The sequence below is a fragment of the Rana temporaria genome, chromosome 6 (assembly GCF_905171775.1).
Source record: "Rana temporaria chromosome 6, aRanTem1.1, whole genome shotgun sequence".
In the NCBI taxonomy this organism is placed as follows: Eukaryota; Metazoa; Chordata; class Amphibia; order Anura; family Ranidae; genus Rana; species Rana temporaria.
Window position 1 is genome coordinate 12,604,721 of NC_053494.1, and position 135,868 is coordinate 12,740,588.

At 44.1% G+C, this 135,868-nt stretch overlaps 3 protein-coding genes and 1 pseudogene across 3 annotated transcripts; all 4 read left to right on the top strand.

Moving 5' to 3' along the window:
• The first annotated feature begins 8,306 nt into the window (after positions 1-8,306).
• Positions 8,307-14,030, top strand: LOC120943114. Its single transcript, XM_040356235.1, has 2 exons — positions 8,307-8,713; positions 10,948-14,030. Exon 2 carries the CDS (start codon positions 11,362-11,364, stop codon positions 13,747-13,749), a length of 2,388 nt encoding a protein of 795 aa, XP_040212169.1. The 5' UTR covers positions 8,307-8,713; positions 10,948-11,361; the 3' UTR covers positions 13,750-14,030.
• A 6,035-nt stretch (positions 14,031-20,065) lies between these two features.
• LOC120943115 lies at positions 20,066-66,608 on the top strand. Its single transcript, XM_040356236.1, has 11 exons — positions 20,066-20,265; positions 28,617-28,949; positions 31,959-32,264; positions 36,070-36,354; positions 39,863-39,967; positions 53,252-53,623; positions 55,597-55,899; positions 58,282-58,635; positions 61,930-62,244; positions 63,613-63,702; positions 66,142-66,608. The coding sequence occupies exons 1-11, from the start codon at positions 20,199-20,201 to the stop codon at positions 66,228-66,230; spliced, it is 2,619 nt and encodes an 872-aa protein (XP_040212170.1). The 5' UTR covers positions 20,066-20,198; the 3' UTR covers positions 66,231-66,608.
• Positions 54,010-54,140, top strand: LOC120944510 (annotated as a pseudogene).
• A 13,691-nt stretch (positions 66,609-80,299) lies between the features above and the next one.
• On the top strand, positions 80,300-118,378 carry LOC120943116. The gene is made up of 10 exons (XM_040356237.1): positions 80,300-80,483; positions 84,183-84,273; positions 86,178-86,507; positions 94,942-95,241; positions 96,812-97,081; positions 99,263-99,358; positions 103,828-104,202; positions 108,259-108,603; positions 113,026-113,328; positions 118,068-118,378. The coding sequence occupies exons 2-10, from the start codon at positions 84,228-84,230 to the stop codon at positions 118,166-118,168; spliced, it is 2,166 nt and encodes a 721-aa protein (XP_040212171.1). The 5' UTR covers positions 80,300-80,483; positions 84,183-84,227; the 3' UTR covers positions 118,169-118,378.
• The last annotated feature ends 17,490 nt before the right edge of the window (positions 118,379-135,868 follow it).

Below are 135,868 nucleotides of genomic sequence, written 5' to 3' on the forward strand. Positions count from 1 at the left end.
CACATAAGGGGTAAATCTGTGTTATTTCTTACCTCACCTTTGTCACGTTTGTTTCCATAGAATGTATTGAGGTGAAAAACCCGGAGACTTTACAACTCCTTCAAGGTTAGTGTCTGATGTTGCCATTAAAACAATAATAAAAATTCCTTTAAAGGCGTCTATAATAGTATAGAATGTATGTCTACAGGACACTATAGTACATTTTAACGTGTGTGAATGTAACGATTCGAAACTAGGCCAGAGATTACATGGCCAAATAAGGTAATAACAGAACGATACAAACTTGCAAACTTTTTTTACAACACACGATGGACATATCATTCAAAATATATGAAACTGGAAATACAGGATCAAACAGGGATGCTCACTCAGATACTTCTTCACAATGCAAGTGAAAACTCGATTGTTTTTAGTACAGCCCTGCAACGCTGTATCCTGGCCTAGGCCGACAAGGCCCAGGCCTAGGGCAGCACTTTGCAGGGGGGCAGCACGGAAAGCGCCCCCCCCCCGACTTGCGCTACACTGTTAGTGTAACGCAAGCTGCTTCTATCATCCTGGACCACAAACCTTCCTCACTGCGTTATATGTTTTCTGCTGCACCATTGGCATGGTTATATCTTCTAATGCCGCGTACACACCATCACTTTATGTGATGGAAAAAAAACGACATTTTCTGTGAAGTAAAAAACGACGTTTTTGAAACTTCAATTTTCAAAAACTACGTTGCCTACACACCATCGTTTTTTCACAATGCTCTAGCAAAGCGAGGTTCCGTTCCACCACGTTTTTCCATTGAAGCTCGCTTCATAACTAGCTTCTGGGCATGCGTGGGTTTAAAAACGTCGGGGGGAGTTACGATCCAACGGTGCAATTTGCGAGGTAAGTGCTTTATGAATCATGCACTTGCCTCGCTAAATTGCACCGGCGGATCGTAAACCAGGTAGATCTAGCGGATCTAAAGATCCGCTGAGCTACATGAATCCGGCCCAGTGTGTTTATATTGTGTGTCTGTGTGTCTATACTATATGTGTGTATACTGTGTGGCCCCATAATCTATTGCCTGGGGGCCCCATAATCTCCTATTGCCTGGGGGCCCCATAATCTCCTATTGCCCAGGTGCCCCATAATCTCCTATTGCCCGGGGGACCGATAATCTCCTATTGCCCGGGGGACCCATAATCTCCTATTGCCCGGGGGACCCATAATCTCCTATTGCCCTGTGCCCTGCATCCTGTGAGAGCTGTCCTAGTATAGTGGAGGTACCCTGTAATGATTATTAATTTGTAAAATATATATATATACAGTGGGCCAGATTCAGGAAGCTATTGCGCCCGCGCAACCATAGGTTGCGCGGCGCAATAGCTGTTTTGCTCCCGCGTAGCGAATGCCCCTGATTCAGGAACATCGCTACGCGGACTGCAGCCTAGGGTATGACAGACATAAGCCTCCTTATGCCTTCATATCTCAGGCTGCATTCTTGCGTTGGCCGCTAGGGGGCGCGGCCATTGTGATCGGCGTATAGTATGCAAATTGCATACTACCACCGATTCACAAAAGTTGCGCGGGCCCTGCGCACGCAAGGTACGGAGTTTCCGTACGGCGACTTTAGCGCAAGGTTGCTCCTGCTATAGCAGGGGCAGCCAATGCTAAAGTATAGCCGCCCTTCCCGCTCGTGAAATTTAAATTTCACGTCGTTTACGTAAGTGATTCGTGAATGGCGCTGGACGCCATTCACGTTCACTTAGAAGCAAATGACGTCCTTGCGACGTCATTTGCCGCAATGCACGTCGGGAAAGTTTCCCGACGGAGCATGCGCTGTTCGCTCGGCGCGGGAGCGCGCCTAATTTAAATGATTCCCGCCCCCGGCGGGATCATTTACATTAGGCGCCCTTACGCCGGGCTATTTAGCATATCGCCCGCGCAATTTACGGAGCTACTGCTCCGTGAATCGCGGGCATATCAAAATATTTGCGTGGGCGCAGAGCAAAAATCGTTGCCCTTTGCCCACGCAAATATTGCGCGGATCTAGCTGAATCTGGCCCAGTATATATATATATATTTATTAAAAAGTGTCAAAAATAAAAACACAAGTTTCCCTTTACATACGGAAAAGTGTGAAGATAGTGAAGCAGTAAAAGAGATGGAATGAATAGAGATAATACATTTACCAAAGGGAGAGGCAGGGCAGGGAGGGGGAGATAAACAATCAAAATTAAGGCACTGCTGAATAATGAGATCATTGTCTTCTATCATATCTTGGGTTCCATCCAGCACCAAAAGTATTGGGACGCCTGCCTTTACACGCACTTGAACTTTAACCACTTAAGACCTGGACCAAAATGCAGCTAAAGGACCTTGCCCCTTTTTGGGATTCGGCACTGCGTCGCTTTAACTGACGATTGCGCAGGCGTGCGACGTGGTTCCCAAACAAAATTGGCGTCCTTTTTTTTCCACAAATAGAGCTTTCTTTTGGTGGTATTTGATCACCTCTGCGGTTTTTATTTTTTGCGCTATAAATAAAAATAGAGCGACAATTTTGAAAAAAATTCAATATTTTTTACTTTTTTCTATAATAAATATCCCCCAAAAATATTTAAAAAAACTTTTTTTTCCCTCAGTTTAGGCCGATACGTATTCTTCTACCTATTTTTGGTGAAAAAAAATCGCAATAAGCGTTTATCGGTTGGTTTGCGCAAAATGTATAGCGTTTACAAAATAGGGGATAGTTTTATTGCATTTTTATAATTTTTTTTTTTTTTACTACTAATGGCGGCGATCAGCGATTTTTTTTTCGTGACTGCGACATTATGGCGGACTCTTCGGACAATTTTGACACATTTTTGTGACCATTGTCATTTTCACAGATTTTTTTTTAAATTGCATTGTTTATTGTGAAAATGATAGTTGCAGTTAGGGAGTTAACCACAGGGGGCGCTGATGGGGTTATGTGTTCCCTGATGTGTGTTTACAACTGTAGGGGGGTGTGGCTGTAGGTGTGACGTCATCGATTGTGTCCCCCTATAAAAGGGATCACACGACCGATGTCGCCGCCACAGTGAAGAACGGGGAAGCCGTGTTTACACACGTCTCTCCCCGTTCTTCAGCTCCGGGGACCGATCGCCACTGGAGTCCCGCGGTCACGGAGCTTCGGACCGGGTTGCGGGACGCGCGCCACGGGCGCGCGCCCGCGACCCATGGCTGGGTACTAGTACAGGACGTACCTGTACGTGCTTGTGCCCAGCCGTGCCATTCTGCCGACGTATATGTGCAGGAGGTGGTCCGGAAGTGGTTAATGACATCCCAGTCTTAGTCCGTAGGGTTCAATATTGGGTTGGCCCACCCTTTGCAGCTATAACAGCTTCAACTCATCTGGGAAGGCCGTCCCAGGAGTGCGTCTATGGGAATGTTTGACCATTCTTCCAGAAGCGCATTTGTGAGGTCAGGCACTGATGTTGGACGAGAAGGCCTGGCTCGCAGTCTCTGCTCCAATTCATCCCAAAGGTGTTCTATCGGGTTGAGGTATTAGCTTTGATACGGAAGGTTTCGTAGATCTCAGTCCCCCAAAAACCCTGTGTAGCTCTGTTAAATGAACCGATTGAGGACCTTCCCCAGTGGAGTTCCACCCATAAATATAACATTACATCAGTAGTTTAAAAAAAATTTCATTAGTCCTTTAAGAATTTTTTTTTTTTTTTTAGATGCCTTCAAAGTGTTGTTGCTAGGCAGAATAGTTAATCTTCCCTCTTCCTGCACCTAGGTGCTTAAGCGCTTCCTAACTTACACCGCACAGACTCCTGGGAATGTAGTGGGTGTAACTTTCCAGGAGTCTGTGCACTCCCCAGTCTCGAAGAATCATGTGACTTGGACAGTACAGGTGCTGAAACCTGATCTGAAACATATTACACTGCTTGTGCAGCACTGAGCATGTGCAAGATCTGCAAGGCTGAAATCCAGGAAGTCATACAGTCTGGCTTCATGATGCCCACACTTAAGATGGCCCCAGTTTCTATTTCTATTTTATAAAGTGTCTAAATGCTGTAACAACCTAACAAAACGGACCTTAGTTTACAGGCCAACTTTACTAGAATACATTAAGCTTGTGTATTACAGGGGTATTTATATATAAAAAGTGAAATTGTGGCCGGAACTCCGCTTTAATTGATCTTCTTTAGGCTCTTGGCTGCAAAACTTACTATAGCCCGTTCCTGGAAAAAGACTTTAGTGTGTATCTCCCTTTCCTTTCTCTTTCCTGTCGCTGTCCATTGGGGAATTCTCTTTTAGAACGGTTGTACTGTAGATGGTACTCATGACGTGATTTTTTTTTTTGTGTGCATCTTTTGCATAGTGAATTGATTTTTCTCTCTCTATGTTGTTGGCATAAGTTGTTCTCGATGCTCTGTACTGCCTACACTCATGATCAGAGCTGCCATCAGGAATTATGGGGCCCCTTACACAGCTTCAGGCATGGGCCCACTGGAGCAGAGAACCGGGGGGGGGGGGAGGTTTATGCTGCCGCCTCAAATTAAGAGGCGGGAGGGGTGCCGCTGCTAATTGAGAAAATTGAGAAGCAGGGGGGGGCCATGAATTGAGAAGCGGGGGGGGGGGGGGGGCCACAAATTGGGGGGGGGGAGGGGTTGTCCTGGGGACCTATGGGCCCCTACATACAAAAAAACTAAGTATATATATATATACAGGGATTTTTTTCAGGGGGAACTTGGGGGAACTCAGTTCCACCACCTTTGGCTCAGACCCTTTGGTGCCCGCTCACCACAATCACTTGTAAACACAGAAGTCTGGTTTCTGTGTTTACAAGTGACAGCTCGGCGCTCTCTGTGTAACCACCTGAACTCTGCACTCTGTATGTAATGCAATCCTGGTATTTAATGTCCCTTTAAGACCCTTCTACTGTTTGTGAAATCTGAACGGGGTCGTGGTTGAGTTCCTCCACCTATTTTCTGAGAAAAAAAGCTCTGTTGCCATCCGCGGCCCTGGGGACCTCTGGGACCTTTAATACATAAATATATATATATATATATATATATATATATATATATATATATATATATATATATATATTTATAAATCTTATTTTTAAATTTTTATTTTATATATATATATATATATATATATATATATATATATAAAATAAATATTAATAAATAAAATTTATAAAAATAAATAAAAAAGGGGGGGGGTCGCCATCCGGGGCCCTGGGGACCTCCGGGCCCCTTACAGAAACAAAAGGGGGTTGCCATCCGGGCCCCTGGAGACCTCCGGGCCCCTTACAGGTGTACTGCCTGTACCCAGCTGATGGCGGTCCTGCTCATGATGACGGACATGATTTGAAGCTACTTTTCAATGTTATTTTTCCTCCTGTTTTTTTTTATTCTAGTTATGGAGAAAGGCACATCATTCACTATACTGGCAAAGCCTATGCCAGATTCCTGGCTGTTGTAACGATCTCAGTCATTTTCTCTGTACATGACTGAAAATGATTGAAAGTAAAAAAATCCATCATTGGTTGCCAACAACTAAAAATGGTTATTTCTGCCCCGTACACACGATCGGATTTTCCGACAGCAAAAGTCCGACCATGTGCAGGCTCCATCGGACTTTTGCTGTTGGAATTTCTGCCAGCAAAAGATTGAGAGCTGGTTCTCAATTTTTCAGACGGAAAAAAATTCCTATCGAAAAATCCGTTCGTCTGTAGCAATTCCGACGTGCCAAATTCCGACGCATGCTCGGAAACAATTCGACGCATGCTCGGAAGCATTGAACTTCATTTTTCTCGGCTCGTCGTAGTGTTGTACATCACCGCGTTCTTGATGGTTGAAAGTTCAGAGAGCTTTTGTGTTAACCGTGTGTATGCAAAACAAGCTTGAGCGGAATTCCATCGGGATCGCGTGTACGCGACATAAGTGTATATGTAAGACACGTGGTGGTGTGGTGTAAAATTGGTTGCAGCCAATGATGCGGATGTCTCTTCACAGCATATGACTAGTAGTGTTGCACATGGGCGTCCGCTCCATAGGGCAAGATAGGGCGTTCGCCCCCCCCCCTGGAATCAGTAGTAAGACACTGTCATTTAGCCGCGGACGCCTCCCGCACCTGCGCCGCCGATTGTCACTGTGTGTGTGTCTCTCTCTATCATGTATGTTAGCAACACTGTCACACATTTAGGTGCGGCCGCCTCTCACACCTGCGCCGCCGATTGTCACTGTGTGTGTGTCTCTCTCTCAGCGGCATATCAAGTCAGTTAGTCTGTGTTCCGCTCCGCTCCCGCCCCTTGTTTTCCGGCCAGCCAATAGATGAAGATGATTGCTGAGCCGCTCACTCCCCCTGGTGTTGGAGGAGCTGCACTCTGCCGCTAAATCCTTTAGGCGGGGCAGGAACCCGGGCTGCGATGGTCTCCCAGTTGAGCTCTATGTAGCCCTGTGGGACCTCGTGGGCCCGGACCTGCTCGAGCTGTACGAGGAGATGGTGGTGGAGGGTAGAATGCCTCCATCACTGAGAGAGGGGATGATCACGATTTTGTATAAGCGCAAAGGGGAGAGATCGGACCTGAAACATTGGCGTCCGATCTCTCTTTTGAACGTGGACTACAAAATCCTCGCCAAGGTTTTGGCCGACAGGCTGAAATCTGTCATCGGACAGATCATCCACCCGGATCAAACTTGTGGCATTCCTGGCAGAAGGATTGCAGACAGCTTCGCGCTTGTCAGGGACACGGTCCAGTACATCCAGGACCGCCGTGTGCATGCGGCCCTGGTCAGTCTTGACCAGGAGAAGGCCTTTGACCGTGTCTCCCATGAGTTCATGTGCAGAACCCTGCGCAGGCTTGGTCTTGGGGAACTGTTTTGTTCGTATGTGAATGTAATGTATAAAGACATTTGTAGTTTGGTGCTGGTAAATGGTTGGAAAACTGACCCCTTCGAGGTTCTCTTGGGGGTCAGACAAGGCTGCCCTCTCTCACCTCTGCTTTTTGTTTGCTGTATAGAGCTATTCGCCCAAAGCATCAGACGGAACCCAGAGATCAGAGGGATTACCGCACCAGGACCGGAAAGACGGGAGGTCAAGTGCTCGCTCTACATGGATGACGTGACGGTGTTCTGTGCCGACCAGCGCTCCATCGACACACTCGTCCAGACGTGCGAGGACTTCGGCCAAGCTTCAGGGGCAAAGGTCAACTGCGGGAAGTTGGAAGTCATGCTCTTCGGAAAGTGGTTCCTGCCTTCTTCTGCACCCATACCGTTCAGCCTCAAAGCGGATTTCATCAAAATTCTTGGAGTCTGGTTTGGAGCGGAGGGCGCAGCCCTGAAGTCCTGGGAGGAAAGACTGGCTAAGATGAGACAGAAGTTTGGACTTTGGAGCAACAGAGAACTTACCAAGTTGGTTGACAGAACTGTGGACTCTGGCGGTAACTCCATGTCCCGTTTTTTCCTTCTGCCTCTTTGGAAGTCTCTTGGATGGGACAAATGGGACAGTTCCATCCCCTACAACTGGGATGCTCCATGGTATTACTTGGATACTTTCAAGTTCATCAAGGAGCTGGGACTGCATGGAGTTAAGCTGTTATATTCTAAAATCCCTTCCGGAAGGATTTTATAAAGAATATATATATTCTTGTTAATATGAATGAATGTGAGACTGTTTGAGCTATTAATTTTCTTGTGTAAATTCGCTGGATTCGATATTTGAAACTCCAAAAACGTATAAGTTTGAATATGAAATATATATATATGTTCATTTGAAATGTTTAATGTTTTAAGTAAAGAATTGTATTTGATTGGAATGTGTTCTCCTATTGAGGTAATTCATATGGCTGTTTCTCAGTGATTGATTAGTTAGGCCACATTCTGTTTAGACTGTGATTTTAGCTGTGTAGACCTTTCACCTTTTCTTACCTAAACAAGCCATTTCCTCTTGAGATCTACAGAATATTTAGACTAGGTTCTCAGGAGACATTTCCTATGTAAAGGTTGAGATAGATGTAAAACAGATGTTGTATCAGGTTTTCATTATAAATCACGCCCTTTGGGAGGGTATATTTCTGAGCGCGAAATTCAGACAAAGAAATGTCTTTGATATATAAACTGAAGGTCTGCCAGCTGGGGCAGAACTCGTTCTTCAGCCATCTTCAAGGACTCCCTCAGTCAACATCAAGAGGAGACATTCAGACACGCTCATTTTGCAAACATACGGAAGCAAGTCTTGGAACACACATCATTCATTTGAAATTCTTATTTTTTGAACTCTTATTTGAAGTTATTTGATACATTTAAACTGTTTTTGTACTTATGTTAAGTGTGTACATTAAACACACGTTTTTTTATTCACGAATCTGTCTCACGATCGATTTAATAGCAGTAAGTGTGCTATTTAAATATAAGTCAAGTTATCAACTTTATTTCATTGGCTAAGCCAGCCAGGCTTTGGACGATTTTCAAATATTATACCACTTTCTCAAAGTGCTATCGAAGGGCAGAGAAGTAGAGTATTGAGTAATTTTTGAAACGTCTGACGAGAACCTAGAAGTCAACAATCAGCCAGTCGCTCATTTTGTCGCAGTTTTTTTACAACTGTCCCTTATATCGAAAGGGGGAACATGTTAGTACTGAGAGAAACTACGGAAAGAGTTTGACGAGAGCCTAGAAGTATTGATGTATCGTGAATGACCTGGAAGATTCGTAGAACACGGAAGACTTCTTATTCGGTGAGTAAAATCATGGAATGTTTTAAATGTTCAGCAAATGAATGTCAAGGTTTATCGAAACAGATTTGTTATTCTGTTTTATGGAAGTCGTTATATTTGCAATGTTTAGAATCTAATCTGGCTATTGATGCAGAGAGATTCTCGTTAGCTAAAATTAAAAGGAAATTAAGTAATGTAATGAAACTAGTTACAGATTTTAATTCAATGATTTCTGAGGTAACAGAAATACATTCAGAGGACACTTCGGGTAATGCAGGCAATATGCAAACACATGAGAATGTATCTACTGCAGCTAGTTGTTTAAATTGTGGAACTGTATGTAATTATGTTGAGCAGAGTGAAATAGGAACGCAGTCAGATATGGTATTAACAGAATTTGCTCAGTCCTCAGATAAAATGGAGGAGATACCACATGCAGGGAAACAGGATAATATTATTGCAGCAGACATTACTAAAAACACAGTGAATGTTTTTGAAAGCATTTCAGGCAATAGTGACAAGCAATGTGTTACGTTTGTTCATTCTAAGAAGCAATGTGTTTATCCATCGTCATATGCACAGAGAAAGCAAGTTTTCAAATGTTCTTTATGTCGCAGGAAAGGTCATATGGCAAAATTTTGTTGGTCAGTGAGTGACAGGAAGTCACATAATTTCAAAACGTCTCCAAGGCGTTATGAAGTTTACTCTGTAAGATGGAGTAATCATAGGAGGTATAATTTTCAAGTTAGACAAGAAGAACAATATTATTTAAAGTACAATAAGCCATTTGTTACTTCTAATGTTACGCTGGGAGGAAAAAATAGGCATGTTCCTTAGTGAGCGGCATGGAATTTATGATTTTTGGTTATGACTTTTTGGCTATGATTTTTGGTATTGCATAAGGATTATTGAATAAGGTTTTGATGTAAGTTCGACAGATTTCATGTTGGGAATCAGAAAGTTGAATATTTTATTTTTCTGGCAGAATTGCAGACAATTCTGAAAGAAGAGATTTTAAGTGGAATATATGTAACGTCTAGCTCATGAAAAGTGAAGTGAAATTTTAAGGAATATTAATTGGTTTAGAAAAAGAGACAGAATTTATTGTTTCTTTACTTGTATAGTGTAGTGGATGTGCATTGTGCAGTAAATGTAACAGATCATATTGAAGTCTTTTTAAGATATGAAGGGAATTGATTTTAATGATAAAAGAATATGTATTAATAAGGAAGAAATTTATATATGTGTATGTATGTAGTGTTATTTGTTTCAAACATTGAGTACAATATATATTATTCCTATCTCAGCTCTTCACAGTCCATCCTTAGTAATTTTGGAGTAAGTGACATACATCCTTGTGATTTAAATTTTGCGGGGTTTTGCTTCCAAAGCTCTCCTTTGTAAGAAAAGGTGGGGGCCAAAGGGAGACATGCAGACGTGCTGACAGCCTGATAGGAATCACACACACACACTTTTGAAAAATCACACACACAAGGAAGTTGATCCAGTTTGAAACACATACACATACGCACAATATATATATATTTATACTATTTTTATTAGTATTTTGAGGTTTCTATTTAAGAGACTTTAGCAAAGGAAGTAGGTTTTACATGGTGAAATGGTGATTCAACCTGAATTGGTATAATTGTTGCAAGGAAAACAAACACACAGATACCCTAATTTGCTGAAGAACAGAAAAAGGAATTTTTGTTCCTCTACAGGTTGATTCGACATCTCCTATGGTTCATGAGAACGTTGATGTTGCGTCATGACTTTCAATGGGTTTTTGTGTCTTGTTATACCTCAACACCTTTAGGGAATTCACTAAATTCATTCATGAGAGTTTAGGTCACTTTGGTAAAAGAATAATTGTTTGATTTTCTTATAGTAAAGTTCTAGTGGGACAAAATGGAATACATAACAGACAGTGTAATTTAATCTTGTTTTTTTTGAGTAGTGTCAGAAGTATAGCATCTTCTGAAACACTGTGAATTTTATGACAGGAAGGAAAATGTCATTTGGTTTTTCAATGAATTTTTTTTGTCTACGATGCACAGAGGGGCAATAGAGAAAACATGATGATTAATGGTGTAAGTTCAAAGACCTCTCAATTCAGTGGAATATGCACGTAGACAACAAAAATATGGATATACATTGATTAGTGAAAATGGTATATTATGAGATGATAATGTTAGTTTATGAGATAAAAATTTATATTTTGAGATAAATGATACTGCTTTTCTTTTTTCTAGGAATGATTTTTACAAAAATTGATCAAAGAAGGAAAGATGACTACAAAAGAGATGAAAAATCTTAAAGAAAGATAGTTGATCATCATCGTCATCGTCACAGGATTCATTTTTTCACTATTGACATTTCTATCAGTGGTAAAATATATCACAAACTGTTCCAGCCATTTAGAGGTTAACAGGATTGAACATTTTCTCAGCAAAGACATTATAGTGATAAGAAACAAAAGAGATGTGGACAATGATGTCACTTTAGATAACGGCGAGCCAGATATTAATACTAATACGGAGGACAAAAGCGATAAAAACCATGATATTAAGATAGATAAAAATTTGGACAAGTTCAGATATACTGATGTTAATACAGCTGACGATTTGTTTGGGTATATAGCTGTGGGACAGGGATATGAGCATTGTATGGAATTATATTTCATTCATAGTAATGAGGTGGAAATAGAAGTTAAAATAGAGTCGAAAACCAATTTTGTTAAAATGCAAGGATTTTATAGGTCTAATAACATAACCAAGACTTTTGAATGTAATATACTGATTAGAGCTTTTTGGTCATTATTTATAAAAGGTAATGATTCAACAATCTGGTCAGGAGATGTTAATAATGATATGTCAAGGTCTGGAAAAATATTTTATCCAGTAGACCAGTATTATTACCTTTTTCAATGTTTTGTAAAAATATTAGACCCAGAACATCTAAATATAATTGGAGATGAAAAAGGAGACATTGTAAGAAAATGGGATTTTAGAGTAATAAGAAAATCTACTCAGTTACGAGTCAAAATTAGCATTACTGTGGTAGATATTATTGTTCCAGAGATAAAAGTGTCACCACAGTCTTTAAAAGTCATTGAAGATGAAGATGGATTGAATTTGATGTGTAGTACTCAGATATATTTACCTCAAAATTCATTGTTAACTTGGAAAAGGAATGGTGAGTTTTTGGGTAGTTTTTTCCACAGTACAACTAATATAATTCACAAAGGAATTTTTGGTAATGTGAATTGGATCAATGATAAATTTATTTATCATCAATCAGGTGTATCTTTAAATGATACTGGTATATATGAGTGCTGCATATTAATAGAAGGCTATCCCTTGAAATGTGCTAATGCAAGTATAATTGTCATGTCCCCAGGGAAAACTCCATGTGTTGGTAAAAACAGTGTTTTTGCTAATCCCTTTCAGATTAACCATTTACAATCCAGAGCTCTATTGAGAGAGGGAACATTCGTCATTATATTGTGGAACTTTAATATTTCAGAATGGAAAATTTCTACAAGGTTTCCACAATGTCAAAGACATTTGGTTAATATGGAATTGGGTATTGAAAGATGGTTTGGAATCAATAGTCATAACAGAAATAGACGTGGTATTGTCGAAGGAGCCCTAGGGGGCATAGGTATAATTGGCAGCATTGCAAATAGTATGGATATTAACACGTTAAAATCTGATCTTGAGTCAGCAGGTTTAGTGGGAAGTAAAGGTTTTAAGATCCAAAGAAACTTAAATCAGATATTAGAAGATATGGTTATTAAAACAGCCAATGTAATGGGTCCATCCATACTACATCTTCAGAATATTACTCTCAATTTAATGACTAGTGAAGAACATTCACATATTGCCAGATTATGTTTAGAAATTCAAACAGAATATTCCACTAATTTTAAAATAATTGCACAAGCTTTTCAGAGTGGAGTTACCCCTCTTGGTATATTGCAGAATTTACCCAGAGAATATGCATATGCAAGAAATCATACTGATTTATGGGTAAATAAATGGTTAGGATGTAGTCAGGATGTATGTTACAGTTCTTCTATGATTCCTATAGCAGGGAGAGAACAAATTTTGGTTCCAATTACTGTTTTGGGATTACCAATTAGTGATACTCAATTATTATTTTATAAATTGCAGTATACAGATTTTGCGCTTAACAAGGATAATTTGGAATTAGAACAATTAGATTTGTCATCATGTTTACAATTTCAGTCTAAAGTTATTTGTTTACCTAATCAAGATAAAAGTATATTTCATTCTTGTTATCATAATCATACATTATGTTCTGCAAGAATAGAAACATTTGAAGCTTCTTCTGAATTAACTACTCTTGTAGATAAAAGGAAAGTTTGTTTTCAGATCATGAAAGATACAGAAAGGGTTCAGACTTTCTTTTCCTCTTGCACAAACACAGAAAACCTAAAACGGGGATTGTATTGTGCAGAAGGTGATTTAAGGGCTATAAATGTAAATGGTATAAGAACTAATTTATCTCATCTATCATTGAGAAATGTTAGTGTTAGTCCGACATTATATAATTTGTCTCAAATAGATGAGTTTCCATGGAGAGAATGGGTTAACATAATTCAAAAGGATCAAGGTTTATTAATGGCTCTAGCTAAAGAACTCAGGAATGCAGAGATATCGTTTAAACATGAGCAAGGGAATTTGCAAGAGGTAGTTCACCAATGGTCCACTTTAACTGGTTCCAGTTGGTGGCATCAATTTAAAAACAGTATATCTATTTGGGGAAAAACTTCAATTACTTCCGCAGCAGGAAATATTTTATCACATCCTATAGTTATTATTTTTATTATTATTATGTTATGCATTATATATCAATTATTTTTAATGTTTAGAATGAAAAAATTGTATAAGCAAATCAGAAATGAAATCAAGAAAGGTGACGATATGTTGCAAAATAAGCTTAAAAGGAGATTAGGTTTTGGAGTTGCAAATTCGATGACAGGTGACAATGCATTTGGAGTTATTAGATCAAAGTCAGAGTGTTTGTGACATAAATGGGTGTATAAATGATTAGGAAATATGGTCATTATTCATATTTCAGAGGGGAATGTTATATTCTAAAATCCCTTCCGGAAGGATTTTATAAAGAATATATATATTCTTGTTAATATGAATGAATGTGAGACTGTTTGAGCTATTAATTTTCTTGTGTAAATTCGCTGGATTCGATATTTGAAACTCCAAAAACGTATAAGTTTGAATATGAAATATATATATATGTTCATTTGAAATGTTTAATGTTTTAAGTAAAGAATTGTATTTGATTGGAATGTGTTCTCCTATTGAGGTAATTCATATGGCTGTTTCTCAGTGATTGATTAGTTAGGCCACATTCTGTTTAGACTGTGATTTTAGCTGTGTAGACCTTTCACCTTTTCTTACCTAAACAAGCCATTTCCTCTTGAGATCTACAGAATATTTAGACTAGGTTCTCAGGAGACATTTCCTATGTAAAGGTTGAGATAGATGTAAAACAGATGTTGTATCAGGTTTTCATTATAAATCACGCCCTTTGGGAGGGTATATTTCTGAGCGCGAAATTCAGACAAAGAAATGTCTTTGATATATAAACTGAAGGTCTGCCAGCTGGGGCAGAACTCGTTCTTCAGCCATCTTCAAGGACTCCCTCAGTCAACATCAAGAGGAGACATTCAGACACGCTCATTTTGCAAACATACGGAAGCAAGTCTTGGAACACACATCATTCATTTGAAATTCTTATTTTTTGAACTCTTATTTGAAGTTATTTGATACATTTAAACTGTTTTTGTACTTATGTTAAGTGTGTACATTAAACACACGTTTTTTTATTCACGAATCTGTCTCACGATCGATTTAATAGCAGTAAGTGTGCTATTTAAATATAAGTCAAGTTATCAACTTTATTTCATAAGCCCAACTTGTGGAAGCCAAAAACTATCTACAAGTTGATCAGAGCATCGGACATCTTGGAGTCGATTCCAGGCCTCCCTTCAGCCACTTGCAAAGTGGTCTGGAGGAATGTTTCTTCAAAGAGACTCACCAACAGGCACAAAGATCAGGCATGGATGGCAATCCAAGGGGGATTGCTACTCAGGACATTCTTGCATGCCAGAAACCTGTGCAGATACAGGCACTGCCCCTTTTGTATCATTCAGGAGGAAACATCTTACCATGTTTTCTGGGAGTGCCCCTTTGCACAGGGCCTGTTGACGGCCTTGGAACCTGAACTTAAAGACTTTGTACCACAGACTGCTATTACACACTTTGGTGTGTTAAACGGACTCTTCTGTGGAACTCATTCACAGGAGGACATTGACAGTGCCTGGCGGGTGCTGTGTTGCTTTAAAGACGCTTTATGGTACGCCAGGAACCGCCGCGTACACCACCGGCAGAGGATGTCCATTGAGGACTGTCGCAGACTGACCCTCAGTCTGCTGAGAGACTATACCTTGATGGACTTTAAGGAGGAAGAGGACGTCTGAAGATTTCCCCTTCCCCCTGACATTGACATTTCTTGACACGCTTTTTTGAACTACTGTTTTCAGGGTAATGCGGCGTCATGCACGATGTGATGTTTCGGGGTTTCACAACTCTGCGCAACACATCAGGCATCATACCGCAGAATGGGTTGAATGAATGTAATTTAATTGTATGCTTGCAACTGTATTGATATGTAGTGTATTTATGCGCTGCGTCGCAGTACAGAGAATGTACCCTGTTGAAAGTATTTGATTTTTGTATATTTGCTTTGCAAAATAAACTTAAATATTGCTCACTCCCCCTAACTTTACAGTCTAGCCCGGTGCTCGTCCTGGTGGCGTGACGTCACTCACGCTGGGAGGGGTCGGGGATCATCGTGGGACTGATGGGAGGAGTGCAGAGAGCTGTACCAAGAGGAGCCAGCGCCGCTGTTTAGGCAAGTTTAACACATGTCCACACACTTGTAAAATGGCTCAGTGAGGCTCACTACTCGAATAATAACAATCACAATTGCATATAGTAAAAATCAAAGTGTATAATTAGTTACCAACCAAGTGTATTACCATGCAGCAGGTCAGGTGTGTTCCTTTAGTGCATTGGGGAGCCATTAAAAAAAAAAGTCAGTGCAAACATTAATACGTACAAAGGCCCAGATTCTCGAAGGCGTTACGACGGCGCAACACCATTAGCGCCGTCGTTACTCCTCATCTGGCCCCGGGTATCTATGCGACTGAATCTTAGAATCAGTTGCGCATAGGTACCCATTAGATCTGACAAGCGTAAGGCTGTTACGCTTTTTTCCCGCCGCTAGGTGTCGCATCGTCACTTTTCCCCGTCGTCTATGCAAATGAGGTAAGTACGGCGATTCCCCAACATACGCGAGGTCGACGCAGCGAATTAACGTCGTTTGCGTAGCGTACCCGACACGTAAGGTTGCCCCTGCTATTAGCAGGGGCAACCAATGTTAACTATGGCCGTCGTTCCCGCGTCGAATTGAATCAAAATTACGTTGTTTGCGTAAGACGTCCGTGAATGGCGCTGGACGCCATTTACGTATACATCTAGGCAAATGACGTCGGGGCGACGTCATTTAGCGCAATGCACGTCGGGTAATTTACCCGACGGAGCATGCGCAGTACGCTCGGCGCGGGAGCGCGCCTAATTTAAATGGTGCCCGCCCCATTTGAATTGGGCGGGCTTGCGCCGAGCAATCTAACGATACACCGCCGCAAGTTTACAGGTAAGTGTTCTGAGAATCAGGATTTAAACCTGTAGACCTGCGGCGGTGTAACGTAGAGCTCATACATTACGCTGCCCAGGAGCAGCGCTAATGTATGAGAATCTGGGCCTATGTGCGCCAAAATGTGTGTTGCATTACTGCACTGCAAAGCCAGTCTGGTTTTACTGACTTCCCTTCTGAAAATACTAGTTTCTTGGCTGGAAAGCCACCAGAGACAGCCAAACAACTAGCGCTTTAAGGGGATTGGCAACAAAAACCTTTAAATTTTTCTTTGTATATATACCCTTAAAATGCCAGGAGGGTGCACTGGTCAGTGGTCATAGTAACTCATGTATTAATGTCAGTGCAGAACATTAACACGAGTTACTATGACCAGTGCAGGACATTTACCCCCCTCCCCCCCGCCGCCATGCTGTATATTAACCAGTTAAGCCCCGGACCAATATGCAGCCTAAAGACCCAAGGTGTTTTTACAGTTCGGGACTGCGTCGCTTTAACAGACAATTGCGCGGTCGTGCGACGTGGCTCCCAAACAAAATTGGCGTCCTTTTTCCCCCACAAATAGAGCTTTCTTTTGGTGGTATTTGATCACATCTGCGGTTTTTAGTTTTTGCGCTATAAACAAAAATAGAGCGACAATTTTGAAAAAAATGCAATATTTTTTACTTTTTGCTGTAATAAATATCCCCCAAAAACATATATAAAAACATTTTTTTTCCTCAGTTTAGGCCGATACGTATTCTTCTACCTATTTTTAGTAAAAAAAATCGCAATAACCGTTTATCGATTGGTTTGCGCAAAATTTATAGCGTTTACAAAATAGGGGATAGTTTTATTGCATTTTTATTAATTTTTTTTTTTTTTACTACTAATGGCGGCGATCAGCAATTTTTTTCGTGACTGCGACATTATGGCGGACACTTCGGACAATTTTGACACATTTTTGGGACCATTGTCATTTTCACAGCAAAAAATGCATTTAAATTGCATTCTTTATCTTTATCTTCATTCTTTTGTCCTGCTCTGGTAACGGTCACTGATGAATGATTTTACTGGTCATGGGTCACTGATGAATGATTTTACTGGTCATGGGTCACTGATGAATGATTTTACTGGTCACAGATTAATTGATTAACTTTTTATTCTCGTGCGTGATTATGTAGACAGGGCTGGGGGCCCCAGTGCCTATAATGCTCTTAAAGCGGTGGTTCCCCCTTAAAAACAACTTTTTTTTATTCCACTGCCCCCCCACATTCCATCACGATTAAGGCACATATTTTTTTTTCCTGCTGTACATACCTTAGTACAGCAGGAAAAAAACGAGCTCCCCCCCCCGTCGCGTAAGCCGCGTCACGATTGGCGAAAGGAGCCGAACGGCGATGCGATTGCGCAGTATAGCGACGACTCGCCGTTCGGCTTCTTTCGCCAACCGTGACGCGGCTTACGCGACAGGGGGGAGCTCGTTTTTGGGCAAAACGTCAATCAACAGCATGTGAGGAACGCCCACTCCCGCGGGAATCGCAACCCGGATGCACGGGTGAAGATGCTGTACTAAGGTATGTACAGCAGGAAAAAAAAAAATATGTGCCTTAATCGTGATGGAATGTGGGGGGGCAGTGGAATAAAAAAAAGTTGTTTTTAAGGGGGAACCACCGCTTTAAGATGGCACTGACTTGACTTGCCCCCTGTGTTGCAATGCCTGCCTGTGTAAATGTATGTTGCTATGCCTATGTCGATCCGCCTGTCGCGATAATGACTAAGCCCCTCTTCTTCATGACATTGTCAAAAAGGGACCGAGCATTGATGACTTTAAAATGATGCCCCCCCCCCCCCTGAAAAAAGTTCAGCGGACGCCCATGGTGTTGCACCTTTCCCCCTTACGTTTTGGCTAGGTTTAAGGCTCCCTTCACACCTAGGCGTAGGGCGTACAGGCGTTTTTACCGACGTTTTTGTCGCGCGTATGCGCGCGTTTTCGCACAGTGGCGTTCGACGTTTTTGTACTTTGTCTTTTTCCATATTAGCCAATAAGAAAAATGATCATCCCTGACATCACTTGTTGCTCTCCTAGGAATTTTTTATTCCTCTTCCTGGGTGAATATACCTCTTCCGGATTTCAGCAACACAGGCGTCAAAACGCTTGTACAAGCGCGTGTTTACGCGCAATACGCGCGTATCAGGCGTTTTACATTGACTTCAATGTAAAAAAAAAACGCTCAAATACGCGCATATCGTGCGCTAGGAGCGACAAAAAAGGGTCCGGAACTTTTTTGAGCTACAGGCTACAGGCTACAGGCGTTTAGGCGTTCAGATGTGAACCATCCCCATTGCCTTTCATTACTTTTCGTCCCTCTGGCGTTTGTGCGCGTCGCGCTACAGGCGTAAAAACGCCTAGGTGTGAATGGAGCCTTAGTCAAAACATGGGGGGAGTCACTTAACAGAAACTGGGAGAAAAATGAACCTCGTCATTGGTTGAGTTGAGTTGAGAAGGGTCCCGACGCGAATAGCAGAGTTTCTGGCAGGAACCAGAAGCAGCACAGAGTGGCAGAAAGGGTGGGAGAGAGAGGCTATTGGTGTCAGTGGGATAAAAAAGAAACTCCACCATTGGTTGCCAACAACTTGTGAACCTGTGAAAGTCTCCGCGAAAGACGTGTGTGGTGTAAAGCTGGTTGTAACTAATAATGTAGGTGTCCCTTCACGGAGTACGACTTGTATTGTTGCACCTTTTCCCCTTATGTTTTTCAATGTTTTAGACAAAATTGGGGGGGGGGGGGCACTAAATAATAAATGGGAGTAAAATTAGCCATTAACCACAGGGGGCGCTGTAGGAGTTATGTTTCACCTAGTGTGTGTTTACAACTGTAGGGGGGTGTGGCTGTAGGTCTGACGTCATCGATTGTGTCTCCCTATAAAAGGGATCACTCGATCGATGCAGCCGCCACAGTGAAGCACGGGGAAGCCGTGTTTACATACAGCTCTCCCCGTTCTTCAGCTCCGGGGAGCGATCGCGGGCGGGGGGGGGTGGGTGGCTAGAAACGAATAGCCGCCCCCTCATCCCTGATCGCTCCCAGAGGCTTACCGACCGCCGCATGTACCGGGGGGGGGACCCCCGACCCACGTCTAGGCAGGGACGTATAGGCACGTCCCTTTGCCTGTACGTGCCATTCTGCCGACGTATATTTACATGCGGCGTTTGTTAAAGTGGTTAAAAAAGTGTTCCCCAGCGCTAAACCTTCCATCCAAAATCTAAATTGCTGCATTTGTAAATTTAAAAAGCCAATATAAAGGAAAAGTAGTGGTAAAAAAAAAGCACTTGTGGGTTTAAACAATTTATTTTTATATACAATTCTCCTTTAAGGGGGGGGGGGCGTGGCAGGGGGCGTGTCCTATGCCTGCATACTTTTGCTAATAGGTGTCCCTCATTCCCATCTCAGAAAGTTGGGAGGTGTGAAATAAATGGTGTTAGTGGGATAAAAAAAGCCCCATTGATGGTGTCAGTGGGATAAAATAAGCCCCATTATTGGTGTCGGTGGGATATAATAAGCCCCATTATTGGTGTCGGTGGGATAAAATAAGCCCTGTCATTGGTGTCTATGTAGGGAGAGGTTGTAGGAGGATCCCATTTTCCAGGAACTCAGGATTCTGCAGATGTTTTCCTGGTTACTTTCACTTTCAGTTTCCCGGCACAGACGGAGGAGGAGAGGTTTGTGGTCTTTGATGAAATAATCGGAATACGAGGATGAGAATAGCGCTGTCCTCCATGGACGGGATGACCGGCGTCCTCCTCCTGCTCCTCTATCATACATGTGAGTGATACATTGTAGAATATATTGTTGTCTTTGTGATTCCTCCAGCAGAGCAGCTCAGCCCCTCCCTGTCTCTTCTCTCTCTCCCCCTCCTCACTGCTCTTCGTTATTCTTCTCCTCTCCTCTTCATTCTTCTCTTCTCCTCTTTGTTATTCTTCTCTTCTCCTCTTCATTCTTCTCTTCTCCTCTTTGTTATTCTTCTCTTCTCCTCTTCTTCATTCTTCTCTTCTCCTCTTCTTCATTCTTCTCTTCTCCTCTTTGTTATTCTTCTCTTCTCCTCTTCTTCATTCTTCTCTTCTCCTCTTCTTCATTCTTCTCTCCTCCTCTTCATTCTTCTCTTCTCCTCTTTGTTATTCTTCTCTTCTCCTCTTCTTCATTCTTCTCTTCTCCTCTTTGTTATTCTTCTCTTCTCCTCTTTGTTATTCTTCTCTTCTCCTCTTTGTTATTCTTCTCTTCGCCTCTTTGTTATTCTTCTCTTCTTCATTCTTCTCTTCTCCTCTTCGTTCTTCTCTTCTCCTCTTTGTTATTCTTCTCTTCTCCTCTTCTTCATTCTTCTCCTCTTCTTCATTCTTCTCTTCTCCTCTTCTTCATTCTTCTCTTCTCCTCTTCTTCATTCTTCTCTTCTCCTCTTCGTTATTCTTCTCTTCTCCTCTTTGTCATTCTTCTCTTCTCCTCTTCTTCATTCTTCTCTTCTCCATTCTTCTCTTCTCCTCTTCTTCATTCTTCTCTTCTTCTTCATTCTTCTCTTACCTCTTCGTTATTCTTCTCTTCTCCTCTTCATTCTTCTCTTCTCCTCTTCTTCATTCTTCTCTTCTCCTCTTCTTCATTCTTCTCTTCTCCATTCTTCTCTTCTCCTCTTCATTATTCTTCTCTTCTCCTCTTCATTATTCTTCTCTTCTCCTCTTCTCCTCTTTGTTATTCTTCTCTTCTCCTCTTCTTCATTCCTCTCTTCTCCTCTTTGTTATTCTTCTCTTCTCCTCTTCGTTATTCTTCTCTTCTCCTCTTCTTTATTCTTCTCTTCTCCTCTTCTTTATTCTTCTCTTCTCCTCTTCTTCATTCCTCTCTTCTCCTCTTCGTTATTCTTCTCTTCTCCTCTTCTTCATTCTTCTCTTCTCCTCTTCTTCATTCTTCTCTTCTCCTCTTCTTCATTCTTCTCTTCTCCTCTTCTTCATTCTTCTCTTCTCCTCTTCTTCATTCTTCTCTTCTCCTCTTCTTCATTCTTCTCTTCTCCTCTTCTTCATTCTTCTCTTCTCCTCTGCGGGTGACTCTACAATCCTATTGATTTCAGGTGGTTGGAATAACCCTCTAGAATCTACAGAGCCTGGAGTATGAAGTCTCCGCCGCGCCCCGTCCTTCTTCTCCATTCTTTTGTGTATGATCAGATTCATCCTCGCTCAACCCGAGCTGGAATAGATAATAGAGTCATTGTCCCGTGTCATTCAACCCCCAACGTCAGGTATGGAGGACACCGGTGGACTGAATATCCCCACCCCCCCTCCAGTTCATAGACTTTCCCGGGGACTCCGGCACACAAATCTCTGCCTGGTGTCACTCCTCCGGCAACAGTCCGTTATGTAAACACAGGGATTGCAGGGCAATTGTGCCAGTAGCTGAGATGTGATCTGTACAAGTATATAATTGTAGCTATAGTTTATAGGGGTTGTAAACCCTCCTGTTTTTTTTTTGTTTTTGCTGTCACAATGTAGAGTATACGATTTCCTATCATCTGTGCCCAGTCTTGCCACACAGAGTTAATCCAGCGCTGAGCTGGGTCCGTCTTCTAATCTGATGACATCATGGGTCCGTCTTCTGATCCGATGACCTCATGGGTCCGTCTTCTGATCCGATGACATCATGGGTCCGTCTTCTAATCCGATGACCTCATGGGTCCGTCTTCTGATCCGATGACATCATGGGTCCGTCTTCTAATCCGATGACATCATGGGTCCGTCTTCTGATCCGATGACATCATGGGTCCGTCTTCTGATCCAATGACATCATGGGTCTGTCTTCTAATCCGATGACATCATGGGTCCATCTTCTAATCTGATGACATCATGGGTCCGTCTTCTGATCCGATGACCTCATGGGTCCGTCTTCTGATCCGATGACATCATGGGTCCGTCTTCTAATCCGATGACCTCATGGGTCCGTCTTCTGATCCGATGACATCATGGGTCCGTCTTCTAATCCGATGACATCATGGGTCCGTCTTCTGATCCGATGACATCATGGGTCCGTCTTCTGATCCAATGACATCATGGGTCTGTCTTCTAATCCGATGACATCATGGGTCCATCTTCTGATCCGATGACATCATGGGTCCGTCTTCTGATCCGATGACATCATGGGTCCGTCTTCTGATCCGATGACATCATGGGTCCGTCTTCTGATCCGATGACATCATGGGTCCGTCTTCTGATCCGATGACATCATGGGTCCGTCTTCTGATCCGATGACATCATGGGTCCGTCTTCTGATCCGTGACATCATGGGTCGGTATTCTGATCTGATGACATCATGGGTCCGTCTTCTGATCTGATGACATCATGGGCCCGTCTTCTGATCTGATGACATCATGGGCCAGTCTTCTAATCCGATGACATCATGGGTCTGTCTTCTGATCTGATGACATCATGGGTCCGTCTTCTGATCTGATGACATCATGGGCCAGTCTTCTAATCCGATGACATCATGGGTCCGTCTTCTAATCCGATGACATCATGGGCCTGTCTTCTGATCTGATGACATCATGGGCCTGTCTTCTGATCTGATGACATCATGGGCCAGTCTTCTGATCCAATGACATCATGGGTGTGTCTTCTGATCTGATGACATCATGGGTCCGTCTTCTAATCCGATGACATCATGGGCCTGTCTTCTGATCTGATGACATCATGGGTCTGTCTTCTGATCCGATGACATCATGGGTCCGTCTTCTGATCCAATGACATCATGGGTCCGTCTTCTGATCCAATGACATCATGGGTCCGTCTTCTGATCCGATGACATCATGGGTCCGTCTTCTGATCCGATGACATCATGGGTCCGTCTTCTGATCCGATGACATCATGGGTCCGTCTTCTGATCTGATGACATCATGGGTCCGTCTTCTGATACAATGACATCATGGGCCCGTCTTCTGATCCGATGACATCATGGGCTCGTCTTCTGATCCGATGACATCATGGGCCCGTCTTCTTATCTGATGACATCATGGGCCCATCTTCTGATCCGATGACATCATGGGCCCGTCTTCTTATCTGATGACATCATGGGCCCATCTTCTGATCCGATGACATCATGGGTCCGTCCACTATTCAGGTGCCAGTGGGCACTTCTTCCTCCTGGAAAAAGTGACGCTCTTCTATTGTCACGGGAGCGCTGTATTACTCTGAGCCCAGGCTGTATAATGAGGTCACCCCATGGAGTGTGGGATTGAAGTAACGGGGTTGAATGACTCTGGCTGACCTTTAACCACTTGCCCTTCAGAGGTTTTACCCCCTTCCTGACCAGGCCATTTTTTGCAATACAACCCAAAGTCCCTCAGTCCCACTTTCCTCATAATTTTTGTCTGATCTATATAGTTTTGTATATAAAATGCACTTTTTATCTTTAAAAAAAAAAGTGTTTCCGAGTGCTAAACCTTTCATCCAAATTCTCAATTGCTGCCTTTGTACATTTTAAAAGCCAATATAAAGGAATAGTAGTGGTTAAAAAAAAGCTGTTATTGTGCCATCAAACGCAGCTACTGCAACCATCAATTGCTGCCAGTGTGCCCCATCAATTGCTGCCAGTGTGCCCATCAATTGCTGCCAGTGTTCCCCATCAATTGCTGCCAGTGTGCCCCATCAATTGCTGCCAGTGTGCCCCATCAATTGCTGCCAGTGTGCCCATCAATTGCCCATCAATTGCTGCTAGTGTGCCCATCAATTGCTGCCAGTGTGCCCCATCAATTGCTGCCAGTGTGTGCCCCATCAATTGCTGCCAGTGTGTGCCCCATCAATTGCTGCCAGTGTGTGCCCCATCAATTGCTGCCAGTGTGTGCCCCATCAATTGCTGCCAGTGTGCCCCATCAATTGCTGCCAGTGTGTGCCCCATCAATTGCTGCCAGTGTGCCCATCAATTGCTGCCAGTGTGCCCATCAATTGCTGCCAGTGTGCCCCATCAATTGCTGCCAGTGTGCCCCATCAATTGCTGCCAGTGTGTGCCCCATCAATTGCTGCCAGTGTGCCCCATCAATTGCTGCCAGTGTGCCCATCAATTGTTGCCAGTGTGTGCCCCATCAATTGTTGCCAGTGTGTGCCCCATCACAGTGCCTGTCGCTTCAGCCAATCAGGTGACAGGTAACCAGACCCGGTTCACCTTATTGGCAGTGTAAGGGAAGCAATTTATTCGCTTCTCTAACACAACGCTGTGTAAACAGCGGACGCACAGCATTGCGCCCGCTGTTTACCGATTTGGAAGCCCAGATGCCCAGCGCTCGACAAGAGGCTTGACACCTGAATAGGGGGCGGCAGCGGCGACAATAGATAGATTTATGCAATGCATGAATCTGTCTATTGATGAGAGAGCGGTGCAGGAGAGAGGGGGCGGCGCTTCTGCGCCCTCTATGGACGCACCGCCACTGCTTTGTACAGTAAATGTTTATGGGGAACTGTGTTAAATGCTTTTGCAGAATCCAGATACTTGTAATGTGATTATCTGTGTGACCTCATAGTGAGTTTGCAGAGTTACACATTAGGCTGTCTTTACATATTCCTGGTAGGTTCCTGCCAAGTGCTGTACTGCTCTTTGCCTAAATGTCTAAAGCTCTCACTATTCCAAAGAACAGGAAGCTTTAGTATAAGTGAGGCAGGAAATAACAGAAAGAGTTAAGTATTCTGAACAGAGGTGGGGGCCCCAGCCAGCACATTCCTGGCAGATCCACATCTCTATCCTGGTTGCTTCACAACTGTTTTTCCCCTCACTGGAACCAGCACAGGCACTCCCATTCACACAGGGAATAGTGCAGAGAAAACTGAAAAGAGACTTGGAACTCGCAGCAAACAATCACGACCCCATTTACACAAAATATATGCATAACCACTTGCCTACCGGGCACTTTCACCCCCTTCCTGCCCAGGCCAATTTTCAGCTTTCAGCGCTGTTGCACTTTGAATGACAATTGCGCAGTCATACAACACTGTACACATGTGACATTTTCATAATTGTTTTCACACAAATAGAGCTTTCTGTTGGTGGTATTTAAAGGGGTTGTAAACCATCGTGTTTTTTTTCACCTTAATTAACCACTTAAAGCGGGAGTTTACCCATTTATGAAATTTTTTTTTTTCTCCCCTTAGATTCCTGCTCGTTCGGTCTAGGGGAATCGGCTATTTGTATTAAAATATGAGCAGTACTTACCCGTTTTCGAGATGCATCTTCTTCCGTCGCTTCCGGGTATGGGTCTTCGGGAGCGGGCGTTCCTTCTTGATTGACAGTCTTCCGAGAGGCTTCCGACGGTCGCATCCATCGCGTCACTCGTAGCCGAAAGAAGCCGAACGTCGGTGCGGCTCTATACTGCGCCTGCGCACCGACGTTCGGCTTCTTTCGTAAAATCGTGACGCGATGGATGCGACCGTCGGAAGCCTCTCGGAAGACTGTCAATCAAGAAGGAACGCCCATTCCCGAAGCCCATACCCGGAAGCGACGGAGAAGATGCATCTCGTAAACGGGTAAGTACTGCACATATTTTAAAACAAATAGCCGATTCCCCTAGAGGAAACGAGCATGAATCTAAGGGGGAAAATGTGTTCTCTATGGGTGAACCCCCGCTTTAAGGACCACCTCCTGCACATATAGGTCGGCAGAATGGCACGGCTGAGCACAAGCACGTACAGGTACGTCCTCTTTAAGTGCCCAGCCGTGCCCGCGACCCGGTCCAAAGCTCTATGACCGCAGGACCCGATCGCCGCCGGAGTCCCGCAATCGCTCCCCGGAGCTGAAGAACAGGGAGAGCCGTGTGTAAACACAGCTTCCCCGTTCTTCACTGTGGCGCCGTCATTGATCGTGTGTTCCCTTATATAGGGAACCACAATCAATGACGTCACACCTACAGCCACACCCCCTACAGTTAGAAACAGAGATGAGGTCACACATAACCCCTTCAGCGCCCCCTTGTGGTTAACTCCCAAACTGCAATTGCCATTTTCACAGTAAACAATGCATTTTTAATGCATTTTTTGCTGTAAAAATGACAATGGTCCCAAAAAGGTGTCAAAATTGTCCGAAGTGTCCGCCATAATGTCGCAGTCATGAAAACAAAATCGCTGATTGCCGCTATTAGTATTAAAAAATAAAAATTAATAAACTATCCCCTATTTTGTAAACGCTATAAATTTTGCGCAAACCAACCGATAAACGCTTATTGCGATTTTTTTTTTTTTTACCAAAAATAGGTAAAAGAATACGTATGGGCCTAAACTGAGGAAAACAATTTTTTTTTATATATATTTTTGGGGGATATTTATTATAGTAAAAAGTAAAAAATATTGCAACGTCAGCGTCTGTTCAGAGGGTGAAGTGCAGCCTGGCCGGTCCGGTCCCAAAAAGGGGTGGCTTCCTTGAGGATAGCGAATCCCTAGCCTGTCCCCGCTTGTCAGGAACCTTTCCCTGCCACTAGTCACTTTCTCTAACAGATAGTGGTCTCTACTCACTTCGCAAATGCCTGTTATAGAACCTGTTGACCCAAGATGGCCGCCAGTGGTCGCATGGATGCAGCGTAGCCAACCGGTAACACTGCTTTATGACCCTGGAAACCACAAAGAAACCAGGTTTCCATTAACTTCCTCTCCAGGCTGTGGTACCCCTCAGAGGACCACCTGCAGTGGAGAAAACTGACTGTACCTGCCTACGCATTTACATCTGACTACCCATAGAGCAGAAGTGGAGCAGACATGGACCTGTCATCTGCCCACTCCACTCTGCTCAGCAGGGGATCAGCGAAAGGATCCCCCGACCCAGCTGAGAAAGCGGGATCTGCCCCGGGTGAAAAGGGCCTTACCATATAGCTCCTTGTTGACTGACGCCTCAGGATCTATGCACTGATAAAGCTGGACATTCTCCCATGTAATCGCTTTTTATAAACCTCCTATGTGATCCTACAATACATTTTTACACGCAGAATGTTGTACAAAGTATTGAATGTTTTGAAAAATGTTTAACCGCTTCGGGAACCAGCCGCCGCAGTTATACTGTGGCAGGCTGGCCCCCCTGCGCAAGCCGTCGTAGCTGTACGTCGGCTCTTTAAGACTTGCCCGAAGCGTGTCCCCAGACCCAATGCGAGTGCCCGGCGGTTGCGATGACCGCCGAGCACCCACGATTGCAAATTACAGAACGAGAACAGGGGTGTTCTCAGGGGCGAGGAGACTGATCGTGTGTTCATACAATGTATGAACACCGATCAATCTCTTCCCCTAGTCAGTCCCCTCCCCCCTACAGTTAGAACACACATTAGGGAACACAGTTAACCCCTTCATCACCCCTTAGTGTTAACCTCTTCCCTGCCAGTGTCATTTATACAGTAATCAGTGCATTTTTATAGCACTAATCGCTGTATAATTGTCCCAAAAATGTGTCAAAAGTGTCCGATTTGTCCGCCACAATATCGCAAATCGCCGCCATTACTAGTAAAAAAAAATGATAATAATAAAAATGCTATAACTCTATCCCCTATTTTGTAGATGTTATAACTTTTGCGCAAACCAAATCAATATACGCTTATTGCGATTGTTATTACCGAAAATATGTAGAAGACTACATATTGGCCTAAACTGAGAACAAAAAATTGCTTTTTAAAAAAAAAAATTGGGGATATTTATTATACAAAATATTGTGGGTTTTTTTCAAAAATGTCGCCAATTTTTTGTTTATAACGCGAAAAAAAAAAAATCGCAGAGATGATCAAATACCACCAAAAGAAAGCTCTATTTGTGGGAAAAAAAGGACGTCAATTTTGTTTGGGTACAACGTCGGACGACCGCGCAATTGTCTGTTAAAGTGATGCAGTGCCGTATCGCGAAAAATGGCCCAGTCATTGGGCAGCCAATTCTTACGGGGCTAAAGTAGTTAAAAAAAAAATTATTTATAAAAAAAGAATATTCATTATCAAAATCATGCATATTTGCCTGACTGATAGCATTCTTAAATATTTGTTTTGTCCTAACCACAAGTAATATATAAAAAAATAATATATATATATATATATATATATATATATATATATATATATATATATATATATATATATATATATATAAAAACTGTATTTCTTAAAATGTTAATTTAATACATCTTTTTTTTTTTTTCAGGTTTGGGACTGGATGTGACTGCCCCCCCTTCTCAAACAGCTTTATTTAAATCTCGTGTTGTTTTACCGTGTACTTTCCGTGTGAATGCCCCTCCTATAAACCCGCAGTTCCTGGCGATAATCTGGTCCTTTGAAACAAAAGAGCTGCTGAGATTTGACAATAAAGAGAAAGTGGTCAGTGACGACGGGGTGTCTTTGGATGAGCAAGCGGCCAGACAAGGAAATGCATCGCTGACCATTTACAATGTGGCTATCGCCAACCACGGAACCTATAAGTGTTTAGTCATCTACAGTCCAGACAGGACGTCCAGGGACATTCGGCTCAATGTTCAGGGTAAGGAACAAAGCATCTTTTACCTGCTTCAAACACTTCACATAATAGAAGAAAGAGTATTTTTTTTTTATTATCAACATTTTTATTTTATTTTTTAATTCAACATATCACATCATTATTATATAACCTTACATTCCATAGTGTCACAGAGGAAAATACATGAATACAAACATTGCAGTATATTCTATTCAAAAAACTAGCATGTATAACCCCCTACCTAAAATTAGTTAGAAATAGAAAAGCAGAAAAACTGTGTAGAAAACTAAAGAAGAAGAAGAAGAAGAAGAAGAAGAAGAAGAAGAAGAAGAAGAAGAAGAAGAAGAAGAAGAAGAAGAAGAAGAAGAAGAAGAAAAAAAGAGATGGAAAGAAAAAGAAAAGGAGGGAGAGAAAAAGAAAAAAAAAATAAGGAAACCCCCCAATGTAATAGGGGAGGAAATTCCCTCCCGTTCAATTTAGTGTGAAATAGAAACTGGTGCTGGATTCACTCCTAATTAGCAAAGGTATTGCAGAAATTTTCAATATCGAAAAACTTCTGAACATACCTGTCAGGTGAAACCTGGAGTACAGGATGAAAGCTGTGTGCAGACTGTTCACATCCCTTTCTCTGCCCGTGTAGTGATTACACTACATGAGCAGAGCCAGCAGAGTTAACCTCCTTTTCCCTCCCGCACTTAGCTGAGTTCACATGTTCGCTATCTGCCTAATGTTTCCCACCAACTTTCAGATGCGATTGTAAGGAGATAATCACCGTTATTCACATAACATAATTTTTACTGTAACGGATGGTTGCTACTAGTTATTATCATCCACCATGTCACCCTCCTGACCCAGGGGTCAAGTCCTGGGGGAAAAAGTGTGGGAACTCCCACCCAAGATCCACTCCCCCCACCCAAAAAAAATAAAATAAAATGATATCCCCATAGGCATAATTACAAAAATCGCAAGTTCTTTCTAAATCCCGTGATAACTCGCGGCAAACCTCCGCAATGTCTCCTGGGAACAATGACAAAAGCTCCCAGGAGACATTGCGGCATCGAGGAAGTGACGGAATACCCGCACACTACCCTATGAATCCATGTACAGGAAGCGCCCAGTAACATAAAGGATTACTAAGGTTCACCTGCCCCTGACAGTGACTCGAGCTGGGCATCGCCGCTTAGTGAAGGATTGGCTCGGGCGGCTCGGCTGCTCTAGTCCTGCAAAGGGAACTGCGTTCCTGCTGTGAAAAAAGTGCAGGGACTCCGTTCCCACGCGTTCCCGCAGGACTTGAGCCCTGCTGCTGCCAGACCTCTATATTATCACTCTCAGAGACAATGAACAGTCATTTGTCTTTGTTTTGTTTATTTGGGGGATATAACTTGGTTGGGGAAAAGGGGTATGGGATGCCTATAGAACTGTTCACTTTGCCATCATTGTTTAACCACTTAAGGACCGCCTAACGTGGCAGAATGGCATGGCTGGGCTCTTAAAGGCGTCGTACCTGTACATGCCTGTGCCCAGCCGTGCCATTCTGCCGACTTATATCGGTACGAAGCTCCGTGACCACGCACGCGGGACCCGATCGCTGCCGGTGTCCCTCGATCGGTCACAGGAGCTGAAGAACAGGGAGAGGTGAGTGTAAACACACCTTCCCCGTTCTTCTCTGTGGCAATGCCACTGATCGTCTGTTCCCTGTTATAGGGAACGACGATCAGTGATGTCACACATCCAGCCACGCCCCCCTACAGTAAGAATCACACCCTTAGGGCACACTTAACCCCTTAGCGCCCCTAGTGGTTAACCCCTTCACTGCCAGTTTCATTTTCACAGTAATCAGTGCATTTTTATAGCACTTTTCGCTGTGAAACTGATAATGGCCCAAAAATGTGTCAAACCTGTCCGATGTGTCCGCCATAATGTCGCAGTCACGAAAAAAAATCGCTGATCACCGCCATTACTAGTGAAAAAAAATTATTAATAAAAATGCCATAAAACTACCCCCTATTTTGTAGACGCTATAACTTTTGCGCAAACCAATCAATAAACGCTAAAGTAAAAAATATTGCTTTTTTTTTTTCAAAATTGTCGCTCTATTTTTGTTTATAACTCAAAAAAAAAATCCGCAAAGGTGATCAAATACCACCAAAAGAAAGCTCTATTTGTGGGGGAAAAAAAGACGTTAATTTTGTTTGGGAGCCACGTCGCACAACTGTCATTCAAAGCTGAAAGCTGAAAATTGGCCTGGGCAGGAAGGGGGTTTAAGTGCCCAGTAAGCAAGTGGTTAAAGTTCATGTATGTGTAAAGGCAGGCATCCCAATACTTTTAAATATATAGTATATACATATAATATATATTTATATACAGTATATACAGTATCTATCCATATATGTATGTGTATATATATATATATATATATATATATATATACCGTATTTATCGCGGTATAACGCGCTCCCGCGTATACCGCGCACCCCTAAAGTTGCCCGAATCCTGTGGAAAAAAAGTTTTTTTTGTACTTACAGTTTTGGTGTCTTGCGCGGCGTCCATCGGCGGCCTCGTCGGGTCCGGCGTCCGTCTGCGGCTTCGGGTGTCCTCTTCGTCGGGTCCGGCAACCTTCTGCGGCGTCCTACCCGCTCGTTTCCCGCGCCGAGTTTGAATACTGCGCCGACATATACCGAGGGCGCAGTACACTCGTGTATCGTCGGGCAGGCTCGGCAACTCTCGCGCTGACGTCCTGTACGATCACGACGTCGGCGCGAGAGGCGCCGAGACTCCCCGACGATACACGAGTGTACTGCGCTCGGTATATGCCGGCGCAGTATTCAAACTCGTGGCGGGAAAGCGGAATATCGGCGTATACCGCGCACCCACGATTTTGCCCTGATTTTCAGGGCAAAATAGTGCGCGGTATACGCCGATAAATACGGTATATATATATATATACACACACAATTTATTTATTTATAATTCACCACTTGGAAAAAATTTGTTATACCTTACTTATATTCTTTAATCTTTTTTGTCTTATAGCTACTCCGATGGTCAAGATACACAAAATGGGTCTTCATAAGTATGAGAAAAACCAGGTTGATTGTTCCATTACAGGTTTCTTCCCTAAGGAGTCTCTAATAGTCACCTGGCTGCGGAATGATATTAAGATCCAGGGTGGATCAAACATGGGGTTATTACAGATAGGTGCTGATGGGACCTTCAGAGTCAACAGCTCTATAATCCTCACCCCAGATCAGATCAAGGATCGTCCATCCATTATCTGTCAGGTGGAGCATGTGTCACTGCAAAAGCCAATCCAAGATGGATTCTTGGTGACGTATAAAGGTATGAGTAAGCTTGTGGACTACCTGTTGTACCTGCACCTTCTGGGGAAGGTAACGTGCTTGTGTTACTTGCTTCTGCTGTTGGTACCTACCTTCTGCCTCCTCTCTGGACTTCCCATTCACCTGCCCCTTACACCCTTCTCCCTCCAGCTACTATGGGCCAGATTCACGTAGAACTGCGGCGGTGTAACGTATCGTAGATACGTTACACCGCCGCAAGTTTTCATCGCAAGTGCCTGATCCACAGAGCACTTGCAATGAAAACCTCCGCTGGCGGCCTCCGGCGCAAGGCGGGCCAATTTAAATGGGCGTGCGCCATTTAAATTAGGCGCGCTCCCGCGCCGGACCTACTGCGCATGCTCCGTTTCCTAACTCCCGCCGTGCTTTGCGCGAAGTGACGTCATTTTTTCGAACGGCGTCGTGCGTCGCGTACTTCCGTATTCCCAGACGTCTTACGCAAACGACGTTGATTTTTTAATTTCGACGCGGGAACGACGCCTATACTTTAGACAGCAATACGATTGCTGCGTAAAGTTAGGGCAGGAAAAATAACGACTAACTATGCGACGGGAAACTAGACTACCGACGACGTAGCGAACGTGAAAAACCGTCGTGGATCGCCGTAACTCCTAATTTGCATACCAGACGCTAGTTTACGACGCAAAATCCCCCCAGCGGCAGCCGCGATACTGCATCCTAAGATCCGACAGTGGAAAACAATTACACCTGTCGGATCTTCTGCCTATCTATGCGTAACTCATTCTCTAAATCAGTCGCATAGTTAGAAACAGAGATACGACGGCGTATCAGGAGAAACGGCGTCGTATCTCTTCTGTGAATCTGGCCCCTAGTCACTCCAGAACACAGTAGTGATGTAGCGGATGCAACTACTATTGGTGGGCCAGGTATCCGACACACCCTGAAGCTAGGGTGACCACATTTCCAAACTACCATTCAGGGACACCCTCCCTTCCCAAAAAAATCAGCTTGTGCTGTAACGAATCACAGCACAGTGATTGGACACAAGAGGCGGGATTTATGATTTCTCCAATCACAAGCAGGGGGCGGGGATTGTGCTCCTCCAGACATTCCCGGCCAGGACAAGTACTGTCGGTGAGTAAAGCGGTGATGTGGCGGCCATTTTTGGGGGCATTCAGATTGGCCCGGGGGGGTGGCTGTGTCAGTTTCATTCCGGGACACAGTATTGTCCTGGAATGAAGGTGCCCGGGACAGTCCTGCAAAATGCGGGACTGTCCCGGGCAATCCGGGACACGTGGTCACCCTACCTGAAGCAGGGCTTCTTTTCTCAAACAATAGGTGCTGGAACTCAACCACGACTCCCCCAACCCCTCCCCCTACACACACCCTCCAAATCCCATCATATAGTGGGTGTGGTCAGATTTTACAAACAGTAGGAGGGTCTTAACCACTTAAAGGGGAGTTCCAGCCTTTTTTTTATGTTTATTAAAAGTCAGCATCTACAAAAATTTTAGCTGCTGGCTTTTAATAAACATACACTTACCTGTTCCACGGTCCAGCGCCGCGCCGCTGGGAGCTTCGTTCCGGTCCCCCCTTCACCGCCGGTGCCTCCACTGCAACTGTGGGCACCCGGCCGTGACAGCTTTCGGCTTCACGGCTGGGCACTCACTGCGCATGTGCAAACGGCGCAGCGCTCCCTGACTGGACAGGCGATCGCCTGGGACCTGTCACATGTCCCAGGCGATCGCCTACAGGAAAGGGCCGCTAAAAGGCGATATGGCGTATCGCCTTGGTGGTCCCTGGGTGGAAGGAGGAAGTGGGACAGGAAGTCCCACTCCTCCTGAAGCCCCCCCTCAAGAAAATTACATGCCAAATGTGGCATGAAAGGGGGCGAGGAGTGGATTAAGCGAAAGTTCCATTTTTGGGTGGAATTCCGCTTTATGGACCACCGCACGCCTATATACGTCGACAGAATGGCACGGCTGGGCACATGGACGTATATATACATCCTCTTTAAAAGCGCTTGCGACCCGGTCTAAAGCTCCGTGACCGCGCCCGCGGGACCCGATCACCGCCGGTTTCCCGCGATCGGTCACAGGAGCGAAAGAACGGGGAGAGGTGAGTGTAAACAAACCTTCCCCGTTCTTCTCTGTGGCAGTGTCACTGATCGTCTGTTCCCTCTTATTTTGTATTCTGTTCTGTTATACTCTATTATATTCTAGTCTTTTATTTTCTATTCTATTGTTTTCTATTCTATTTTATTATTTTCGGAAATTCAAATTCGATATGAAAACTTTCATCCAAAATTTTGTTTCGTTATGTCGGATTTGTTTAAATTTATTACTATTGTAATTCGGAAAAACTCGGATACATTCGAATTTCTGAATAACAAAAATTTGCCCTAAATTTAAATTCGGAACAAAGCAAACCGCACATGTCTAGTTATGACAATTTTGGATTTCTGGCAGGATTAAGAGGTATTTTTTCAGTACTGTTCAGTATGTTTAGATGAAAACAAATGCAGGGCTGGTAAGCTTCAATATATATTCATTTCCCTTTGGGGTTGAAGGGGGTTAGATATTGTTTATATTAGCTGGATTCAAGTAGCCCGCCACATCTTTGCGGCGGCGTAGCGTATCGTATTTACACTACGCCGCCGTAAGTTGGCTAGGCAAGTACTGTATTCACAAAGTACTTGCCTGCTAAGTTACGGCAGCGCAGCGTAAATGCGGCGGGCGTAAGCGCGCCTAATTCAAATTAGGCTGAGGGTGCGTGTTTTATGTTAATGGAGGGTGACCTGACGTGATCGTCCGTGTACATATCCCAGTGTGCATTGTGGCAAAGTACGCCGCAAGGACGTATTGGTTTCGACGTGGATGTAAATTACGTCCAGCCCTATTCACGGACGACTTACGCAAACGACGTAAAATTTTCAAATTTCGACGCGGGAACGACGGCCATACTTAACATTACTAGTCCAGCTATTTGATGGAATAACTTTACGCCTGAAAATGCCTTACGTAAACGGCGTATCTTTACTGCGACGGGCGGACGTACGTTCGTGAATCGGCGTATCTAGTGATTTACTAATTCTACGCCGAACGCAATGGAAGCGCCTAAATATTGCACCCTAAGATAGGACGGCGCAGGCCGTCGTATCTTAGATAGGTTTAAGTGTATCTCAGTTTGAGAATACACTTAAACTTAGGTCGGCGCAGATTCCGAGTTAGGTCGGCGTATCTACTGATACGCCGGCCTAACTCTTACTGAATCTAGCTATATGTCTTACCTTGTAGATCATTTTATCTTACTGAGCAAATATGCTGATTGCACTATTCATACAGGCAGTCACTAGAGGAAGACTCTAACCCAGGGGTCTCCATACTTTTCAAGCTAAGGGCCAGTTTACTGTCTCTCAGACTTAAGGGGGGCCGGATTCTGACCAGTGGAGGTAGAAAATTACCATCAGGGCCGAGCATCAGTGAGAATAAACATGGCCTCAGTGCTGGTGAGTAGTAGGAGGAGGAATAGTGCTCCATCATTGCTATAATGGAATAAATAGTGCCCCATTGTTGGTGTCATTGGGAGGAATAGTGCCTCATATCGTTGGGAGCAATACTGCCCCAAGGGCCAGATGAAGGCTAGCAAAGGGCCACATCTGGCCCTCGGGCCGCAGTTTGGAGACCCCTGCTCTAACCTATGAAATATCTTCATAAAAATATGGAGCTGCAATCATATCCAATATAAAAGTTCATCACTTTCAGGTAAACTGTACAATAATATGAAATGTGTTCTCAATTACATTTTTCTTTATATTTGTTTTTTAGTGGCCCCAAAAGTGCAACTCACTTCTTCAAGCACAGAGGATGGCAATGAGTATCTCTACGTATGTGAGGCACGAGGATTCTCCCCGGAGCCGCTGTCCATAAATTGGTTGGTGGATGGGAAAATGGCGAATCTGTCCAGGGGAAGCGAGGACGGTCTTTTTAATAAGGAAATCTATTATCGGGTTAATATTAAGGAAGGCAATGTATCAGAACGGATCTCCTGTAATATCCAACATGAGGCCTTAAACAGTCCGGTCACCAAGACCCTGGAGGTCCAAGGATACAGTAAGTCAATTAATGATATTTATAGATTATTATTGATTGACTGTAGGCAATAATCTGTAGATCAGGGGTGTCAAACTCAATTTAATCGTGGGCCGCATCAGCTGATGCTGTAACGGTAATCCCAATACGAAAGGGGTTAATGCCGTTTAGGATATTCCTTTTCCGAACACAAGCTACCGACACTCCAGTCAGGCGAACGAGACCCATAAGAATAATTCTCCCCCAGATACGAGACGACGCTCTGTATGAAGTTCAAGCAGGAATGACAATCTTTATTGAGAAAGCAGGCTCTTATATACACCAAAAGAATACTTGCAGTAACCAAATGAACAATGACCCAACTCCACCCACAACATCACACAATGGTTACATAACGAGCCCCCAATATACATTATTCTGAGTGTCGTTACATCCCTTAGCAGACAACAGGTGAGTTCATCAACTAATCCCTTTACAGCTTAAATGACTAATATGCATGACCTTTATGTTTCCCAGACTGGCTGTCTGCTAACTTACAATACACATTATCATAAATACACCTTCACACAATTACAGGGTCAATTAGCACAAGCCACAATTAGATGCAGAGCAGCCACACCAGAATGGGTCACTCTTCTAATATGGCATATATCCTGGGAGATATTGGCCCAGATTCAAGAAGCACTTGCGCCCGCGCAACCATAGGTTGCGCGGCGCAAGTGCTTACTTGCTCCGGTGTAACGAGTGCCCCTGATTCAGGAACCTCGTTACACCGACTGCAGCCTAAGATATGACAGGCATAAGCCTCCTTATGCCTTCATATCTTTGGCTGCATTCTTACGTTGGCCGCTAGGGGGCACGGCCATTGTGATCTGTGTATAGTATGCAAATTGCATACTAACACCGATTCACAAAAGTTGCGCGGGCCCTGCGCACGCAAGGTACGGAGTTTCCGTACGGCGACTTTAGCATAAGGCTGCTCCTACTCATAGTAGGCGCAGCCAATGCTAAAGTATAGCCACCCTTCCCGCTCGTGAAATTTGAATTTCACGTCGTTTACGTAAGTGATTCGTGAATGGCGCTGGACGCCATTCACGTTCACTTAGAAGCAAATGACGTCCTTGCGACGTCATTTGCCGCAATGCACGTCGGGAAAGTTTCCCGACGGAGCATGCGCTGTTCGCTCGGCGCGGGAGCGCGCCTAATTTAAATGATTCCCGCCCCCGGCGGGATCATTTACATTAGGCGCCCTTACACGGGGCAAATTAGCATAGCGCCCGCGCAATTTACGGAGCTACTGCTCCGTGAATCGCGGGCAAATCGAAATATTTGCGTGGGCGCAGAGCAAAAATCGTTGCCCTTTGCCCACGCAAATATTGCGCGGTTCTACCTGAATCTGGGCCATTGTGGATAAGCATTACAGACCCATTTTAAAGCAATCCAAGACATATTCTGAATGTCCATTATTTTCTGGCTCATACTTTCTAAGGCCTCGTACACACGATAGGTTAACCAGAGGACAACGGTCTGAAGGACCGTTTTCAGCGGTCAAAACCGATCGTGTGTGGGCCCCATAGCCATAGGTTAAAAAAAAGCCAACTTGCTTTGGATTATGGATTCCTAACCGATAGGTCAAAACCAATCGTTAGTAGGCACAACCATCGGTTAAAAATCCACGCATGCTCAGAATCAAGTCGACGCATGCTTGGAAGCATTGAACTTCATTTTTTTCAGCACATCGTTGTGTTTTATGTCACCGCGTTCTGACACGATCGGTTATTTAACCGATGGTGTGTAGGCGCGACGGACCATCAGTCAGCTTCATCGGTTAACCTATGACAACGGTCCTTCAGACCTTTGTCCTCTGGTTAACCTATCGTGTGTACGAGGCTTTAGAGCTTCTGGGTTCCACGGGCCCTCCCGTTACAGATGCTTTGCCTGAATGGGCAAAAAAAAAAATTCACAGACGTACTCCAAAATCTTGTGGAGGACCTTCCCAGAAGAGTGGAGAATAGACATGTGCACAGCAAAAATTTTCGTTTATTTCTGTTTCGTTTCTGTTCGTTTATCGTGATTCGTAACGAGTCGTAATTTCGTAAGACGTTAGTTATCGTATTCGTACTCTTTAGTATTTTCGTAACACTCTTTTTTCCTTTTCCGTTTTTTTCTGTTAGTTTATTTTTCGTTGAATCGAGATTCGTATTTTCGTTATATTTTGTATTCTGCCGCTTTGGTATTTTTAAAATGATTTTATTCGTTCCTTCGTTTTTACGTTAGTTTAATTTTCGTTGTTTTGCTATTCGTATTTACAATATATTTTCCATCATGCCGCATTCGTATTTTCGTAAGAAATATATTTTCGTTGCTTTATGATCATTCGTATTTTCGTGTCTAATTTCCTTTGATTGTAAAAACGTACTTTTGTAGATTTTATTGCATTCGTAATTCTGTTAGAATACATTTTACGTTTATTCGACACACTACTCGTCGTCATTTTGTAATTTGTACTTTACTGTGATTGACTTGACTGTCTTAGTTAGCACACACACCCTGTCTAGAATGAAGTCTGACGTAGAAGAAAAATAAAATATGTCAGATATTACAAATACAAATCTAGAAAGTAGATGCACTGCAGTCTAACACAGAAAAAGACACAAGGAGCCAGGAGGTAATGAGAAAGAAGCTCATTGGGGGAAGGAACAAACCTCTTCAGAGGAAAGGGACAGCGCTCAGTGGCTATTGGTCAATGTCCAGAAATATTTCAGTACTAACGAAAGCTAATTTACATTATTTCGTATTTTCGTTGTTTTCATTTCCGTTTTCCGAAGATTCGTAATTTATTTTTCGTTAGTTTTGATTTTCGTTTTTTAGTCTTTGTTCGGCATTTCGGTTGTTTTCTTTTCGGTCTTCGAATATTAGTAAGTTTGCATTTTCGTTCATTTTGTTTTTCGTAATTATTATTTTTTTGGGGTTCGGTATTTTCGTCGTTTCTATGTTTTCGTTTCTTTCATCTTTCGTATCTTCGTTGTTTTTCATATTCGTTGTTTTGAAAATATCGTTATTCGTTATTAATTGCGCTAAACCATTCGTTCATTCGTATGTTAACGAATCAACTAAAATAACGAAAATTGACGGAAAACGTATTCGTAACTTAAAAAATTGCACATGCCTAGTGGAGAATGTTCTTGCCACAAACTGAGGCCAAATTCATATTAATGGCCATGGTTTTGAATGGGATGTCCAACAAGCTCCTATAGATGTGATGGTCAGGTGTCTGCAAACGTTTGACCATATAATGTAAAACATGAAGGTGCACATCACATTCACATTTCTCTGGCCACTTACTGCCATTTGCGTCTGTAGATCACAGAGGAATATTTTCTGCCCTGATGGTAGGGGTTGGTGACCACCATTTTAAAATATCTATTGCCTTTTCATCGATTGCATTTCTTTTTTTAGTATAATTGCTGTATTGTTAAAGCGATATTAATACTTGGGTTTTGTTTTTTGTTTTTTTTTCTACTTGCAGATAAATGTAAACCACATTGTCATTTGGGGCTTGTTGTTCTAATAAGCTTACTGGTCTCATCACTTGTGTTCATTGGTTACATTTTATTCATCAGAAAGAGGAAACGTGAGTGGATGACAATACAACTCTTTCTATATATGTGTGTATTAGGCCTCGTACTCACGACCAAACATGTCTGCTGAAACTGGTCCGCGGACCAGTTTCAGCGGACATGTTCGTTCGTGTGTAGGCAGTAACGTACAGAATTCCAGCAAACAATCGTCGGCCAGACCGTTTTCCAACGAACAACTGTTTCCTGGTCTTGCTTTAAAACAGTCTGCTGGAATCGTGTCCGTCAGACATGTTCGGTCGTCTGTACACAAAAGCAGCGTACAAAAACCCCGCGCATGCTCAGTCCAAATGAGGAGACGGGAGCGCTCGTTCAGGTAAAACTCGCGTTTCTTTGGGATATGGCACATTCGTCATTAGAAACCTTTTATTCTAGCAAGAGAACAATGTCTTAAAAAGGCGCACTAAACCACATTTTAAAGCCTCGTTTTATTAATTCTTCTCTTGCTAGAATAACCCCGTTCTCTTGCTGATGCAATTTCAATAGAGTTGTCCCATACTGAAATGTCACATTTCTTGCTTGTGATGTAATCCTTTAATAATGTTTTCTATGCCAGACGTGTGTTTTGGTTGGTGGTCCTCCATAATTTAGAGTATTCATTTTTGTAAAGGAATGTGCATTTTTTTAATTTCTTTTTTTGTTTCTAGTTATGTCACCATTTAAACTATATTTTTTTTACATGTATTTTTAATTTTTTTTTTTTTTTTTTGGTGTTTCATTAGAGAATATTAAACCATGTTGGCACACCAAATGTCCCCCCCCCCCCCCCAAGGAGTGTGTCCTTTGTAAATTACCCATTGTATATTTATTAAAGGTTTGCTGCCTAATAATCCCCACAGTATATCAAACAATAGACATGTTTTCAAATGAAAGCAAAAGGCCTTTTATTCTGGCAAATGTCATCACAAAAAAATAAAAAGAACGGCAGCACTAGAATAGATAGCAAACTATATGCAAACTTGCATTTCCAACATGGTGAAGGATAAACTTCCAAGCCTCAGGAGCCAAACACAAAAATATTAAGCAGCAGCACACAAACAAAGGAACCCAAACTGTGGTAGTACAAACAAGATGTCCTTTATGTGGAAGGAAATGGAAGGCAGAAAATCAACGTTTCCTCCTCTTTCCAGCCTTCCCTCCAGGCAGCCTTCCAGCGGATCGAACACGGGGTCTTGCAGGTGGGGTTGATGTGGCAGCAGGAGGATGGTGTTCCGCAAGCCGGGCCGGGTCACATAGCCCAGTGTCTGGGGTCAGCAGGCCCCTCTGCATCCACCAAAGTACCTGGTTCATCAGGGCCTTTGCCAGTCTTCTCTGGTCCTCCTCCCCTTCATTTAAATCATGGGCCAATGAGGCACTGAAGGCCTCTGTGGGGTTGAGGGGGGCCCTCATGATGGCGCTTGCCTCCTGGATCATGCGGAGGCTTGCCTCCTCCACAGGCCTCAACTGCCTCCTTCGGCCTGATGGCCTCACCTGGGGGGGAGAAGACTGGCTGGTGGTGGTTCTCCTGGCCGGGTGGACCTGCTGCAGGCCACTGGGCCCAGCCTCCTCCTGGCTGCCACTGACCCCGGCCTCCTCCTGGCTGCCACTGACCCCGGCCTCCTCCTGGCTGCCACTGACCCCGGCCTCCTCCTGGCTGCCACTGACCCCGGCCTCCTCCTGGCTGACAGACACCTGAGGATCTGCCACCTCCTGGCTGATCTCTTCTTCCTGTGTGGAAAAAAAAGGACATTTTTTACAATTTCGCTAAATAAAACCACACTCATTTTCATGTTTTTCGTTTAGTATTTTCTGTTCATTATTACTTGAATACACTCTACTTCTGACCCCTGCAGTTGTCATCTCTGACACCTATTTGTCTGTACACCTTTTTTTTTGCTTTTTCCCAGCTTGGCTTTTTTTTTACAATATCAAATCATTAATCCACCAAGAATTATTTACGCCAGAAATATAGAGGAAACTACTATACCTCCTCATCGAAGGGTGGCAGATCTGCATCTCTGTCAGCCAGGCCCTCTTCCTCCGACTCTGCAGGGCTGTGGTCATCTGGGGAAGGTCCGCTGGAAGGTAGCATGGAGGAAAGGTTGGAAGAAAGACTCGACATCGTTTTCCTGCCTTCCATTTCGTCCCGCAAAAAAGCCATCTGTTTATAATACCACAGTTTGGGTTCCTTTGCTTGTCTTGCTGCTGCTCCCGATTTTTTGCTTTTATTAGCTTTGTATGCTCTCCTGTATGTGCTTCTGAGGTTGGCAAGTTTATCCTTCACCATGTTGGCAGTGCATCCTGTCACCCATGTTTGCATATAGTTTGCTAGCTCTTCTAGTGCTGCCGCTCGTACATCTTTATTACAATATAATGCGTGTTTTGAATTCCACAGGATGGGCGTGTCCTGATATTTTTGGAGTAAGGCCTCTATAGCTTCCTTGGTTTGTAGTTGGTCCATTTTACTTTTTGAAATATGATATTTTTTTTGGAGTCTAGATTCAAAAAACATAAACCAAAGAAAAATAAATATTCAAAAGGATCAGCGTTGACCTTGATATAATATGTGTCTTTAAATTTATTACCTATATCTAATTACAAACACAGTCTCTCTTGTTTAAACAATGATTGGCAACTCGGCCGCATTGGTTGTACCAAACATTGATTTGCTAGATGCAGAGCCATTGTTAACATTGCAGTAAATATTTTTAATATTGAAAAATAAACAATGCTTACAAATGACAGTATTCATCTAGGCACTCTTTCATGTGTAAATCTCATGCCCCTGACAATGGATGACATAAAAGACACTTCCTAATGACCTCTGTACAACCAACACTTGAACAATACTTTGCCTGATCTGAATACACCATTCAAAAACTTGTCAATGAGGTACAGCATTGTTCACATCTCTATTTTGTGAGGTGTCCAAAAGCATTTGGATACCAAAATAACATTGTGGTACCCCATAGACAGAATAGCTTAAAAAGGGTGCAACCAACAGCCCAAACCCCCATCCCATGTGTCTACATTTTCAAGGCCTCTGCTGATCACATTTTTAATTTCCTTACCTTCCTGTCTCTCGCTCCTCGTTTCTCACGCTCGCCTAATTACCGCGTAAGATGCGTAATCACGGCGTGCACCTTTTAAACACTCCGCGTATTTATTAAACCCCGCCCTCGTCACCTTTGCGAGGCCCCTAATCAATTAGTTTAGGAAATATGGCGTTAACTGTGTATGTTCTGGATGCGCTCAAAGATTCTCCGCGTAACCGACGTAAACACGTTGTTTGCATTCTCTACACTCCGCGTATGTATTAAACGCCGCCCTCTTCTCCGCCCATGGCGTAAGAATTCATCTTTTCCACGCCCATAATCTCTGTGGGAAAGGAAAGATGGCGATGTCACACGAGCGGGCACGATGCTCTCATGCCACAAGTGAAGGGACAGAGGCAGGGACGTCCCGATCAAGGCCAAGAAGATACAAAGCCACTAATATGCGGTTCCAGGAAATGGTGGAGTTAGTTTACATCATGCGAAAGAAGGACTATGATGGTGAATTAGGGCCATACAAGACCCCTAACCGCCGAAAGGCACATATTATGGACAAGGTGGCGAGGAGAATGCAGAGGATGTTTGGGATCACCAGGTCCAAGGAACAGCTGAGGAAACGATGGTCAGACTTAAAATTGAGGGAGCCACATCAGATGAAGAAAATACTTAAAATTCTGCGTAAAAGTAAGTAAATATATATTGGGGTTGGGGGGGGGGGTGGGTGATTGTCTGCAATAATGTGTTGCCATGTATATTTCACCATCTGCCTCCTTGGCCTGCTTGTAATTTTAAAGACATGTTGTCATTTATTTTTTAGGACATAAATACCTACATATTTACAAATAGTGTTCTTAGTAAACCACGTAACATCACATAGTTTCTCAGAAAGGCTCGGTTATTCCAGGAACAACACACCTGGACATGGCTCACTGGCCAAAAACTTTGTTTGTAAACATTGTGTAAAAGCTAGTTCTAGAAAATAAAATTATGAGAATGGGAAAGGCAAACAGGATTCATTCTAAAAACAGTGTTAATAAAGCAGATGTTTTCACATCTGCAATGCAGAGCACCTGTGTCTCCCCAAACCAAAAAAGGGTTTTGGTAGGGTCTCCCAGAAATACTGTTTAGGGGGGACATCCATGTGTGTCACTTTGCTAAAAAGGGGCAGGATCAGAGCTTGCCATATAGAAGTAATTGCAAAATGTAGGTTTGGTGAAAGATAAAAGTAACTAAATGAAAGCATCTTCTAAGCAATGTGTGCGATTTATGCTCTCCAATATCTGTGTGCTGATGAGTCTACATTTTTTTTTGTTTATTTCAGGGGAAAGAAGTCGCCAGCATTTGGAGGAGGCAGAGAGGGCCAGACAAGGCCAAAATCTTCCATCTCAACATGTGGAGGAGGAGGAGGATGTGGAAGGAGAAGAGGATGTGGAAGGAGAAGAGGATGTGGAAGGAGAAGAGGATGTGGAAGGAGAAGAGGATGTGGAAGGAGAAGAGGATGTGGAAGGAGAGGAGGAAGGAAGAGAGGAGGAAGAAGTAATTTTGGACTTAGAATTTATAGCAGATGAAGGGCAAGTGGCGGAAGAACAATTTGGCGAATTGAAAGAAGGTGGATTGATGGATGAAGGAGGAGTCCAAGATGATGGTGAAGTGGTGGAAGAAGGAGGAGTGATAGAAGATGATGGGAAGGTGGTGGAAGAAGGAGGAGTGATAGAAGATGTCGAAGAGGTGGAAAGGAGAAGCCCATCAGGTCAGTGTCACCCTAGCTTGATTAAAAAAAACATATGTAGATAGGCCTCATCGAAAAATAATGTTGTAAATGCCAATTTTTTATTTTTTTTTAGGGGAGGAGGATGGTGTGCCAATATTTTCACGTGCAAGTGCTGCTATAATTATTCAACAGGTAATGGAGTGCAGCACTGAAATGCACAATATGCGTGAAAGGATGGTTGTCATGGAAGAGAATTTAACAAATGTCCTTTTGGAATGCTGCACGGAAATGGACAATATGCGGCAAAGAATGATGGTCATCGAATCTAATTTTAAAAATATTATTGACATGATGGGCCGTGTCAAAGACTGAAACACCGCCCATCCCCTGCCCCCACAAACATTTTTACTGTTTTAATAATGAATACGCCAAAATTTGAAGATACACACACAGTGTGCCAACATGTGCTATCTGCCATCACAGAATATCTAGTGTCTGTGCTTTGTGGGTCCAACCCCCTCCTCCATCCTCAAGTAGTTGAGAGGAAGGGTTTGCTCCCACAGAACACAGACATTGATCACCCATGATGTCAGATAGCACATGTGGCCATTTGTCTGTTGAACCAATGACATTTGGCGAGTTTGCACTGAATGTGTGTATCTTCAAATTTTGGCGTGTTCCAGTGTGAAAGCACACCATGACTGACTGCTGTTGTGAGTTTTTATATTTTTTTAATTGTATTTTGTTACTTTTTGACCATGTTGAACATTTTTGGATACTATAAAGTTTAGACCATAAAGAATAAACAACGCCAAAAAATTAAAAAGATATATATATAGAATTATAAATCTCTCTAATCACTGAATTTAGTGAAGTCGAGATTTGACTCCAAAATCTCAAAAACAAATTTTCTTATTGAAAAACACACCAAAAAAAAAAAAAAAATGTTAAAAATATATTGGTTTTTGTGCATAAAAAATATGCCGAAAAAATAAAAAAAAAAGGCGGTAAACACCCCACCAAAAATATTCTATATATATATATATATATATGTAAACAATAAATCTAACTATATTTGATAAACAAAAATGTGAACTTGTTGAAAAATGTATAATCTGCATAATATTTTTGGTTGAATTACCTGAAAACAAAAAAAAAATATAAAAAATTTTTTTGTAGACTCCTAAGTACAAAAGCAGGGAGTAATGAAAAAAATATAAAATAATTTTTGGGGTCATGAACAAGCAAAAATTAAAAAACTTGACCTCAAAATTTACAAATGGAGTTGCTTCTTATTTCTAGACTCAATACCCTGTTTGTAGATGAGTGAATACTGTGCAAAATGTGGTTATTTACTAAAAGTGGAGAAATCAATTATGCATTAAAATTGAAGAAGTTAGTTAGAGAACCAGGAAGACAGATAAAAAGAGAAAAAGCATTAATGACAAACAACTGTATAAAGTCCAATGGTCTAATTATTTTTTATTTGAGAGAATATTCCTTTCTTTGGGGGCCGAATTAGAAAGAAATATGATCTGGCATAGCAATGGCCCCCCGACCCATGAAGTACTCAACATATTTGTCGCGTACCTCACGAGCTGATTGGGGGGCCAAGCCAGCGCGACCAGTGTCCAGCCCGGGAAGGGGATCTGAGGGTAGTCTTGCCTCAGAACCGATGTCGGGTAGGTACGTCTGGGAGTGCCTGCGTAAAAAGTTGTGCAAAATGCAGCAGGCAAATACAACGGTGTCCAATTTATATTCCGCCAGATGTATCGATGTCCTGAACAGGCGGAACCGGTTGGTGAGTATCCCAAAGGCATTCTCGACTACCCTCCGAGCCCTGGCCAACCGAAAATTAAACACACTCCTCTCTGAGGTGAGGGTCCTCTGGGGAAAAGGCCGCATGAGGTGAGGACCAAGCCCGAAAGCCTCGTCCGCTAGGAACACAAACGGAAGTCCTTCCACATTATCTTCATCTGGTGGCAATGCCAGACCACCAGCTTGGAGACGATCATAGAAATCAGTCCGTGCGAACACTCCCCCATCAGACATCCGGCCATTCTTCCCCACGTCCACATATAGAAACTCATACTGTGCCGACACCACCGCCATCAACACAATACTATGATAACCCTTGTAATTATAATAGTAGGACCCCGAGCGGGGTGGGGGCACAATGCGGACGTGTTTCCCATCTATTGCTCCACCGCAGTTTGGAAAATCCCACCGCTGGGCAAATTGGGAAGCCACAGACTGCCATTCCTGTGGTGTGGAGGGTAGCTGTGGGGACAAACAAAATTAGAGATTTAGTACTTTGTAACAAATACATCCTACAAGCATCCTTGTGACAGTTCACAGTATTAAAATTGCATTAGAAAAATGTGCATGGAGAATTTGGAAAATGAAATATATAGGGCCACTTCATTAAGAGACTCCACAGCCCTCTGATGGGGACAATAAAAGTTTGAAGGGGGGGGGGGGGAAAAACCCCAAAAAGTCCTGTTTGAAAAAATGGCAAGGTGGGTTTGTCCCTAGGATAGCATGCTGGACAGGTTAATATTGGGTAAGGGACAAATATGCAGGTAGGCCAAGAATAAAACATGTAAAGCTGATATCAACATGCATAGGGAGAAAAGCTAACGTTAGTTAAACACACAGCATATCTGGGAAAATAAAACTAAAGTTAGTTGGCCACATTATTAGAGCCAGGAAACTTACCTTAATATACTCCTCATGCATAACTTTGATGATGGCAGCACACGTGTCCGGTATGATGACCCCAAGCGCCTGCGGAGAGATGCCTGTCGAGAACTTGAGGTCCTGCAGGCTCCTCCCAGTCGCCAGGTACCGCAACGTGGCAATAAGCCTCTGCTCGGCCGTGATGGCTTGGCGCATCACAGTGTCCTGCCTCGTGATATAGGGGGACAGAAGATCCAGCAGACGGTTGAATACGGGGTCCGTCATGCGGAGAAAATTCCTAAAGTCATTAGGATTATTCTCCTGGAGTTCCCTAAGCAGAGGCATATGTGAGAACTGGTCACGCTGGCGCAACCAATTCTTGGTCCAGAAACGCCTCCGCCCCCTGTTTCTGGCCAAAGTACTGGACAAATGAACATATCCAGCAGCCATCCCATAAACAGCACCAACTCGCGAAAATTGACGCTGCTGCTCCATCATGGCTTCAAACCGGCCGGCTGGTCAGTCAAGAACACACTGAAACAGAAAGCACTCGCAAATCCAGCACTACCTGCGACAAACGCGTGACAAACAGATACGAGCGCACAGGATGCAACTGCTAAAGCAGAAACAACCTGCTTGCCTATAGCCGAATGACAACTACGTTACCGCAAGCACACGCACTGAACCCGTGAATACACGCTGTCAAAGCCTGGAGACCGAGAAGCGCGAATCAGCTCTAACCAAACCTTCACTAACACGAGCAAACACGTAACTAGCAAAAGAGGAACAGAGGGCGGCGCCATTAACTTTGGTCTTCCCCTTTATAGTGACGTCGTACGTAGTTTACGTGCACGCGTTCCGGTACGACGGGAATTTGGTCCGCTGGTGTGTACACGCCAGCGGAACAAAACACAAATCAGCCTTGTACGCCGGAAACTGTCGGGCAGACAGTTTCCAGCGCACAGATCCGGTCGTGAGTACAAGGCCTCAGACTTTGTATTATAGTTGATGGCTTACTGTAAAAGTCAGTGGCCCAGATTCAAGAAGCACTTGCACCCGTGCAACCATAGGTTGCGCGGCGCAAGTGCTTACTTGCTCCGGTGTAACGAGTGCTCCTGATTCAGGAACATCGCTACGCGGACTGCAGCCTAGGATATGACAGACATAAGCCTCCTTATGCCTTCACATCTCAGGCTGCATTCTTGCGTTGGCCGCTAGGGGGCGCGGCCATTGTGATCGGCGTATAGTATGCAAATTGCATACTACCACCGATTCACAAAAGTTGCGCGGGCCCTGCGCACGCAAGGTACGGAGTTTCCGTACGGCGACTTTAGCGCAAGGTTGCTCCTGCTGTAGCAGGGGCAACCAATGCTAAAGTATAGCCGCCCTTCCCGCTCGTGAAATTTAAATTTCACGTCGTTTACGTAAGTGATTCGTGAATGGCGCTGGACGCCATTCACGTTCACTTAGAAGCAAATGACGTCCTTGCGACGTCATTTGCCGCAATGCACGTCGGGAAAGTTTCCCGACGGAGCATGCGCTGTTCGCTCGGCGCGGGAGCGCGCCTCATTTAAATGATTCCCGCCCCCGGCGGGATCATTTACATTAGGCAGCCTTACGCCCGGCTATTTAGCATATCGCCCGCGCAATTTACGGAGCTACTGCTCCGTGAATCGCGGGCATTTCAAAATATTTGCGTGGGCGCAGAGCAAACATCGTTGCCCTTTGCCCACGCAAATATTGCACGGATCTACCTGAATCTGGGCCAGTATATATACATACTGGCCCAGATTCAGGTAGAACTGCGCTATATTTGCGCGGGCACAGGGCAACGATTTTGCCCTGCGCCCCACGCAAATATTTTGCGCTGCCCTCGATTCACGGAGCAGTAGCTCCGTGAACTGCGAGGGCGCGCCGGCAAATTTGCCCGGCGTAAGCGCGCGCAAGTTAAATGATCCCGCCAGGGGCGGGAATCATTTAAATTAGGCGCGCTCCCGCGCCGAGCGTACAGCGCATGCTCCGTCGGGAAACTTTCCCGACGTGCATTTGCGGCAAATGACGTCGCAAGGACGTCATTTGCTTCAAAGTGAACGTGAATGGCGTCCAGCGCCATTCACGAAGCACTTACGCAAACTACGTGAAATTCAAATTTCACGTCGCGGGAGCGGCGGCTATACTTTAGCATTGGCTGCCCCTACTATTAGAAGGGGCAGCATTGCGCTAAAGTTGCCGTACGGAAACTCCGTACCTGGCTTGCGCGGGGCCCGCGCAAGTTTGTGAATCAGTTGGTAGTATGCAATTTGCATACTACACGCTGATCACAATGGGAGCGCCCCCTAGCGGCAAGCACAAGAATGCAGCCTAAAATCTGCGAGGCATAAGTGCCTTATGCCGCGCAGATTTTAGGCTGCAGTCGTGTAACGAGGTTCCTGAATCAGGAGCACTCGTTACACCGGAGCAAGTAAGCAATTGCGCCGTGTAACTCATGGTTACACGGGCGCAATTGCTTCTTGAATCTGGGCCACTGTATATGCCTTGCTCTCCATAGCTCTTACTTGTATGAAATAATGCAGAAAAATTCCCTATCACCAGTTATTCAGTCTAAATTGTTTCGACTGTAGCACCCTCCTAGATTAGGTGCTAGGAGTAGATCGATTTCGTTTGTTTATTGTAGCCAGTTAGGCTGTATTCTTGTTTTAGGCAAATTTAGCTGTAAGCTCACCATAGAGCAAGGGTATCAAACTCAATTTCATTGTGGGCCGCATCAGCATTATGATTGCCCTCAAAAGGGCCGGTTGTATCTGTAAGATTAGATGTCCAGCGCATCCCCTCCCCCTTACATTAGATGTCAAGAGCCACCCCACCATCATCCTGTTCCTGGGCACTCCTGGCTCCTCCTCCTTGCTGAGTGCCCCATAGCAAGCCACTTGCTATGGGGGACACTCTTGCATGCTTGCTCTCGAGCACAAAGAGAGTGTGGCTTAGGACCAACCCTCACTCCGTCCTCACTGGCTGTGATGGACAGCAGTGGGAGCCAACAAGGAGGGAAAGAGCTGGATGAGCCGCTGCTCTCGTGCACATCACTGGATCGAGATCAAGCTCAGGTAAGTATTAGGGGGGCTGAGGGGGGAGGTTTTTTTACCCTCATGCATAGAATGGCAAAGAATAGAATTTTAACAAGAAAGAAACAAGAAAAAATAATAGATTTTTAAACCTCCAACCTTTAGAACTGCTTTAATGTCATATTACTGGAGGGTCACCTCTCCACACAAGGCAGCCTGTAAAAAAAGAGACCATATGCTAACCTCTCCCTCAGCCAATATGGAAAAGCCACCACTTTGCTGCTCCAAGGCCCACTGCAAGAAGTCAACACTTCGAGTCCTGGAAAGTCATTTGGTCCGCACATAAAACAACCAGTATAAATACATTGGGCCATATTCTTAGATATCTCCGGCGGCGTAACGTATGTCCTTTACATTACTCCGCCGCAAGTTTAACTGGCAAGTGCCTGATTCCCAAACCACTTACCTGTAAACTTGCGGCGGCGTAGCGTAAAGTCCACCCGCGCAAGCACTCCTAATTCAAATGATCCTGGTAGGGGGTGTGGATCATTTAAATTAGGCGCGCTCCCGCGCCGATCGTAATGCGCATGCTCCGTCGGGTAAATTACCCGACGTGCATTGCGCTAAATGACGTCTCACGGACGTCATTTGTTTTGACGGCAACGTAAATGGCGTCCATCGCCATTCACGGACGACTTACGCACACGACGTTAAATTTTCAAATTTCGACGCGGGAATGACGGCCATACTTAACATTGAGTACGCCACCTAGGGGGCATCTTTATCTTTACGCCGCGTATCGCGTATGGAAACGGCGTAAAATCACTACGATGGGCAAGCGTACGGGGTTAAGTGTGACCTCATATGTGTTTCTAACTGTAGGGGGGTGGGGCTGTACGTGTGACGTCATTGATCGCCTTTCCCTATATCAGGGAACAGACGATCAATGACAGCGCCACAACAAAGAACAGGGAAGGTGGGTTTACACACATCTCTCCCCGTTCTTCAGCTCCGGGGACCAATCGAGGGACTCCGGGGGCGATCGGGTCCCACGGCCGTGCGACCCACGGCTGGGCATTTGACAATCACGTACAGGTATGTGATTGTGCCCAGCTGTGCCATTCTGCCGACGTATAACAATCGCAATAATCGTTTATCGGTTGGTTTGCGCAAAATATATAGCGTTTACAAAATAGGGGATAGTTTTATTGCATTTTATTTTTTTTACTACTAATGGCGGCGATCAGCGATTTTTTTCGTGACTGCAACATTATGGCGGACACTTCGGAGAATTTTGACACATTTTTGGGACCATTGTCATTTTCACAGCAAAAAATGCATTTAAATTGCATTCTTTATTGTGAAAATGACAGTTGCAGTTTGGGAGTTAACCACAGGGGGCGCTGTATGAGTTAGGGTTCACCTAGTGTGTGTTTACTACTGTAGGGGGGTGTGGCTGTAGGACTGACATCATCGATCGAGTCTTCCCTATAAAAGGGATCACTCGATCGATGCGCCGCCATAGTGAAGCACGGGGAAGCCGTGTTTACACACGGCTCTCCCCGTTCTTCAGCTCCGGGGAGCGATCGCGACGGAGCGGCTATAAACGAATAGCCACGCTGTCGTCCCGGATCGCTCCCCGAGGCTTACCGACCACCGCATGTAGCGGGGGGGGGGGGGGTCCCGATCGGACCCCCCACCCACGTCTAGCAGAGCACGTACAGGTAAATTTGGAGAAATTTCTTGAAGCTAGAAGGCGGAGGCCAGGAGGGTTGATCTGCAAACTTAGAGGAGCTTGGCCAATCACCAGGCAGAGGGCCTGGCAGGGAGGCTAAGCCAGCTCTTAAGTATGGATGAGTCATGCCAGCAGGAGAGTGGGGTGGAAGATGAAGTGTTGAGGAGACTGTTGGAGGCCTTAGAGGAGAGCTCATGGTCTGGGAGGGGCTCTGCCTCAGGCTGAAGCTCAGGCTGGCTTGGGAGTGTACATAGGGAGGAAGTTGTCCCTGTTTTGTTGCAACCAAGATGGGCATCCTAGAATTCCTATTCCCCATATAAAGTTATCATCCCTAATAAAACAACAAAAACCAAGATCAAAGTTCTCAAGTTCCTTGTGTCTGGAGAAAGTGTGAAAAATGTTTGTTGCGTGGCTGTGCAGGAGTGAGGAACTCAGTCATCTGCAACCCCTGCGGGGGTACGGCTACACAACCCAAAGAAAAAAATCTAAATAAAGAATGAAAAAAAAAAAATAATACAATGTTCGTATTAAGAAACGGCCTTTAACCGCATTACTCGCAATCCGAGGTTGCACTGTATCTAGTGTTTTTTGCATCTTCATATTGCATATTTGCATCTGCTCCTCTCCATAACATAGTGGGGAGGTGTTTAGTAGTCCATAGAGGTGAGATCACTGTACAAGTGACGTAGAAACAGAGAGCACAGGAAGTTACAAGCTCGCTAGATTTCTGACGTATAACGGTGTTAGGCGGTCCTTAAGTGGTTAAGAAGGACCCCTAGGACAAGCTTCGGGGGTAGTGCTACGTTTGTGGATATAAAATAGCATTAAACAGTGACAGCCTTTGTAGTTCACTTATCTTTACATAACCCCTTGTGAGCATTATCAAATTATTGGCACTAGTATCTTGTATTTCTCAATAGATTAGTAGAAGTGATAAGAGTTGGGTCTCTTTGTAAGGTCCTAATTAGGTAGCCTATTGCTCTGTGAACTCTTGCACTGGCTGCTCCAATAGGCAAAGGCACTAGTATTCTTGTAATGATATTTTCTTTTCTCTTTAATAGACTCAAAGCATTTTCAGATGAGTCACATCCACGAGGAACTTGTGCGGGGAAATGAGGAGAAGGTCAATTTATATTGTATGGCATCCAAGTGTCCAGAGAAAGTGGATGTGACCTGGATGATTACAGTACAAGAACAAAAGCTGATTATAATACCAGAGAGTCCGGCCAATAAAGATGAAGAAGCCGGACCATTAATAAGCCATGAATACACTGTAAAAACTGACCAGACAGAGGATAGTGGGCTACATAATACTATAACTGTACTGAGCTTCAACCCAACCATATCCAGTCACAAGAACACTGAGGTCAAATGTAAACTCCAATGTGGTGGGAGATGTGAGGAAAGAACGCTGAACTTCAGTTTCTCATATAGTAAGGAAACCTTATCTGTATGTCTTTTGCATTGTTTCTGTTTCAGAGTTTAATATAAAGGAAAACTATAATGGTGTAATATGTAATTATTTGTAAAAGAAATATATATTAATATATATATATATATATATATATATATATATATATATATATATATATATATATAGTATATATACTGTATATACATACAGTCACAGGGTATATACACTGCCTTAAAAAAGTATTCATACCACTTGAAATTTTCCACATTTGCCATCCTGAATCTTTGTACTTTTACAAAGGATTGGACGAACCCCGTCCTTCTTTGGGACTACAAACAGATTGGAGTAGAATCCCTGAAACCTTTCCAGCAGTGGCACTGGTACTATTTCTCTGCATCTCAGCATATCGCTTCTCGGCCTTTTGGCTAAGATCAAGTGTAGTATCTGTTCTTATCAGTTGCCAATAGGTGGTGCTAAGCTGACTGTCCCCGGTACCCTGTGGCAGGGGGAAAGGGATGGCAGTCGGCGGACGCTAAGCCTGTTGGTGTGGAGGTGGAAGCCTTCTGATGTGGACAGAGAGGCATGAGGTCGAAGCCAAGAGGCCGGGTCCCTGGCCGTTGGCCTGGATTTGGTGGTATCTGCCCCAGTCAGTTGTTCTGGAGGGAATCCTTGCTTCTCCTTTAACCGGGATGGAGCGGGTAGTACTTCCAGAATGTGATTAGGTGGGAGAGATATGGGTTGTGGGTAGAGTCTGCGTCAGTAGGCTCTCCCCGACCTCTTCTCCCACCTTCCTGGCTGGGAAGGGTGCTGCCGGTCCAGACCGGGGGCTAGGGACCGTTGAAAAGCCCGTGGAGATTGTGCCCCTGGAGTGGCAGTCCAGGGGTGCCATACATTGCACGAGTGTTTGAGGGGCACTCACCGTGTGGCACCTTCAGGTCACTGATCTCCACACACACCTTTTTGACACCTGCCGCTAGGGCCCGGCCTTTTGGCTAGGACCAGTGGAATTTTTGTTTCCTGGCCGGAGGGCCGGCCAATGTATAGCACATTGGTCACTTTCCTCACTCTCCCATCTTCCTTCTCCCCACTTTCTTTTTTTTCGTTTTGTCACTTTTTTGTTTGGTGCACTGCACTTTATGTGTGATGAGTAGGGTGCAGGTCCTCGGACCCGCTCTGAAAGTCTTGGGAGTTGGTGGACCCGGCCTTCTGGCTAAGTTCGCCGGCTCTCATGGGGTCTCCCTTCGGGGGAGCCTCACCGAGGAGGGTTCTGTTTCGGCAGTCCCTCTGAGGATGTTGGGTCCTTGTGGCTTCGGCTGCTTGGACCAAGATGGGTCCATATGGCTTCGGCTGTATGGACCACAGTTACTCTTTTCCCTGCCAGGAGCCTAACGCCCCGGGGGATCAGAGCTGGGTCCTCTTCGGAGGACCACTTGACGATGCACCCGTCACAGTTTTTTGTTGCACCTCTTTATGTGTGTGCACATTTTTCCTGCACCGGGTGGAGTTTTTGGGTTGTGTTTTGCACGCCACAGGCTTTTCAAAAAAAAAAAAAAAAAAAAGATTTCTGGCAGGATCACAGGTATATTCTTTGCACTTATTGAAGAGATATAACAAAACTCTATAAAAAAATGTATGTTTAATAGACCATAAAGGGAGAAAATAATTTTATTGTTGGGATTTAGGCTCCCTTCGCACCTAGGTGATTTGCCGCAATTTAGAATTGCTGAGGCGGAATTGCAGCGATTCTAAATTGTGGCAAAAAAATCGCAGGATGTGATGTATGTGATGCCAATACTTCTTAATCGTGCCGCGATAAATCGCGCTGCAATCACGGAAAATCGCGCCGCGCATCACTGTTGCTCAAAAATAAAAGCTCTGCCCGTGATTCAAATCGCCCAGCTGTGAACGAAGCCTTACATCTTGGGACTTTAGCTGCTGATATAGAATGTCTTTTATATAATTGACTAATCCCTTATTCACTTAATTTTCCAGAAAAGCCGTCAGTAAAAGGCCCTATAGATCTGTCCCTGGATGACTCGGGAAATGTTTTGTGTTCTTTGACTCTGGAGAACTTTTCTCCCAGAAATGTCCAGATGAAATGGAACTGTGGAGTTGGAATTAACCACGAACTGCCGTCTACTGAGGATATAAAGAAGAATCAAGATCACACATTTCAATGCAACAGTACCTGTAGGATCCCTAAGGACTTCTTCATTGATCCTGGTTCCAAAGTACGAGTGACCTGGACACACGGATCTCTGGATCAGCCGGGAAGTCAGGAACTGTCTTTAAAAGGTATCACTATTTACTGTTTGCTTTTTAAAGTGCAGCTGTGCCAAAACTATAGACATAAAGCCTAATGCCGCGTACACACGACCGTTTTTCGGGTTCTAAAAAATGACGTTTTTTTTTTAATGTCATTAAAAACGATCGTGTGAGCATTTTTCGGGCTCTAAAAAATGGCCAAATTTTTTTTCAAACATGCTCTATTTTTTCACGACGTTTTTAACGTTGTCGTTTTTAAGGTTGTAAAAAATGGTTGTGTGTGGGCTTTATCCACTTAAGCCCCGGACCAATATGCTGCCTAAAGACCCAAGGGGTTTTTACAGTTCGGGACTGCGTCGCTTTAACAGACAATGGCGCGGTCGTGCGACGTGGCTCCCAAACAAAATTGGCGTCCTTTTTTCCCCACAAATAGAGCTTTCTTTTGGTGGTATTTGATCACCTCTGCGGTTTTTATTTTTTGCGCTATAAACAAAAATAGAGCGTCAATTTTGAAAAAAATGCAATATTTTTTACTTTTTGCTATAATAAATATCCCCCAAAAACATATATAATTTTTTTTTCCTCAGTTTAGGCCGATACGTATTCTTCTACCTATTTTTGGTAAAAAAAATCGCAATAATCGTTTATCGGTTGGTTTGCGCAAAATTTATAGCGTTTACAATATAGGGGATAGTTTTATTGCATTTTTATTTTTTTTACTACTAATGGCGGCGATCAGCGATTTTTTTCGTGACTGCGACATTATGGCGGACACTTCGGACAATTTTGACACATTTTTGGGACCATTGTCATTTTCACAGCAAAAAATGCATTTAAATTGCATTCTTTATTGTGAAAATGACTGTTGTAGTTTGGGAGTTAAACACAGGGGGCGCTGTAACATTTAGTGTTCACTTGGTGTGTGTTTACAACTGTAGGGGGGTGTGGCTGTAGGACTGACATCATCGATCGAGTCTTCCCTATAAAAGGGATCACTCGATCGATGCGCCGTCATAGTGAAGCACGGGGAAGCCGTGTTTACACACGGCTCTCCCCGTTCTTCAGCTCCGGGGGGGATAGCGAAGGAGCGGCTATAAACGAATAGCCACGCTGTCGTCCCGGATCGCTCCCCGAGGCTTACCGACCGCTGCATGTAGCGGGGGGGGGGGTCCCGATCGGACCCCCCACCCACGTCAAGCAGAGCACGTACAGGTACGTTGATGTGCCGTTCCGTGCCATTCTGCTGACGTATATCTACATGAGGAGGTCGGCAAGTGGTTAACGACGTGAAAAATCCGCGCATGCTCAGAAGCAAGTTATGAGACGGGAGTGCTTGTTCTGGTAAAACTAGCGCTCGTAATGGAGTAAGCACATTCATCACGCTGTAACAGACTGAAAAGAGCGAATGTGAGGCGGGCAGCGGCGGCGACAGGCAGAGAGTCGCTGATTGCCGCCATTATTGTCTCGGATTTCATTTAAAAAAATCTCACCTTACCTTACTCAAACCCCTACCTCACTGCAAGTCTTACCAGTGATGTCAGGGACAGAGGATGGAACCAGGGCATGATGGCATCCAGTACTCAAATGTAGGGGTGCAACGGATCGTGCCCGATCCGCGATCCGAACGGGTCGACCTGTTCGGATCGGAACAGTATGCGATCCGCGGAACGCACCGCCGCGCGGCCTTAGGAAAGACCACGGCTTCGGCCTAGCTCCGGAGCGGTCGGCCATCTTGGTACACTCGGCGGCGGTGCGCGCTGACGTCATCACCCCTCCCTCTGCTCGTGGATTTTTTCTATTTTGCAAGAGCGCGCTACGCCGCTGACTCAGCATGTAACCTGGAGACGGACCGAGTACATCAGTACAGTGAGTTGGCTAATGGTTTAATAGCCAATCACTGTACTGATGTACTCGGTCTAGTAAAACAGTAACACTGTAATTATCATTTTTGCCACTGTAATAATAGTCATAGCCAACATTGCCCCCACACTAGTAAAACAGTAACACTGTAATTGCCATTTTTCCCACTGTAATGGTCCCAAAAGTCTCCGATGTGTCCGCCATAATGTCGCGGTCACGAAAAAAATCGCTGATCGCCGCCATTAGTAGTAAAAAAAAAAAAATATATTAATAAAAATGTAAAAAGACAAAACTTTTGTTTGTCTTGTGTTTTTTTTTTTTTTACTGATCCGAAAATGATCCGATCCGTGACTCCTGATCCGAGGATCGATCCGATCCGTGAGTTTTTTGATCCGTTGCACCCCTACTCAAATGGTAAAGAGTTTGGCAGAGACTGCTAAATGGAGGGAAGGTAGGATGGACAAGTATTGGCAAGAGTGCAATGCATTTAACTGAGTATTACTCTTCTCCTCTATACTCATTGTCTTGTGTTCTGATTACTCCTTGTTTCAGATTTTCCCTGGCGTCCAGAGATGGGTGACATCATAGTCCCACCTTTAGTACACAATGGAGAAGCCAAGCTGCGATGTGTGATCCGGGGGTATTTCCCCGACAATCTGGAGGTGAAGTGGTTACGGAGAGAAGCAGGAAAGCCGGACCTGTATGAATTGCCTTCCAGCAGTGATAGATACAAGATTCCGGTGTTGGAGGTCATACAGGAATCTGATAAGACTTACACCTGTACTGCCTCTCTCATTGTATCCGTGTTACTAAAAACCGAGCACAAATCAGAGTTCATCTGCCGGGTGACACGCCCCAGTCTGGAGACCCCTCTGGAGAGGAGGACAGGAGAGCTCACAGTGACAGGTATGACTATAGGATTTAATAGGGACATTAAAATGCATTGCTTGTGGACACTAAAAAATCCCATGTAAATGCATTTTCCCTGGCTACCTTGCTAGGGAATCACCAATTATTTACACAGCTGAGTCTGTTTATTAAAAATGCCTCAGCACTCTTACAGCAGTCGCATTGCCTATCAGATTACAAAATAGGAGATAGTTTTATTGCATTTTTATTATTTTTTTTTTTTTACTAGTAATGGCGGCGATCAGCGATTTTTTTTTTCATGACTGCGACATTATGGCAGACACATCGGACAATTTTGACACATTTTTGGGACCATTGTCATTTTCACAGCAAAAAGTGCTACTGTGAAAATGACAATTGCAGTTTGGGAGTTAACCACTAGGGGGCGCTGTAGGGGTTATGTGTGACCTCATATGTCTTTCTAACTGTAGGGGGGCGGGGCTGGACGTGTGATGTCATTGATCGTGTTCCCCTATATTAGGGAACACACGATCAATGGAGCTGCCACTGTGAAGAACGGGGAAGCTGTCTTTACACATAGCTCTCCCCGTTCTTCAGCTCCGGGGACCGATCGCGGGACTCCGGCGGCGATCAGGTCCCGCGGTCACGGAGCTTCGGACCGGGTCGCGGGCACGCACCCGCGACCCACGGCTGGGCACTTAAAGAGGACGTACAGGTACGTGCTTGAGCCCCGCAGTGCCATTCGTCCGACGTATATATATGTAGGAGGCGGTCCTTAAGTGGTTAAACCTAAAAAAAAATGGCCAAAAAGCAGGGGTAGTCTTATATGCCGGGTCAGCTGATCGGATGCCTGCTAGATGTGCGGTAATACTGTATGTATACTCAGGGCCGGCCTTTGGGGTGTGCGAGCTGTGCGGCTGCACAGGGCGCCCCTATGCGCAACAGGGGCGCCGTGCGGCCATCACAGCTCGCAGAATTTGAGCTGTGTAGGCAATGCTGTATTCTGGCCTAGGCCAACAAAAAAATTTGCCATGCGCCGCTAAAGTGTTCGGGTTTGGCTTGAAGAAAAGGTGGCAACCCTAGCCTGTGGGCGCCACAGGATTAGCTCGCACAGGGCGCCTGAACACCTAAGGCCGGCCCTGTGTATACTGCTTAGCCAATCCCGGTGAGCGATGTATTAAAATGAATACAGAGCCTGCTTGGATTGGAGTAACAACCTCTGCCAATCACAGCAGGCTACATATAGTAGCCTGCTCAGATTGGCTTTGAAAGTCAGAGAGGCGTGGGCTGATGATGTTACAGCCCCTGCAAATCCAAGCAGGTATTGTATTCATTCATAGAATACATCGCTCGCCGTGATTGGCTCCAGCTCCAGCAAGAATGAAGAAGGATATGACTCCAGAAGGAAGAAATATGAAGCGTCGGAAGGGGGGTCGTCTTATACGGTGAGTACAGGCAAAAAATCTTAAAAAACTGTAAAATTAGGGGGTCGTCTTAGGCCCCGTACACACGACCGAACATGTTTGCTGAAACTGGTCCGCGGACCAGTTTCAGCAGACATGTTCGGTCGTGTGTACGGCCGATCGGACAGGATTCCAGCGTACATTTGCCCGCCAGACCCTTTTCGAGCGGGCAAATGTTTCTAAACTTGCTTAGAAACATGCCCGCTGGAATCCTGCCCGTCGGACATGTTCGGTCGTCTGTACAGACTTACCGTACATGTCCGAGCGGCCGCCATCCCTCGCATGCGTCGAATGACTTAGACGCATGCGTGGAAGCATTGAACTGCCAGGGCCGCGCACGTCGCCGCGTCATCGTGTATCGTGTACGCGCGGATTTCTGTATGATGGTGTGTACAGCCACTAGACATGTGCACAGCAAAAATTTTCGTTTATTTCTGTTTCGTTTCTGTTCGTTTATCGTGATTCGTAACGAGTCGTAATTTCGTAAGACGTTAGTTATCATATTCGTACTCTTTAGTATTTTCGTAACACTCTTTTTTCCGTTTCCGTTTTTTTCTGTTAGTTTATTTTTCGTTGAATCGAGATTCGTATTTTCGTTATATTTTGTATTATGCCGCGTTCGTATTTTTAAAATGATTTTATTCGTTCCTTCGTTTTTACGTTAGTTTAATCTTCGTTGTTTTGTTATTCGTATTTACATTATATTTTCCATCATGCCACATTCGTATTTTCGTAAAGAAATATATTTTCGTTGCTTTATGATCATTCGTATTTTCGTGTCTAATTTCCTTTGATTGTAAAAACGTACTTTTGTCGATTTTATTGCATTCGTAATTCTGTTAGAATACATTTTACGTTTATTCGACACACTACTCGTCGTAATTTTGTAATTCGTACTTTACTGTGATTGACTTGACTGTCTTAGTTATCACACACACCCTGTCTAGAATGAAGTCTGACGTAGAAGAAAACTAAAATATGTCGGATATTACAAATACAAATCTAGAAATTAGATGCACTGCAGTCTAACACAGAAAAGGACACAATGAGCCAGGAGGTAATGAGAAAGAAGCTCATTGGGGGAAGGAACAAACCTCTTCAGAGGAAAGGGACAGCGCTCAGTGGCTATTGGTCAATGTCCAGAAATATTTCAGTACTAACGAAAGCTAATTTACATTATTTTGTATTTTCGTTGTTTTCATTTCAGTTTTCCGAAGATTCGTAATTTATTTTTCGTTAGTTTTGATTTTCGTTTTTTAGTCTTTGTTCGGCATTTCGTTTTCTTTTCGGTCTTCGAATATTAGTAAGTTTGCATTTTCGTTCATTTTGTTTTTCGTAATTATTTTTTTTTTTGGGTTCGGTATTTTCGTTGTTTCTATGTTTTCGTTTCTTTCATCTTTCGTATCATCGTTGTTTTTCGTATTCGTTATTTTGAAAATATCGTTATTCGTTATTAATTGCGCTAAACCATTCGTTCATTCGTATGTTAACGAATCAACTAAAATAACGAAAATTTACGGAAAACGTATTCGTAACTTAAAAAATTGCACATGCCTAACAGCCACCATACAGAGATCTCCGGACGGGCATGTACGCTGAAAACGGTTTCATCGTACATGTTTGCCCGTCTGTACGAGGCCTGACACACCGGCAAATACGGTACATGAGTGTATCAATAAATATGTACTTTAGTCAATCCTTTTTTCTGAATAATAGGATGTTGGCAGAGTGGGGGTCTTCCCTTTTCTATGGAATTTATATAGCGGTATACTAATTATAATAACAGTTTTTGTTACAAAAATACAGTTGTCATTTACATTTATTTTAGCAATTGTTGGCAATTAAAAAATATATGTTTTGCATTTAGGGATCCCTACTGTGACTCTAAAGCAGAATGGCAACACTTTAACTGCAGAGATTTCACATTTTTACCCAGAGGAGATTACGGTGACATGGAGTAGAACGAAAGAAAAGTCTCAGCCACCCAACAATTTTGAGAAGTATGAAGAAAAAGATTACTCCATCACTCCTGAGAGTGATGGTACCTTCACAGTTATCAGCTCCATTATCCATAAGAAGTCTCATATGCCTCATATGACAAATAAAGATAAACTGTATAAAATCACAGTTGAACATGATTCATTGAAAAAAACATTTGAGAAAATCTTTCTAAAAGGAAAAGGTAAAAAAAGACTTGCTGTTTTTTGTCTTACATGTGAACATTTTCTAATGGGTCTATGTATGAAAACGTTGCTGTATGAATGAGACAAAAATTCGCACAGCCCATTGAAACTTGCTGTATTTTATGCCATGTAATTATCCCCTACGATTGTAATGCCGCGTACACACGACCATATTTAATGGTCTAGAAAAAACTATGGGCCCGATTCACAAAGCAGATACGACGGCGTATCTCCTGATACGCCGTCGTATCTCTGTTTCTATCTATGCGGCCGATTCAAAGAATCAGTTACACATAGATAGCCAGAATATCCGACAGGTGTAATTGTTTTACACTGTCGGATCTTAGGATGCAGTACCGCGGCCGCCGCTGGGTGGAGTTTGCGTCGTAAACCAGTGTCGGGTATGCAAATTAGGAGGTACGGCGGATCCACAGTGGTTTTTCGCTTTCGCTACGTCGGCGCTAGTATATTTTCCCGTCGCATAGTTACACTTTTTTTTTGGTGCCTTAACTTTAGTCAGCAAGTGTATTGCTGTCTAAAGTATGGCCGTCGTTCCCGCGTCGAAATTTAAAAATCAACGTCGTTTGCGTAAGCCGTCCGGGAATACGGAAGTACGCTACGCGCGTCGCCGTTCAAAAAAATGACGTCATGGCGCGCAAAGCACGGCGGGAGTTAGGAAACGGAGCATGCGCAGTAGGTCTGGCGCGGGAGCATGCCTAATTTAAATGGCACACGCCCATTTGAATTGGCCCGCCTTGCGCCGGAGGCCGCGGGCGTGGGTTTTCATCGCAAGTGCTTGGTGAATCAGGCACTTGCGATGAAAAATTGCGGCGGTGTAACTTATCTAGGATAAGTTACGCCGCCGCGATTCTACGTGAATCTGGCCCTATGTTTTTTTCAACCCGATTCTCGTCAAGCCTGCCCTGCCTTCACACGATCGTGATAAAAAAAGGCTCTAGCAAAGCGCGGTGACGTACAACACGTACGACGGCACTATAAAGGGGAAGTTCTATTCGTATGGCGCCACCCTTTGGGCTGCTTTTGCTGATTTTGTGTTAGTAAAAGTTTGGTGAGAGGCGATTCGCGCTTTTCAGTCTTCGTGCTTTTCAGTCTGTTACAGCGTGATGAATGTGCTATCTCCATTACGAGCGCTGCCCTAGTCTCAAACTACAAGTCCCATGAGGCACTGCAAGGCTGACAGTTACAAACATGACTCCCACAGGCAGGGGCATGATGGGACTTGTAGTTTCACAACAGCTGGAGGGCCGCCAGTTTGAGACCCCTGCTTTAAATCATAGACTTTTATGTGTCAAACATCACACATACATTTAATAATATAATATTCATAACTCTTGTACCTTCAACAGATCATTTTGAGGATGTCACAGAAAAACATATAAAAGTGGAGCCTGACCAGGCAGAAATGTCTAACTCCGAAGCAGTTGTTCAGCATGAAGGTAAGATGGAAAGTTTTATTGAAATCAGGCAATTTTTTTTTAGTTGAGGTCCTACTTCCTACAACCAGATTAGTATGTTTTCTCCAAATTACAATGGTCCCAAAAATGGTGTCAAAGGTGTCCGTCATAATGTTGCAGTCATGATAAAAATCGCAGATCGCCGCCATTACTAGTAAAAAAAAAACAATTATTAATAAAAATGCTATAAAACTATCCCCTATTTTGTGGACGCCCTAATTTTAGCACAAACCAATCAATAAAGGCTTATTGCGATTTCTTTTTACCAAAAATACGTAGAAGAATATGTATCGGTCTAAACTGAGGAAAAAATAAGTTTTTTTATATCTTTTTTGTGGATATTTATTTATAGCAAAAAGTAAAAAATATTGAATTTTTTTCAAAATTGTCGCTCTATTTTTGTTTATAGCGCAAAAAATAAAAACCGCAGAGGTGATCAAATACCACCAAAAGAAAGCTCTACTTGTGGGGGGGAAAAAACGTCAATTTTGTTTGGCCGCGCAATTGTCAGTTGAAGCGACGCAGTGCCGAATCGCAAAAAGCGGCCAGGTCCTTTAGCAATAAAATGGTCCCGGGCTTAAGTAGTTAAAGGTTGAATAAAGTCCATCTAGTTCAACCTGTGTGTGTGTGTTCAGTGTGTAATGGTGTATATTGCTGTAGAAAAAAGTAATAAAGTGATTCAGCGCTGGAAAAAAATATAATATAAGACTAAACTAAAATAGATTGCAAGCCAGCACTGCAGATATAATCCAAAAAATATCTCAAAGTGAATAAATAAATAAATAGTGCAGCGCAAGTGAATATGCCTAAAAATTCAAATAATCAAAAATAGATACATAATAAAAAATAAATACATAAAGTCCATAAAGTGCAAAGTGATAAAGGTGCTCCAAAAAATATACAGTGGTGATATATAGTGCAGAAATCTTCATCAGATCTGTGACCCATAGGACAGGATAATCCTCCACCAAGGCTAATGGATGGCCTCTCACCTCAGCGATTCGACCTGTGGCTAGGTCAAAAAGCAAATATCATATGCTCCACACAGTAAATGGCAAGCAGCTTTCAGGGTTCAACTCCAAAAACGTCCACCAGATGGAACCAGCAAGCAATAAACAAATAATCTCCCATAGATCATTCAATGGACCGAGAAAGAGTAAAAAACACTCTAAGTGTTCACTGCTTAAAAGGTTTAATAATCACAACAAAAGTTTAAAAACCACTCACATTGTAAAGCACTCTGGTCCGAGTGCAAAGATAGCAGCTTGTACCGCAGCTCAGAGGCCCGGATCAATGTGTACAGCGTGTGTAGGTCTCTGTGAGGCAAACGTGGATGACGTCGTCGTAGCTCCTCCCCCTCGTACGCGTTACATCCCAATGTAGGCGGGACTCCCCGCCCCATGCTGATGAAGTCCCGCCTACATTGGGATGTAACGCGTACGAGGGGGAGGAGCTACGACAACGTGGTTTTTAAACTTTTGTTGTGATTATTAAACATTTTAAGCAGTGAACACTTAGAGTGTTTTTTACTCTTTCTCGGTCCATTGAATGATCTATGGGAGATTATTTGTTTATTGCTTGCTGGTTCCATCTGGTGGACGTTTTTGGAGTTGAACCCTGAAAGCTGCTTGCCATTTACTGTGTGGAGCATATGATATTTGCTTTTTGACCTAGCCACAGGTCGAATCGCTGAGGTGAGAGGCCATCCATTAGCCTTGGTGGAGGATTATCCTGTCCTATGGGTCACAGATCTGATGAAGATTTCTGCACTATATATCACCACTGTATATTTTTTGGAGCACCTTTATCACTTTGCACTTTATGGACTTTATGTATTTATTTTTTATTATGTATCTATTTTTGATTATTTGAATTTTTAGGCATATTCACTTGCGCTGCACTATTTATTTATTTGTATATTGCTGTAGAGCAGAACACAGCTGCCTTTCATGTCCTTGGGGCCCACAGACTCCAGCCATGATGGTGTGGGCCAGGGTCCGGTTTTTGGGTCGGCAGAGTGTGCCCTCTAATATGCTGCCAACTCTGAGGCAGCCGAGTGCCGACTTCCTTCCGTTCAAAATTGGTGCCAGGTGGCGCCATTAGATCACCGACTCACTGTGCCTGCCCGGCCGAAAATGCACATGCGCAGTTTCAATGTCGGCTCGCAGCCATATTTTTTACCGGCGACCGTCGTCCATAACGGGCATTTACAGGCAGACTGAAAATGGGTGAAAATGTACTGGTTGTCCATAAATTTTCAAGCGGTTGGCAACACTGCTTTCTAGCCGTTTACCTTGTGTACGATCACGGCGCCCATGTAAAGAGCCCTTACTGTGTCAGATATACTATCAATCCCACTCTAACTGAATTCATGGTAATGTAAGAACAATGTTTAATATAAATGTGTTCTTCATATTACAGGAGAAGAAACGCAGACTTTGGTGCAACCGCACAAGAATTCAAACGATAAGAAGAAAAATGAAAAGAAAAATAAAAAACCCAAAAAATAGGGGTTTTATTTTAACTGTAAAATACATCGCTATACACTTCCTGTTCTGCAAGTCTTATGGGTTATTTGAAAACATTTTTTCCTATTCAATACAATAAACAGGTACATAACTAGGTAAGACTGGGCCCTACAGGGGCCCCCCGGCCTTTCCAAACTCCTCTATAAATGAAACCAGTAGTAAACCGCTGGTGGTAGAAAAAGAAATCCAGCAAGGCAATGTCATAATGTGCTAGTACGCATAGCACACTAGCACATTATAAGAGACTTGCCTTAGAACGAAACAATCCAGCGACGTGATGTCAGTGCTGAGCAGGGGTGGACTGACCGTTCGGGCACTCGGGGACACTGCCCGAGGGCCCCATGCCACTAGGGGGGCCCCATCAGGGTTGCTAGCCTCAGTAAAACCAGGGACAGTATGTAAAAATCGTTTTTTTTTAAAAAATGCCAACATTATAGCTGCCCCGCCTCTCCTGTACCTTTTCAGTGTGTGTGTGTGTATATTGTGTGTATGTATACTATGTGTGTGTATACTGTATGTGTGTGTGTGTATATTGTGTGTGTGTGTGTATACTATGTGTGTGTATACTGTATGTGTGTGTGTGTATATTGTGTGTGTGTATATTGTGTATGTATACTGTATGTGTGTGTGTATATTGTGTGTGTGTATACTGTGTATGTATACTGTATGTGTGTGTTTATACTGTGTATGTATAATGTATGTTAGGGTTGTCCCGATACCACTTTTTTAGGACCGAGTACAAGTACCGATACTTTTTTTCAAGTACTCGCCGATACCGAATACCGATACACATTTTTAATGTGTCCCCAAATGCAGCCATGTCCCCCATATATGCAGCCATGTCCCCCCCATATATGCAGCCATGTCCCCCCCATATGCAGCCATGTCCCCCCCATATATGCAGCCATGTCCCCTCCATATGCAGCCATGTCCCCCCATATATGCAGCCATGTCCCCCCCATATATGCAGCCATGTCCCCCCCATATGCAGCCATGTCCCCCCATATATGCAGCCATGTCCCCCCCATATATGCAGCCATGTCCCCCCCATATATGCAGCCATGTCCCCCCATATATGCAGCCATGTCCCCCCCATATATGCAGCCATGTCCCCCCCATATGCAGCCATGTCCCCCCCATATATGCAGCCATGTCCCCCCCATATATGCAGCCATGTCCCCCCATATGCAGCCATGTCCCCCCCATATCCAGCCATGTCTCCCCATATGCAGCCATGCCCCCCCATATCCAGCCATGTCCCCCCATATGCAGCCATGTCCCCCCCCATATGCAGTCATGTCCCCCCCATATGCAGCCATGTCCCCGACATATGCAGCCATGTCCCCCCCATATGCAGCCATGTCCGCCCATATGCAGCCATGTCCCCCCCCCATATCCAGCCATGCCCCCCCCCCCCATATGCAGCCATGTCCCCCCCATATGCAGCCATGTCCCCCCCATATGCAGCCATGTCCCCCCCATATCCAGCCATGTCCCCCCCCATATCCAGCCATGTCCCCCCCATATCCAGCCATGTCCCCCCCATATATGCAGCCATGTCCCCCTTACCTACATGCTGCCGCATCCCCGCTGCCGCCGCCGCTTGGTTAATACGGGCAGCGAACATTACAGCTTTCATTTAAATAGCTGTAGTCTTTCGCACCGCGCTGCGTATAGACACTCCCCCGGGAGTACAAGTACTCCCGCAAATACTCGGAATCGGTCCCGATACCGATACTAGTATCGGTATTGGGACAACCCTACTGTATGTGTGTGTGTATATTGTGTGTGTGTATACTGTGTATGTATACTGTATGTGTGTGTATATTGTGTGGCCCCATAATCTATTGCCCGGGGGCCCCATAATCTCCTATTGCCCGGTGGCCCCATAATCTCCTATTGCCTGGGGGCCCCATAATCTATTGCCGGGGGCCCCATAATCTCCTATTGCCCGGGGGCCCCATAATCTCCTATTGCCCGGGGGCCCCTATAATCTCCTATTGCCCGGGGGCCCCATAATCTCCTATTGCCCGGGGGCCCCATGAGTTGTCAATCTGCCCCTGGTGCTGAGACGGCTGACATCTTTCGCCAGTCTTCCTTCCGGGCTTGCGGCCTTCAGCTACATTAGCGGCCGAGGGGGGCGATAATGTCACTCCCGCTCATGAGCGCGTGAGCCGCCGTTTCCTGGCTTGGGGTCTGAAAGTCCTGCACTGTAACCCCGGACCTTCACAGCGCATGCACCGATGATGTCATCCGCTGCATGCACTCTGAATATCTCCTAAACAGTGCAAGTTTAGGAGATATTCGCAGTACCTACAGGCTTGCCTGTAGGTACAAGTAGTGTAACAGAGTTTACTACCACTTTAATTTCTCTACATAGCCCTCGCCAATCCATAGTATACACCAATAACAGGTCTCCAATACACAACTATTTTTTTTATAACATAGGTATTCCTAGTGATGCATATCTCTAAAATAGTTTGGATTCCGTTTAACCAAAATGTACAGCTATTTGACAGTATGGGGCCTATGTATAAAAAAAGTTCACAGTTGAATGTGAACACATCCGCACATCACCAACTAAACTTGCTGTATTCTGTGTAATACCCTGTTTCTCCGAAAATAAGCCCTACCCCGAAAATAAGACCTACAGTAGCATGAGTTTCTGGGATGGCTGCAATATTAGCCCTACCCCAAAAATAAGCCCTAGTTAAAGTCCTTGTAAAAACATGTAATCCGTTCTGTAAAAAGATTATATAATGTGCAGTGTGTCTCCCTTTTGTAACTTTATTGTGGAAAATACCTTATTTACAGCACTGCTGGGTGCTCACGTGACCCTCCGGAGCTCTTCTCTCCTCCCGGCTGATGTCAGCTGTTTTTTTTCCCAATAAAACTTTATTAAGCCCCTCCCAACTGCAGTACTCAGAGTGGGGCTGACGTCATTGGGGATCTTGGCCCCTCCCTCTGCAGTATTTGGAGTAGGAAAAAGAGCTCCAGCGGGTCACGTGAGCAGAAATCAGCACTGTAAATAAGGTATTTTCCACAATAATGTTACACAAGGAGACACACTTCACATGATATCATCTTTTTACAGAACGGATTACATCATTTTATAAGGTCTTTAAACAAAGGTTTATTTTTGGGATTACAGAATTTCACAATGCTGACTCCAGAGCTGACAGGGGGAGAAACTTTTTTGTACATACCATAAATAAATAAGACATCCCCTGAAAATAAGCCCTAGTGTGTTTTTTGTAGCCAGAATTAATATAAGACCCGGTCTTATTTTCGGGGAAACACGGTATATACTGTATATTGACTATGATCTTAAGCGCCATCTAGTGTCCATAATGCATTTTTATTTTTACATTATGTTATTTTTATTATAAAATGGCCATAGCTCCCAACTGTCCCTAATTTCAAGGGACTGTCCCTGATTTGGAGCAATGTCCCTCTATCCCTCATTCCTCCTCATTTGTCCCTCATTTTGGTCTGATCTATAGAGATGTATATAAAATTCACTTTTTATCTTTCAAAAAGTGTTTCCCAGCGCTAAACCTTTCATCCAAATTCTAAATTGCTGCATTTGTAAATTTTAAAAGCCAATAAAAAGGAATAGTAGTGGTAAAAAAAAAATAAAAAAAAATCTGGATTTAATTAACCTTTTCTTTTGGTTAAATCTCCTTTAACCACTTGCCGACCTCCTCATGTACATATACGTCAGCAGAATGGCACGGACAGGCACATGCACGTACCTATACGTCCTCTGCTTGATGTGGGTCGGGGGTCCGATCGGGACCCCCCCGGTACATGCGGCGGTCGGGTCCACTCGGGGAGCGATCCGTGACGACGGCGCGGCTATTCGTTTATAGCCGCCCCGTCGCGATCGCTCCCCGGAGCTGAAGAATGGGGAGAGCCGTATGTAAACACGGCTTCCCCGTGGCGGCGCATCGATCGAGTGATCCCTTTTATTAGGGAGACACGATCGATGGTGTCAGTCCTACAGCCACACCCCCCTACAGTTGTAAACACACACTAGGTGAACCCTAAATGTTACAGCGCCCCTGTGGTTAACTCCCAAACTGCAACTGCCATTTTCACAATAAACAATACAATTTAAATGCATTTTTTGCTGTAAAAATGACAATGGTCCCAAAAATGTGTCAAAATTGTCCGAAGTGTCCGCCATAATGTTGCAGTCACAAAAAAAATCGCTGATCGCCGCCATTAGTAGTAAAAAAAATAAAAAAAATAAAAATGCAATAAAACTATCCCCTATTTTGTAAACGCTATAAATTTTGCGCAAACCAACCGATAAATGCTTATTGCGATTTTTTTTACCAAAAATAGGTAGAAGAATACGTATCGGCCTAAACTGAGGAAAAAAAAAATTATATATTTTTTGGGGGATATTTATTATAGCAAAAAGTAAAAAATATTGCATTTTTTTCAAAATTGTCGCTCTATTTTTGTTTATAGCGCAAAAACTAAAAACCACAGATGTGATCAAATACCACCAAAAGAAAGCTCTATTTGTGGGGAAAAAAGGACGCCAATTTTGTTTGGGAGCTACGTCGCATGACCGCGCAATTGTCTGTTAAAGCGACGCAGTGTCGAACTGTAAAAACACCTTGGGTCTTTAGGCAGCATATTGGTCCGGTCCTTAAGTGGTTAAGGGTGTGTGGCAGGGGGCGTGTCCATATGTTATGGCTATTAGATGGCGCTTGTGATCATAAGAGATAAATATATTGCATAGCTACTGTAGATGGTGCTTATGAGCATATGAGATAATCATATTACATACAGTGCCATTGAAAAAGTATTCATACCCCTCGACATTTTCCACATTTTGTCATGTTACAACCAAAAACATAAATGTGTTTTATTGGGATTTTATGAGATAGGCCAACGCTGGTCAGAGTTGATGGGAAGATGGATGGAGCCAAATACAGGGCAGTCTTAGAATAAAACCTGTTAGAGTCTGCAAAAGACTTGAGACTGGGGGGAGGTTCACCTTCCAGCAGAACAACGACCCTAAAGTACAGCCAGAGCTACAATGGAATGGTTTAGATCAGGGGGTCTCCAAACATTGGCTTTAGCACGAGCAATAGTACCCCATGGTTGATATCAGTGGGAGGAAAAGTGGGAGGAATAGTACTCCATCATTGGTCTTAGCAGGAGGAATAGTGCCATTGGGAGGAATGGAACCTCATTAACCACTTAAGACCCGGATCTTTATGCAGGTAAAGGACCTGGCCAGTTTTTTGCGATTCGGCACTGCGTCGCTTTAACTGACATTTGCGCGGTCGTGCGACGTGGCTCCCAAACAAGATTGACGTCCTTTTTTCCCCACAAATAGAGCTTTCTTTTGGTGGTATTTGATCACCTCTGCGGTTTTTATTTTTTGCGCTATAAACAAAAAAAGAGCGACAATTAAAAAAAAAAATATTTTTTTTTTACTTGTTGCTATAATAAATATCCCAATTTTTTTTTTAAAAAAAATATTTTTTTTCTCAGTTAAGGCCGATACGTATTTTTCGACGTATTTTTGTAAAAAAAAAAAAAAATCGCAATAAGCGACTGGTTTGCGCAAAAGTTATAGCGCCTACAAAATGGGGAACACAATTTTTTTTTATTATTATTTTTTTTACTAGTAATGGCGGCGATCTGCGATTTTTACTGGGACTGCGATATTGCGGCGGACGTATCGCACACTTTCGACACAAATTTGGGACCATTCACATTTATACAGCGATCAGTGCTATAAAAATGCACTAATTACTGTATAAATGTGACTGGCAGGGAAGGGGTTAACACTAGGGGGTGAGGAAGGGGTTACATGTGTAGCCTGGGTGTGTTCTAACTGTGTGGGGGGAGGGGGGGTGACCGAGGCTGTGTCTCTATGTACAAGGGACACAGATCGGTCTCCTCTCCTCTGGAGCTCTGTGTTTACACACAGAGCTCCACGTCCCTGCTGTTACCTGCTGTGTCACCGACGATCGCGCTCCCCAGCGATGCGGCGGCACAGTGTTTACCCGCTGCGCGCCCCCCAGAGGCGCGCCAGGGTAATGCTTTTAAAAAGACGTCCAAAGACGTCCAGTTGGCACCTGAGAGCCGCGCTGTTGACGTCTTTTGTCAATAGCGCGGGTCTCAAGTGGTTAAGCTGTTAAGATGACACTGATTGTCCCCCATGCCCTTTTCTCTGTATCAGTGTCCCCTCTGCTGCTTTTCTGTAAAAAGTATGCCACCATTTATACGAGCCTCCAAGTATTCCTTGCTTCATCTCTGCCTTTTGAAGTGAGCTGATAATGCCAGCTGTACATCTTTATGGGATGTAATAGTAAAGCATTCAAAGAGCTATTCATCCTGAGAAACTGAACATTCGTTCATTCGTTCTGTGCAAATGAAGGGAAAAAAATGAATGTTGCTAGGCTATTTTCTCTTCAGGTCTAATGTTGTTGTTTTTTATCGATACAGAATAGAGTAAAACGGAGAAAAAATATGCAATGCGGCCACTAGATGGAGCTGATCATTGTATAAAAAAAAATATTTTGTGATCATCAGCTCCATCTAGTGGCCATAATATGGGGTATTTTCTATTCTATTGTCTATTCTATTCGTATGAATGTAGAACATTCAACCTGAAGAGAAAATAGCCTAATAACATCATTTTTTTCCCCCCATTTGCACACAATAAATGTACATTCAGTTTTACAGGATGAATAGCGCTACAGATTTCTTTATAAATACACCCATAAGTGTATTTGTAGCGTTGTGAATACTAATTTTTATATATATTACATTGCTTATTGTGCCAGATAGAATGTTGTAAGAGCAAAAAAATAAAAAATAAAGTATTGTATTAATTTTATTAATTATGATATGATGTGTATTTCTGTATCAGCGTAGTATTATTTCTTTCATGCCATTTAGTATTAAAGTGTTTAGTCTAGGGCCGAAACAACTAATCGATTAATCGACAACTAATCGATTATGAAAATAGTTGTCAACTATTTTCATAATCGATTAATCGGCCAGTTGATTAGTTGGCCTGCATACAGAATGCATTATTTGTTTACATATCAGGAAATACAGTGCAGCACACATACAGCTCAGTACACCATCCATACATGCCACTAAGTGCCTGAGAATTTGTGAATGTGAAAGTGTGAGGAGCAATGCCTCATGGGACATGTAGTCCTGGGCAAGAAGTGAGTGGTTCTAAAGGCAGATTTTTTTTTTTACCTTGCTATAGCGGGCGCTCTATACTATACTTTGCAGCTTGCTATTGAGGCACTCTGAAGGCAGGAGGAGCCAGAAGCATCAGTGAGGGACTCCAGAAGTGGAGGATCGGGGCTGCTCTGTGCAAAACCATTACACAGAGCAGGTAAGTATAACAAGTTTGTTAAGAAAAAAAAATCTATTTAATGACTCTGTGCAGGGAAGATCAGCATAAATTGTAACGGTCAGGGGTTAACACCTTTTACGATATTCCATTCCACCAACCCAAGACAGCTTATCCGACACTCCAACAATCCAGCAGACACGATCCATTAGAATTCCCCAGAAGAATGAGACACACACAGCTCTGTCTCTGGTTCCAAAATGAATGAATGCTTTAATGGTAACTCAGCCTTGTTATATACAGTTACAAGCATGCTACAGTAATCACAGGGACAATGAAACTCTCCACCCAAAACATCACACAATGGGTGCTTAACGAGTTCCCCCTCAATCCACATTCTTTTAGATAATGACATTCAGGTGAGTTAATTACTACTCATTACCCAGATGGTCTAGCTCTGCGACAAGTTATCCTCACCTGTTACACAAAATACATTCCTTTACTAAACATAATTGACATGCTAATTCCCTACCCCTGAAAGGTCAAACTTTCTGGCACCGAATCTAGAGGAGTTAATTACTACAACTGACAAGTCACATTCCACATCTATTATCAATAGTATCTTCACACAAAACAGTGTCATTAGCATACACAATGAAATATCTTAGGAGCAGACTAAATTAGCACAATGGACAACAGGATGCAATCACAGCAGCCCCAATCACCACAGCCAGGTGGACTTAATTAGCATCTCAACAGTCTATGTTACACATTGAATGAATCACACTCTATTGACCTGTTGAGGTCAGGATAACAACTTGTAATATTCCAAGATCTCCTGCAATACATGAATTATCATTACTGTCCCATCTCATGTAATCCGAGATATAATTTCTCAGTCATCCTATGCCCCTAATGAACATAGGATGACCCAAAAGTCATTGGTGAAGCTGGCACAGGAGTACCCCACATCCTTCAAAAGTCTCTGGGTATCACGGGCCAATCCGTTACAATCAGCATCTGAACCCAGAGAAAGTGGAGGTAATAGAAGGCATTACCACTGTGTATGGATATTTAAGAAAAAATTGCCTTTTTTTTTTATTTACATATTAACTAAATTGTACACCACACTTTTTTTTTAAGATTATCCGATTAGTCGCTTAATCAAAACAGTAATCGGCCAACTAATTGATTATGAAAATAATCGTTAGTTGCAGCCCTAGTTTAGTCCATACAGTATGGGCTAGATCCACGTAGATCGGCGTAATTTTAAGCAAGCGTAGCGTATCGTAGTTACACTACTCCGCCGCAACTTTGAGAGGCAAGTGCTGTATTCACAAAGCACTTGCGTCTAAAGTTATGGCGGCGTAGCGTAAATGTGTCGGCGTAAGGGCGCGGAATTCAAATGACAAAGATGTGGGCGTGTTTTATGTTAATTCAACTTGACCCCACGTAAATGACATTTTTTTTTAACGGCGCATGCGCCGTCCGTGGGGGTATCCCAGTGCGCATGCTCGAAATCACGTTGCAAATAGTCAATGCTTTCGACGTGAACGTAATTTACGCAAAGCCCTATTTGCGAACGTTTTACGCAAACGACGAAAAATTTGATGCTGGCCTGACGTCCATACTTAACATTGCGTACGCCTCATAGAGGCAGGGGTAACGTTACGCCAAAAAAAGCCTTACGGAAACTACGTAAAAAAATGCGCCGGCCGGACGTACGTTCTGAGAATCGGCGTATCTAGCTAATTTGCATACTCTACGTGGAAATCAACGGAAGCGCCACCTAGCGGCCAGCGTAAATATGCAGCCTAAGATCCGACGGCGTACTAAGACGTACGTCAGTCGGATCTAGCCCCCATTCAGGCGTATCTTGTTTTGTGGATACAAAACAAAGATACGCCGGAGCATCCTTGAAGTTACGCGGCGTATCAATAGATACGCCGACGTAACTTCTTCGTGGATCTGGCCCTTTATGTGTAGTGATTTGCCTGCCCAAGAATCTGCCATTCTGTTTAGCCAGTCTTGTGATTTATGGCCACTTTTGCCATCCTGCAGTGCTCAGTTCCACACGTTGTCACTTCCCCGGCCCCAGCTTTCTTATTGCTAGGAAGGTTATAATTATAAAGATCCTCCCAGCTGCATGCTGGGTGCGGCCCCAGTAATATACACAATCTTTATAATGGGAGTGTATTTACACTGCAGGCAATCTTATCAATGATGTGCAATTACAATCCTTTGATAATGTTCATAAGTTAACCCTTACGCTGTTATAACTAAACACATTTTCTGCAAAAGTTCACGACGGCGCAAAACAAATCTCCTCGCTTTACGTGTAACTAAAGACCCGTACACACGATCAGAAAAGCAGAAGGAAAATTTCGTCTGACGAACGATTTGTCGATTTTGGGATCGTTAGTACGGTGCGTTCGAAAGCCGATTCCGATTTTGCGGATGACAAAAGCTGGATGCGCAGACTATAAAAATTTTGTTGGATGTGAACTCAACGTCTGATTTTCGTTTCATTGGTACGGTTTTCGTACGAAAAAAAAAAAAATCGTGAGAGCGAGACTACGCATGCTCAGAAATGAAAAAAGCAATTCAACACAATGGGGGTTATTTATGAAAGGCAAATCCACTTTGCACTACAAGTGCAAACTACGGGCCAGATTCACAGAGAGATACGACGGTGTATCTCCTGATACACCGTCGTATCTCTGAGTTGCGTCGGTCGTATCTATGCGCCTGATTCATAGAATCAGTTACGCATAGATATGCCTAAGATCCGACAGGTGTAACTGTGTTACACCGTCGGATCTTAACTGCAATTTAAAAATGGCCGCTGGGGGCGTTCTCGCTAATTTACGCCGAGAATATGTAAATCAGCGAGATACGCCAATTCACGAACGTACGCGGGCCCGACGCAGTGTTTTTACGACGTTTACGTGAGGGTTTTCCCGGCGCATAGTTACCCCTGCTTCTATGAGGCGCAGCCAATGTTAAGTATGGCCGTCGTTCCCGCGACAAAATTTTAATTTTTTACGGTTGTTTGTGTAAGTCGTTCGCAAATACGGATGGACGTCATTTACGTAAGCGGCGAAACCAATGACGTTGTTGCGACGTCATTTGGAGCAATGCACGCTGGGAAAATTTCCGGACGGCGCATGCGCTATTCGATCGGCGCGGGGACGAGCCTGATTTAAATAGTACACTCCCCCTAGCCGCGGAATTTGAATTCCGCCGGAGGAATTACGATCCGCCGCCGCAAGTTTGGAGGTAAGAGTTTTGTGAATTACCCACTTGCCTCTAAAACTTGCGGCGGCGGATCTTAAATCAGATAGATTACGTGGATCTAAAGATCCGCTGATCTGTCTGAATCTGGCCCTACAAGTGCAAAGTGTACTTGAAATTGCACTGAAAGTACACTTGGAAGTGCAGTCTCTGTAAATCTGAGGGGAAGATCTGAAATGAGGGGAAGCTCTGCTGATTTTATCATCCAATCATGTGCAAGCTAAAATTCTGTTTTTTATTTTCCTTGCATGTCCCCCTCGGATCTACAGCTACTGCACTTCCAGGTACACTTTCAGTGCCATTTCTAGTGTACTTTGCACTTGTAGTTTGCACTGGTAGTGCAAAGTGGATTTGCCTTTCGTAAATAACCCCCCAATACATCACTTGTGACGTTGAATTCTGTCATATGAGAATTTTTGTATGGTGAGCAGCCTCTTCACTTTCCACATGAGACTAGTAGCATACAAAAAACGGCCAAAAATGAGTCCGATAATCTGATTTAGGTAGATTCACAAAGAGTTAGGCTGGCTTATCAGTAGATAAGCCGACCTAACTCAGAATCTACGCCGACTTATGTTTAAGCGTATGCTCAAACAGAGATACGCTTAAACCTATCTAAGATACGACGGCTTGCGCCGTCCTATCTTAGATTGCAATATTTTGGATGGCCGCTAGGTGGCGCTTCCATTGCGGTCAGCGTAGAATATGTAAATGAGGGGATACGCCGATTCACAAACGTACGCCAGGCCGACGCAGTACTTTTACGCCGTTTACGTAAGAGATAGGCCGCGTAAAGTTAGAGCTAGGCTCTAGTGGAATAGTAATGTCAAGTATGGCCGCCGTTCCCGCCGCGAAATTCAAAATTTTTACGTCGTTTGCGTAAGTCGTCCGCGAACCGGGATTTACGTAGTTTACGTCCACGTCGAAATCAATAGGCCCGTACGGCGTACTTAGCGCACCGGCGCATGCGCAGTAGCCAAAAAACTTCAAAAACGTGAGGTCAAGCCTCATTGCCATTAAACACGCCCCCCTCCAACCCATTTGAATTAGGCGCCCTTACGCCCGCCGCGTTTACACTTTACGCCGCCCTAAGTAAGGAGGTAAGTGCCTTGAGAATCATGTACTTGCCTCTCTTACGTAAGGCGACGTAGTGTAAACACGCTAGGCTACGCCGTCTTAAAATTGCGCGCCCCTACCTGAATCTACCCATGTGTGTATGAGGCTTCAGACAGTGACACAATCTGAAATGCTCATGTGCCTTGAGGCTCCGGGAAATTGACTTGTCAGAGAACAGCTTGCAGCTCCCAGCAATATTATCAGAGCTGAGCCACGAGGTGCCCTCACCACCAGGTGGCGTATTTCTGTAGAAGAGCAGTGACGTTATGAAGGGGTGAGGGCCCCGGTATTTATAACGTTTCTTCCTTTTCAGGTACTTTTTGGTTTCATTTTTTTTTCCAGTGACAAAGCAGCTTTCCCATATATGACCGAGGCTCTACACATGGTGCCTCCCAACAGCAACAGGCCTGCGCATTACTGAAAGAAACACAATCTTCTAGCTCAGGGGTCTCCAAACTGCGGCCCGGGGGGCCAGATGCCGCCTTTTGCTTGCTTTTATCTGGCCCTCGGGGCAATATTTCATCTTCTGACACCAATAATGGGGCACAATTCCTCCCAATGACACCAACAAAGAGGCACAATTCCTCCCAATGACACCAACAAAGGGGCACAATTCCTCCCAATGACACCAACAATGGGGCACAATTCCTCCTAATGACACCAACAATGGGGCACAATTCCTCCCAATGACACCAACAATGGGGCACAATTCCTCCCAATGACACCAACAATGGGGCACAATTCCTCCCACTGACACCAACAAAGAGGCACAATTCCTCCCACTGACACCAACAAAGAGGCACAATTCCTCCCAATGACACCAACAAAGGGGCACCATTCCTCCTACTGACACCAACAATGAGGAACAATTTCCTTCTAATGACACCAACAATGGGGCACAGTTCCTCTCACTGACACCAAAGATGGGGTACTGTCAGAGCAACATCAGTCCCTCACACAGAGAGCCACGGCTGCCTCATCTGTGCCACCTGCCAGTGCCCATCAATGCTACCTATAAGTACCCACCATTGCCACCTACCTGTGCCCACAGTGCCACCTATCGTTGCCTAACAGTGCCACCCATTAATGCCCACCAGTGCTGCCAATCAATGCCTATCAGTGCCTCATCATCAGTGCCACCGATCATTGCTGCCTATCAGTGTCACCTACCAGTGCCGCTTATCAGTGCCACCTTTCAGTGCTGCTCATCAGTGCCACCCATCGATGCCACCTATCAGTGCCCATCAGTGCAGCCTATCAGTGACCGTCAGTGCCACCTCATCAGCACACATCAACGAAGGAAAAAAATTACCTGTTTTCAAAATGTTATAACAAACTATAAAACATTTTTTTTGTTTGTTTTTTTTATAGTTTTTTTTAGCAAAAAATTAAATACCACCAAAAGAAAGCTCTATTTGTTGGGACAAAAAAATGATAAAAAGTAATAATCTGGGTACAGCATTGCATGACAATTATCATTCAAAGTGTGAGAGCGCTGAAAGCTGTGAATTGGTCCGGGCAGGAAGGGGGTTTAAAGCCGAGTTCCACCCGTAAATTGGAACTTCCGCTCATCGGATTCCTCCCCGTCCCTGCCACAATTGGCACCTTTCAGGGGGGGGGGGGACAGGTATCCTTTCCCACTTCCGGGAGCCCAGGCTGCGACCCGTGACATCAGCACGGGGCTCCCTCCTCATCCCTCCCCCAGCTGCCAGGCCAGTAGATGAGAAGAGCGGAGCCTCGCGCATGCGCAGTAGGGTTCCCGGCGTGAAGCCGAAACGGGTTCCCTTACCCGCAATAGAGGCGGCAGCACCCGACAGCTGATGGGAAACATCGGCTGCAGGTGCCGACATCGCTGGACTCCAGGACAGGTAAGTGTCCATTTATTAAAAATACAAACAAGAAGGAAAATGCGCCAAACTAAGTGCAGTAAGTAGGGATTTAATTCGAATAATTTTGTACACAGTAAATTGGTTACTCACAAAACCAGTGATAACACAGGCATGGTAGGGAAAAACGGCTGGTCCAGTGTCACAGCGTATCATCTGCAGCTACAGGGGCTTCACACCGGCTAGTCTCATGTCATGGCACCGTGGAAGATGGAAGTCCAAAGCATTAGGGAGCCGTGGATGCAAGAGATCCAGGAGCCGTGGATGCTGTTTCAGAGCGGCGTGCGTTCCAGCGTGGAACGCAACGTATCGCCGTACGACCGGAAGTGACGTGGGGACTCCGGGCAGCCAATAGGATGACGCGTTTCTCAGCCTCCGCTGGTCCATCAGATCCATACACTGGGGCCGCTCTGCGTCAGCAGCTGCAGTATGTGTAGCTGCTGGCTTTTATGTGGTTTTTTTTTGGGCGGACCTCCGCTTTACGCGCCCGGTAAGCAAGTGGCTAAACAAACTCAAAGCAGGAATGAGGTGTGTCCGAGACGGGTCTGTATAAACATATCGCCTTTCACTTTCACATGATATGAAGCAGAACGTGTAAGTATTCAAAATCTCTCTTTTCTTTATAAACTCGTATTAGGTGTGCAAATGTTTTTATTTTAAAGCTCGTTTAATTATTATCTAGAGTTCCCTGATATAAATGCAGGTCACACATCATCATTCATTTATGAAATTTAAAAAAATATTTAAGGGATTAAACAGCACATTGAACACGGTTTGATTGCTATACCCATAATCTGCTCGCTCTTTAGGGCTTTTATACACACCTCCATACCGCGCCTATTCTGGCACTTCTCTCCTACATGTACAAATCATCATTTTTTTTGTTAGAAAATTACGCAGAACACCCAAACATTATATATGTTTTTTTTAGCAGACACCCTAGGGAATAAAACGACGGTCATTGAAACGTTTTATCTTGCACGGTATTTACGCAATACTTTTTCAAACGCCTTTTTTTTTGGAAAAAAATTGTTTCATGAATTAAAAAAAATAACAAAACGGTAAAGTTAGCCCAATTTTTTTGTAAAATATGAAAGATGATGTTACACCGAGTAAATAGATACCTAACATGTCACGCTTTAAAATTGCGCACACTCATGGAATGGTGCCAAACTTCGGTACTTAAAAATCTCCATAGGCAACGCTTTGACATTTTTTACAGGTTACCAGTTTAGATTTACAGAGGAGATCTAGTGCTAGAATTGTTGCTGGCACTCTAACGCACGCGGCGATACCTCACATATGTGGTTTAAACGGCGTTTACATATGTCGGCGGGACTTGCGTGTGCGTTCGCTTCTGCGCGCAAGCTACTGGGGACAGGGTCGTTAAAAAAAAAAAATGTATTTCTTTTTTTTTTTTACATATTTATTTCTTTTTTTACACTTTTTTTATTTCTTTTTTTTTTTACTATCACTTTTATTCCTATTACAAGGAATGTAAACATCCCTTGTAATAGGAATGTGTGTGACAGGTACTCTTTATGGAGAGATGCAGGGTCAATAAGACCGCACATCTCTCCTCCAGGCTGGAAAGCATGAAATCGGTGAAAAAAAAATTCACCGATCTCATGCTTACTGTTGCTTAGCAGCCGCAATTGCGGCTTTGTTCACTTACGGGGACCCGGGCGTGACATCATCACATCGCGCCCGGGTCCTCCGGCGGTCATAGAGATGATCTCTATGCTTCCTGCCAGCGCTGGACGATTCGTTCTCCGGGCCCCCGATGGCACGGGAGAGCCCGGAGAAGCACCGGATGGCGGCGGGAGGGGGGGGATGTCCCCTCCCGCCGCCTGTAAGAACGATCTAGCGGCGGAACCGCCGCTATGATCGTTCTTACGTTGTGCAGAATCGCCGGCACAAGAGAAGGATATCTGAATGATGCCTCTAGCTGCAGGCATCATTCAGATATCCACCCACAAAGCCCAGGACGTCATATGACGTCCACCCGGATCGTTAGAAGTCCGTTATGGACGTCATTTTACAATGGGCCGGGCGGGAAATGGTTAAAGGCGTTGCAAAGGAATTTTTATTTTTTCCCTAAATAGCTTCCTTTACCTTAGTGCAGTCCTCCTTCACTTACCTCATCCTTCCATTTTGCTTTTAAATGTCCTTATTTCTTCTGAGAAATCCTCACTTCCTGTTCTTCTGTCTGTAACTCCACACAGTAATGCAAGGCTTTCTCCCTGGTGTGGAGTGTCGTGCTCGCCCCCTCCCTTGGACTACAGGAGAGTCAAGACACTCTCTACTTTGCAGATAGAGAAAAGAAGCTGTGTGTTAGTGGGCGTCCTGACACTCCTGCTCGCCCCCTCCCCCCTCAAGAGGCTTTCTCCACACCAGGGAGAAATCCTTGCATTACTGTGTGGAGTTACAGACAGAAGAACAGGAAGTGAGGATTTCTCAGAAGAAATAAGGACATTTAAAAGCAAAATGGAAGGATGAGGTAAGTGAAGGAGGACTGCACTAAGGTAAAGGAAGCTAAAACGACAACGTTTAAAACGTTGTGAAAAAATAGAGCACGTTCGGAAAAAAAAAATTGGCCGTTTTTCAGAACCCGAAAAATTCTCTGAAGCCCACACACGATCGTTTTAAATTACATTTTTAAAAAACGTTGTTTTTTACAACCCGAAAAATGATCGTGTGTACGCGGCATAAGGCTCGATTCTCTGATCGGTGAGGTAAGCGCTCTGTGAGCTCATATATAAGGAAGATTACTGCCTGAAGCATTTAGGATACTGTATTTATAAGAATCCAATTGGACAGAGGACTCTTTTTATATTTGGTTCTATTTTGATGCTCATGTTTATATTATTGTTGGTACTTTTAATATTGTAGTTATTGGACTTTATTTTTTATCCTTACATCATTTTCGACACTATATTTTGCACGTATGCACTTCCCTTTCATTCTCGTATAGTGTTTATGTTCTCTTTATAGATTTGAGCAGCAATTTCACAGTTTTATTTAGTCTTTTTTTATTGGTTTTATACACATCCAGTGTACACACTTGGCAAGCGCCGGAGATTCACTTTCCGTTTCACAATACATAACCTATTTATTTTTTGGGGTAAAATATAAAGGATGATGTAAATATTTGCACAGTAAATAGATACCAAACATGTCACGCTTTAAAATTGCACGCACCTGTGCAATGGCAACAAACAACGTACATTTTGCTAAGAATATATATATAGGTGCTACAGCGCTACTATTAATTAATAATTACAGCACACAATTAATAACCAAATGATAAAAGCTGCAGCAAAAAAAGGTGAACCAAACCAAAATGACAATAAACTTATAGTGTTGCGCTAAAATCAACTAATTATGTGATAAATTGCATCAGCAGTAACTGGGGATGGAGATCCTGATGGTAAACAAAAGGGTTAACAGTTCATGTTAGTCCCATTCACATGAGTATCATGGATCTAATCAGCGGCACACTCCCGCACCACACAGGCACTGTGTCTCAGGTGATAGGGCTGATAATCACTTGTAATGCTATCAACAACAGTCAAGGATCAGATCAGGGTGCACGCTCCACCACGCTCCACCAACACTCAGGTAAGGTATATGTAAAAAAGAGAGGAGAAAACCGACATAGCATAATACTGCATAAGCAAAGAAACAGCAAACTGCAGTGATAGCACTCACGAATCCACAGATTAAGAATGTTTATGCTGCTCAGTTCAACAGGTTCCTCATTCGGCACATCCGTGCATCCCGTCACTTAAGCTCCTCCCCCACGCGTTGCGTCACTAGTCACGTGACTTATTCACGGGTCACGTGGCAACGTTTAAAAGCCTTTACAAGTTACCACTTTAGATTTACAGAGGATGTCCAGTGCTAAAATTACTGCCCGTGATCTGACTTTTGCGCCGATACCTCACATGTGTGAGATGATCACTGTTTGCATGCGTGCATGTTTTCACCTTTGCGTATGAGCATAGGTGGGGGGGGGGATGGGGCAGTGGGTGCAGGGTTGCTTTAAAAATACGTTTTATTTATTTATTTATTTTTATTTTTACGCTGTCCCTTTTTTTTTGAGAACTTATATTGCTGTCTCAAGGAATGCACACATTACAGCCTTGGGGCGATCTTAGAAGACAAATTCTGAGTAACTGAATAAATAAAACACTTTTGACTGAAGTTCTACCAAATATAAGATCATTTTGTCACCCTGTCCACCTTGAGTACTTCAAAATGAATAAACATATGTTTATGTTCCAATTTCAGACACAATAGATCATTTGATGCCTACCTGCGGGGGAAGAAGGCTTCATGGAATCTGCAAGATTAATATTTCTACTTTTGCTGCATCGTTCATGTAAGTGGTTCTAATTTAATTTATTGCCTAAAGGAGCTTTACAGCTAAGGAGTGGGAAAGTAATGTGGTGTAGATGTAGCGGGGACATACATAGGCAAAATTATATTTTTTGTTGGTCAGACGTCCTCTTGGCCCCCCACAGTTCCACAACATAGACTCTCACATGGACTCTGCATCTAATGGGGTAGAAACACACAATCTTCACCCCTGGGAGCTCTGGATAAGGCCCGGCCTGGAACTCAGGGCCACCTTGCTCAAGCCTGCTTTGATTAAAGTGGAGTTCCACCCATAAATATAACATTACATCAGTAGTTTTAAAAAAATGTCATTAGTCCTTTATGAAAAAAAAAATTGTTTTTAGATGCCTTCAAAGTGTTGTTGCTAGGCAGAATAGTTAATCTTCCCACTTCCTGCACCTAGGTGCTTAATGCTTCCTAACCTACACCGCACAGACTCCTGGGAATGTAGTGGGTGTAACTTTCCAGGAGTCTGTGCACTCCCCAGTCTCAAAGAATCATGTGACTTGGACAGCACAGGTGCTGAAACCTGATCTGACACTGCTTGTGCAGCACTGAGCATGTGCGAGATCCTCAAGGCTGAAATCCAGGAAGTCATACAGCCTGGCTTCATGATGCCCACACTTAAGATGGCCCCAGTCAATTTCTATTTTATAAACTGTCTAAATGCTGTAACAACCTAACAAAACGGACCTTACAGACTAACTTTACTAGAATACATTAAGCTTGTGTATTACAGGGGTATTTATATTTAAAAAGTGAAATTGTGGCCGGAACTCCGCTTTAAAAAACATTTTTTGAGTCCAAAATTTTGAGTCCACACCAGGCTATTTAGAAATAGCATGTACTGAAGAACGATAAGTGAACAATCGGCCATACTGGGTAATGACCGCACATTGAACAGGAGCAGGGGCAATTTCAAAGACAGTCAGTGCAGAATTAAAAAATAAAATAAAATCTGAATTACACACCTCCACTCCGCCGCTCCTCCTAGCCTAGGGTTTTTTTCTTTTTTTCCATGATCTGTGCCCCTTTCTGATGATCATGTGCTGGTCGGAGCGGAGGGAATATTTCTTCAGTTTCGGGTGCATGCCCATCCAGCTCCGCTCGCATGTTCTTCTGCCTTGGCTCAAGTCCCGGTGTATTGTCACAGTTTGCTGCCTATCCTAGAATGCTCCAGAAGTCACGTGGCGGCCAACTGCGCATGCGCGATGCGTTCCAAACACAAATGCGATGCGTTCCAATGGATTCACGACAGTACACACCAGTGAAACCTCGGTCGGCATCCAGGCTCTTTCCTTAACATCCCTATGGATTGGAGGATGTTAAAAAAAGAGCCAGGAGGCCGAGCGAGCGGAGCGAGGACGTGAGGCCGACTGGCCACTTTCCTCTAAATCCACGTCGCCCTGAATTCCGGGTTCGCTGCTGTGTACTGTCGGAAATCCATTGGAACGCATCGCACTTGCGTTTGGAACGCATCGCGCATGCGCAGTTGGCCGCCACGTGACTTCCGCTGCATTCTAGGATAGGCAGCAAACTGTGACACTACACCGGCCAGCCACCTGCCTATCTCCTTGCCTTCCCTGGCGGAGTGATCTTCCTCCGCTTCCCATCCAGTAGTAGTCGGGGCCCGAAGAGTAAGACTTGACAGGCTGTGAGGCAGGTGGCGACGGGCAGAGAGTCGCTGATTGCCGCCATTACTAGTAAAAAATAAATATGTCCCCGGATTTAATTTAAAAATCTTGTCACCTTACCATAGGGGGAAGCTCATGTAAGGCTCCTGGCTACATGCTCACTCCTGGACAACCTAAATGTTTGCATTTGTTGTTGAATTTTCCATATTGCTCAGATTGTTTTCATTTGCACATTGTCACATTTTTGGTTCAGGTTCAGCTCTGGATGTTTTGGCCCCTAGAACTCATAGTGCTTTGATCGGATCCACCACTCTGGTCCCCTGCTCATTCACAGTGGGCAGTCCTCCCATAAACCCTCAGTTCCTGGCCATCTTGTGGCAGTATGGAGAGAAAGAATTAGTAAGATATGACAACAAGGAGAAATCTTCCTCCCCGAGGATGTCCATCGATGAGAAGGAGGCCAAACAGGGCAATGCTTCACTGACCATCCACAATGTGACCATCGCTGACCAGGGGACCTACAAGTGTTTAATCATCTATAGCCCTATGAAAGGGATGAAGGAGATCCAGGTAGACATTCAAGGTAAGCAAATTGGTTTTTGGAACAGAACTCCAGGCAAAGGCAGATACCTAATTTCATTTCTATCATTTAAAAAAGAAAAAAAAGCAAGCTACTTTAAATTATATGGTACGAGTCACTCGCTGGGAGGATTGTGGATGATTTATGTGCGTCACTTAGGTTTCTCTCCTAAAGTAGTCAACATGGAGGGGGGCGCCAGAGTTGATCACTGATATGGAGAAAGCAAACTTGTTGTTTTCTCAGTGTCTTCATAAGTTCTTTGTTGGGTCCTGAAGCCCAGGGCTTTGTAGAGCTTTGGGGGAGGAATATGTACTCCATTTCTAGATCCATTCCTAGATCCACATCAACCTATTAGCCACACTTTGTCATATATAATCAGAGGGGGAACCAATGCGCAAACCAACCTAATCAAGGATAATTCTAAACTAAAATTAAAATAGCAGCCACGACAAAAAGTGTTCACACACTCAAGACAGATATGAATAATGGTAGGTGTAATGGCGCTAAAAACACTAAAAAAACTAATAAGCAATAAAAAATCTCATCACTAAACCCATCAAGTAATAGAGAGAGAATTCCGTGGTGAATCCTCCAATGGATGTAAATAAAATGTGTTCCACTCTGGGTAAATCCTGGAATACCATCCAACATCAATAAAAATGTGGAGGGTATTAGTAGTGGTAAATAATAATAAATGATAGGTGAACAGCTGTGCCAAGCCACTGCACAATGTTGCATCAATCCAATCAAAAATGAATAATAGAGTAACCAAATGAGCATCAATAATTGTGAAAAACAAATCCAATATTATAAAAACACCAAAAATAATAGTCCATTTAAAGTGCAGCGTGCAATAATTGAAGTGCAACAAATTCCAAAGTGATCCGAAATATTAAAACGACATGCAAAAAATTGAGCATGAAAAAAATAAAATCTATATGTGAAAAAATGTCCAGTGAAGCAAATAACAATGTCTCTAAAATTCACCAAATGAGGTTAAAAATAAAAGCAGAGTGATAATCAACAAATGTCACAGTGCATAGAATGATAAAAAAATCCACAATCATAAATAAATATTCAGTGTAAAAATGTGCTCCAAAACACAAATCCTTATATCCACAGCATTCAGTGATCTATGCTGGATGTGCATGCATGCTTAAAAAACTTCCACCATCAGGCTTCCCAGAAGTGTCCGACAGACTAGGTGTTCCAGCCCCTTACCTCAGAGCGGCTTGTAATTAAGCCTAAATGGATGTCTCACAGGCAGTCTGCTGTTCATCCAGCCCTTCAATCCAACGTCTCGGTCACGGATGATTGCAGTCTCTCAGAGGAAATATAAAGCAAGGGGAGCCTCCATAGTGTAGTAACATCAAAGCATTTTATTGAAAACAAGTAAACACTCACATTTCTAGTGGTACAAAGTCGGCGTGTACAATCTTAGTGTCTCCCGCTCTACGGCCGCGAGCGGGTGACGTCACCAGCAGCTCCTCCACGTCCTCACGCGTATCGCAACTGATCAACGTTGCTTACTCATAGGATGGAGAGCGGCTGGTATGGAGGTGACTTAAATAGCGCCAGGCGGCTTCCTAATAACATACAGACTACAGTATTTAATAATCAAATTCCTGATGTGAAGTACAAGGACTTCTGACAATGTATATATAACTGAAAGAAATTTAAAATTCACAAATCTAGAGATGACCCACCTGGTAGGCCGATTGTGAATGGCATTAACTCCGTGGGTGCAAGAATTGGTGAATATATAGACTGGTTTTTGCAACCCCTAGTGAAGAAAACTGAATCGTACCTTAGGGATACAAAACACCTGATCCAGCTTCTTGACACTATCTCTGTTGATGGAAGTTCTATATATATGGCCACAGCTGATGTTTCATCTTTGTATACCATCATCAACCATGAAGAAGCAATCCAAGCCACTAATTGGGCGCTAACTGGTCTTAGCGATCTAAAAAATACCCAAAAGAGCTTTATACTTAAGTGCTTGGAATATAGTCTTGATCACAATTATTTTTGGTACGGTGACGATTATTATAAACAAATCTGCGGGATAGCGATGGGAGCCAAGTATGCTCCCAGTGTGGCAAACCTCTATATGGCGGAGTGGGAAGCAGAAGTTTTATATAACAGAAAACCACAACAACTACTTTTATATCGGCGTTTTATTGATGATATTTTAATTATTTGGTCAGGAGATAGGGAGAGTCTTTTAGATTTCGGCTTTTATTTGAACTCCAATGACAAAAATATTAAACTAACCTGGGAGATCAGTGACGAGAAAATTAGTTTTCTTGACTTGGAAATTGCCAGAGAAGGGAGTAAGCTAGTAACCAAAACGCATTTTAAAACGGTAGACAGAAATAGCTACTTACCCTTGGATAGCTGTCACCACACCCCTTGGTTGGAGAACATCCCCAAGGGGCAGTTTTTAAGACTAAGGAGAAATTGCACAAAGACTGAGGTATTTCTGGAACAAGCTAAATTTATTGGCAAAAGATTTGTTGAAAAGGGCTATAAAGAGGACTATATTGAGAAAAAAATTAAAGATGTCGCCGCCCTAGACAGAGTTACCCTTATCCAGGACTCTGTCAAGAATAATGCCTTTGCTGGAAAAGTACCACTGATAATGGACTATAGTGTCCAGCATAAGCAGCTTGAAGCAATTTGCAAAAAATATTGGCATATCGTGAAAGCCGATCGACATTTGTCATCAATTTTACCAGAAAAACCAATATTCACATACAGAAGGGCCCCCACTCTAAGAGACATGATAGCTAAGAATGTATTGGATCCACCGGAGAAAAAGAGTTTCTCATTTTTTAATGAAAAAGGATACTACCCCTGCAAGAGATGCTTCACATGCAAACATACAAAAGAGAGTAAAAAGAAAAAGGAAGGCTTTAAATCCAGTGTCACAGGGAAAGAATATAAAATTAAAGATTTTATTTCCTGCGACACGGAAGGGGTAGTGTACCTTCTTGAATGTCCATGCAAAATACAGTATGTTGGCAGAACTAAAAGAAATTTATGGAAAAGATTACGTGAACATACACAAAACATAAAAAATGGGTACCCCAAACACAGTTTGTCCCGCCATTATGAACGTTACCACAATAAAGACCCCTCATCTTTAATGGTATGGGGCATTGAGAAATATAAACCGCACTGGAGAGGGGACAATAAAGTGCAAAAAATCAGCCAGGCAGAATCCCGCTGGATACACGAATTATGCACTTTAATACCTCATGGACATAATGTGGAATTTGATTTGAATTGTTTTATATCCAATTACTAGAATTCTATCTCCATCTCCACTTTTTTTAGATTTTTTACCATTTTAATGATTTTAATGAAGTAGTTGATAATTATTTTAATATCACAGATTCTGACCCCCATTCTTCATGTTTTACTATCTGGTTTTATTTGGAATTTGTCTATATCAGTATATTCTTTATTCTTTTTACTGAGCTAGATTATTGGTCCACAAGCATTAGTTTTTAGTAACTATTATGCGTGGTTATTGCTCTGACTGACCAGGATTTGTTTTAGATATGATGTTTATTGAGCTATCTGGACATATTGGTTCAAACATTTTGGTTTCCTTCTCTGGTTACAGATGTGAATTGTCTATTTCCAGCTTAATTAGAGGTTGTCTTTACCCTCTGCCTATGTTGAATACATCTTGTAATACTATGTATTGACCACCAGGGTGAGCACTCTGAGCGCGGTTTCATTAGTATTCATTTTATCTTTATTTTAAATTTCTTTCAGTTATATATACATTGTCAGAAGTCCTTGTACTTCACATCAGGAATTTGATTATTAAATACTGTAGTCTGTATGTTATTAGGAAGCCGCCTGGCGCTATTTAAGTCACCTCCATACCAGCCGCTCTCCATCCTATGAGTAAGCAACGTTGATCAGTTGCGATACGCGTGAGGACGTGGAGGAGCTGCTGGTGACGTCACCCGCTCGCGGCCGTAGAGCGGGAGACACTAAGATTGTACACGCCGACTTTGTACCACTAGAAATGTGAGTGTTTACTTGTTTTCAATAAAATGCTTTGATGTTACTACACTATGGAGGCTCCCCTTGCTTTATATTTCCTCTGAGAGACTGCAATCATCCGTGACCGAGACATTGGATTGAAGGGCTGGATGAACAGCAGACTGCCTGTGAGACATCCATTTAGGCTTAATTACAAGCCGCTCTGAGGTAAGGGGCTGGAACACCTAGTCTGTCGGACACTTCTGGGAAGCCTGATGGTGGAAGTTTTTTAAGCATGCATGCACATCCAGCATAGATCACTGAATGCTGTGGATATAAGGATTTGTGTTTTGGAGCACATTTTTACACTGAATATTTATTTATGATTGTGGATTTTTTTATCATTCTATGCACTGTGACATTTGTTGATTATCACTCTGCTTTTATTTTTAACCTCATTTGGTGAATTTTAGAGACATTGTTATTTGCTTCACTGGACATTTTTTCACATATAGATTTTATTTTTTTCATGCTCAATTTTTTGCATGTCGTTTTAATATTTCGGATCACTTTGGAATTTGTTGCACTTCAATTATTGCACGCTGCACTTTAAATGGACTATTATTTTTGGTGTTTTTATAATATTGGATTTGTTTTTCACAATTATTGATGCTCATTTGGTTACTCTATTATTCATTTTTGATTGGATTGATGCAACATTGTGCAGTGGCTTGGCACAGCTGTTCACCTATCATTTATTATTATTTACCACTACTAATACCCTCCACATTTTTATTGATGTTGGATGGTATTCCAGGATTTACCCAGAGTGGAACACATTTTATTTACATCCATTGGAGGATTCACCACGGAATTCTCTCTCTATTACTTGATGGGTTTAGTGATGAGATTTTTTATTGCTTATTAGTTTTTTTAGTGTTTTTAGCGCCATTACACCTACCATTATTCACACTTTGTCATAAGTCTCAGTAGTACACAGGTCTTTATATAAGTCAATTGACAGGTGCTCAGGTTCTCTCTCTCTGCTGTGAGATCCTTCTGCTGAGTGAAAAGGCTGACTGCCGACAAAACATTACCAGCATACATGGGCTGCCTGTTTTGGGAACCCGTTAGTGGGACCCTGTTAGCCAGTTAGCAGCTTAGATGAGCAGATCATTTGTTTATTTTATGCTATGGACTCGCTGTACAAAGTCATCCTGCATTGAATCGTGTTTAATTGCTACGTTACTGAATAAAAGTGCAGGACAAACCTGCTTGGACTGTTCCTGGGTGTCCTTGTCTTGTGCAAGGTTTACCACTTCCAAGTTGATACCCAGGAAGGGGATATTGTGGACTGCAGCGGGTACCACCACTTAAATGGTGCCCCAATGTGGCTGATTGTGACATGCAGAGTGGCAGCGGTGCGAATTATAGTCAGGGTCATAATAGGAGAGATAGGTTGGCACAGACGCATGAGGTTTATATTGTTTCTCCAGTTAGCCACTGACCACCAGTGCTGGGGAAGATGTTATGTTTACAGCCAGCCACTGACCATCAATGCTGGGGGTGGGGGGCTATATTTACAGCCAGCCACTGACTATCAATGCTGGGGGTGGGGGGCTATATTTACAGACAGCCACTGACCATCAATGCTGGGGGTGGGGGGCTATATTTGCAGACAGTCACTGACCATCAATGCAGGGGGTGGGGGGCTATATTTGCAGACAGTCACTGACCATCAATGCTGGGGGTGGGGGGTTATATTTACAGACAGCCACTGACCATTAATGCTGGGGGTGGGGTGCTATATTTACAGATAGTCACTGACCATCAATGCTGGGGGGCTATATTTACAGACAGCCACTGACCATGAATACTGGGGGTGGGGGGCTATATTTACAGACAGTCACTGACCATCAATGCTGGGGGTGGGGGGGCTATATTTACAGACAGCCACTGACCATTAATGCTGGGGGTGGGGGGCTATATTTACAGATAGTCACTGACCATCAATGCTGGGGGGCTATATTTACAGACAGCCACTGACCATTAATGCTGGGGGTGGTGGGCTATATTTACAGACAGCCACTGATCATCAATGCTGGGGGTGGGGGGGCTATATTTACAGACAGCCACTGATCATCAATGCAGGGGGTGGGGGGCTATATTTACAGACAGCCACTGACCATCAATGCAGGGGGTGGGGGGCTATATTTACAGACAGCCACTGACCATCAATGCAGGGGGTGGGGGGGCTATATTTACAGACAGCCACTGACCATTAATGCTGGGGGTGGGGGGCTATATTTACAGATAGTCACTGACCATCAATGCTGGGGGGCTATATTTACAGACAGCCACTGACCATCAATACTGGGGATGGGGGGCTATATTTACAGACAGCCACTGACCATCATTGCAGGGGGTGGGGGGCTATATTTACAGACAGCCACTGATCATCAATGCTGGGGGTGGGGGGCTATATTTACAGACAGCCACTGATCAACCCATAGTGAGAGAATAGAATGGTTTGCATTTAGTTATTTAAAATGCAGTGTGAAATATTATAGTTTTTTTACAGAGGTGTAGTTTTTACAGAATAATTTGCTCATGCTTCCTCATAAAGTACTGTACCTGTGTTTTGTAAAACTGGTTTCCTTGGAAATTGAACATTTCCTGTTGCCAACACAGAGAAGTGATGTATAAAAAAGATTGCATAGCCATTTGTCCAGTGGAAGTGCATTCTGATTTAATTCTGTTCAAATTGGAGAAAACAACTGTAACTAGAAAATGCATTCCCTGAGGAAAATGCGAGTGGGAATGCTGAATTGCTGAGCCCGCACCAAAGCCATTCACCATAACCACTACACTATCTTTAGGACACACAGCTCCTTTCTCTATCTGCAAAGTAGAGAGTATGCTGACTTCCTGGTCGCCCCTCCCCCCTCAAGAGGTTTCCCCTCCCCCCAGGTCAGTGAGGAGGAATATTGCACTGAGGTAGAAAGCTATTTATGGAAAGAAATTCCATTACAAACGCCTTTTAATTCACAGACCAATACATTAATTACGCCTCCAAACAAAACGTAATAAATCCACAACCGTACATGCGATCGATACAGCGACTTCACCGTTTGAAAGACGCGGCCCTTGTGAACGCATCGATATGAAATTTATGTTGATAAACTTAAAATTGTGGCCATGCCAGCGATTTAGAAAAGAGCGTCTTTGTGTGTTTTGCAGGAAAATTTTTAAAATTTTTAACATGGACGGTCAATGAGAGTGGTTTTGTCACTCTTGTCCTTTAGAAGCTCCTGGAACTAAAACTAAAATACGTATCACAAAACTGATCACATTGCCTGAAACCAGACAAGCATACCTACGTTTTGATATATAAATTGTGTATGACAAGTAGATCTTGTGGGCGTGAGAGCAATTTGTTCGCCCTTTTTTTAAAGAAAATTTTTGTTTTCAAAGATCTCCACTGTAAAGGTCACATGACACACTCTAAATCCCTTCCATAGGGTTACATTATAACCGATTCCATTTTCTGAAAAAATCGCTAAACGTAAATTGCGTTTTCACAAAAACCGTAAAAGATATCAATCTGAAAAGTCATGTTTGGATAGCTGAATATTTTGTGACCGCTTTAAAGTTTGTTTGGTGTCTGTAAGTGAAAGTATGAAGGAGCTGAAACTTTTGGCAGAACGTGTGTTTTGAAGCAGGAAAAAGGATGTTCTCATTGACTTCAATGTTAAAAAAAAGTGTCTAAAAGCTTAATATTTTAAAAAGTATAAATAGTACAAAAAAACTTGAAGAAGTCCCATCGTTAGCTGAACGAGATGAACATTTTAAAAGTTGAATGGTCTCAATAGCTGAAAGTATGCAGGAGTTACGCAGAGCCAAAAAACGTACGGAATAAAATTAAAATTAAGAATAATAAAAAACGAATATCAATACTGGGAATGCTTATGAAAGCATTCCCACTAATTAAGCTACATCCTGTGCTGTGCAAATATAAATCATTACTTTAAAACAAAAATGATGCATTTGGCCACTAGATGGTGCTAAGAAAATTCCTATGATCTTTAGCTCCATCTATTGGTCAAATGCAGCATTTTCCATTTGAAATCATTAGGGGCTATAAAAGTAAAATGCAAGTTCTTTATTAATCAACCCAGAGTGATATCCTCATCCATAAATCGTAGGTTTTCTGAGGACAGACAGCTGCAAGCAGAGATTCTACCTGCACCTGCTGGTGAAGTCTGGTATTGCAGCATGCCCAATGATTGTGTATAAAAATGATTCCATGTTTTTGTGGTTTGAATTGATCTCAGTGAGTAACAGAAACAGAAGTTTTGCTGTTGTTTGTCCAGGAGCACTGAGAGATGAGGGCTCCCCTCGTCACAATTTAATGTCACTTTTAACCCTCTAGCTACTCCAGAGGTGACACTGATGAAGAAGGCTCTGTCCAGGAGCGGCAAAAACCGATTGCTGTGTCTGATCACAAACTTCTATCCAAAGGACATTTCAGTAACCTGGTTAAGGAATGGTCAGACCCTGGAAGGATCGGAGTTAGGAACATTTCAGACAGATGCAGATGGGACTTACAGGGTGAACAGCTCACTAATCATCTCCCCCACACAGAGCCAGGACCATCCAATCATCACCTGCCAGGTGGATCACGTGGCTATCCCAGAACCTATCCAAGATACCCTCACCGTGCAGTATGGAGGTAACACCAACTACTTTTTCATTTAACCACTTCCTTACTGGGCACGTATACCCCTTCCTGACCAGGTGAAATTTCAGCTTCTGGCACTGCGTTGCTTTAACTGACAATTGCGCGGTCGTGCGACGTGGCTCCCAAACAAAATTGGCGTCCTTTTTTCCCCACAAATAGAGCTTTCTTTTAGGTGGTATTTGATCACCTCTGCGGTTTTTATTTTTTGCGCCATAAACAAAAAAAGAGCGACAATTTTTAAAAAAAGTCAATATTTTTTACTTGTTACTATAATAAATATCCCATTTTTTTTTTTTTTTTTTAATATTTTTTTTCTCAGTTTAGGCCGATATGAATTCTTCTACATATTTTTGGTAAAAAAAAAAAATCGCAATAAGCGACTGGTTTGCGCAAAAGTTATAGCGCTTACAAAATAGGGGACAGAATTATTATTCATTTTTATTATAATTTTTTTTTACTAGTAATGGCGGCGATCTGCGATTTTTTATTGGGACTGCGACGTTATGGCGGACACATCGGACACTTTTGACACATTTTTGGCGCCATTCACATTTATACTGCGATCAGTGCTATAAAAATGCACCGATTACTGTATAAATGTGACTGGCAGTGAAGGGGTTAACACTAGGGGGGCATGGAAGGGGTTAAATGTATTCCCTGGGTGTGTTCTAACTGTGGGGGGAGGGGGGTGACTGGGGGAGGTGACCGATGCTGTGTCCCTCTGTACAAGAGACACAGATCGGTCTCCTCTCTCCCTGACAGGACGTGGAGCTCTGTGTTTACACACAGAGCTCCACGTCTTGTCCCTGTAGCCGCCGATCGCGAGTGCCTGGCGGACATCGCGGCCGCCAGGCACGCGCATCGGCATCTCAGGAATGCGGCTGGCACGCGCGCGTCGCCGGCGGCGCTCGCGCGCCCTCTAGTGGCCTGGAAGAGCGGAGGATGCATATATGCGTCCTGTTAGAGATTTAGAACCACCCTGCGGCCGCACATATTCGTACGGCCGTCGGGAAGTGGTTAAACAAATGCAAGCTTTTAGCTTTCTATTTTTATCACTGCAGAATGGAATATCAAAGACATTATTAGATACATTGGAAATGACAAAGGGGTAATAAAGAAGAACTTTACCCTTCCCATCAACTTTATATCCATATCCTCCTGTCCCCCTCCTGTGCTTGTGGGGGTTTTCCATGCTCTCGCAATTGCAGTAAAGAGGTGTTGGGCTAGTTGCCTCTCTGGACGCATTAATTCCACAATAGGCTTACCAAGGAGAGCTACATAAGGGTCCCTTTTAATATTAATCTGAAATAGATTACGAAGGAGAGTGTATACCCTAATCCACAGTCTGCACGCCCGCGGGCATGACCACCAAATATGTGCCATGGTGCCCTCCTGGGAACACCCCCTAAAACAAAGTGGAGAATAATTTGGAATAAAGCGAGCCAATCTCGCCGGTGTGTAGTACCACCTGTACAATACTTTGTAGGCATTTTTCAAAATTAACATTGTGAAAATGTTTTTAATCCGCCATAATTCAATTTGTCTGCTTGCTTTCATACAGTGGAGCCTGAGATCACTCTTTTCTCATCTCATGATGGCGATAAGGAGATAGTTGTGTGTGAATTGAAGGGCTTTTACCCTGACACTTCGAAAATTCATTGGTTATTAGAAGGGCAGAGGATTGAGCCTTTCAGGAAGAATGCAGATGGCACTTATAATGAATGGGACCATTTCTTGATTCTTGGAAACCAGAAAAGACCAAAAAACATCTCGTGTGTGGTGCAACATGAAACATCATATAATCCATTTATCAGGACTCTAACATTGACAGGTATGTCTGTCTCCATCCATCCATTGTTTACCTATCTAGCTATGTATTTGTAGTGCTACCCCTGCAGGAGCCATTGGATAGGATGGTTCCTCTGTTCTTTGTCTCAACCTCCTCAAGGACTTCAGCCCATCTGACACACTAACGAGCAAAGTGAACATAGCGTGCAAACTAAGAAAACCAAGCTTGCAATATCACAGAAATCCCTTTTCTGCAATACCAGTGCACAATAATGATGCCGTGTCAGAAAACAGAAACCAAATAGCTTAGGAAAAGCAAGTCTCAATATATTGTCACACAGGATGATTGATAAATGAGGAACGAAGGATAACGATAAAGGCATAAAAGTAAGTTAGCAATAGTAATAGTACAACTCAACATATGGAAAGATCAGCAGTCAGAAGCAAATAAAGTATAACACTATGCACCCAGGGGCGGATCCAATGTCTAGTCTCGGGAAGGGCACTACCAGAAAATATTTTTTTGGGGGGCAATTTATCAGGGAAATGAATAGTATTGGCTCTTCAATGATCACGGCACCATGGTTGTTATGGTGTCAGAATGACTGAAGCACATTATTTATATTATTACATTGTAATATAAAATGAAATAGTTCAACTTACCATTATGCAGAATCAGTGGGTGCCCCAAGTGTGTCACCTGCCACACGTTGCGGATTGTCACTTGTCACATCACCTGCCACATGTTGCGGAATGTCACTTGCCTGCCACCAGATGCAGATTGTCACTTGCCACGTCACCTGCCACATGTTGCGGATTGTCACCTGCCACACGTTGAAGATTGTCACTTGCCACATGTTGCGGATTGTCACTTGCCACCAGATGCAGATTGTCACTTGCCACGTCACCTGCCACACGTTGCGGATTGTCACTTGCCACCAGATGCAGATTGTCACTTGCCACGTCACCTGCCACACGTTGCGGATTGTCACTTGTCACATCACCTGCCACATGTTGCGGAATGTCACTTGCCTGCCACCAGATGCAGATTGTCACTTGCCACATCACCTGCCACACATTGAAGATTGTCACTTGCCACATGTTGCGGATTGTCACTTGCCACAAGTTGCGGATTGTCACTTGCCACACGTTGCGGATTGTCACTTGCCACCAGATGCAGATTGTCACTTGCCACGTCACCTGCCACACGTTGAAGATTGTCATATGCCACATGTTGCGGAATGTCACTTGCCACCTCACCTACCACACCCTGAGGATTGTCACTTGCTAAAGTAGTGTTTTGCTTGTCAGAGTCAGGCAGCAGAGAGATGATGTAATCTCTCTGCTGCCTGCACAGTGAGGGAAGAAGTTACTGCAGGGATGCAGGGCGGACGCAGGGCGGTGAGAGATGACGTCATCTCTCTGCTCCCCGGGCCGCTGGCTTGTTGATTGGCCAGCCGCCCGCTCACCCACAGAGCTGACCAGCTGACCGCCCACTCTCTGTCTCTCACTCACTTGCCGAGCTGCCCGCCCACACACTGAGGCACCCGGCAGCCCACGCTGTCACCCGCCCGTGGAGCCGCCCTCTCAGACTCTCAGGCACCCGCAAGCTCTGCAACTACCGCCCTCTCAGACTCGCAGGCGCTCGCAAATTCCGCAACTCAAACAAATTTCTCGGGGGTGGCAATTGCCCCCCCCCCCTGGATCCGCCCCTGTATGCACAAGGATCGGCATAAACAGTAGCAAGTTCACCATTACTGCATTCAGGAGACTATACTACCAAGGTGCATTAAGGGTGACTATGCTAGGCATGGGCTAACTGGATGGAAGTACCTTTTATAGGAGTAGTAGAAAGGGTCTGTTAGAATAGCTTTATGTGAGTAGTCTTTTACTGTGTGCGCCTTCCATTTTATTTTGTTTTTGTAGTGTCAATCGGACCACCCTGTCTGGGTCCTGACTTCAGCCGTACAGAATGTTCAGGCTTGATTGCCTAATTACATTGTCCAACCTCACTAATACTCTTGTGAACGGAGGAAAATCCCACCAACAGTGTTGGAAGATTTGGTGGAAAGTCTTCCCAGAACAGTAGAGGCTGCCATGGCACCAAAAAGAGAATCATCCTAGTATTAATAACCTGAATATTTTGTCTGAATCATTTTGGTTATACAATGAATCCATTTATTTATTCATTTAGCTAATCAGTTTTTATTATGTTCATTTTCAGAAGAGAAGTACTCCTGGGTTGTTGCTCTGGTTCTTACTATTGGACTTATATGTGTAGTGATTTCTGCATTGGGGTTTATTATCCACAAGAAAAAATGTAAGTAAGGTTTTTTTTTACATTTTTATTACACACGCCAAAAGATAAAAGTATAACCATGAAGTGATACTTAAAGTCTTGTTTTTTTTTACTTAAAAATAACAAACATGTTATACGTACCTGCTGTGTGCAGTTGGTTTTACACAGAGCAGCCCCAATCCTCCTCTTCTCGGGTCACTCTTCTGTGCTCCTGGCCCCTCCCTCCTGTTAAGTGCCCCCCACAGTAAGCAGCTTGCTATGGGGGCACCCGACCAAAGCCGCAGCTCAGTGTATTCATTCAGACACGGATCTGTGACCCGGCCCCACCCCTTTCTCTCCTAATTGGCTGACCGACTTTAATTGACAGCAGCGCTTCTGTCTTAGCCCATGAGGAGGGGCGTTCCGGGCAGCCAAGACACTCCTGCAACATCGCTGGATCTAGATGTATTAGGGGGGCTTTTTATCTTTTTTTTTTTCAAATAACAATTTTTATTTGTATAAAACATTATACAGTGTGTAATACCACATATGTATTAAAAGGTCAAGACAAACACAATCATGTGCCAGGAAGTATGCAAACTATTCCCACAACATGTGGGATCATAAGGGATTGGGCCAAAGGCCAGTATAATATGACTATGGGAGGGAAAAAAATACAATAAAGAACTGGTTCCTCAAATGAGCATGTCAATAACCCTGGCACGGTGAACCGTGGCACACATTTAGCATCGCAGCCATCACTGCAACAATAGTCAATTAGAAGAATAGGGAGAGAAAGAAGAAAGAAAGGAGATACAGAACAAGAATAGGTTCTAAGTTACCGTGTGCTCTCGCCGATGCCACTCCCTCCAGACCTCATCATGGCCGTCCAGAAGGGGGACTTTTTATCTTAATGCATAAAATGCATTAAATTGGAGTTCCGCTTAACCACTTCCCGACCGGCCATAGCTGAAAAACGGCTGCAGCGCGGTCGGATAATTCTGGGAGGGCGTACTATAACGTCCTCACAGAATCTTGCTCCCGTTAACGCCGGATCCGGGGAACCTGGCGCAATACCGATCATGGTAAAGGGCCGATGACAGCAGCCCTTTACTACGTGATTGCCCTGTCAGATGACGGAGCGATCAGTTGTAAACAAACCGTCACGTCCGGTTCATCTCTTCCCCTCTCCATACCGATCGGTACAGTGCGGGGGAGAGATCGGATGCAGCTGCGCTGTGGGCTGGATCTGTAGTGTCCACAGCGCTGCTCTGTGCCCATTCCAGCCTCATCCATCCACCCATGCCTAGCCATCCCATCCATACTTATCCATCCACATCCATATTCAGCCTTGCCACCCATACTCAGCCATGCCATCCATACTCAGCCATGCCATCCATACTCAGCCATGCCATCCATGCTCAGCCATGCCATCCATGCTCAGTCATGCCATCCATGCTCAGTCATGCCATCCATGCTCATGAAAAGAATATAGCTGGATGGCCGCACTCCAAATATTCACCTTTATTCAGAAGTATAAAATCAAGGCATTAAGGGTAAGTACAGACTAACTGCACTGCCGCTGACATGTTTCACACCGCTAAGTCATAGCTAAAGTGCTGTATATACATACAGGTACATATATACACCTAAGTAATTAGACAAATGGACAACACATGCATGTCGTAAGTAACTAACAATAATAACATGATGGAAAGATTTTTTATTTATCCCAGGAGTATATAATGAGTTTGGAAATTCTAGAGAAATGCTTAAATAATGCGTTACAATTTAACTAAACCCATTCGATTTTAGTCGACTAAAATGATTTTATTGAATTAAAATGTACTGCAGATTTTAGTCGACTAAAATAAAACTACCGTATTTATCGGGGTACTGCACGCTCCGGCGTATAGCGGGCACCCCTAATTTTGACCTCTTTTTCCTGTAAAATGTTATTACATTTTAATACTTACAGTTTTGGTGTCTTGCCCGGCGTCCATCGGCGGCCTCGTCCGGTCCGGCGTCCGTCTGCGGCCTCGTGGTGTCCTCTCGGCTTCTCCCGCGCTGTCTACTAATGTAGTGCGAAACATGTCGGCTTTCCCTTTCTGTGGCTGTGTCTTGCTGTGTATGCCTACTTTTATCGAATAAAGACAACTTTCCGAAGTTTATCTGGAGTGTGGCTGTCCATTTTCTCCCGAATCTTCTTCATTTCCCGCGCTGTCTTCATGGCGAATCCCCGCTTCCCACGCTCAGTTTGAAGCCTCCGCCGACGTATACCAAGCGCAGTACACTCGCGTATATTCGGCCAGGCTCGGCTTGAGTACGAGTGAAGCCGAGCCTGGTCGAATGTACCCAAGTGTACTGCGTTCGGTATATTGCGGCGCAGGCATTCAAACTAGGCGCAGGAAGTGGGTATCGGCGTATATATCGTGCACCCACGACTTTGCCCTTTGCCACTTTTTCAGGGCAAAAAAGTGCGCGATATACGCCGATAAATACGGTAATTTTAAAACAATTAAGATGACTAAAATAGTCAAAATTAACACTGATCAACACACACACTGTGAAGCATGCGAATGAACAAGCGCACTCCTGTGCCTATGATGCCCCATACACACGGTCGGAATTTCCAACAAGAAAAGTCCGATGTGAGCTTTTCCTGTGGGAAATTTCCGCCCAAAAAAATTTAAGAGCTGGTTCTCAAATTTTCAGACGGAAAAAATTCCAATCATCTGTAGCAATTCCAACGCGCAAAATTCCGACACATGCTCGGAAACAATTTGACGCATGCTCAGAAGCACTGGGCCAAATCCTCAAAAGGGATACGCAGGCGGAACTGCTGTTCAGCCTGCGTATCCCTGTGCCTATCTTTGGAACTGATCCACAGAAGGATTTTTCCAAAGATAGGCAGAAGATCCGACATCTGTAAGACACTTACACTGCCGGATCTTAGGATGCAGTACCGCATCCGCCGCTGGGGGCATTTCGAGTCGAAATGCCGCTTCGCGTATGCAAATGAGGACTTACAGAGATCCACAAAGCTTTTCAGCTTTGTGTTTTCTGCGTAAGTTTACGTTTGCATACGTAAAATTAGTTCTGCTTTTACAAAGTGTAAACTAGTAACACCTTGTAAAAACAGACCTTTTTTTCGATCGCCGCAATTTTTTTTTAATTTTTAATTTTATTTTTCGGCGCGTAACTTTTTTTTTACCCGACGCAACTTTATTGTCCCGTCGCAATCCACAAAGCCCGACGTAACGTAATTTCGTGCGCTGCCCGTCGGGAAAATGACGTCACGAGCATGCGCAGTATGGCCGGCGCGGGAGCGCGCCTCATTTAAATTGTCATCGCCCCCTGGAGAAGAGGACCGCCTTGCGCCGGGAGAATTTAAGTTACACGGCCTGAAATTTCTAGGTAAGTGCTTTGTGGATCGGGCACTTAGGTAGAAATTTTAAGGCAGTGTAACTTAAATGGGAAAAGATAAGTTAGGAAGGATCTTTGAGGATTTGGCCCACTGAACTTAATTTTCTCGACTCGTCGTAGTGTTGTACATCACTGCATTCTTGACGGTCGAAAGTTCAGAGAACTTTTGTGTGACCGTGTGTATGCAAGCCAAGCTTGAGCGGGATTCCGTCGGGAAAAAACATCCAAGGTTTTTCCGACGGAAAATCCGATCGTGTGTACGCGGCATTACTGACTCTATGTGCAGGGCTTCATGGGCTCGCTGATACATACTTTTACAAATAAACAAATAATCAATGTAGATGGATGACACAGAAAACTAAGGTCATTCAACCAGTAAAAGTTTCTTGTAACATAAATTAAAGTGGAGTTCCACCCATAAATATAACATTACATCAGTAGTTTTAAAAAAATGTCATTAGTCCTTTACGAAAAAAAAAAAAAAATTTTAGATGCCTTCAAAGTGTTGTTGCTAGGCAGAATAGTTAATCTTCCCACTTCCTGCACCTAGGTGCTTAATGCTTCCTAACCTACACCGCACAGACTCCTGGGAATGTAGTGGGTGTAACTTTCCAGGAGTCTGTGCACTCCCCAGTCTCAAAGAATCATGTGACTTGGACAGCACAGGTGCTGAAACCTGATCTGACACTGCTTGTACAGCACTGAGCATGTGCGAGATTTGCAAGACTGAAATCCAGGAAGTCATACAGTCTGGCTTCATGATGCCCACACTTAAGATGGCCCCAGTCAATTTCTATTTTATAAAGTGTCTAAATGCTGTAACAACCTAACAAAACGGACCTTAGTTTACAGACTAACTTTACTAGAATACATTAAGCTTGTGTATTACAGGGGTATTTATATTTAAAAAGTGAAATTGTGGCCGGAACTCCGCTTTAAAAACCCAATCATTTTTGGCTATGGATTCCAGTTGGGGAAGTTAGGGGTTGGGGGAGCTGCCAGCAGAGTGTCACTTTAAAGATATGCTGAACAGGCAAGTTTTGTTATAGCACAATTGAAAATGCAATGTCCATCTTTTTCTTCAGACTTCCATGGGTTTCAGCTAAGCAACATTTGCGTAGCAGATAGATGGACCAATGATAAAGAAAAAAAGGTAACTATGTGTTGTATGGCCTTCCACTGCCCAAGGGAAATCCAGGCTACTTGGACTGTGTTAGAGAAAGGCAAAAAGACGGTGACGGTAAGAGATCATGGGGCCCCAAGTGATGAGGAACGTGGACAGTTACTGAGTGATTACGAAGTGAGAACTGGCCAATCACAGACAGATGGATTATACAACGCCGTTACATCACTTACCTTCACACCAACCGCACCAAGAGACCAGAATATGACAATCACCTGCAGCTTCCTCTGTGATGGGAAAACCAGAGAGAAGAGCGTGAAATGGAGCTTACATTCCGGTATTAGGTTTTTATGTTTATTTTTTAACATATATTCCATGTAAAAAAAAAATGTCTACCAATCCAATCAATTTATAACTTGCACACAGAGGGCTAGATTCATATAGATCAGCGGATCTTTAGATCTGCGTGATCTATGTGATTTAAGATCCGCTGCCTCAAGTTTGAGAGGCAAGTGGGTAATTCACAAACCACTTACCTCCAAACTTGCGGCGGCGGATCGTAAATCCCCCGGCGGAATTCAAATTCCGCGGCTAGGGGGAGTGTACTATTTAAATCAGGCGCGTCCCCGCGCCGATTTAAATGAGCATGCGCCGTCCGTGAAATTTCCCGGCGTGCATTGCTACTACTGATGTCGCTAGGACGTCAGTGGTTTCGGCGTGAGCGTAACTTGCGACGAGCGGGTTTCTGAATCGGCTTACACAAACGACGTAAAAAAAAACAAAAATCGACGCGGGAACGACGGCTATACTTAACATTGGCTGCGCCTCATAGAAGCAGGGGTAAGTATACGCCGGGAAATCCGCTACGTAAACGTCGTAACAACACTGCGTCGGGCCCGCGTATCTCGCTGATTTACATATTATTCAGCGTAAATCAGCGAGAACGCCCCCCGCGGCCATTTTTAAAATGCAGTTAAGATCCGACGGTGTAACACAGTTACACCTGTCGGATCTTAGGCATATCTATGCGTAACTGATTCTGTGAATCAGGCGCATAGATACGACCGGCCTAAGTCAGAGATACGACGGCGTATCAGGAGATACACCATCGTATCTCTCTCTGAATCTGGCCCAGAAAGTTCACCTTACTTTAAAAAGTGTGTAATGTCCCCCTGACCCCCACAGACATGGTGGTACCTCTAAAGACAGTTCTTAGGAGTTTATTGATTCTCACTTAAAACTCCATGGAGTGTTACTGACCTGCAGACTCAATAGCACAACAATAGAATCCAGTACAGAAAAAGGGCCATTAGGCTGAAATCAGCAGCCAGTACCTTCTTGAAAGTAGCAGCCATTCCCTATGGCAACTGTACCCTATTCTTTAGCAGCAGCAACAGCATTAGTGATCCTTCCAATGCTTTCCCAGCATCACAACATCGCAGCAAGTTCACTCTCTATAGGACCTCAAGCAACAGAGCCACTTCTGGTACTCCAGAGTCACCTTTGGTACTCCATCCCATGACATTATCTCTTCTTCCCGTTCTCTATAAGGGAAGAGATTACATGGCCTACCCCAAATATTTATGCTCTCCCCCCGCATGCACCAGTGGCAATAAACCTTCTACTGGTTGGCTAGAGAAAACATAAATATTTATAACGCAGTCTTAGGCCTCGTACACACGACAGAGTTTCTCGGCAGAATTCAGCGAGAAACTCGGTCAGAGCCGGATTCTGCCGAGAAACTCTGTCGTGTGTACACTTTCGGCCCGATGGAGCCGCCGAGGAACTCGTCGAGAAAATAGAGAACATGTTCTCTATTTTCTCGTTGTTCTATGGGAGAACTCGGCCCGCCGAGCTCCTCGGCGGCTTCAGGGCTGAACTCGCCGAGGAACTCGATGTGTTTGGCACGTCGAGTTCCTCGGCCGTGTGTACGGGGCCTTACTGTAGCTTCTCACACAAGCCAGAAGTACCAGTGACACCTACTGGCAGCAGAGAAAAACGACAGCTCCAACCAAGTGAACAAATACACTATGGCCCGGATTCACATACCTTGGCGCATATTTATGCCGGCGAAGCGTATCCAATATACGCTATGCCGACGTCGCGCTGAGAGGCAAGCACCGAATTCTCAAAGCACTTGCCTCCCAAACTGCGCTGGGTTCCCTCGGCGTAAGCCGTCGTAGGTGGAAGTGGGCGTGAGTCATGCTAATGAGGCCTGACCCCGTGCAAAAGGATGGGCCAAGCGTCATAGAAGTACTTAAAACGAACAGCACATGCGCCGTCCCGTGGCCGCATCCCAGTGTGCATGCTCAGAATCAAATCGAAACAACTGCCTAAGATACGTCGAATCACTGCCTACGACGTGAACGTAACCTACGCCTAGCCATATTCACGTACTACGTAAACGACGTAAAATGCGACGGCTCTGTTCCCTGGTCCATACCTTTGCATGAGTTGCGCCTCCTACATGGGGAATAACTTTACGCCGGACGTACAACTTACGTAAACAGCGGATATTATGCACCGGGCGCAACTACGTTTGTGAATCGGCGTATCTCCCTCATTTGCATATGTGCATAGAAAATCAATGGGAGCGCCCCTTGCGGCCAGCGTAAATATGCGCCCACGATACAATATGAAATTGTGCGCGTTCAGGTGAACAAACCCGCCTCCAATGTGAATTTACCCACATTGTTAGAAATTCAGGAAATATTTTCCATCCTGCTATTTTCAATTTTCTTGTCACCAATGTCGGTGAGTCCCCACTAATGATTAGAAAATTGAACAAACATTTCTAAAATAAAAAACATTCAAATGAAGTTCTACTAGTGTACAGTATGGTCAGCTTAACCACTTAAGCTCCGGACCATTTAGCTGGCCAAAGCACTTTTTGCGATTCGGCAGTGCGTCACTTTTACTGACAAATGCGCGGTCGTGCGACGTGGCTCCCAAACAAAACTGACGTCCTTTTTTCCCCAGAAAAGGAGCTTTTTTTTGGTGGTATTTGATCACCTCTGCGTTTTTTTTTTTTTTTGCGCTATAAACAAAAATAGAGCGACAATTTTGAAAAAAAAGCAATATTTTTACTTTTTGCTATAATAAATATCCCCAAAAAATCTATAAAAAAAAAAAAAATTTCCACAGTTTAGGCCGATACGTATTCTTCTATGTTTGGTTAAAAAATCGCAATAAGCGTATATTGATTGGTTTGCACAAAAGTTATAGCGTCTACAAAATAGGGGATAGTTTTATGGCATTTTTATTATTTTGTTTTTTTTACTAGTAATGGCAGCGATCTGCGATTTTTATCATGACTGCGACATTATGGGGGACACGTCGGACACATTTTTGGGACCATTGTAATTTTTACAGCGGTCAGTGCTATAAAAATGCAATGATTACTGTGAAAGTCACATTGGCAGGGAAGGGGTTAGCCACTAGGTGGCGAGGAAGGGGTAAAGGGAGTAATTCTAACTGTGGGGGGGATGGGCTGTGTGTGACACGACACTGATCACCACTTCCGATTACAGGGAGCTGTGATTAGTGTCCTGTCACTAGGAAGACTGGGGAAATGCTTGTTTACATCAATTTGGACAGAAATCGCACCTGAAACGGTGAACAGAGACACAGCAGACCCCTTATAAGACCTTGTGGACGGCCTTCCCAGAAAAGTTGAAGCTGTTATAGGTTCTGCCAACTCAATATTGAACCCTACGCACTAAGACTGGGATGCCATTACAGATTATTACCTAGATTCAGGTAGGTCGCCGCATCTTTAAGGCGGCGTAGCGTATCGTATTTACACCGCATTGAGTCAGAGAGGCAAGTACTGTATTCACAAAGCACTTGCCTCCTAACTTACAGCGGCGTAGCGTAAATGCAGCCAGCGTAAGCGCGCCTAATTCAAATGAGGCTGGGGGGGCGTGTTTTATGTTAATTACTCGTGACCCGACGTGATTGGCGTTTTTTACGAACGTCCGTGTACATATCCCAGTTTGCATTGCTCCAAAGTACGCCGCAAGGACGTATTGTTTTAGACGTGAACGTAAACGCAAACGACGTAAAATTTTCAAATTTCGATGTGGGAACGACGGCCATACTTAACATTGACTACGCAGTTTTTGCTCACCAGTTCAGGTGCGAATTTGTTAAGTGATACTTGAAATCGCACCTGAACTGGACCTATAATCGTACAGGACTCTTTTAAAAACGGCAATGCCCACACATATGCGAACCGGCTCTATAGAGAAGGCTGCCAGGTCACATGTTATGAAAATTGAATGCGGTTACAAACGCATCCAATTCTCATATATGTGAGCCAAGCCTGTCAGCCACTTCAAGCTAAATTCAGAAATATAAAACTGATCAAATGTTAACTTTTTGTGTCTTGCAGATAAGTGTCCGAAGATGGATGACATCATAGTCCCATCTTTAGTACACGGCAGAGAAGCCAAGCTGCAGTGTGAGATCCAGGGGTATTTCCCCAACAGTCTGGAGGTGAAGTGGTTACGGAGAGACGCAGATAAGCCGGAGCTGTACGAAGTGTCTTCTGGTGATAAATATAAGATTCTAGAAATGGATGTTACACAGGAGCTTGATAGGACCTTCTCCTGTACAGCAAGTCTCACTGTATCCATATCAGTCAGAAAAGACCAGGGGTCAGAGTTCATTTGCCGGGTGAAACACCCCAGTCTGGATACCTATCTGGAAAAAAGCACAGGAGAGCTAAAAGTGGCAGGTAAATGTCATAACACCCACATACAGGGCAGGACTTAGGGTGGTGGGGGCCCCTGGGCTTAATAATCAAAGGGGCCCCCTGGAGCAGAGAAGTGGGGGGGTCGGCTGTCACCGCGGGGGGAGCAGTGCACCAATCATACTTTTTGAGCGGGGGGCATTCGCGCGGGGGGGGGGGGGGTGTAGCCGCTGTACAGAGGGCCGCCTTCAGTAATTTTGGGCCCCCTTACACAGCTGCAGTGAATGGGGCCCCCTGGTGTCGAGGAGCGGGGGAGGCCCGAAATTGCCGCAAATGGGGCATTGCCGCGAAATTTGCGGGAGGGGGTTGCCGCAAACGGGGGATTGACGCAAAATTGCGGGAGGGAATTGCCGCGAAATTGCGGGAGGGGGTTGTCGCAATTGGGGGGGGGGTTGCCGAGATTGGGCCCGGGGCCCCCTATTGGGTGGGGCCCATGGGCTTGAGCCCAGTCAAGCCCAATGGTAAGTCTGGCCCTGCCCACATAGCAGGTGTGGGGTAGACTAATTCTTATCATACGCATGCGGTTACAATTGTGCAGTCACTAAGAATTTGGAGTTAAACACCAAATGCTGTATTTGTTTGATTTAGCAGTAATTATCGCATTATTTAATGCAGTAAGGAACGGGGCCCTGAAGCTCGCCGCCATGTCCTTAACAACAGTGGAGTCATCATCTGTGAATGGGTTTCCCCGCTGACAGCTGAATAATTAAAAAAAAAGTGCCGGTAAACATAAATAAAGAAAAAAAAAAAAATTATATGCAAGTAATTGGCCATAAAAAGGGTATGGGGGTCTGGGTACGCCCCGGTTCTTTCCTCTCTCCTCCCCGGCTGACATCAGAAACAGTGCTTGGACCCGCCCACTATAGCTGTCAGCTGGGCAGAGGAGAGAGCCGAGGGGGTCACAAGAGTGCCGGGAGATGCTCTGATAGAAGGTATTATCTGCTTCTTTTTATTTTTGCAGAGCAGACACTGGGATGGATAATGATAGCTAACAGAGGGGATGGAATTAAGTAAGAACACTTAATTCCCTAACTATATTTGAGAAAACATGTAAAAAAATATCAAAACCGGATCACTTATTGTCACAGATGCACAAATTAGTACGCAGTGAACAGAATAAAACAACCCCGTTATTTTATTAAAGAATGGGAAAAAGAAAAGGGATGCAGATTTCCCCCATTACAACTAAAGAAACGAATCACAATCACACATGCCAGCTTTACAGGACTTGCTGTGACTTGCAGTCCCACTGTCATCTCTTTAGCCCAGCAACCGAATTCGAATGCAACTTACCTGTTCTCCATATGAGTGGATGTTGTTGTTTTTTAAATTATTTTTATGATATATACTCAGAGGCGCCCCTTTTCTTATTTTTTTCCTAGTATACTGACACCGGCTTTTGGTTTTCTTGGTGGCTGCCCTGACTGATACCCTGCCATATAGTTCTATGTGTGCATATATATGTGTTTATACACACCTTCTTACCTTTGCCCTTGGACTATTGGGTACTACCACTTGAGGTACCTGTGCTTAGTTCTTAGTCAGATGGTATCGCACTCCGGTGCGACTAGCACAAATATACCCAACAACAGACAATCGATGCTGGAGGGGATGTGGGGAGAGGGGCACCTACCTCCACATCTGGTGGGAATGTCCAAGGATAAGGTTTTTTTGGGAGGAAGTGGCGCCATGGATCGGGAAAATGTCAGGGGAAACAATTGTGTTTTCACCGATACAGTTCCTGTTACATGGAACCACAAGAGATATAAAAACGTATAAAAACAGTATTGTACCGCATTTATTAAATGCGGCCAAAAGACTAATACCAAGGTATTGGAAGCAAGTAACATGCCCCACCCTCCAAGAATGGAAAGGGAAGTGGCCATATTAAGGGCAGCAGAAAAATGGATAGATGTTGTCAGGCACAAACAGGAGAAATGTAAGAAATTCTGGGAAATCTGGGATACATATAACCAATAAATAGATGGGTAATGGAAGACCTAAAAGCCTTAGGAAGCTCTGAAAAGAATACAGGAACTATAGAAAGAAAGATGGAGAACAATCCACAGCTTTTTTTTTTTTTTATCTGTATGTATTTATGTATGTTTTGTTAACAGGTTAAAGATTAGCAGATCATATGACACCGGAAGAATAAAGCCTCGTACACACGACCGAGGAACTCGGCGGGCGAAACACATCGTTTTCCTCGTTGAGTTCCTTGTGAGGCTGTCGAGGAACTCGACAAGGCAAGTTTCTCCATTCCCGTCGAGGAAAAAGAAGACATGTTCTCTTTTTGGCTCTGCGGGATCCTCGACAGTTTCCTCGTCGAAAAAATGTACACACGACCGGTTTCCTCGCAAAAAATAAAAAACAGCAAGTTTACGAGGCCTAAGGGAAGGTGGCTAATGACTTTCCTCATTTAATTAAATTTTTTTGGAGGAAAAAGGTTTTTTTTTTTTCTCTCTCCCCCCCCCCCCCCCCAATTAAGAGAGGGAAATCTGAATCACAGACAAACAAGTAGAAAACACATAGGAAACACATAAATATCACATTTGTAAAGCACGGGTTCACCCTAAAACAATTATATAACTTTCCATCCAGCATACTGCCGACATGTACAGTATGCAGTTTTTTTTTTTGCGCTGTACATACCGTTCAATCGTTCTTTTTAGACTTCCGCGGGGAATAGCCGTTCCTATGAAGAGGCATAGATGATTGACGTGCGGCTAAGGTGCCTCACGCGTTCCGAAAATAGCCGGACTGGGACTCGGCTCTATACGGCGCTATACGGCGACTGCGCACAGACTAGGAGCTGACTGCGCAGGCGCCGTATATAGCCGAGTCCTAGTTCGGCTATTTTCGGAACGCGTGACGCGCCTTAGCCGCACGTCGATCATCTACACCTCTTCGTAGGAACGCCTATTCCCCGCGGGTGTCTGAAAAGAAAAAGAACGATTAAACGGTATGTACAGCGCAAAAAAACAAAAAACAAACAGCATACTGTACATGTCGGCAGTATGCTGGATGGAATGGTACATAATTGTTTTAGGGTGAACCTCCGCTTTAACATAGATATATTAGTATACCCTGCCATATTCACTACACTTCCTTCTTCATCACCTGTCTGTACCCCCCCCCCCCCTTTTTTTTTCTCTTCTTTTTCCCTCTTAAATTAACCTCCCTGGCGGTATGATTCTGTCTGGAATTACGTACCAAAAGCGGTAAATTATTTTGCAAGGAAATTTGGCGTTTTATACTGTAGGCCTGTAATTCTTAGGAATAACTCACTTAAATCTGACCAAACAAGAGTCTAGTAGGCATCCCGGGTATGATTTTTTTTTAAAACAAAATTATAAATTATAATATAATAAATAATTATAAATAATTATAACAAATAATAATATAATTATAATAAAAATTATTCAATAATGTAATCAACTCAAAATCACTGAAATTTGCTCAGTTGCAGAATTGTCGCTGTCATTATTTTCTTTTTTTTATGACGAATTTCCCCACAAATCGCTATCGCACAATTCTGCAAGTGATTATAATTTATTATCGCTGTTTTCTAGCTGATCTAAAACCATTTTTGACATAAAGGGACACTTTTGGACAATCTACTGTTTTTAGGCAGAAAGAACAGTTTTTATTATATAAAAGAACATGCAGGGCACTGGGCAGACCACTAGGGACAAGGGGGGTGTGTGTATTTTTTACATACAGTACTGTAATCTATAAGATTACAGTATACTGTATGTAATGTGTTTGTTTACTTTTTTGAATTTGGCGCCGTTCTCCGCCCCCGTGCGTCGTAACGTCGCAGGGAACGGAGATCGGCGGCACACAGGCACTGTGAATCGAGCGAGGAGGTCCCGCTCGCTCACACAGCGGGGTGGCATCGCTGGATCCAGGGACAAGGTAAGTAACTTGCCTGTGGATCCAGCGAGAAGGTAAGCCGCGCCGCTGCACACTCTGCACGTCCACCCCGAGCGTGACTCGGGGATACCGATCCTAACATTGGAAACCTACCCCGAGTCACGCTCGGGTTTACCGCCAAGGGGGTTAAGAGAGGGAAATCTGAATCACGGATAAATAAGTAGAAGACACATAGAAAATACATAATTATCACATCTGTAAAGTACTTAACATCCCCCCTTTTTTTTGAGGAAAACGAAGAAACCACCACACAGGGAAGTCATTAGGTGTCAATGAAATGTTTAATGTTTTATGGAATTGGAAAATTTAATAACGAGAAGTTAATGAAAAAAAACAGAGGGGATGGACTGTTTGTAGTACAGTGGCTTAACAACCACTTTAATTTTATTTTTCTGTATAATTAGTGAGAATATCAATGTGCATTAGTAAGATAAATTATATGATTATTGATCTCATAATTAAACCTTTTAGGAATCCCGATTATACAGAGCAGTGTACAGGATGATAACTTTATTGTACTGGAAGTGGACGGAGATTACACAGAGGATCTTGTGTTGACCTGGGAGGAAGCAAACAACGAACATGGGCCATACAAAACGATTAAAGACAAAGATATCGAGACCACTAAAACTGAGAACAGCGATGGCAGCTTCAAAATCCTCAGTAAATGTGACATACCAAATGTGTTTCTCCATACAAAGGCCAGATATTTTAAAGCTACTGTACGGCATAGCGCTCTGGAGTCTCCAGAAGAGATCGTCTATTACAACAAAGGTAATAGTGTGACATTTCTTATCTTGTTGCTTTACCTCCCTGGCAGTATGATTATGTTCGATTTTTGTGTCTGAAAGCAGTACATTTGGTGTTTTATATTGTAGGCCTGTAATTCTTATGCCTTGTACACACGACCGGGATTCCCGGCGGTAAAAATTCTGCCAGGAATCTCAGGGGGAAAACCGAGAACCAGCTCTGTATCTTTCCCCATGTACACAACAGAGGTTTTCCCATCGGGAAAACTGCAGTGAGAGCTTTGGCCGGGAACCCTGGCCCGTGTGTATGCTCCACCACAGTGTTTCCCATAGGGAAACTGCCGGGAAAAAGGCCGCCGCGAATCGCGGCAGGAAAATAGAGAACGGGCCAGATTCACAGAAGAAATACGCCGGCGTATCTACTGATACTCCGGCGTATTTTCAAATGTGCCGCGTCGTATCTTTAGTTTGAATCCTCAAACCAAGACACGACGGCTTCTGGCTTCGATCCGACAGGCGTACGGCTTCATACGCCTTCGGATCGTAGGTGTAATACTTCTGCGCCCGCTGGGTGGAGTTCGCATCGTTTTCCGCGTCGGGTATGCTAATTAGCTGTTTATGGCGATCCACGAAGGTACGCGCGTTCGTCGCATTCTCTTACGTCGTCGCTAGTCGGCTTTTCCCGGCGTATAGTTACGGCTGCTATTTCTTGGCTTATATTTACACTTGCCATGTTAAAGTATGGCCGTCGTTCCCGCGTCGAATTTTAAATTTTTTTTTTTTTTGCGTAAGTCGTCCGTGAATAGGAAAGGACGTAACGCCTAATTTAAATGATACACAACCCATTTGAATTAGGAGGCCTTGCGCCAGACGGATTTACGCTACACCGCCGCAAGTTTACAGGCAAGTGCTTTGTGAATTAAGCACTTGCTCATAAAACTTGCGGCGGTGTAACGTAAATGCGATACGTTACGCCGCCGGAATTCTATGTGAATCTGGCCCTCCATGTTCTCTTTTCTTAGATGTCCTTTTAACCACTTGCTTGCTGGGCACTTATATTCTTATAATTTTTTTTACACCAATAGAGCTTTATTTTTGTGGTATGTAATCACTACTACTACTACTACTCGGGTTTTTATTTTTTGCTAAACAAACAAAAAAAGACAAATACAAACAAATAAACAGTTTTCATAGTTTGTTATACAGTTTTGCAAGCAGTAGGATTTTTAAATAACAGCTTACCTGTAAAATCCTTTTCTTTGAGTACACCACGGGACACAGAGCCTCTAATCCAGTGGTCTCAAAGTACCGGCCCGCGGGCCATTTGCGGCCCGCGGACCAGTTATAAATGGCCCGCAGGCAGGGTGGAAGTGAGAAGGGCAAAAAAAAAAAAAAAAAAAATTTTTTTTTTTTTTTTTTGAGCTGGAGCCATCTGGTGGTGAGCCGTTGGTATTACAAGTTATTACCACCAGATGTGAGCTGGCGCCATCTGGTGGTGGCCGTTGGTATTACAAGTTAAGCATTACAAGTTAAACAGCAATTCTAATGTAATTTTACACTATTTTCACTGCCATATTCTTCCCTCTAAAGAAAACCCCCAAACATTATATATATTTTTTATCCTAACACCCTAGAGAATAAAATAGCGATCATTGCAATACTTTCTGTTACGCCGTATTTGCGCAGCGGTCTTACAAGCGCACTTTTTTTGGGAAAAAATTACACTTTTTTTTAAATTAAAAAATAAGACAACAGTAAAGTTATCCCCATTTTTTTTTATATTATGAAAGATAATGTTACGCCGAGTAAATTCATACCCAACATGTCACGCTTCAAAATTGTGTCCGCTTGTGGAATGCCGACAAACTTTTTTACCCTTTAAAATCTTCATAGGCGACGTTTAAAAAAATCTACAGGTTGCATGTTTTAAGTTACAGAGGAGCTAGAATTATTGCTCTCACTCTACCAATCGCGGCGATACCTCACATGTGTGGTTTGAACACCGTTTACATATGCGGGCGCTGCTCACGTATGTGTTCGCTTCTGCGCGCTAGCTCGTCGGGACGGGGTGCGTTTTCTGGCTCCTAACTTTTTTAACTGGCTCCTAGATTCCAAGCAAATTTGTCAAACCCTGACTTACACCAGTGCTGGTGGTAATAATGCGCTCGCTGACACCAGTGCTGGTGGTAATAATGTGTTCGCTGACACCAGTACTGTTGTTTTTGAAGTTTGAAAGTTTGCATGCGGCCCCCCATGGCATATGAAAACTTGTCTTGTGGCCCTCAGGTAATTTGAGTTTGAGACCCCTGCTCTAATCATGACATAGTGGGTTGTATGGTCACCAGAGGTGATTGGACACTGGCACAACCTATGAGAACAAGTTTCCCTCCATATAACCCCTCCCATACAGGAAGTACCTCCGTTTTTGTAGCAAAGCACTAAGTATCCCATAGAAGGGGGGGGACCTCTGTAGCCCGTGGTGTACTCAAAGAAAAGGATTTAAAAAAAAAAAAATTGTTGTTTTTCAGAACCCGAAAAATGATGTGAAGCCCACACTCGATCATTTTTAAATTGCATTTTTTAAAAACGTTGTTTTTTTCATGCCGAATAATGATCGTGTGTACGCGGCATAAGAACTGAAAAACTGCAGATTCTGTGGGCGGGTCTGTTGTCTGGAGCTCGGTGGGTGGAGTCGTGATGTCAGTAGACTCCTCGCCCACCTCTACACTCCCCTTGTCAATATGCATTTTCTCTTGTGTATTCCTTACACTGGATTCTGCTATGAGCACTAACATCCAGTCAAAATCCAGAAAAGTAACCACATGACTTCAGAAAAGGAGTGGGGGGTTGGGAATTAAAAAATAATGCCTGTCTCCAGGCTAGTGCATGAGACATGTAAATAACCCGTCACTCACAGCAAGGGGGCGGAACGGACTAAAGCCTCGTACACACGATCAGTCCATCCGATGAGAACGGTCTGAAGGACCGTTGTCATAGGTTAACCGATGAAGCTGACTGATGGTCCGTCACGCCTACACACCATCAGTTGAAAAAACGATCGTGTCAGAACGCGGTGACGTAAAACACAACGACGTGCTGAAAAAAACGAAGTTCAATGCTTCCAAGCATGTGTCGACTTGATTCTGAGCATGCGTGGATTTTTAACCGATGGTCGTGCTTACTAACGATCGGTTTTGACCTATCGGTTAGGAGTCCATAGGTTAATTTTAAAGCAGATTGGCTTTTTTTTAACCTATTTAACCATAGGGGCCCACACACGATCGGTTTTTGACCAATGAAAACGGTCCATCAGACCATTGTCCTCTGGCTAACCTATTGTGTGTACGAGGACTAAGGTTTTTCTCTGTAAGTCCGTTTTATTTCACTTAACAATAAAAGAGGATTGCTCAGAGCTGGATTAACTCTGTGTGGCAAGACTGGGCACAGATGATAGGAAATCTTATTTTCTCCTTCATTTATGTATGCTGATGAGGCTGCACTGATGGGCATTGATAGGCTGCACTGATGGGCACCGATGAAGCGGCACTAATGGGCACAGATAAGGCAGCACTGATAGGTGGCACTGTTGGTCACTGAGAGGTGGCACTGGTGGGCACTGAGAGGTGGCACTGGTGGGCACTGAGAGGTGACACTGAGAGGTGGCACTGATGGGTGGCACTATAGGGCATTGATAGGTGGCACTGGTGGGCACTGAGCATTGGCACTATTAGGTGGCACTGATAGCTGGCAGTGATGGGCACTGATGGGTGGCAGTGATGGGCACTGATAGGCAGCACTGCTAGGTGGCACTGATGAGGCACTGATTGGCACCACTGGTGGGCATTGATAGGTGGCACTCGTGGGCATTGATAGGTGGCAATCGTGGGCATTGATAGGTGGCACTCGTGGGCATTGATAGCACTGTTTTGCACTGGTGGGCACTGTGGGCACTGGCAGGTGGTACTGGTGGGCACAGATGAGGCGGATGTGCCTGTTTCTCTTCAGGACCGATGTCCCTTGCAGAAAAGCCGGTGACCAGTTTTTTTTTCTCCTCACGCTGTCAGCGTGAGGAGAAAAAAAAGAGATTACCAAGCTTTTGTTTACATCACGTGATCAGCTGTCATTGGCTGACAGCTGATCACGTGATAAGGGGCCGGGATCGGCCCCTTACTGGGATCTGTGAACACCTGAGTCTCAGTGAAGACTTTCCTGTGAGGAACTGAACTGCAATTACAACATGCAACCACCGGGTGTCCTCAAAATGACAATCCCTTTCTATAATAGACAGCACAAGGGGAGAGCCATGAAAAAAAGGGTCTGAAGCTTTCCTTTAAAGGAGAAGTATGGTCAAAGTTTTTTTTTCTTTTACATTTTTCAGCCGACAGCGGGCTAAAGTCTACTGTCAGCTGAAGTCGCACTCACTCCTATGGTCGGTATCCACCCAGAAGCCTGGACCGAACCTTGGCTCAGCCTCTCAGTGATCTGCCAAGAGCCTGAGCCAGCCACTCCCTCCCCTTCCACAGCCAAGTGCTCCAGTGAGCGCTGGAGGGGCAAAGCAGTCACCACCTCTCTGCTCAGAGCGGAGGGGAGACCTGAGCGATCAGTGGTGTTTGGTTGTTCCGGTCTCACTTCTGAGCCGGCGGTGGACAGATGCAGCATCGGATCGGCGCTGCATCCACCCAGGTGAGTATGATTGTTTTTATGTAAGTCCATACTCTTTTAACTCATATTTACTAATCCTATAAATGTTGTTTTTCTACACAGGTTTTAAGAAGTTGTTTGAAAAAGAAAAAATATTGTTGGAGCCAGTACCAAAGAAAATGACAAAGTCCAACAATGATCTGAAATCAATGGACGACGTGTAAACCCAGTGGGATAAAACAATTTTTCATGGATACAGAATTGAAATTAAGCGGTATTCAGAACCAATATAAGTCATGGTAGGGACCAGTTGTCGCCTTGACCTTCAGTCTGATAATGGGGTCTTCAGATATCCTTTCATTTTAAATCTCCACCCCCCCCCCCAATATAAAAGGAAAAAGGGATTTTAAAGTGGAACTTAGTCCATAGGGTTCAATATTGAGTTGGCCCCACCCATTGCAACTATAACAGCTTCAACTCTTCTGGGAAGGCCGTCCACAAGGTTTAGGAGTGTGTCTATGGGAATGTTTGACCATTCTTCCAGAAGAGCATTTGTGAGGTCAGGCACTGATGTTGTATGAGAAGGCCTGGCTCCACTCTTATTCATCCCAATTGGGTTGAGGTCAGGACTCTGTGCAGGCCAGTCAAGTTCCTCCACCCCCAAACTCGCTCATCCACGTCTTTATGGACCTTGCTTTGTGCACCGAAGTAGAAATGTTTTGATAAAAATAAAAGAACAAAAATGATACAGCGTGTAAAATTGTATTCGTTATTGTATCGGTGACAGTGGTCATCGGTATAGGAAGTGAGGAGAGTCCCTTCAAACAGGCACAGACAGCCAGGGCCGATCCTAGGCAGGGTGCACGGGGTGCTTTGCACTCAGGCGCCTGCAGAGGTGGGGGCGCCGAAGTAGCAGAGTTCTCCCCTCCTTCCTTCTCTCCTTGTTTATGTCCATCCAGAACTAGTGTTCTGAGCATAGGTGCGTGTCCGTCCAGAACCGATGTGTCTCTAACCATCTCCTGTACTATGTCTGCAGTCTCTGACCATCTCCTGTACTGTGTCTGCAGTCTCTGACTATCTCCTTTACCATGTCTGCAGTCTCTAACCATCTCCTGTATTATGTCTGCAGTCTCTAACCATCTCCTGTACTATGTCTGCAGTCTCTGACCATCTCCTGTACTATGTCTGGAGTCTCTGACCATCTCCTGTACTACGTCTGCAGTCTCTGACCGTCTCCTGTACTATGTCTGCAGTCTCTAACCATCTCCTGTACTATGTCTGTAGTCTCTGACCGTCTCCTGTACTATGTCTGCAGTCTCTGACCGTCTCTTGTACTATGTCTGCAGTCTCTGACCGTCTCCTGTACTATGTCTGCAGTCTCTGACCGTCTCCTGTACTACGTCTGCAGTCTCTAACCATCTCCTGTACTATGTCTGTAGTCTCTGACCGTCTCCTGTACTATGTCTGCAGTCTCTGACTGTCTCCTGTACTATGTCTGCAGTCTCTGACCGTCTCCTGTACTATGTCTGCAGTCTCTGACCGTCTCCTGTACTACGTCTGCAGTCTCTAACCATCTCCTGTACTATGTCTGCAGTCTCTGACCATCTCCTGTATCATGTCTGTAGTATGTCTGGGGGTCTTTCTAACAGACTCTCTAACAGAAGCCCTCTCTGTGTCCATCACAGAGACCCCCCTCCAGGTCCCAATAAAGTACTCTGCTTCTCTTCCTGTATTTTGTTTATTGTTAAGAGATCATGTAAGGATCCCAGGGTAATGAAGACTTTGTGGGGGAGCATCTCTGTGGTTGAGTTATTGCCATAGGGCCATATTCTGAGTAAAGTTACGATGGAGTAACTCAGGATACTCCATCGTAACTCCCTTTTTTGACCAGTGTATCTATGCTCCTGATTCTTAGAATCATTTTTGCATAGATACACGTAAGATCCGCCATCTGTAAGTCACTTACACTGGCGGATCTTAAATGCAATGACGCCGGCCGCCGCTAGATGGCATTTACATGAAGGAGTCATTTGCATATGCAAATGATCCTTCTACGCCGATTCACGAACGAGTTCGTGTCGCGTAACCGTCGCTAACGTCGTTTGCGTAAGCGGAAACTTACCCCTGCTATATGAGGGGTAAGTTTCCGCAAGTCTCGCGTAGGCCATGTTACGGATGGCGTCGGGTCCCCGTCGTGTTTTTTCGTCGGATACGTCGTTTACGTAAGTCGTTCTTGAATACGACTTTACGTCAATGACGCACACGTCGGCGTCATTGACGTTTTCCGCCGAGAACTGGAGCATGCGCACTGGGCTTTTTGCAGCCCGGCGCATGCCCAGTTCTTTCGCATCGGGGGCGCGCTTCATTTGAATAGAAGCCGCCCCCTTGGAGATCCGCCAGGCTACGCCGGGACACTTACACTCCGCTGTCCCAACTTATGGAGCAAGTGTTTGGGGAATACAACACCTGCTCCAGTAAGTTGGGACAGCGGAGTGTAAGTGCCCTAAGCGAAGCAGGCGGATATTTACTCAGAATATGGCCCCCAGTATATAGCCATTTGTAAAGGGGAGGAGTTAGTAAAATGACCACGCCCACGTGGGGGGCGCCAGAAATATTTCTGCACCCAGGCGCCTGTGACCCTAGGATCGGCCCTGCAGACAGCAATGAAAAAACTTTAGTAGGGTTGGCTTTTAGATTTTTATTGGCATCTTTGTGTGTTTTATTTACTTATGACTCTTGGTAGAAATGAGTAAGTGGTTAGTGCTTTATCTTTTTTTTTTATTATAAATTTGACATAAACTAACTTCTTGTTTTAACTGTTTGCCTCAACTGTAACCTTGATAGTTCTGAGAAACGGGTTCTGCTGGTTTTACAACCTAACCCCCCTCCCTACAATAATTCCGGAAATGCCGGCATAACTGAACCAGACCAGTTCCCCTTCATATAGTATTACAAGAAATTATGAATAAATCACGAAAAATCTGATCAGATGAACACTGTTATTCACCTTGCTGGGCAATTCAATAAAAAACGTTTTTGACTACATTTTTGTTTGATTTTTTTGTATCAACTGGTGTTTATGTTGCAGTTTGTTGAGCACTTGTATTTACTTCCCACTGCTGAAGCCACTTTTGTGGTGCAACGTGTTATGCCACGTACACACGATCGTAAATTCCGTCAAGAAAAATTGGCCCGGATTCACATACATCGGCGCATATTTATGCCGCCGTAGCATATCTCATATACGCTACGCCGACGTAGCGCAGAGAGGCAAGCACTGGATTCACAAAGCCAGTGCTGCCAAATCTGCCCTGGGTTTCCTATGCCTAAGTTGTCGTAAGTGGAAGTGGGCGTGAGCCATGCAAATGAGGCGTGACATCATGCAAATGATGGGCCCAGGGCCATAAAGATAAGAATAACGAACGGCTCATGCGCTGTCCTGTGGACGCATCTCAGTGCGCATGCTCAGAATCACGTCAGAACTACTCCCTAAGATACGACGGATCACTGCCTACGACATGAACGTAACCTACGCCTAGTCATATTCACGTACAACGTAAACAAAAAATCCAAAAAATGCAGCGCTAAGAAATGACTGATGAAAAGACAGTGATGTCTATATTAAACACACATATAAATAAACAAAAAATGTGAGTCCATGATATGTGAATAATTCATATAAAATAATGATGAATAGTGTGATGAGACACCATAGACCATAGACCTAAGTCTTAAAAAATAAATAAAAGTCCATAAGGTGAACGTGAAATCAAAAGTCAAGATGATCAATCAAGTGACAGTGATGAGGCACCCACGGTGATTCTAATTGGTCTGGAGTATTAGTGATAACGCCCACCACCAGGAGGGAAGGCTTACCAGATGCGATGGATCCAAGTGAGCTTATGCCCAAAGGATCAGTAAAGCTTTGTATATGGGATGGATGGAAGGATATACCAGGACACACCAAACCGAGCGACCAGCAAATAACGGTGGAGTCTTCACTTAGTAACAGGTGGAAGGGATAACCTCAGCTGGGAGATGGCTCATGGGAGTTGGAGAGCTTGCCCAAAGTATGTGGAGGAAAATGAAAGGCACATAGCGTAATACCGTAAAAACTGGAAAGTTTAATGCCGGATAAAAACACTTACAATTTGGTTGATAAAAAGGACATCAATGTGGAAAAAGTGCATGGCAGCAGTAGAGTCCCGACTAGTTTCGCTACAACTAGCATCGTACAACGTAAACGACAAAAGATACAACGCCTGTGTTCCCTGGTCCATACCTTTGCATGGGTTGCGCCTCCTATAAGGGGAATAAATTTACGCCGGACGTACGACTTACGCAAACCGCGTATATTATGCGCCGGGCGCAAGTACGTTCGTGAATCGACGTATCGCCCTCATTTGCATATTTGAATAGGACAAAACTACAACGAGCCGAGAAAAATTAAAGCGGGGGTTCACCCTTAGAGGGCACTTTTCCCCCTTAGATTCCTGCTCGTTATTACTAGGGGAATCGGCTATTTATTTTAAAATGTGTGCAGTACTTACCCGTTTACGAGATGCATCCTCTCCGTCGCTTCCGGGTATGGGCTGCGGGACTGGGCGTTCCTTCTTGATTGACAGGCTTCCGAGAGGCTTCCGACGGTCGCATCCATCGCGTCACGATTTTCCGAAAGAAGCCGAACGTCGGTGCGCAGGCGCAGTATAGAGCCGCACCGACGTTCGGCTTCTTTCGGCTACTAGTGACGCGATGGATGTGACCGTCGGAAGCCTCTCGGAAGACTGTCAATCAAGAAGGAACGCCCGCTCCCGAAGACCCATACCCGGAAGCGACGGAAGAAGATGCATCTCGAAAACGGGTAAGTACTGCTCATATTTTAATACAAATAGCCGATTCCCCTAGACCGAACGAGCAGGAAGCTAAGGGGAGAAAACATTTTTTTTTACAAATGGGTGAACTCCCGCTTTAAGTTTAATGATTCCGAGCATGCGTCAAATTGATTCCGAGCTTGCGTGTTTTTATGCATATAGACGATCGGAAATTTCCTCCCAGAACTTTTCTTGTCGGAAAATTTGAGAACCAGCTCTCATATTTTTCTTGGCAAAATTTCCGACAGAAAAATTCTGATGGAGCCTACACATGAAAAGCACACATCTGACTTTTCCTGTCGGCATTTCCGATCGTGTGTACGCAACATTCAACTCTTCTGTCTAAATAACATCTGTATAGGTCAGGGGTCTCCAAACTTTCTAATCAAAGGGTCAGTTTATTGTCCTTCAGACTTTAGGGGGGAAGGACTGTGAACAGTGGTAGAGGAAATTTTCCTGGCATCAGTGGGAGTGAACATTGCAACAATTGGTATTTGGGGGAAGAGCAGTGCCCTATCATCGGTGTCAGTGAGAGATATTGTGCTTCATTGTTGTAATAGAATGTATAAATAACTGACTCCATTTTGTTTAACCACTTCAATACCGGGCTTTAAAACCCACCTCCATACCGGGCCTATTCTGGCACTTCTCTCCTACATGTACAAATCATCATTCTTTTGCTAGAAATTTACTCAGAACCCCCAAACATTATATATGTTTTTTAGCAGACACCCTAGGGAAAAAAATGGCGGTCAATGCAACTTTTTATCTTGCACTGTATTTGCGCAATAATTTTCAAACGCCCTTTTTTTGAAAAAAAAAAACGGTTTCATGAATTAAAAAATAACAAAACAGTAAAGTTAGCCCAATTTTTTTGTAAAATATGAAAGATGATGTTACGCCGAGTAAATAGATACCTAACATGTCATGCTTTAAAATTGTGCACACTCATGGAATGGCGCCAAACTTCGTTACTTAAAAATCTCCATAAGCGACACTTTAAAAATGTTTACAGGTTACCAGTTTAGAGTTACAGAGAAGGTCTGGTGCTAGAATTGTTGAACACGCTCTAACGCACCCGGCAACACCTCACATGTGTGGTTTGAACAACTTTTACATACGTGGGCGGGACTTACGTGTGCGTTCGCTTCTGGGCGCGAGCTACTGGGGACAGGGGCGTTTTAATTTTTTTTATTATTATTTTTTTTTTTTTACGTATTTATTTATTTTTTACACTTTTAAAAAAAAATAAAAAATTTCAATCGTTTTTATTCCTATTACAAGTAATGTAAACATCCCTTGTAATAGGAATAGGAATAGTGTGTGACAGGTCCTCTTTAAGGAGAGATGCGGGGTCAATAAGACCTCACATCTCTCCTCCAGGCTGGAAAGCATGGGATTGTGAAAAAAAAATTCAGATCTCATTTTTACTAGCCGCAATTGCGGTTTGTTTACTTATGGGTACCCGGGCGGGTGATGTCATCACATCGCGCCCGGGCCTCCGACGGTCATAGAGATAACTGGTGACCATCTGGTCACCAGTCATCTCTATGCTTTACATCCGGCAGGTGGTGATCATCTCTCCGGGCCCCCAATGGCACAGGGGAGCCCGGAGAAGCACCGGATGGCGGCGGGAAGGGGGGATGTCCCCTCCCGCCGCCTATAAGAATGATCAAGCGGTGGAACCGCCGCTATGATCGTTCTTATTGTGCGCAGGATCGCCGCCGGAACAAAATTATATCTGAATGATGCCTCTAGGTGCAGGCATCATTCAGATATCACCGCACAAAGTACAGGATGTCATATGACATCCACCCGGGATAAGAGATCCCCTTTGTGGACGGCAGTGGCGGCTGGTGCTCAAAATTTTTGGGGGGGCGCAAAAAAAGAAAAAAAAAAATTGCAGCCTCACTGTGCCCATCACATGCAGCCACTGTGCCATCAAACGCAGCCACTGTGCCATGCCACCAAATGCAGCCACTGTGCCATCAATTGTCACCACTGTGCCATGCCATCAAACAGCAACTGTGCCATCAATTGTCACCACTGTGCCATGCCATAAAACGCAGCCACTGTGCCATCAATTGTCACCACTGTGCCATGCCATCAAACGCAACCACTGTGCCATCAATTGTCACCACTGTGCCATGCCATCAAACGCAGCCACTGTGCCATCAATTGTCACCACTGTGCCATGCAACACAGCAACTGTGCCATCAATTGTCACCACTCTGCCATGCCATCAAACGCAGTCACTGTGCCATCAATTGTCACCACTGTGCCATGCCATCAAACGCAGCCACTGTGCCCCTCAACTGTTGCCACTGTGCCAATTGTCACCACTGTGCCCCATGATGCCACTGTGCCCATTGTCACCACTGTGCCCCATGATGCCACTGTGCCCATTGTCACCACTGTGCCCCATGATGCCACTGTGCCCATTGTCACCACTGTGCCCCATGATGCCACTGTGCCCATTGTCACCTCTGTGCCCTTTGTCACCACTGTGCCCCATGATGTCACTGTGCCAATTGTCACCTCTGTGCCCTTTGTCACCACTGTGCCCCATGATGTCACTGTGCCCCTTTCCCTGTAAAAAAGCACTTACCTGAGGATTCCATGTGCTCCCTCGATGTCTTCTGCCGCTGTGGTGAAGCTTCAGCCAATCAGGTTCCTGATAACCAGAATCCGGGAACCTGATTGGCTGAAACAGCCGTTTGTCTTATACAATGAGCGCAGATTGCCTGCGCTCAGAGTATAGACATCTGAGAGCCGGAGAAAAGCCTATCAGAGCCGCTGGCTTTGATAGGCAGTTCCCCTCAGCCAACCAGCTGCCGCTATTTGGGTAACCGGCGTCCCGCATCCGGTTATCTGAATAGACCAGGCAGCGCTGGCAACCAGCAATAACATACATTTGTGCATTTATGCACGAATGTGTGTTATTTGCGAGAGGGGGTGGCGCTGCAGCGCCCTCTATAGACGGCCGCCAGAACTGCGGCTAAAATGTCAAAATGACATTTTAGCCGAATAAAAGTTCTTAAAGGGCCCGTTTTTTTTTTATTTTTATTTTTTTTGTGACTGTGGGAGGGGGGGCGGCGCCCGTGCGTCCCTATGGACCGGCCGCCACTGGTGGACGGCATATGACGGCGTAAGTTATTGAAGTGGTTAACTAGAAATTAACATTTTGAATGTATGTGTTTTGACATAACTGACAATTGGCATATCCAGTTTGCTGATTCATGGAGCAGCCTGTTGTATAAGCAAAATCATCAGCTAGTTCTTGTTAACTAAAGCCAGCAGTTTAAATTATGATAAGAAAGTACTGAGTTTGTATAACTTTTAGAGACATATGCATTAAAACACAGCCCCTCCATTCTTTCTTTAGCATGTAAGCCACTGTGGTACTGAATAAAGACCAGAGGGCCAGATCCTCAAAAGGGATACGCCGGCGTATCTACTGATACGCCGTCGTATCCCTGTTTCTTTGGAACTGATCCACAGAATCAGTTTCCAAAAGATAGACAGAAGATCCGACATGTGTAAGGGGCTTACACTGCCGGATCTTAGGATGCAGTACCGCATCCGCCGCTGGGGGCATTTCGAGTCGAAATGCCGCTTTGCGTATGCAAATGAGCACTTACGGAGATCCACGAAGCGGTTTAGCTTCGTGAAATCTCCGTAAATACTTACGTTGCAATCGTAAAATTAGGGCTGCTTTTACAAAGTGTAAACTGTTTACACCTTGTAAAAGTAGACCCTTCTTACCCGCAACGCTGTTATTTTATTTTTATTTTTTTCGCCGTATCTTTTTTTTTTTCCGACGCAACTTTTTTTACCCGGCGCGATTCTCAAAACTCGGCGTAACGTAAAACCGCGCTATGCACGTCGGGAAAATTACGTCGTGAGCATGCGCAGTACGTCCGGCGCGGGAGCGCGCCTAATTTAAATGGGACTCGCCCCATGAAAATAGGAACGCCTTGCGCCGGACGGATTTAAGTTACACAGCCGAAAATTTCTAGGTAAGTGCTTTGTGGATCGGGCACTTAGGTAGAAATTTTGCGGCAGTGTAACTTAAATCAGAATATTTAAGTTACGGCGGCTCTTTGTGGATCAGGCCCAAAGTATGTAATTTTATGTATGGCTTTCTTTGATTTATTTTTTGGCACAATAATATCCCCATTTCCCAATGTCCCTTGTAGGTACATGAGGGACTTCTCAATTTCTCATATAGTTGTTATAGAATTTTCTATTAGAATAGGAATGTGATGATGACTGTTGCCTACAGGTATGCCATTCTAACACTTACCATATTTATCGGCGTATAACACGCACTTTTTTCCCCTTAAAATCAGGGGGAAATCCTGGGTGCATGTTATATGCCGATCCCCGCTGTCTGTGAGGGGAAGAGGAGCGAGCGCTGCCGATATACACATAGCCGAGTGTACTGTGTACTCGGCTCGGCTACGCTCGCAGTCATGCCCAGTCCCGCCATTGGACCTGTGTTATGTTCATCATAAGAGCCTGGGCAAGGGGCGGAACTGCGAGAGGAGCCGAGTACAGCCGAGCACACAGGACATCCGGTTCTGTCTATCTCTGCCCCCACGGCGGTAATTTTAAACCTTCAAGGTGCAAGGACACTGGGCAAGGCTGCAAGGACACTGGGCGAGGCTGCATGGACACTGGGCAAGGCTGCATGGACACTGGGCGAGGCTGCAAGGACACTGGGCGAGGCTGCATGGACACTGGGCAAGGCTGCATGGACACTGGACAAGGCTGCAAGGACACTGGGCAAGGCTGCATGGACATTGGGCATGGCTGCATGGACACTGGGCAATGCTGCATGGACACTGGGCGAGGCTGCATGGACACTGGGCGAGGCTGCATGGACACTGGGCAAGGCTGCATGGACACTGGGCGAGGCTGCATGGACACTGGGCGAGGCTGCATGGACACTGGGCAAGGCTGCATGGACACTGGGCAAGGCTGCAAGGACACTGGGCAAGGCTGCATGGACATTGGGCATGGCTGCATGGACACTGGGCAAGGCTGCAAGGACACTGGGAAAAGGGTGCATAGACACTGGGCAAGGCTGCATGGACACTGGGCGAGGCTGCATGGACACTGGGCAAGGCTGCATGGACACTGGGCGAGGCTGCATGGACACTGGGCGAGGCTGCATGGACACTGGGCAAGGCTGCATGGACACTGGGCAAGGCTGCATGGACACTGGGCGAGGCTGCATGGACACTGGGCAAGGCTGCATGGACACTGGGAAAAGGGTGCATAGACACTGGGCAAGGCTGCATGGACACTGGGCAAGGCTGCATGGACACTGGGCGAGGCTGCATGGACACTGGGCAAGGCTGCATGGACACTGGGCGAGGCTGCATGGACACTGGGCAAGGCTGCATGGACACTGGGCAAGGCTGCATGGACATTGGGCAAGGCTGCATGGACACTGGGCAAGTCTGCAATGACACTGGGCAGGGCTGAAGATGGACACTGATCATTCTGCAACAATGGACAAGGCTGCAGATGGACACTGATAAAGCTGCATTGATGGGCATTTAAATGTAAGTTTTTATCCTTAAACTTCCCTCCTAAAAGTTTTTTTCCTTAAAGCGGAGTTCCACCTAAAAATACACTCCTCGCCCCCTTACATGCCACATTTGGCATGTAATTTTTTTGGGGGGGGGGGGAGTGGGGGCTTCAGGAGAAGGGGACTTCCTGTCCCACTTCCTCCTTCCGCCGAGGGGCTGGAAAGGCGATTAAGCTTAATCGCCTTTTCACAGCCCCTCCCTGTAGGCGAGCGCCTGTCCAATCGGACGGCGCCGCGCCGCTCGCGCATGCGCACTGCTGCTCGCGCATGCGCAGTGGGTGCCCGGCCGTGAAGCCGAAAGCTGTCACTGCCGGGTGCCCACACTAAGAATGAAGACAGGGGGGCGAGGAGCGGAGCCCCGGCCGGCGAGGAGCTGGAGCCGTGGAGCAGGTAAGTGTCTGTTTATTAAAAGCCAGCAGCTACACTTTTTGTAGCTGCTGACTTTAAATAAACTTAAAAAAAAGGTGGAAAACCCCTTTAAAATTCCCTCCTAAACTGGGGGTGCGTGTTATACGCCGACGCATGTTGTACGCTGATAAATACGGTACTTCCTTTGGAGCCCATTCACACAGGGGCGACACAACTTCTAGCATGACTTTGGGAGGCATCTTGGACACGACTTGAGTATGAATCATCAGACTTCTGAGGCGACTTCCATTGAAATCAATGGGTACAGGTTTCCTAGAAGTCGGATTGAAGTAGTTCAGGAACCTTTTCTGAAGTCGGAGCGACTGCAGTAGTGTGCATTAAGACGGCTCCATTCACTTCCATTCATTTTCTCGGCGGCGCTACTTGGGGCGACTTGAAGTCGGATCCCAGGTCGCCCCAGTGTGAACCGGCTCTAAAGAGGCAAATCACTATTTAAATATAAATAAATAAACCTTTCAGCTCTTATTTCTGGGAAAGTTTCCTGGACTTCCACATAAATGTAACTAAGGCACTGGAGTTGACTCATAAATGGACTATGACTGAAAAATATCAAACTCATTTATATGGGGCACAATGGCTCCAGTGATCCACACAACAGGGTACCCCTTTAAACAGGAGACCCCAAGTTTGAAAGCTAAGTATACAGGGCCAGATTCACAAAAAAGAGATACGACGGCGTATCTCCTGATACGCCGTCGTATCTCTGAGATACGATTGTCGTATCTATGCGCCTGATTCATAGAATCAGGTTACGCATAGATCTCCCTAGGATCCAACAGGTGTAATTGACTTACACCGTCGGATCTTAGGCTGCAATTCTAGGCCGGCCGCTAGGTGGCGATTCCATTGCGGTCGGCGTAGAATATGCAAATCACTAGTTACGGCGATTCACGAACGTACGCTTTACCCGTCGCTCTAACTTTATGTCGTTTCCGTCGAGATACGCCGCGTAAAACTAAGGCTGCCCTCTAGGTGGTCTAGCCAATGTTAAGTTTGGCCGTTGTTCCTGCGTCGAAATTTGAAAATTCACGTCGTTTGCGTAAGTCGTCCGTGAATGGCACTGGACGCCATTTACGTTAACGTCAAAAACAATGATGTCCTTGCGACGTCATTTAGCGCAATGCACGTCGGGTAATTTTATGGACGGAGCATGCGCAGTACGTTCGGCGCGGGAACGCGCTTAATTTAAATGGTGCCCGCCCCATTTGAATTAGGCGGGCTTGCGCCGAGCGGATTTACGCTACCCCGCCTTTGTGCTTTGTGAATCAGGCACTTACGCTGTAAACTTGCGGCGGTGTAACGTAAATGGGATACGTTACGCCGCCGCAGCGTAACGTATTTGTATGTGAATCTGGCCCACACAGTTCAAACAGAGCACCAGACCAATATGCCGAGAGTCCAACAACTTTTAATATTGTTTTCATTGTGTCAGACAATATAAAACAGAACTTCCACCCCGCCCGTCGTGTATTTCTAGTTGCCTGTGGGCAATGTTTTCAAGTCCTCTTGGTTTTTTATTTGGAGGAAAAGGAGAGTCTGTTTTGGACTTTAGATACACTTCTATGTACACTCAAATAGGAATAAACCAAAGATTTTTTTTTTATACATAAAAAAAGCATAATTTAATTTCATACAGTTTTAAAATGTCAAAGAAATGCAGCAACAAAGCTGCCTAAAATACATGACATTAGACAATGCACTACTGTAATGCTCAGTGTGGGGCTACGCGTTTCGCGGCTGTTTTTCTGAACCCCTTGGATGCCGTGCAATAGGAGACAATTTTTTATAATCATACAAGCAACGATACCAAATAAAGGAACAGCATAAATCAAAAATAGTATATTCTTACATTTTAATCATACATTGGTATAAATCAGAGCTCCATGGTAAAGACAGTACATTCATATTTAAAGGGTTTGTAAAGGATTTTTTTTTATCTTAATAGCTTCCTTTACCTTAATGCAGTGCTGTTTTCATGTCCTCATTGTTCGTTTTTGCTCTCAAGTTGCTGTAATTCTTCTCTGATCTCCACACTTCCTGGTTGTCTGTTTCCTGATGACCACAGTACTGGGAGCTTTCTCTCTTTGGTCACTAATCAAGGAGGTGTGATTACTGTTAGGTAAATTCAGGTAGAATGCCGCAACTTTGCGGCGGCGTAGCTTAAGGAATTTAAGCTACGCCGCCGTAAGTTAGCGAGGCAAGTACATGATTCACAATGTACTTGCCTGCTAAGTTACGTTGGCGTAGCCTGAATCGGCGGGCGTAAGGGCGCCTAATTCAAATGTGTTGGGGGGGGGCGTGTTTAATGTCAATGAGGCTTGACTTCAAGTTTTTCACGTTTTTTTTTAAAGTGCGCATGCGCCGGGCGCCTACATTTCCCAGTGTGCATTGCGGCTAAGTACGCCGCACGGGCCTATTGATTTAGACGTGGACGTAAACGACGTAAATCCCGATTCGCGAACGACTTACGCAAACAACGTAAAAAATTTGATTCTCGCGCCGGTAACGGCGGCCATACTTTAGCATTGTTATTCCACCTAATAGGTGGAATAACTTTAGGCCTGATGAATCCGTCATCTCCTGTTCACTCGGCGGCAGTCACATACACAGTCCCGCCTCCGCCACCGGCATTGGACCAGCTCCTGTGATTGATAGAGCTCGGCGGCGCTCGTCCCCCTCCTTCCCCTCTGAGCCCAAGGTACAGTATCGACGTATAACACACACCCGTGATTTTCCCCTATTTTCAGGGGGAAATTGCGTGTTATACGCCGATAAATACGGTATATTAGGAGGTCTATGTGACTCCAATGTTACCATAGAATACACCGGATTTCTTAAAGCTGAATTCCGCCAAATATATTCTTCTAGAATCTCGGGGGGCTTTGTGTATTTCTCCCAGATCTGTGCAGTAATCCACAAACAAAACCTGCACAGGCCCCAGGATTTACATGACGAGTCTGCACCTCTGATGCTGCATTATAGCCTAGGTGACCCTGGGTGATGCCTGAACACAGGTGGTGCCATCCTTCTGGAGAGAAAAACAGATGTAGGAGGTGTCAGAGGGTGCGCTGTGATCTCGAAACACTGATACCTCCAGGAACATCCATAGAACCTAAAGAGGAACTCCGGACACTCAGCTACAGACATAGCTCCAATATGTAGATTAGAGTCGCATTACCCGCCACAATGTCTGATAAATGTTCTGATACCCCTCCCCCTGCTCCTCCATAAACTGATCAGCCAATCAGCTTCTGAGCTGGTGATTACAGGGAGGAGATGGCAGTCAGTTTTCTGTCCTCATCGGGTTATACCGCCCCCTATAGGAGGACCAGACCCAGGCACACAAAGCTGTAGCCCCACCCCCATCCATGGATGGGACCCAGCAGGGAAATTCTAAAGGGCCCCTGGGGCCCCCTGTATGTTCTACAGGAAGTTCCTGGTAAATGATGAAATCTATCCAAAGTGAGGGAAACACCAGAATTAGTGTCCCCATTGGGTAGATTTCCCTTCACTTCCTGTCCCATGTCGTCTGTTTACAGCTGCGGATGAGAGCGGCTAGTTTTTAAAATATTATTTATATTATAAAAGTATATATTAACCACTTCCTTACTGGGCACTTAAACCCCTTCCTGACCAGAGGACTTTTTGCGATTCGGCACTGCGTCGCTTTAACTGACAATTGCGCGGTCGTGCGACGTGGCTCCCAAACAAAATTAACGTCCTTTTTTCCCCACAAATAGAGCTTTCTTTTGGTGGTATTTGATCACCTCTGCAGTTTTTATTTTTTGCGCTATAAACAAAAATAGAGCGACGATTTTAAAAAAATAAATTTTTTTTTACTTGTTGCTATAATAAATAGCTAAATTTTTTTTTTACGTTTTTTTTATCCTCAGTCTAGGCCGATACGTATTCTACATATTTTTAGTAAAAAAAAAAAAAAAATCGCAATAAGCGACTGGTTTGCGCAAAAGTTATAGCGCCTACAAAATAAGGGACAGAATTATTATTTTTTTTTTTTTTTTTTTACTAGAAATGGCGGCGATCTGCGATTTTTATTGGGACTGCGACGTTATGGCGGACACATCGGACACTTTTGACACATTTTTGGCGCCATTCACATTTATACTGCAATCAGTGCTATAAATATGCACTAATTACTGTATAAATGTGACTGGCAGGGAAGGGGTTAACACTAGGGGGTGAGGAAGGGGTTAAATGTGTACCCTAATATTAGTGTTCTAACTGTGGGGGAGGGGGGGTGACTGGGGGGGGGTGACCGATCTGTGTCCCTATGTACAAGAGACACAGATACGTCTCCTCTCTCCCCTGACAGCACCGCTGTCTGCGAGAGCCGGGAATGAGAGATGATCTCATATGTAAACATATGAGATCATCTCTCATTGGCCGCACAGTTTGCCTAGGAAACGGCCGCTCCGATTGGCCGTTTACGGCGATCTGTGATTGGCTGTGTCCAAGGGACAGGGCCAGCACAGCAGTTCCCCGCTGCGCGCTCGGGAGCGCGCGGGGAACGTGCAAAGGGGCGGCCGTAAAAAGACGGCCTGTTAGAGATTGGGAGCCGCGCTGCGGCCGTACAAAGTCGTACGGCCGTCAGCAAGTGGTTAATATAAAAAATTCAATGGGATTGTTGCACAAAAACTTATTTTTATTGATAAAATTTGTCAAAAAGACATCAAAAATCTGTACGACCAGGCAATTATTATAATTAATATCATATATGTATATATATTTTTGTCCAATTGTTTTTATGTGTTTATTTTATATTAATATTATATAATGTTATTTTTATTTTTATTATTATAATATTATAAATACAACATTATATATATTATAAAAACAATGTGTGTTTGTGTATATACACAAACACACACTGTTTTTAAAATACTATTTAAACTATATATATATATATATATTTTTTTTTTTAAATGTTTAAATTGTTTTTATAATATTATGTAATATTATTATAGTTTTTTTGTAATATTATAAATGATATATATATATATATATATATATATATTTTTTTTTTTTAATATAAAACACACAGTGGGGCAGATCTACATACATCTGCACCGGCGCAGCGTATCTGAGATACGCTACGCCGCCGTAACTTACTTGGCTTTGGTTTGAATCCTGAAAGAATTTGCGCCGTAAGTTACGGCGGCGTAGTCTATCTCTCGCGGCGTAAGGGCGCGGAATTCAAATGCGGCGAGTAGGGGGCGTGTTTCATTTAAATGAAGCGCGTCCCCGCGCCGAACGAACTGCGCATGCCCTGTCCATCCAAACTCCCAGGGTGCATTGCTCCAAATGACGTCGCAAGGACGTCATTGTTTTCGACGTGAACGTAAATGGCGTCCAGCCCCATTCACGGACGACTTACACAAACGACGTAAAATTTTCAAAATTATACGCGGGAACGACGGCCATACTTAACATTGCGTACGCCACCAGATAGCAGCTATAACTATACGCCGGAAAAAGCCGAACGGAAACGACGTAAAAGAATGCGACGGCCGCTCGTACGTTCGTGGATCGTCGGAAATAGCTAATTGGCATACTCAACGCGGATTACGACGTGAACGCCACCCAGCGGCCGCTGGAAAATTGCATCTTAGATCCGACGGCGTACGAAGGCGTACGCCTGTCGGATCTAACACAGATGCCGTCGTATCTTGTTTGGTGGATACCAGCAAAATTTGAAATTACGCCGGCGTATCAACAGATTTGAGGATCTGCCCCATTGTTTTTAAAATACAATTTAAACTATATAATATAGTATAATATAGTATAATATGTAATATGTACAAATATATGTATTTTTTTTAATTGTTTTTATAATATTATGAAATATTATTATAATTTTTTATTATTTATTTTTTTATATAATATTATAAATTCTATATATGTATATTATTTTTTTTAAATATAATAAAAACGAAAAAAAAAAAATGTATGTGTGTGGTGTGAGATATATCATATATATATATAATTTTTCATTGTTATTTTTTATAATATGAATAATATGGTGGAGAGATTGGGGGCGGGGGGACAGATTACAATTCCCCGCCCCCGGGGTGTTGTTTAGGATCCTGTGTCTGAGAAAATGTAAATAGCTTTAGGGAAGGTCTCTAAGTTTCCAATCCTAGAGCTGCAGAAAAATAACGGTCTCTCTGGCTGACTTGTGTCTGTTTTTTTCCATCCCTTGCTGCTGACGTCACAGCAGGCTGCACTATAAGGCCAGCGCAGGGGAGATTTCCTCATTATCGAGGAGACGTCATAGTGACGAGGTGTGTGGGAGGATCCTCCTATGTAATGTAATTGTAATGATGAAATCTGATGGCAATCTGTGTATTTATATCACACAACACACACTAGAGATGTTTATAAGAATATTTAATAGAAAAAAAAACGGATGACATTATATATATTATGTTATTTTTTTTTTTTTTTTAAATACTGTATTATAAATACGATATAATATAGTTGAGGGGTGGGGGCGGGAACACATTACAATTCCCCGCCCCCCCCAGAGTAGAGATTGTCAGAAGTGACTGGCGCTTGGAGAGGAAAGGTGAGTGAGGCCCCATACACACCATAGAATCTATCCGCAGATAAATCCGTGCAAACGGGTTTCAGCGGATAGATTCTATGGTGTGTACACTCCGTGGGATATTTATCCGCAGATAAATCTCCCCTGGGATGGATTTCCAGCAGATGGATATTTGCTGACATGCTCAACAAATCCATCTGCTGGAATCCATTCCAACGGATGGATCCGCTCGTCTGTACAGACTTACCGGATCCATCCGTCTAAAGGGATTCCCCGCACGCGTCGTAATGACTTGACGCATGCGTGGAATTCCTTATATGACAGCGTCGCGCCCGTCGCCGCGTCATAATAGCGGCGACGGCGCGACACGTCATCGGCAGAGGATTTCAGCGCGGATTTCAATGCGATGGTGTGTACACGCCATCGCATAGAAATCCTCTGAAATCTTTGAGAGGATTTA

Coding starts and splice junctions, on each gene's coding strand:
- LOC120943114 (XM_040356235.1), top strand. CDS start 11,362: ATGGAATTATATTTCATTCATAGTAATGAGGTGGAAATAGAAGTTAAA.
- LOC120943115 (XM_040356236.1), top strand. CDS start 20,199: ATGAGAATAGCGCTGTCCTCCATGGACGGGATGACCGGCGTCCTCCTC. Junction 20,266..28,616: donor CCTGCTCCTCTATCATACAT/GTGAGTGATACA, acceptor TTTTTTTTTCAG/GTTTGGGACTGGATGTGACT. Junction 63,703..66,141: donor AGCAGTTGTTCAGCATGAAG/GTAAGATGGAAA, acceptor TTCATATTACAG/GAGAAGAAACGCAGACTTTG.
- LOC120943116 (XM_040356237.1), top strand. CDS start 84,228: ATGGAATCTGCAAGATTAATATTTCTACTTTTGCTGCATCGTTCAT. Junction 95,242..96,811: donor CCTCACCGTGCAGTATGGAG/GTAACACCAACT, acceptor GCTTTCATACAG/TGGAGCCTGAGATCACTCTT. Junction 104,203..108,258: donor GAAATGGAGCTTACATTCCG/GTATTAGGTTTT, acceptor TGTGTCTTGCAG/ATAAGTGTCCGAAGATGGAT.